Below are 127,512 nucleotides of genomic sequence, written 5' to 3'. Positions count from 1 at the left end.
AAAAAAGTTTTTTTATGGAATTGCTCAAAGTGTATGCTGAAGAAATCTGAAGATTTGTTCTTGCACTTTTTTTTTACACGCTTAGGGTGGTACCTTCAATGGTATATCTTCGGTACCTACAGTTAGGGAACATAATTATACCCTTTTCTACTGCATTTGGCATTTTAAGGTGCATTTCCTCTGCAATGCACTCACAATTAGACCCTAAGGACTTTTTTAGTATTCCAAAATATGTATTATATAACCTGAGCAGCCATACAGCTCCTAAATACAGGCGCAGTGTTCCAGAGAGCAGGAGGAATGCAGGGTTTGGATAGGCGTTTTTAAATCCAGATAGGCTAGCATGTCTCCCCACATGTACCAGCTATGACGTAAGCACAAAAGGCCAGAGTAGTTTTGGATTATATTAAGCCAAAAGATTCAAATAAGAGGAGGCTGAATTTTATCCAAATAATAAAACTGTTGGGCTGAAAAACCTTTAGAGGTACAAAACAGCACTGTATCGTTTCGGCATCACATTCAGGACAGCTGGTCTGACACCTGGAGCCGTGGTCATGAACGTGAGTGAGATGAAGCTTCCAATGTATCAAACAAAGGGACAGATGAGCTCTGCCAATAGCCTTAGTGTGATTAATGGTGCTTTATAACATTGAGTGATGATTTGACTGGTGCATGGATTTGATAATGACAGCATGCCTGGGAAAAAAGTGCAGATTTGAAAGCGAACAGCTCTACAAGCATAACTTATAGACATTCTGATGTTCAGTGTTAATTAAGCGCTCACAATATCCACACTGAAACAGCCCCCACCCCAGTTCAAAGTTATTGAATAAATAATCATAAATCCAAAAAGCGTGAACGACAAAGATTTTGCAGGTTTAAGTTAAAAATAAAGTGTAATGCATGTATAATTATCTCACAGGAGGACTAACTTGGCACCTTCTCACGTCAGCTCTTCACACCTCTGCTGATGCTGAACCGACAGAGTCTGCGCATGCGCGACAGGTCAGCTAAAGTCAAACCCCTGGAAAATAACGAAGGAACAAGACACTCCTAAAATCCAGCAAGATGCACGACGGTGGATCAGACCACGCACACACAGCCACAGCTGGGCAACAGATTTACAGTGCATGTATCCTCTTTTAATTATTTTTATTTTGTTTACTGAACTACATCAGGTTGTGCAGATAAATCCAAGCGTTTCATTACACACCAAACAACAGTAGCTCTAATTTATACAGCAGACAAGTTCACAACCGCTGCCTAGCATGATCAGACCATTATTTTCATTCGTTTTCTGACGAGTACATGCATTTTATGAGGAACACAAGGAGCTGTAAATAAGTGAGACATAGCAAAACCACCCGAGACGTCTTTGTGCGTTGTAGTTTGTCCAGTTTGGCATAAAAATAGTTATTTTAAGTAAAAACAAAGATAACATTCACAGATTATGGTTAATATTTCAAATAGCTTCGCAGCCTTTAACACGTGGGAATTTATGAATACAAACAAGAGTACGAACCTATTTTACAGAACAGACTTTTGTGATATTATAGTACAGAAAAGATTAAACGACACATGCCTGATTAATATAAACAAAAGTACGTAAAAAAAATAACGTAATTTCGTCATTTCTACTCACTTTTAGCCGCGGACAGTCTCTCCTGTCCTCTTGTCATCACTTTGCCCATCTGCGCTCTACAACTCCATCTGGAAAGCCCCGCCCCCACCGGCGAGCGTTGACGTAATGAGGCGGGACTTTGGGATTTAACTCGCGCACTGATTGGTTCGCCCCCCTCGCAGGTACAGGTGTCACCCTGTGGAGAAGCAGCTGGCATCTTTAACAAGACCAGAGCAATCTAATTACTGCAGAATAAGAGCAGGTAAAGCAGCGTAGGTGCTGAAAGTCCGTTGTACAGTTAGCACCAAGCAGGTCGTTGAAGTCCTTTTGTTTAATTTGACTGGAAATTAACTGAGAGAGAGTGAAACCACAGCAAGGAACCATTATATTGTGGGGTAAAAGGCCTTCCTCGTCCTCTACACATCAAAGCACTCGATTGCTACCTCTTACCATTTGTACAGTAGCAAATTCTTTTCTTCCAAAAATGTCATCATGTGCTTATGAGAGATCAGGGGAAATAAGGAGACAGCTTACGCAGAGGTCCAAGGCCCCGTCTGTTCCAAGCTTGTGGGCAATAAAAGGAAATGTAGTGAATCTGCATCAGGACTATTTGTTTCTCTTTTCTGGGAATCCCTGACGATATCAAAGGTCATGTCTGGTCCAACAAAGCGCAGTAATCTCAAAATCTTCTTAGGCACATCATACAGTATATTGTAGGGTGGGATATTTTCCATGCATTGAAAATATGGGCTAATCATTTCCTATGAGTTTTCTCCTCATTAGCCAGGCATGGTATTATATTGGCATGAGCGGCTGACGTCCTTATAGGCCATGTGTTTTTAGTGTAAATGGAAGCAAGGCTGGGTGTACTGTATACCGTATGAGCTGAAGTTGTGGGGCAAGTTGTAGCCTGCAGCAACACCAGGCAGCAAATCAGAACAGAGATAATTTACATATTTATCAGTCTTAAAGCTACAGTAACAAGACAGTTTGTTTATTTATATTAAGAGAGTTTGGAAAAAGGTGATTTTAATAATGAATTACGACGTTTTGTCACATAAATGTTAGAGGGAAAATAAAATACAAGAAAAATGACAAATATGGGAACTTTAATGCTCTTTTCAACTTTTAGATTCCAGATGTTTCCTATTTATACTTAAGTATATTTGATTAAAATGAAACACAGCAACATAGACAGTTCAAAAGAACAAAAGCAATGTTTATCAGTCTGAATCCACCTCAAATGAGCCTCTGGCCTATTCCATTGCTTATAATGCTGAGCTCCAGGTAGCGCTTTCCTCTGTGTGGACAGCATGCTCTCAAGAGTCAAACCAGTGTGCCTTTAACACACATGTTGTGCATGCGCCCCCGGCTTGTGTGTGATCGTGAGTGGAAACTGATGTGCCGTTGTGCCGCTGTTGTCTCTCCCGCACTGGCACGCGAGGCGCTTAACTCCACTGCTCTGTCTCAGGGATGGTAGAGAGCATGACCTCTCTTAAACAGGATTAGCTATAAATAGTGCTGCCTATCCGCTCGGCTGCAGTGTGGCCGCAGCTCAGCTGCTGACTCTGATCCTCGCTCTGTGGCCTGTGTGGCCAAAGCCACTTCCCACCTAGCCCTCCATAGCCACACAAACTGACCACTCCCACTGCCTGGACCAAGCCCCCCCTCCTTCTTTTAACCTGCTGTTTAGTGGCAGAATTCTCATATACAATAAATATAAATAGCACATAAAAATGAATAGAGATGAATTAACTACCCACACAGTATAATGTGGGGGACTGGGACTGAGTATGTGGGGAAAAAGGTACAAGGTCCAAGTTGAGGAGAAAATAATACATGTATAATATGTCAGCATACAGTTATACATACTATGTACATACATACAAAACACATGCAGAAGTTTCTATCTATATATTACAGCCCATGCCCCCAACCCAACCCCAACCGACTGTGACATGCTTTCATTGATTTGTCAGTTTTATTAGGAGTAAGCACTTGTATTAAGATTTATTGCCCCTGCGTATCACACAACTGAACCTGTATCCTTCTTCTCTAAGCTTTAGGCCTGGGCTGCCCCCATTTTATGCCTTGAGAACTGGTGGGCTGCCAATGAGGTAATGTCTAGCTATGAGTAATCCTAGAAAAGGTGTTGCGTTGCTGTGTTTTTTTAAATTTTGTTTAATTCTGATTCACCTCAGTGTTAAATGTCTTCCCGAACTGTGTATTATACTGGAGATTGGACATGAGATTGGTCACTGCTGGTGAGCAAATGTCTTTCCCTTTCCTCTTTAAATGTAAAACTAACTTCTTTTCTCAGTGCTTTAATTGTCCTTCCTCCCCTTTTTTTCTCCTAATTTTGATACGGGCAATTAACCCACCCATTCATATCTCTCCCTAGCACTAGCAATGCTCACGACACTAGCAGGGTAAGGTCGTAACACATGTCTCTTCCAATACAAGCCAGCCACCACCTCTTTTGGAACTGCTGCCAATGCGGCATCATTGGGTGCGGGGTGTCTACGAACATTTGGACATAGAGTGTATCATGAGTATAATACTCAATTTCACAGAACGTCACCATCACAATATACAAGTATAATATAACAATGTATCCAGCACTAGTTTCCAGAAAACAAATATGACTAAACTGATTAAAACCCTTGTTGGCTACAGATCTGGTGGCAGGAAACCGGGCCTAGACAGGAGCAAACAGGCACATTTTACTACAGGTTGCTTCACCACTCCCATGGACTTCTTCTCCCATGATGATGACGAGTGATGATGTCAAGTCAGTCACACCCATATGTGTGTGCATGTGCGCGCTGCTATAACCATACGGCGTCAAATGATGGTATCCATGCAAAGCATGGAGAATTTCACATTCCCATAATCACCCGTCTGCACAAATGCTCACACTCACTGGATTACATTGGAGACAAACACTCTGAAAAAAAACCCCACAAACTCACAAATACACCCACGCACATACCCAAACACACTCACATCACAGGATTACCAGCATAGAGCCACACAGACATAGCAAGATTACTGAGACACATAAACACAAACACATACACACACAGACAGAGGACACACAGAGGGAGATTAGATGGAAACACACTTGCACAGAGCAAGATTACTGTGTGAACCGCACAGAGGCAGCAGCACTCCTTCTGCAGGAATCACCAACATATCCATTAATAAAATTAGACTGGACCAGATGAGATTGCACTTCATTATCCGGAGTCCATCTTTATTTCCATAAGCAAATAGAAATGCTCTGGGAATGTGCGAGCCCATGAGATTATGATAATATTACAATATAACCACCATTCCATGTCTCAGCATGCTCTTTGATTCACAAATACGAGTAGCTAGGCCTAAACCGCTTTGTGCTTATTGCTTCCTCAATTAGTTGTGGCACAAGCTGCTTCTCAGACTACTGATTCTCCTGTTCTCCTGCTATGCTGCTATAAGTACTGATGCTAAAAATGTACCATTATAGTTTCCCTTATCTATTCCAAATATGCACGTACTATGTTATTTATTGTAACACTTGTGTTGGGGAATGAATGATGGAGGATGATGGCCCACACTTGTGGCTCTATCCAGCACTCACTGTTCCAGATGCTCTTCTTTTCCATTCAGTCTCTTTTCTACACACATTCTCTTTCACAGACAGAACAGAACAGGAGACAGACCCCCCCTCCCCTCACTGTGACACAAATACACACAGAAAATTGCATGCGACACACACACACACACACACACACACACACACACAGAGTGACACAAAATAACCTCACTAATCTTCTTCTCAATGGCTTAAAGCAGCTGAAGAAGCTTAATAATTGAAGAGGAAAACAGCAGCAGTGCTTTTAAGGACATATGCACACAGATTAGCCCCTAAAACGCAACAGCATAATAAAAAAGTGAATATAGGAATAAAAATAACAATAATAATAACAGCAAAAAAGTGAATTGAATCAACCCTAATCTCAAATTTCTTTATTTTTGTATCCGAATTATTTAGGCTAGTGCACATGTAAGCAAAGAATAGGCCTTAGCACAGAGCGTTCAATCAAAGCTATGTAAACTGACTTAATTCCCATTATTTTAGAGCATTTCAGTTCAGTCACAATTAATGCAGTCATTTTGGACAGCACTTTTCAAATAAAGACGTAAGGCTATGTCCAGACAGTGCTGATACATGATATAACGTAGCTAACAAGTAAACCTTAGCCTATGTAAAGGTGCACGTATTTGTCACTGTACAGCAAAATGTGTCCTCCGCATTTAACCCATCTGGTAGTGAACACACACACACACAAACGTGTGTTAGGGGCAGTGAGTACACACACACCCAGAGCGGTGGGCAGCCAACTCCTGCGCCCGGGGAGCAGAGATGGTAAAGGACCCAACAGTGGCAGCTTGCTGAGCCCAGGAATCGAACCCACAACCCTGTTATTGATATCCCGGCGCTCTAACTGCTGAGCCACCACTGTCCACGTTAGCATGTTAGAATTGTTGCTAGCAATGCTGGCTCTGGGGCGCCTCATGCTTTGTGTATTTTACTGCATTTCCAGGGCCGACACACTACATTACGCCCAAAGAATTTTTATTTAGCTGGTCAGTTGACTTGGCTGTGTTGAGAGCAAGGGAAATGCTAATATGTGCACAATAGGAGCTAGGTTTGAGGAAATAGGACCTATACCTCATGTTAAGTTGTGTAGTATCCATTTGCACCAGACAAAGATGACACTACCTATATAATATTCTTATTACCTGTGGATACTGATATGACTTCAAATTCACAGAACATTCCTAATTGGCACCCATGTTGATGTACAAATTTCACCCATCTCTTCAGCAGAAATACCTGATAAAAAGCATGAGTTGAGCATCAGCTCCTTGGCTTGACCTCTTGACTGCTTCTTCATTAGCAGGGGTAAAAGTTCTACTCCATTATTTATAGCACACAGACACATAATAAGGTCAATGGTTCAGTTAGTCTAGACGTTAACAGTAATTGAAAACTTAATTATAGAAGTAGAAAAGGCAAACCTAAAGCCTGATGGTCTGCATTCGGCCTATGAACTGAACAGATTTTAATGTTAATTTAATTTCCAGGAATCATCGGTGGGTTCAGACTTCCATTTTTATTATGAACATAGACCCATAAGAACAAAAAGATAGCAGTGTTTTCTTAAGAGTTAATCAATAATGAGACAGAAAACTGGGAGGCTACAGTTTTCTGAGGCTGGGCCTTTCTTTCAGAGAGAGAGATGAAGTGAGGTAGTGCTCTACTCAGGGAATCCTTAGCTGTGGAGATGTGTGATGAGGTAGGAAAGAGATCATGGTACATGTATGAATGCGTCATCTCAGGAGGAGTGAAACATGGAATAACTGGAAAGGAGCCACTTTGAATGAGGGTGTTAATACAGATAGTAAATTAAGATTTATGGTTGTGCTTATCGCACAGTACTGGGAAATACAGAATGCATGCACTGAATAAAATGCACAAATGTACTATAGGTTTACCTACACAAGCTTTCAAACAATTATTTATCCTCTAGTGTAATATCTAAAAACTTAAGGCTCAACTGTTAGTCATTTCCAAGTCCCACCTGCTAGCTAGGACTTCTCCAAGTCTTATGAAGCTTCACAGCATCTTTCTAACTGCTGCTCATACTAATCCATTAGACAACTAAACATGCCTGGAGGACAGAAAGTCAGGACTCAGATAGTCAGGGCTCAACACTGACTCTCAGACTGGTAATAATGACACTGCGGTGGCAATGTAGCCATGTCAAAAATACAATATCCAACATGAGGGACATTTTTTTTTTTAGATAACCACATAGTCATCATTAGTTTTGTAAGTCATCATTTTGAAATACTAGGTCAGAATTATGTTAGTTTTAAAAAAATTCAATTTTGTAAGTCAGAATTAGGAGTTACTAAGTTGTCGTTATAAGTTATAAGTAATAATTATGACTTCGTATGATATCTTATTATTATGACTTAAGCCTGAATCACTTAAGCCTAAGAAATGGGCTTTCATAGGTTATGATGTGCAGCTTTTGTATTTTTAAAAAAAAAATGTCTCAACTAATAAGCACTACCTTCCTTCATGCTAATCTTCTTATATTTAACATTACAAGTTAAAAGTTAGCAACATGTATGTTTTTCCAAATCACCCAATACGTCGTACAAAAGACTTCTGAACATCGGCACTATGCACTTCCGAGGATCACTTGAAGGCAGCATAAAATGCGGTGGTGTTTTGAACGCTGCATGGCTAGGGCCCTCGCTAGGCTGGCTTTATTGAAGGCGGAGAGAGGACGACGCCATTTTCGCTGTAGTGGAATAACGTCTCGCGTAAGCACACTCTTTTCAAGAGCCCTAGCTCGATGCCTTTTTCTTTATGATTAAATATTCACGGGCAAATCATGACCAGCTCTTCATATACGTATAAGCGTAAGTGGCCGTGGGCTGTGCGTTCACTGTGGTTCGTTTGAGTGGCTAAAGTTCACCATGAGGACGTCCATCACTGTTTGAATGTCCTAGCACGCTAACTAGCCTCTTTCTTTTGTGCTATCTAGTGACTGAGGAGGACATCAAGAACCTGATTCGCCTGCGAACAACGAACGCGGCCCTTTTTACCAGAAGGAGAAATGCGGCCAAAACAGCTTGGAGGTAGCTACCTCGGCCAGCTCAAGCCTGGCAGATATGATTATGGTTGTGCTGCAGTGTGAATAAGGCTTGAGTTTTCTTCTCCTTGTAGTGCAATTCTCAGGGAGTTGGGGTTGGAAGATAAGGTTACAGTTGACCAGATTGCCAAGAAATGGGAAAACTTAAAGATGAAGTACAAGGTTGGGTTCCTACTGGTTTCTCATGATTTAGCACCAGAAGTAATGTAACAGGACACATGAACGGCCTTTTAAACTCATGAGCACTTTTTTCTATTTCAAGGAAATCAAATTTCCTCCCCCCGGCATGGAGGAGGTGGCGAAGGCGTCCCACTGGAGATGGTTTAAACTGCTGGATGAAGCCTTAAAGGAGGAGATGAATGAGACAAACTACCGCTCAGTGGCTTCGTCAGTGAGTGACGATGAAAGTGGACCCCAGGCCAGCAAGAGGATATGTCAGGTGAAAGTGGGAGGCGACATTTTAGAATTGCTGGTGGATGATGAAGGTATCCCGGGGGTGACCGACCCCGGGCCGACCACATTGAATCAAGAGAGACTCCTGGGAGACGAGACCCCTACGCATCTGTCCGGCCTGGACATTGAGAAGATCAAGCTGAGCAGAGAGCGGCAGATTCTGGAGAAGGAGCACACGGAGCTGGACCGGGAGAGGCTGGTGCTGGAGAGAGAAAAGGATCTGGCGGAGAGGGAAAAGATGACCCTGCAGAGAGACAGGGCGCAGTTGGAGAAGGACAGGGCCGCAGTGGACAGAGACAGAGCATCGCTGGATCAGGACAGAGCCCAGCTGGAAAAAGACAGGGCTGCGTTAGAGAGGGACAAGGCAGCACTAGTGAGAGACCGGGAGAGTCTGAATGCCATGCTCCAAGGGAAAAACACTCCACTTGACACTCCACACGAGAAGAACAGAGAGAAATTAATCCTCCTTATTGAAAGACTTATCGATAAGTTCTGAACACAAGCGAGCTTCGCTAATGTCAGTTCTGTTCGCTAATATCTGTCACAGCAGGCCTTTTTCCACTAAATTGAATCCTTTCAAAATTAGGCCATGTCTTAAAGCAATGGTTCACTGAACAATCAAATTCACACAATTCAGACTGTTTGATATTTCCCCTAAACCCAAATGTAGTGTCAGCCAGGACATGTTTGGCTGCTAGGCTGATATAGCTAACAAGTTATGTACCTCATCACCCATAGTCTGATTGGGTGACACCGGCATCTGTTACACTTACACAGAAGCAGACCTTCTTACTTACTCCTAAACTTTCAGGTAAAGGAAACATTTTGTAAATGAGATTATTTGGCGAGTTAACAGTTAAGATCGAATGAATCTTTCCAGCCTGATTCAGTTCAAGATGTGACCTTTTTGTCTTTTGTGTTCTGTAGAGATGGAAATTCAGGTCCAGAAAGTAAAAAATCCACCCCAGGATTTTTTTTTTCCAACTGCCTGGGCAGCTCTTCTGCAGCTTACGTTCAGGTCCAGAAACTGGAATACTGAAATACTGAGGCAGATCTTTACTTTTTGGACCTACGTTTTCCCATCTCTAGTCATATGGGGCATCATTCAACATAGAGTTTTTACTTTCAGTTTTGCGTCTAACTGTAAAACACATGGTAAAACCGTGACTGGGACTTTTGACTGTTTACAATTGTGACACATTGTTTTTGAAGTTAACACATCATGACGTGATGTGGTGCATAAATTTGTTTTATTCGTTTTTTAATTTGTTGTGTAGTTTGAAAACTCCAGCTACTCTTTGCTTTGTGTTTCAAGTTTTGTGGTAAACAGATCAGCAGAAATGTTTCAGAATCATTTGATGTAAAAATAATTTACATTGCTTTGATTTTTTTTGCTTCCCCTGTAAAGTCCTATAAAGTATTTTGGAGATACAAGGATTTGTCCGACAGCAGCGATATATTTGTACTGAACAGTGAATGAAATGTAGATGCCTGCTGATCCTTTCCTTTGGTTTCTTTGGTTGAAAAGAATATATTGTGGAGACAATAAGATCATTTTAATGCTTATATTTGTGAATTTTTGCACAGATGTTAAAAAAGGGTACATTGTTTTAAATAAAAGATCTTCACTCATTATGTTAATAAACCCTGTCATTACCTTCATGTTGTGGTTCATTTTCCCTAAAGGCCATAAATACAATGGTGGAGATATGATCCAGATGTCTGAAGAGCTTCTTAAATCTCCCGCATGGAAATCTGTCACATTGTAGTGGTTCGAACTACACAGCCTCATGCTCAGATAGGATGGAAATAAGATGTTGGTATAAAACTTTTTTTCCAAATACATTTGTGATGGAGATGTAGATGTAGCTGTTGTTAGAAAATACTGTAGACAAATCAGAAATCGCTCTATTACCCGTTACCTCGCTCCATCTGACCAGTACTGCTGTTGACCAGAGTCTTCTGAGACTTGGTGTCTTGAGGCTTGGACCTGGATCTCTGGAAAGCTGCTTTGTGACAACATTCAATGTAAAAAGCACAACATTTTTTATTTTTTATTTCCCAGTATTTATTTTTTTATGATCAACATACTGTATAAAACCTCAAGGCACATGCAGGTTCACGCTGGTTCAGTTAATAATAATAATAATAATAATAATAATTCAGTTAATAATGTTGTCATTCGCCTCACGTATATAGCTTACAGGCGTAGTTTATTTTATATATACAGCGCCCTCCACAATTATTGCCAATTATTGGTACTGGATAAGATGTGTTAAAAGCCTTAAAATAAATCCCATTCTTATTGCAGAAACATAATCTCACAATAAAAATTGTTGAAAAAATTTAACCTGTAACTCAAGTGAATAAAAAAAAAAAGACTAAGAAACTGACTAAGAAATAATAATTTTTTCTAAAATAACCAGTTCCACAATTATTGGCACCCCTAACCATTCCTAGAAAATAAATGTAATTGAGGCATTTCTGTCTTTTTTTTACTGTGGCTTATGAAGTTGATCAGAGAATATAGGAACCTTTAATTAGTAATTCATCACTTCCTGTTTCTCTGGGGTATAAATATGATATGACACAGAGGCTTATTTCTCTTATCCGATCTCCATCATGGGAAAGAGAAGAGGTCAAGAAGTCAAGAAGTTTAAAATAACAGTGGCATACAAGCCTGGACGAGGATGCATGTTTATTTTGCCACCATGCACAGTGAGGAGGATGGTAAGAAAAGTAAAACGTTCTCCAAAGCTCACTGTTACAGAATTGCATGAAAGAGTAGCATCTTGGGGTCACAAAGTCTCCATAACAACCATCAGATGCTATCTACATGCCAACAAGCTGTTTGGGAGGCATGCACGGAAAAAGCCTTTTCTCACTTACAGGCATAAACGCAAACGTCTGGAGTTTGCTAAGCTGTACTGGGACTTCAACTGGGACTGTGTGCTTTGGCCAGATGAGACCAAGATAGAGCTTTTTGGCATCAATCACTCTACGTGGGTCTGGCGTAACACAAAAGATGAGTATATGGAAAAGCACCTCTACTCTACATGTCTACTGTGTGTATGGGGGATGCTGGGTGATTCTATGGTCCGTTTCTCTTCCAAAGGCCCCAGGAACCTTGTTGGAGTGCATGGCATCAGGAACTCTTTGAAATACCAGGACATTTTAAATTGAAATCTAGTGGCCTCTGCCTGAAAGCTGAAGATGGGTCGTCACTGGGTCTTTCAGCAAGATAATGACTTTAAACATGTGGCCACACTACAAAACAAATGGTTAACCAGACACCAAATGAAGCTCCTCCCATGGCCATCTCAGTCCGCAGACCCCAAAACCTGTGGGTGAACTGAAGAGGAGAGTGCAGAGGACTCTGGATGATTTTGAGAGATTGTGCAAAGAGGAATGGCCGAAGATCCCTCTCTCTGTATTCTCCCATCTTGTGAAATGTTATAGGAGAAGATTAAGTACTGCCTTGTTGGCAAAAGGGGGTAATAACATCAGGGGTGCCGTTAACTGTGTAAAATTATTTTCAGATTATTTCTTAATGTGGGATTCTTCTATGGCATGGTCAAAAGAACCATTTGAGGAATCTCTACTTTTAAGAGTGTAGCATAGTAAAATCATATAAATCTGCATATGGAATATGTAGCTACCTACTAAGGCAACAATGCCTCAGCCCGCGATTTACCTTAATTCCTGGAGAGGGTTTTCAGTTTGAACTCTGGTATTTAAACAATGCAGTTGTGTTGTAGATCATAATTAACAAATATGCCCTTTCTTATTCCCATTTTCCATTTCCACAATGTGCATTGCCGTGCAAAAACACGGCACAATATGACAATGTCTCTGCATTATCCCCAACTACCTGCATATATAGGTATGCACATACTATATATGCATACTCTGCAAAAGTCTAAGACATCTGAGGAAATTACATACAGTATAAAATATGGTATCTATCCATGCTGTAGATGTCAAACCATTTGGCTTAACCATTCCCAAAGTTCTTCTTGAGAAAGACCCATCTGGGCCGTTACCATCCGACACTTAGTTTATCTAATACAGCCTTCATTAAAGGAAGTTCCACCAGTGAGCTGCAATCCACACACTGGCTGTTTACAAAGTTCACAAAGGCAAGTCAGCAACCAAGTCTGGGTTCTCCGAACTGTGTTCTTTTACCCACCTTTACTGAACACAACGTTTTCTGACTGCAGCACGTCTGGTTAGTTTTTTTCCTTATTCATGTGTTAACCCAAATGCTGGGCTGCCTAAGACTTTGTATAGTATTCAGTATGCAATATGTGTATATGTATAGCATGTGTATGAAAGTACTAGTGCCTTTGTTATGACCATCAGAAATGTCTCCGTGGAAAGCTTTCAGCTTCCAGACGAATGTCTGTACGTTGTCACTGGGAAACTGTTGATGTCAGGATTTTTATTTTAGGTTTTCCACAGTTGAAATCTGAATGTTGAATGTTGTGTTTTCTAACAGTTTCTGATCCAGTTTGAATATACTCTTCAATATCTGAAATGAACAAACCCTGATTTCTACGCTGTGTGATCATTTTATACTCTGTTGTGTGAGGTGGCACTGTCTCTTCAGTTTGAGTAAAAAAGAAACGCTGATTGTGTTTCAGTCTTCAACTCTTGGCAAAAAGCATTATTTGACAGTGGACAGTGGTTAAACTCTTTAGTGCTTTATAAAACCATGTTGAAACTGAAATTATATACAAGGTCTTTGAACTACCAGGAGCCAGTTTCAAACTGCCAAACAGTAAATTGACAAAACAAGTCTTTTAGGAAACCGCCCTGTTTTACCACAAGTAGAACACTGACAAAAGTAAACTGTCTAAGTTCAGAAGAACCAGCACAACCTACTGAGGCATGTTGGCATACTACAGTGTTCTTAATATTGGTTGGTTTACATTGTCTTTATTTGTAAACACTAGTCCATACACGACTAAGGACATTTCTCTGAGATGTTCTTGCAATGATATTCATTGGAATGGAATGGAATTATGCCATAATATTAATGTAAGAAATCACTGTGTCATGTTTTAATAGGATCAGTGCTGGGGTATTTTATGACATGTACCTTGGCCAATATGCATATTCCATGTGCTTCATTAATGCACTGCATTATTTTAGGGTTTTATGGATTAATGCATTGTATCTGTGAGAATACACACCTGGACAGGAATGCTGGAATACACACTTGTGTGGACATGCAGGTCTCAGTCCCAGTTGTTCCAGTTGAGTCACTATGTCAGGTAACATGAATAAAATCCATCACAATACTTGCCAATTATACTTACACTATATATCCAAATGTTTGTGGACACCCCATCTAATTAATGCATTCAGCTACCTTTAGTTGCACCCATGACACACAGCGCTTGTCTAGAGAAGTATTGCCAATTGAATAGGACTCTCTGGAGCAGATAAACATGAACCTATTAGCACCATGCCTAATACCAGGTGCGGGCTAGGGGGCATAGAGCCCCCCAGCATTGAGCTGTGGAGCAGTGGAACTGGGTACTCCATCCAGTACTTTTGGGATGAATTTGGGAGTTGTACTCCCCCCCCCCCCAACACATGTAATGCTCCCAACACTAACCAACCCGCTCTGATGAAAGTGCTAGGTACCCAGCTCTGATGAAAGTGCTAGGTACCCAGCTCTGATGCATCAGTTAGCAGATGCCCGTGTTGGCCAGCAATAAACTGAAAAGCTCTCTCTGGCTCTGGGTGCTAATGGAAGACAGCATGACCTGGGATTCGAACCAGGTTATGGGGCCTTAAGAGACTACACGTTTAGCCAGTTTAGCCAGTTTTATAAGACGGGACATTATCATGGAGATACTTCCTGTTCTCTTTTAAGGTCAATAGAAAATTAGCATCAGTATCAGAGCTAGATCTTTAAATACACAGTTCGTCCAGTGAAGAACATTGTCTGGGTTACAGGCTTTACCCACAGTGGGTGGGTAAAGGATGCAAGCATGTTGATGAACAAGACAGACATTTCAAGGCTTTTGTTCCAGGAAAAAAAAGAACAGGTTCTTCAAGCTTGTTGGACTAGATCACTATGAAAAGTATATGAGAGAAAATCACTGACCGTATGCTGACTGTGCTAGTGATTACAGAAGATGACACGCCTCAGTCATAGCCTCAGAGTTATGAACAACTGAAGACGTTTTCTGAAGCTTGGCTGAATTATACCCATCAACAACCTTCTCAATCGTCAACTGTGTGGAGCTGGATTCTATCACCTTAGTGAGCAGGATCTGGACACAACAGCATGATGTATGTACGCAGAGGTTAGTTAAACACACTCCGAGATCATCTGTCTCCTTCTCTTGTGCTCAGTGTCTTTTTTTGGGGTAAGACTAGGAGATTTATATTGAACTTTTTATATTTCTAGTGGGGCCCTACGTGGTACACACGAGGCAGCCAACCTATAGTAAGTCACATCTCCTGAGCTCGAGCTGAAGAACTGGGATTTTACCCTTTTAATCATTCTTGAATGAAGCTGTTCCATGGATGCATTCAGTAGACAAGGCTTGGAGATAAAGGCTGAACACTCCCTAAACAGAAGAATGCTTTGCTGTCAAGCAAAATACATGTAACAGTCAAGCCCCCACCCCTTTTACCTTCTCCACGTTTTTATATGTTACAGACTTAATCTAAAAGAGATCGAGTCCTTTTTTTGCCTCACACATCTACACACAATCGCCAATAATTACAAAGTGAAAAGAGGTTTTTAGAAAATATGCAAATTACTATAAAATATTTATGGCTTACATATCTGTACACATCCTAGCTTAATAGCACAATACTTGGTTGATCTTTGGCAGCAATTACAGCTTCAAGGTGTCTTGGGAAAGAAGCCAAGAGCTTGGTGCACTTGTTTCTGCCCATTCCTCTCAGCATAACCTTGTAAGCTCTGTAAGGTTGGATGGGGATCGTCCGTACACAGCTATTTTCAGCTCCTTCCACAGATGTTCAATTGGATTTAGGTCTGGGCTCTGGTTGGGCCACTGAAGGACCTTCACATACTTTCACTGAAGCCACTCCTTTATTCTCTCAGCATTAATCTTTCCCTCTATCGGCTGCTGAAGAGCATCCCCACATCATGATGCTGCCACTTCCCTGAGGTCCAGGTCTAGGAAGATGGTGGTTCCAAACTTCTTACGTTTATAAGTGATGGTGGCCATTGGGGGACCTGTAAAGCTGAAGCCATTTTTATGTACCCTTCTCCAGATCTATCACACACTCCTGTTTCTGAAGTCTGCAGATAATTTCTTTCACTCCACAGCGTGCTGTTTGCTCTAACATACACTGTCAACAATAGTATCTTATAGAGGCAGGTGTTGGCAATCCCCAATCATGTCCAATCAATTGAATTTACCACAGGTGGTAAGTTGTAGAAACATCTCAAGCTGGATCAGTGCAAACAAAATGCACCTCAGGTCACATTTTGGTCATATCAAAGGCTGTGCACACTTGTGTACATATGTATCATATACATATGATGATACATTTTGAATAAATTAGCACAAATGTCTAAAAATCTGCTTTCACATTGTCATTGTGGGCTAGTTGTGTAGAAAAAAAAAAAAAAAAAAAAAAAAATATATATATATATATATATATATATATATATATATATTGTAGCTACAAGCTCGGCAGATAGCCAACAGGTCTCCCAAGAAAAGCCGGACACCAAAAGTCTTCCTAAAGCTTTACTTGAGACTCACTGTAAAACTACAAAGCAGAAACTCCAAATACATCTCCGTTACATTCGTTTCCTCAGTGCACCCACGTGACACCGCACATTAAACTGAATAGAAACCAATACGTTAGCTTAAGGCTAACGCCTATGGAAAAATCCACATAGATGCTAGCGGTTAGCATTTACAAAGTAACTCGAGATATAGAACTTATTCTGTTACCAACCAAGGTTTACATCAGAGGTAGTTTCAGTACAAGATACACATCAACTGAACATGAAAATACTTGCAGGCAAATGTTTTCCTGGCCACACAAACAAAATGGGAAAATGTGACTGTCTAGCTTCCCCATACAGCCCGAACCAGCTACGGCCACACGAAAGGCACAAACAGACTTACTGCGACAAATCCTGACCACTAGGGGTCTCCCTTTGCCCAATGTTTTAGCAACAGAACATCACACACACACACACACACACACACACACACACACACACACACACACATACATATATATATATATATATATATGTGAAAAAATATATTTTCATATATTTTCAAAACATATTTTCTTATTTTGACAGGACTTCTACGATTATGTCTAATGGTTTTTATCCTGGTGATATCGATAGTGCTATCTGTCAAACTCTTGAAACATACTCCAGAATTAACATGGGACAACCTAATGGGTGAGCATAACGCCTCCTACATTTTTCTTTTTTAATTAAAAAAACATTTTACAGGAGAAAGCAAAATATTGACAGTTTCAATAGATGTCAGTTTATAATAAGAGTTTATTCCAAGTCATTTAGAGCATTTCTTTTGGTCTATATCTCCAGAATTACTCACACAGTGTAATGAGCAGCTACAGGGTTTAAGGGATGGAGAAAACTAAAAATGGACCCAAGAGATAAATGTTTTTCACTGGACAATAGCAATATATACATACAAATACATATTCTAAATGGATTCTATCGGTCCTTGATTCTTTATTTTGCATTCTAGATTTCCCGAATGGAGGCCTTGATAATCGTGTGAAGTCCTTCTTTGGTGAAACCCCCTGTAAGCACTGAAAGTTTAAATTCTTGGATGCTTCATCAGGGAATCCATCCTAATCTAATACTAGTAATATATATCTTGAATAGCTTGAATTCAGTCAAGGATTAAGTATAGTGAATTGTAAAAGCTATGTGTGTGTGTGTGTGTGTGTGTGTGTGTGTGTGTGTGTGTAATCAGCTGTCAGAGCTAGTGGTTCAGTGGGTCAGTGTGGTCTCCCACAGCCATGTCCTGAGAAACACTTTGCCTTTAAGATTGCCAGTGGAGCAGCAAACGTGGTCGGTCCAAAAATCTGTTTTAATGGAGAGATGTAAGTTGTATTGTATTGGTAACTAGTTGTAATGTTGTCTCTGTTGCCTTCCCTAAACAGGCAGAGTTTAATTATGGGCCATTTTAATATCATAGCTAAAAATCATGCTTTTGAGTCAACTGTTTACAGTCAGTTTCTTTACAGTTTAATGGGTGGAATGACAAAAGCCTGGGGACCAGGAATTAACATGGCTATTGTCAATGGTAAGTAAATCTGCAGAATAATATGCTGAACAATCTCACAATATCATGCAACTAAATATAGAAAACTACATAATTATTTATATATATATCAAGTGTGAGGAGATCATAAGTTCAAAAGCCGCCCAGTCTTGGGACATCATGTGATAGGGGGAGTTCTTAACTGCAGATGGGAATAAACTGAGGGGGAGCAGCCACAGTCTAAACATGTTTCAAAATATTCAATCAGTTTCAGCTGCAGCTCATTTGCTAATGATTTTGAGGCTAAATGTGAGTTGGAAGGGAATGCATTGACGTCTGGAACATGACCCTTTAGTCAGACTGAGTGGCAAAATATTTAGCAGCACAGCTGCGTTTATTAAAAGCTTCAACTGTCAAACCGGGAATGAAACAAGTGATTATCTGCTCAAGTGAAAGGCAGCTGGACTCGACAGTGATCCATCCAAATAACCAAATAATCAATGGTCCATAGACATCGATGAGTAGCCAGAAGAGTCCAGCAACATGAGGGACAACATGAGCACAAAATTGATTAATCATCATCCAGATTAATCAAACCTAGCATGGTGCTAAATTTGATGGGCCTGTTTTTTTTCCGCACCAGTTTTTAGAGCTCCCACACGTTTCAGTGCCTGGATTCCATCTGTTTCTGGATTGCAGCAATCCATTCATTTCTCTTCTCTTTAACTTTCAGCAGTCTATAAAAGGATGGCTTTGAATTCCTGCTGAATCTGTTTGTACAGTCAGTCGCACAACAGCTATTCACACTGAACAGTAACGCTGCCACTCAGTCTGTCTTTTTGCCACTCAGTGGAAGTGGCCGCAGGCACTCACACCACCTGTAACGTCACATGCACACCCTCTATTGAGTTCATAAAAAACGCCTCTGTTATCAGTTACTTTATTCATTAAAGTTGGCCTGACTTTACATTTTTACAGTGTATCTGTGTTCATGTTTTTAGGCCTAACTGGAGAACTCATCAGTACTGATTCCTTCGACATGTGGAGTGGTGGTACGTGATCACTTTTTGTTGTCTGTTAGTTAAAGTGATATTATTATCACTTAAATAATTACTTGATTATATCTAATGATTAATATGTGAGTATTCACTTTCTGTTTCTGTTTCCCAGATGATAAGCCACTTATAGAAAATCTGTTGTCAATTGAAAATGGCTCACTTGTGCTGATAGCATCCTGTGATGATCCAGCAACAAAGTACAGTATTCCCCTAAACACTTCTGACAGCCTCTGTGTCCATCACAATAAATGTATTGCCAGTTTCTGCCCCACGCATTTCTGTTCTCATCATGGCTATAATAAATTAGAGTGGCTTGTTTCTCTAATGGCACCACAGGCTTAACAATGAAGCGAGGACACTCATCGGTCAGCTTGGCAGTTCACAGATCTCACACCTGGCCTTTAGAGATAGCTGGGTGTTTGTGGGAGGAAAAGGGATCAACAATTTAAAGCCGTTGGAGAAGGTAACGTCAAAATGCCTCTGATGGTGTCTCCATGATTTCCTCTACAATATAATGAATATTTTCAATGAAGGGAACATATACACTGGTCAGCCATAATGTTAAAACCAACTGCCTAATATTGATATTATATGATATTATATCTGCCTAATATCCACCATGCTGCCAAAACAGTTCTGTAAAGTTATGAACTAAACACAAGACCTCTGAAGGCGTCCTGTGGAATCTGCCTCCAGGCCGATCTTTTAAATCCTGTTAGTTGTGAGGTGGGGCCTCATCGGTACTGATTGGTTTTAATATTATGGCTGATTGGTGTATGTTTAACAGTATGTAGACACTGGCCTATTCAGTTGTTAATCTGAAATAAAGGCGATTAACAGGGGGGCTGTCCCCCTCTTTGCTGCAGTGACAGCCTTTACGTTTGTAATAAAGCTTCACACTAGATGTTGGAACAATGCTGATTGATTTGGCTGCATTCAGACACAAGACCATTAGTGAGGTCAGGTACTGATCACAGGTTCTGGATCACAAACATCACTCCAACTCATCCAAAAGGTACCGGGTAGAGGTCAGTCACTTCAGGAAATACAGTTATCCACTGCTCCACAGACCAATGCCCAAAGCCAAAAGGGGGCTTTATCTTGCTCTACCTGACATTTGGCATAACATGATCAGCTCATGTAGCTGAGTTCACTAGAAAGGGTGAGAAAGGGTGTCAGAATATTTTTGGACATATAGTTTTGTTAGTTTTGAAGCTTCAGTAACGTAGCTTCTGTTGTTTTTCTCTTTCTTTCAGTACATAAAGAATGACAAATCGGTCAACAAGTATGGAGACTGGCCAGAGATGCTAGAGATGAAGGGCTGTATCCCACACAGACAAGATTAACCCGGGCCAACCGCTTTTAGTCACACAGAACTGTGGAAAACCAGCGTATTGCACAGTTACCCATTCTTTTCAGTATCTTATTTACAACCTCAAACTTCATCATTGATTAAATACCAGCAGATAAATACTACAGCTTCTGTGCCTTCAGTACTAAGACCACCAGCCAGGCATGAGACCACTCATTATCTCCTCAAATACCTCACTACAACTTTTGCCTGCTCTTGTACATGTGATCATAGTTTGTAGTGGGATATATAAAAATCAGATCTATCTGGACAAGTGATGTGGTGTATGATATGAATTGCAAAACGTAGCTTTTTGAAATACAGATATTTATTTTAACGGATTTTCAGTTTTTTAGTAAGAGTTTAGTCATTTTTAATAATCTGTTAGCAGCCTATTAAAACAAATGAATCTGTCCCCTGCTTACATTTCTATTTGTATTTGGAAAGACGTTACCAGGCCTATATTTTCCAGAATGTAGTAAGTCATACAGTCCATATACAGAACTTAAACTGCAAAAACATCATTTGGAGTTCACTGTTTTCATGAGGTGATGAAAACCAACACATTTACATGCATTTGCCCTTAAAGGCATATAGCCCATCTATTTGTACTTAAGGTATAGAATTTTAACTACATGTTTAAATGTAGGACATACATTATTTAAGAATTGCATATTAAAGTCATTTATAAACATTAAAAACCAAGAGACCGCTCATCTATAACCACATATAAGAATTATTGTGAATCATTTTTACACTGTAGAATATAGAAAATATATTTTGTCAGTCAAATCAGCCATTTTATGTTATGATATTGTTTAGTTCAGTCACCATAAAACATGAAGCCATCAAAAAAATCACTTTTCAACGACAGGACTTTTCAAACAAGATGAAAACATTTCATAAATCCAAGATGATCACATATATCCGCCTATTTGCCTTTGTAGGATCCTTTATTTTATTATTTAAAATTATTATTTATTTATTTATTTTTTATTTTTATTTTTTTTATTGTCATTTATCATTATACAAACAGCACCACAAGATAGATTTCACTTATTTGTATAACTCGTATATTAGTGGTGTAGGACCCTTTCAGTTCTCTCGTCTGAAGAACTGGGTGATGATATAGATGGAATATTGCGTAATTACGGCGCAACCACGATCGCAACAACAGTGCAGCTGCGCCCCGCCCGTGCAGTCTGGAGGCGAGAATCCCAGAATGCAAAGCGAGAAGACATGGACCAAAATGGTGAGCAACAAGCAAGAGAATAAAATAAAGTATTTGCTCGTCTGTTGCAGATTTGAAGTTACCTCGTTGCCCTTATTTAGCCTGAGGATCGATCCTCTTGCCTATAAGCATGTAGTTTGTGTGAGTGCTGTGTCCCGGCTGTTTATTTTTCTAAGTGAAGCACGGCGAACAGAGCGCGCCACACTCCTCCTGCTAGCCGGGACGCTAGCTAGCTAACTGGAACAGGCTCCTGCTGCTGTTATTGATGAGGCTGTACTTCAAGAGAGGGGTTGAAAAGACCTTATTAGATAAATAGCCGGGCCTACTTACAGCAGAGATAGCTGAGCCTTGGTTGGTGCGATCTGCTGTTTTGCTTGTAGCTAACGTTAACCTAGCCTAGCTGTGCGACAGAGAGGGATGAGGAGCTTCCAGTGCTCCGTTCACTGACAGTGAAGCGAACTTCGGTACTGTAGGGTTCCCCTATAGTGTTCTACTGTAGGGTTCCCCTATAGTGTTCTACTGTAGGGTTCCCCTATAGTGTTCTACTGTAGGGTTCCCCTATAGTGTTCTTGGCGTTCTACTGTAGGGTTCTGATTGTTTAGTTGTAGTGTCCCCCTATAGTGTTTTTAGTGTTCTACTGTAGGGTTCTGATTGTGTAGTTGTAGTGTTCCCCTATAGTGTTCTAAGTGTTCTACTGTAGGGTTCTGATTGTTTAGTTGTAGTGTTCCCCTATAGTGTTCTACTGTAGGGTTCCCCTATAGTGTTCTACTGTAGGGTTCCCCTATAGTGTTCTACTGTAGGGTTCCCCTATAGTGTTCTACTGTAGGGTTCTGATTGTGTAGTTGTAGTGTTCCCCTATAGTGTTCTAAGTGTTATACTGTAGGGTTCTGATTGTGTAGTTGTAGTGTTCCCCTATAGTGTTCTTAGTGTTCTACTGTAGGGTTCTGATTGTGTAGTTGTAGTGTTCCCCTATAGTGTTCTTAGTGTTCTACTGTAGGGTTTTTACTCTTCTAGCATAGTGTAATATTCTCTACAGTTCTTTAGTGTTCTACAATAGATGTTGACACTACATGGCCAAGTTACTGTTCCCTTAACCTCCAGAGTGAACAAAATCCAGGACCTGGGCTGTCTTGTGTTTTTAGTGGTTTACTATAGTGTTTGTTTAGCTGAGCCACTCTTACTCAGTCAGAGGTGAAAGTTTGCACTGTCCAGATTAGTGGTGTATTACATGCATTTAGGAACCAATTTCATAAAACAAAGATACATCCTTTAAATCCTCTCATAAGGGCTGGTGTTTTTTATATGCTCAGCTTTTAATAAACCAATTTCCTTGGTCTTTTCATTTTAGTTTTTGTCTTCATGAGTCCTTAGATATCTGTGACTTGCAGTTTTGTCCACTGTGTGAACGTCTAACCCCTAGAACCCCTTGTTATGCTGTTATTAGCAATTTAAAGGCTTTTATTTATTAATTTAGTAGCTACTATGAAACTGCCATGTAAAGTACAAAAGTGTGGGCCGGCATGCTGGTCTTCGTGGGTTTACAGGATTATTATTAAATCTGCTTCTTTATGTGTGTTATAGCCCATCCTCTGATGGCAAAAATGCTGTCATATTACAAACAATGTAATGTCTTGTTTCTCTAGTGATGAGAGCTTTTTGTGTGTAATAGACAATGATCTTCAGGGAACTGATGGTTCAGGGATTCTCGGAGGTCCAGATGTTCGTCGGCGAATTCCCATCAAGTTACTGTCCAAGCAGAATATAAGAAGCAAGCCTACTGCCCGGCCACAGCGGCCTATCACCAGGGGGCCATCCAATGGACAAAGTGATGAAGGTAGAGATATATAGAGAAAAAATAAGTTCCTAAACTGTGTTTATCTGTTATCTTGTGCAGCATGTCTGCTTCTTTGAAACCCCAGGGCTCACTTATCTTTTCTGCTAACAGATTTTAGGTTTGCTGGCAATGTTTCGCAGGCCTCCTTTTAAAACTGTGTCCTCTGTTTTTTTTTAGAGTCTTTTAGCTGTAAACAGGAGGAAAGATTTGAATGCAAATCTGGAGATGCTTATGGGAGCCAGAGGAGATTCCCACATCCTTTATTCTGGGACTATAAGGTAACCAACTTGTGATGTTTTATCAGGACTGTGCAAGATCTGTGCTCTAAATACGTCCTTTCAATATTTTTTTTGTCCCTTAGCTCAATTTGGTTGGAGAGAAAGATGACACTCCAGTTCATTTCTGTGACAAGTGTGGACTGCCCATCAAGATATATGGCCGAATGGTAAGAAAAAGAATTGTATGTTTACTGAGACGTGTGTGTGTGTGTGTGTGTGTGTTGCACGTTGAACAGCTTGTGTGCTTTGTGTTATTGATTTGCATTTATGCCCTTTTTCTACTGTCTTTAAACAGATTCCTTGTAAACATGTGTTCTGCTATGACTGTGCGGTGCTTTATGAGAAGAAAAATGATAAGATGTGCCCAGGGTAAGTTTTTTTTTTTTTTTTTTTTTTTTTCTTCCTCTCGACTTGAAATGCGTTGTTGCATGCTGCTATTCCCAGTTTATGGAAGTGAGGAGTCGTGATAACTCCTCACTTGTTAGATTGTTTTACTTGTAAATACTGCAGTTGTTTTATTGTTTTTTTTTTTTGTTGAGTAACATGATGATTAGCATTTATACGGTCATAATAAGTATTCCATGTTGTCTTTTTAAACTTAATTTTGACTTTATATTTGAAGACATTCCATAAAACCTGCTTATTTCATCTTTTAGTCCAAGTTTTCATTTAAGTTAGAGTGTATACTGTGTGATTTGTGCACTGGCTCCACTTCCTGTACTAAATTCTAAGTTCAGTTTGTCCCTATACAGCTGCACAGACCCGGTCCAACGCATTGAACAGTGCCAGCGCGGCTCCCTCTACATGTGCAGCATTGTGCAGGGCTGCAAGCGCACCTACCTCTCTCAGCGGGACCTGCAGGCCCACATTAACCACCGCCACATGAGGTCGGGCAAGCCTGGAGGCTCCAGACCTGAACCTACTCCGACCTCGGACCCACCAGACCGCTTCCGGTTGCCACCGCCACCTCACCTGTCCAAGGCCCACCCTCTGATCCCGCCACCACTTCAGGGCCACGAACCATATGGCCAACCGCTCCCAGCCTCGCCCTCTCCATCTGACCTGGGGCCCTCATCTCGAGGCCTTCCCCCAGAGACCTTCCGCATAGCCACTGTGACCACACGCAAGCACAGCAATCTCATCACTGTGCCCATCCACGATGACTCTGGCAGCTCTGGCCCACGTGACCCACTCCCACAAACTCCTCCTGGCCCACCCCCACACCACCACCCCGGAGACTACCCTGGTCAGTCTGTGGTGTCCCACCCTCACCACATTATGCCCCCACCTCAGCAGCAGCACTATGGCCCCCCTCCACCCCCACCTCCCCCTCTCAGCCACCCCATGCAGCATCCTTCCCAAGCCTCGGCCGCACCACACATGGTCTACAACCAGGCGCCACCGATGTCCACCGCCCCGCCTCCCATCACCCCTCCTGGACACCTCATCAATCAGATGCCTCCGTTCATGAACCACCCGCTGCAAGGGCCGCTGTCTCAGCACGGGGGGCCGCCTGTCAGTGCCCCACCTCCTCACCACTACAACCCCAACTCCATGCCACAGGACCAGGGCACCCTCAGCCCACCCTTCAGCCAGCCTGGAGGCTTGAGCCCGGGCATGTGGCCTGCTCCCCGCGTCCCTCATCCTCCACGCATGCAGGGACCTCCCCCTCAGGGGCCCCACCACCCAGAGCAGGGCAGATACAGACCGTACTACCAATAGCACTTGGCCTGTGTCGGTTTTAGCACACGTTTTGAACGTTGACATAATTGAACTCATTTCAGTTCACTGGTGGAGCTGTGTGTGTACGTGTGTCTGTGATGATAACGTGACTGATGTTTTGTATGACCCTGCTGCTTACTGTGTGTTTCATTGTGTAACAGATGAGTTGAGTACGTAGTTGTAAGTGAGGGAAATAATGATGCAATGCAGTCAAAGGTTATCTTGGCTACAGTTACTGAGGACTTTTTTTTGCTTAAACACTTTTCTTAACACATCAGAACATTTTAAACATTTTAAAGAATCTTGTACCCACAGACTGCAATAAATGACCCACGAACAGAGAGATTTTCTTTTTTCTACTGTTGTTTATTTTTTAATACTGAATAAGTAACCCAGTTAATTACTTTTTAGCTAATATTTGACAGTAATATTTTGGAAAGTTTTAATTACATTGAAAAATACTTGGTTATTAACGCTGCATGGAAACCTTTGGTAATAACCTTTGGTTATCCCCATGTAAAAGTGTGACATTAGGTGTTGTGTGGATGTAACAAGCATCATTGCAAAAATGCCTTCTTCTCATTTTTAAATCCAACACAACTACAATGTTTGAACATCAGTTCACCCCAGTCTGCTCCAGCATGGTCACTGAATGCACCCCACACCTCATGCCTCCATCTCTAGTCCCATAAGTAAATTATGCAATAAACATGCATTTTGTTCTAATCAATAATCAATTCTTATCATATTGTGCATCAGGGTAAATGGTGGACTAAGTGTGTCTGTACCTCCAAAATACCTGTGAGAAGTATTTCCACAAATTGGGCCTTTTCCCCCTTTCACATCTTTTTAAACAGCAGAATTGTCCTTATGAACTAAACAAACTGCAATTAAACACCAGAATTTTTGTTACTGCATAAGTGGATTTTAAGAGGAAATGTCTTCTTAAGAAGAGTTGGGACCTCACCTGTGCTGAGGGACCTATTATGGAGCCGTTTTGTTGAAGACTGAGTAGGTTCGTGTGACCTGCCTGCCAGATATTTAGATCTTTTCTTTACCCTGACTATTTATACCACTGTACCTGGGAGTGGTCCTGTTGGATTACAGTGCCATTACAGCAGAGATCTCAATGTGAACAGGCAACAGTATTGAGCTGATATCAACAGAAAATGCTGGACTGAATCTCAGATGAAAAACTGTGGTGTGTTTTGTCCTGTAGTAGAGGGTGGGAGAGTGGTTTGAGGAAAATGATGCTCGTCCTAAGTGCTTCAGTTAAAACAGCTCATTTACATTAAGCTTATACTGGATTACACGAGCTTCAGTACTGATACCAGTAAAGAAAAGTGGTTTAAACCCTAAACTCGAAACAAACCTTCCAATAATGAGGAATATTATCCTTTAAACGCTGGTACTTTTATTCAGACGCCTTGATCTGGACAGAACCGTGGCTGTGATTTCTCCACAGGGGGGCGATGTTGACCATATTTATGCAGCTCGTCTGGCTCGCGCTTACAGTTGAACCGCAAACTACTACACAGTTCTCTTAAAAACACACGTGAAGTGACCGGAAACCACGTGTTCACATAAACACTTTTATTTCACAAAAAATAAAAACATTCTGTCGTATTTACATGTTTTCCTGTGAGGGTTTGTTTAGCAGAACAATGAGCTGTTGCAAAAGTTGCAATGTTTATAATATACTAATATATATAGTTTGGTTTATAATATATATTAATTAAATTAACTAATTCTAATAATAATTGAGTATTTTCTCATTATATATACTTTAAATGATTAAATTAATCTAAATTAAATTATTAAATCATTAAAATATTCTGCAGGATATTTTCCATTTTTATTTTATTTTTTATTTCTGCATTTAAACTAAAGGATGGTGTTCTGGAAGGCATGAGGCCTCAGTGAGCTGTTGCTTCAGTCTAAAACACCCCGTTGCAGGAGCAGGTCCATGCAGATTCCTCCCAGAGGAGGAGTGTAGCAGAGCCCTTCAGCTTCAGACCAGCAGCAGCAGCAGCAGCAGCAGCGCGGAGCAGCAGCGCGGAGCAGCAGCACGCTGCAGTGAGTGAGCGGGTGCGTGGGGAAACTTCTGCAACTTCTGGAGGACACATGAGCCTGAAATGTGAGCCCACGGAGATTTCCTGCGTGAGTCTGACCCGTTTGGATGTGTATATTGTTTTGGGGGGTGAGATGATGTGAGGAGCCATGGAATTACCAATGAAATGGATATGGTTTGGAGTTCTCGTTCAACTTCCATTGTATGGATGCTTCGATCTGCACATTCCGGAGAGTCTTCAGCCCGGAGCCACGCTCCTGAACGTCTCTCTCGGCCCGGGATGGATTTACAAAATCGACTGGAGACTCACGGCCAGATCGGTCGGACGCTGCGTAAAGCTCGGGAGCGCTGATGGAGTCGTGTCTCTCGCGCGGAAAGTTCACTGCTCGCGCTTGGCGAGGCACCCCGCGCCCCTGCACTTGAGACTAACCTCGTTATTGTCTGGGAACGTGGTTCTCATTCATTTCAACACGTTCGTTCATGGGCAGAACTGCTTTACCAAATACAGAAGAAAGCCTCCAAAGCCCGAGCTGGACGCTTCTATTCACCTCTATTCTTTTCATCGTTCTGGATATGGGACGTGCTTTAGCCCGGGTATGTTGCCTATAAGCATATATGAGCATTTACCAGCTTTTACACGCCATTCTCAAATACTCCAGTCTACTTGTCAGGAGAAACAAGAGAGGCGTGGAAAGTTAGTCAGTAAAGCCTCTCGTACTCAACACTGTCTGCCTCAGCATGCTACTTTCCTCTGTACTGTGCCCACCTCTCCAGACAGGGTGTTAAATCTGCAAGTGCAATTGCATTTCAGCCCAAAAGATGCTCAGGACCTGGCTCTGAGCAGTGAACAGTGGGTTAAACGGCTCAAAAGAAATGCCAATTCAGCTCCTCAGTTCCAGCTGCCCAACTACCAGGTTTCTGTGCCCGAGAATGAACCCTCAGGGACCCGGGTCATCACCCTCAAAGCGTTTGACTCGGATGATGGTGATGCTGGCATTGTAGAGTACGACATAGAGGCTCTGTTTGACAGCAGATCCAACGACTACTTCCAAATTAACCCTGATACGGGTGGCATCACTACTCTGCAGCCTTTAGACAGGGAGATGAAGGACACCCATGTGTTCAAAGTCACAGCCACCGACAAGGGCACTCCCAAAAGGTCTGCCACAGCCTATCTCACAATCACAGTCAGCGACACCAATGACCACGGGCCTGTGTTTGAGCAGACCGAGTACAGGGTCAGCATTCGAGAAAATGTGGAGGTAGGGTTTGAAGTGATGACAATCCGGGCCACTGATGGAGATGCTCCATCCAACGCCAATATGATCTATAAGATTGTGAATGAGGCTGAGGTGAAATCTGGGTTCGAAATCGACCCGAGGAACGGTTTGGTTAAAATCAAAGTCCGTCCAGACAGAGAGGTCCGGTCACAGTACCAGCTGATAGTGGAGGCTAACGACCAAGGAAAAGCGCCTGGTCCACGGAGCGCCACGGCCACCGTGCACATCACCATTGAGGACGAGAATGATAACTACCCTCAGTTCAGTCAGAAGAGATATGTGGTCCAAGTTCTTGAGAATGTGGCTGTTAACTCAGAAGTAGCGCAGGTGAAGGCCACTGACAAAGACACTGGGAATAACGCCAAAGTGCATTACAGCATTATCAGTGGGAACGTGAAAGGACAGTTTTACATTCACTCTCCCACTGGTGTCATCGACGTCATCAACCCTCTGGATTACGAGATGATCAGGGAGTATAATTTGCGGATAAAAGCTCAAGATGGTGGTAGGCCGCCTCTCATTAATGGCACAGGTATGGTTGTTGTGCAGGTGGTGGACGTGAACGACAATGCCCCTATGTTTGTCAGCACCCCTTTTCAGGCCTCTGTGCTGGAGAACGTTCCCATTGGTCACTCTGTGATTCACATTCAAGCTATCGATGCCGATTCGGGGGACAATGCTCTGTTGGAGTACAGGCTGACGGACACATCACCTGGCTTTCCTTTTGTCATCAATAACAGCACTGGGTGGGTTACAGTCAGCCTGGAACTGGACAGAGAGACCACTGAGTTTTACACTTTTGGTGTGGAGGCAAGGGACCATGGAGTCCCTGGGATGTCGTCCTCGGCAAGTGTGAGCGTGACGGTGTTGGACGTGAATGACAACATCCCTACCTTTACGCAAAAAATGTACAACCTGAAGCTCAACGAGGATGCCGCGGTAGGGGCCAGCGTGCTCACGGTCACAGCGGTGGACAGGGATGTGAACAGTGTGGTGACCTACCAAATCTCTAGCGGGAACACGCGCAACAGGTTTGCCATCACCAGCCAGAGTGGTGGTGGACTCATTACTCTGGCCCTGCCGCTGGACTACAAACAGGAACGGCAGTATGTCCTAACAGTGACGGCCTCGGACGGCACACGCTTTGACACTGCCCAGATTTTCATCAACGTTTCAGATACCAACACCCACCGTCCTGTGTTTCAGAGTGCCAACTACCAGGTCTTAGTGAGTGAGGACAAACCAGTGGGCTCCACCGTTGTGGTGATCAGTGCCACAGATGAAGACACTGGCGAGAATGCCCGCATTACCTATGTGATGGAGGACAACGTACCTCAGTTCAAGATCCACCCAGACACAGGTGCCATCACCACCCAGATTGAAATTGACTATGAAGACCAAGCCTCCTACACATTAGCCATTATCGCACGTGACAATGGTATCCCTCAGAAATCTGACACCACCTATGTGGAGATCATAGTCCTCGACGCCAATGACAATGCACCCCAGTTTCTGAGGGACATCTACCAGGGAACAGTGTTCGAAGATGCACCTGTGTACACAAGTGTCCTTCAAGTCTCTGCCTCAGACAGAGATTCCGGGTCCAACGGCAGAGTGAGCTACACTTTTCAGGGAGGGGATGATGGTGAGGGTGATTTCTTCATCGAGCCGTACTCGGGGATAGTCAGAACGGCCAGGAAGTTGGATCGGGAGAATGTAGCCATATACAACCTGAAAGCTTTCGCAGTGGACAAAGGTGTTCCCCCTCTGAAAGCAGCAGTGGACATTCAGGTGACAGTGCTAGACATTAATGATAATGCTCCTGTGTTCGAAAAGGATGAGTTGTACATCTATGTGGAGGAGAACAGTGCGGTAGGCTCTACCTTGGCTCGTATCCGTGCTACAGATCCAGATGAGGGAACCAATGCTCAGATCTTATACCAGATTGTGGAGGGTAATGTTCCTGAGGTCTTCCAACTAGACATTTTTAGTGGGGATCTAATTGCCCTCTCTGATCTGGACTACGAGGCCAAGATGGAGTACCTGATCGTTGTCCAGGCCACCTCAGCCCCACTGGTCAGTCGGGCCATCGTGCACGTTCGCCTTGTAGATGTCAATGACAACTACCCCGTTCTGCAGGATTTTGAGATCATCTTCAACAACTACGTCACTAATAAGTCCAACAGCTTCCCTGCAGATGTCATTGGGAAGGTGCCTGCTCGTGACCCAGATGTGTCTGATAAGCTTCTCTACACATTTGTGGAGGGGAACGAGCTGAGTTTGCTGATTCTGAACCAGAACACAGGAGAGCTAAAGCTGAGTAAGGACCTGGACAACAACAGACCGCTGGAGGCCACCATGAGAGTGACTGTGTCAGGTATGATTACAGCTTTTGTAGTTGCAATACAGTGTCTGTGATTGCAGAGAATGTTTGAATAACCTTAAGCTATGTTCACCCAGCAAAGTAAAGTGGCAGAGATTCAGGGTCCAGCAGCAGGGTGAGCTACACCTTTCAGGGAGGGGATGATGGGGAGGGTGATTTCTTGGACAGGGAGAATGTAGCTATATACAACCTGAAAGCTTTCACAGTGGACTGATCTTAGGCTATGGCAGGTAAAGTGATGCAAATCTGATTTTATTACCAAATCTGATTTCTTTAGGCTGTTCTTTAGGCTGTTCACACTGTCCACATCTTTTTATAGTGACCTTATTTGACATTCGTGTAAGCACTTCATGTTCCTATATTGACACACATGTGCAAAAGGGCAATGCTTCACTTGACCCATTTTCCCTTTTAATCAATGTACATTTATGATGAGTTGGAGTAAAAGCTGTATGAATTCTGTACTGAATTTCATTGTATTGTATTGGATATCTGTTGGATTTTAATGCCCCATATAAAGCTGGCTCAAATTGGAACTGAAAATATCAGATTCACTGTGGTTTTGCTGTTCACATGGCCACTGTCGCAAACAAAAAAAAAGATCAGATTTGTGCCTCTTTTACCTGCTGTGTGAACCTAGCTTCAGTGTTGTCTTCAGAATCTCCAGAAAATTAACTTACAAACCAAATGAGTTGTAATGAATAGGCAGAGAACATTCGAGATCCTCCAAACCACAAATCAAAGGCTTACCATACTTTTAGTGTGCCTTCTCTGGAATTAAATGTGTTGAATTCATTCACATGCCTGAGGTGCACAGACACTCCTGGATCTGCTTGGTAAGGAAGAGTCTGTTAGTGTCAAGGTTATCTTGCTCATCCTAGTGCTTAGTGATAATTTCTTGCCACCATAAGTTTAGCCATGGCACTCCTTAGCTGTATACCTTTTCTGTTGCTTCCTGCTGCTGCCCACATCAGATTGAAATCCCTAAGGCGAGCCTACAAAGCCAACAATGCACCAGTGCTTCCCAACTGCATGGCAATGGTCAAAGCCCGATCCTCACCAAGAGCCCCTTCAAGCTTCAAATAGGCATCTGCTTGACCCACCAAGCACCTGCAAGACGGGCGGGAGATAAGCAGCTAGACTTTTCTCTGTCCTGCCACTAAGGTATAAACTCTAGAACTCAGGACTCAGGTATGAACTCTAGCTGATTAAATAAGGGATATCTTTTTATAGTGAACAACAAAGCACCTTTGTAAATTGTTTTGGATAAGAGCGTCTACTGAAGGCCCTGAATGTAAGTGTAGACGTACCGTTCATGAACGTTTTGCAGCATCTTTGGAAGTTTTTTAGTAAATTGTTTCACAATTTGGTCGCACTTGTGCCAAGACTTTGCTGATGGTCAGGGGTAGAGCCCTCTATGGCCATGTGGTTTCCATTAGGCACAAGCTTTGCTCAGGCAGACTTACACTGGTTCTGTGCGAATGTGTGGTTGTGCACTCGCTGCCACCCTTAATTTGATTTGAAGAAATTAGCCGTGGCATGTGCCACTGCTTAGCATGAATAGACAAATAGACATCCGAGTATAGGCATGGAGAGAGAGAGAGAGAGAGAGAGAGAGAGAGAGAGAGAGAGAGAGCAAACCGTCCTCAAATGTTTGGCGTCACCTTTCAGCTCAGAGTCTGCAAAACACTTAAGGGTTTAAGATTAAGAGGTTGGTCACTGCAAAGCACAATTGTTTTAATCTACTCAGATTGTTTAGGAATAAGATTGTGTGTTGTGGACAAATTAGATCAATATGCACTAGTAATTAAATTAATTAAATTAATTAAACAGATAATGTATGAATTTCACCAGTACCCATGGAAATAACATGGTGGTTTAGTGTTTTTATTGCTCTAAAATATTTATTCCTAATATATCGGCTGAAAACAATCCTGTCTGATTCCTGTTTACAGTGGATGTACACTGTATGGACAAAAGTATTGAGACACCTGCTCATTCATTGTTTTTAAAAAACAAGGCTATTAAAAAAGAGTCAGTCCTGCTTTTGTAGGAGTAACTGTCTTGACTTTCCAGGAAAAAGGCCTTATACTACATTTTGGAGCATTTCTGTGAGGATTTGATTGCATTCAGCGACAATAGCGTTAGTGAGATCAGGATGTTGGATGACCACCACCCCACCTCATCCCCAACTCCCCAACTCATGCCAAAAGTACTGGATGGAGCACCAACCATAATTCCAGAGAACACAGTTCCACTGCTCCACAGCTCAATGCTGAGGGGCTTTATACCCCTTTAGCCCACACCTGGCATTAGGCATGGTGCCAATAGGTTTATGGTTATCTGCTCCAGAGAGTCCTATTCTATTGGCAGCACTTCTCTGCATAGACTAGACAAGCTGTGTGTGTGCATATGTACATCTGTGTCAGCAATGGGTGTAACTTAAAGTAGCTGAATGCATTCATTTGAAGAGGTGTCCACAAACATTTGGACACATAGTGTCTGTAGTGGAGAACCTTTGTATGAGTGAGGTTTTCATACAGCACACAGCCTGGCAGCATTCAAGCCTGGCTGTGTTTAACCAGCTGAATCTCATTATCCCTTTGAGTTGGTTAAGGGAGTAATTATTTTTTTTACATGGGTGATTGACATGTTGGATGACTATGCTCAGGTTTTAGGCCCCACCCAAAGAGGGTGAGGCCAGTTGTGCTCTCTTGAACTCTGGTCATGGATAGCTGTGGTATTCCCAGGGACAACACTCAGGATCTCCTTATGAAAAGGTCAATGGTTAAATGGTTTTGGCGTGTAGACTACAGAAAATCTGTCCTGCTCAAATCAGATCTGCCAAAAATCGCATTTGCCTGAATAAAAGGCCTAAACTGTATGTGAACTCACTCTTCAGTTCCTCAGTCTCAACTTAATTACTTAAATATTGGTAGCTCAAACCATGCCTTTAGCTTTTGATGATTTGGGACAAGACTATAAGAGAGGAGGGAGAACTCTGAGGACTTTGTGCTTTGTGGAAGGAAGCCAGTCCACCCTCTGATAAGCGGAGCCTGGAATGAGAGACATGATAGAGTTAAAAGGGATGTGATGGGGTGGTGGAGGTTTTGCAAAGACCCGTAAACAATGCAGAGATGGCAAAACTGTAAAAAATGCACTTAATAATAACTTTTTGTCAAATTCAATTCATAGTTCAATTCAATATCTCCTCATCAACCTACAAACACAAATGTGCTAAAGAGAGTTTCAAATCTCACCTTCAGTGATAAATATTTCAGATCAAATTACATCACACATTTGATGCAACTGAAACTGCTAAGAGTTAATAACCACAAAATAAGCCTAGGACTAGGCTTGAAGTGGTGAAAGGCACTCCTGGAATTCCTAGGGTTGAAAGCACTCTTTTTAGTCATTGTTAGCGTAGAAAGGCCACCAGACCACCACCACTATAACCAGCAGCGCTGACGGACAGCCCAGGGGAAGTTAACCTTACGCCAGGTGAGAGATCACAGCACCAACTCATCTGCATCCGAAGCAGCTCACGGATCATGACCAGCACCACCCACTCTCCTCAGGCTCTTCTTTCTGCTTGTTCTCTGCAGAGAAGCCTTCTCCTGGCCAACAAAACGCAAGCCTGAGCGGTAACGGCCGGATGGCTTGAGAACATTTAGGGAACTGAGCTGAGGGATTAACATGACAATGTCCTTTGGATGTTTTCTCTCCTCGAAAAAGCGAGAAACTATCTCTAAGCAACCGGCCTTTATTGTCTCACAATTACTTTCTGATAAAACAAAAAAGTTACCCGGAAGGACTCTTCATTCACTTTTTGCATTCAAATAAATGATTTCGTTTAGGTTTACAGTGTCCTCCAAAGGAATTGGGGTGTGGAGTGAGGAGTGGTACCCGTAGAGAAAATTGAACATGCTCCTGAAAAGCAGAGAGGACACTTGAACAAGCATCGAAAGCTCAAGAGATTAGAATAAAGAGGCCTTAGACCTGAGACTAGCCTAAACCACCTTAAAAATGCAATGTTGAAGGGCTGTTAAAAGGTATTTGCCCTTCCTGATTTTCTTTTTTATTATTATTAGAATTATTCACAGTGACTTTATTTAAATACAATCTAATATTAGACAAAGAGAACCTTATAAAACTTAAAACACAGTACCGACCCAGAGAGAGAGGAGGCCTTCCTCTCCCCATCATTCAGCACAATGCTAGCCAACACAGGAGTTTGCTAGCTAAAGTAACAGAGCCCTGCCCCTCCCCCATCACTAAGCACAATGCTGACATAGACATCCCTGCTAAAAGAAGGCTCAAGCTGGTCAAGCTGGTTAAGGTGGTTTAGCTGGTCTACAAGCATGCTCAACCTGACTAAGCTAGACAACACGTATGACCAAGCAGGTTGACCAGCATGACCAAAATCAGATGCAACACACACTATGCTAGTCAAGCCTGTCAGAGCTCGTTAACCAGCTAACTTACTAGCATAGGGTATCTTCGCTTACATTTGTAACCACCTTGACCATCAAAGACCAGCTTAGACCATCTGAAATCAGCCACCAGCAAAAGCATGATGCTAGTCAACACAAGCGTCTGTTAGCTAATGGGACAGAGCCCTCGCACTTCCCCATCACTCAGCATCATGCTAGCCACACAGGTGTCTGTTAACTACTGTAACAAACTGAATAGAAAGTTAGCGTTGTCCTCCAAGCAGATTCAGCTGTCTAATGCTCATGCTGTATGTTGTAGTTTTACAGTAATTATCTACTGAGAATTTGATCTTTAGACGTGTCTCTGAATATCACCGGAAGAGCCCGTTTAGGCTTACGTTATCTGCTGACCACGTGAGCCTAATTAACATTCTGTTCATGTAGTTGAAGAAGTGTGGCGCTGTTGTTGAGTATACAGACTACAGTCATCTGGACACTGTGAATGCTGAAAATGTGATTTGCTCGGCAGTGTGAACAAAGCCTCATTTAAAAATTGGAATATCATAGATTTGCTTATATATTTTAATTTCAACTCTCACATACTCGTGCACTTATTGCCCTTATTCGATGCACTCACTGCCCTTATACAGAAACGTATTTCCAGCTTCTTAACCTTATTTGATTGTCTGTCACTCCTGCTGTTGGTTGCATTCCAAGCATGCCAGTAAGGAGGAATGACTTCATGAAGCTTATCTGAGGCGCTTCTGGATTTCTGGGCTGTAATTAATATCTGATTCTGAGCGTGTCTGCAGGAAAAAAACATCTGTGCTTCATTTTTCAGCTGAAGTTTTGACTTTGTGTTGGAGATGGTTCACCTCGTATAGGCTCCAACCTTTTCATCTTTATCTGGAAGACGTTTGAAGTATTTCATTCACGTGCTCCTCTCTAAGTAAAGTGGACGGGTTTTAGCTGCTCAGTTGGTTGCTGATGTAAAGCATGTGTCCTCAGGTATGCGTGTATGTATTTCATTTTTTCATCCAAGTTCTCTACCGAAGATTATCTAATGCAATGGATCATCTGGTTTTGGAAGTGGAATCTTTTACTGGCAACTCTGCATAAATCATGAGGAACCTCTAATTATTCAGTCATTAATCTGTGTGCTTAATATTCTGTGGCTTTAGGGATTATTCAAAAACTACGTTAAGTAGTTGTAAGGGTGAGAGTGCTCTCACGTTTAGATACTTAGGGCTGGGTTCCTGGACAGGGTTTAAGCCTAGTTTCTGGCTATTTTTTTCCTTTCAGTGGACTTTCTGCATTTCTGCAATGCTGTGTGGTCAGTGACTAGACTTAACCAGCCCTTAATGTTTTAAGGGAAATGTATAGAATGTCAGACCCTATTTATCTTGATATAGTTGAATAATGAGAGCTTGGTACATAAAAGTGACAAACCATGAACCTCGAAACCTCCTGGGTGCATCTCGGTTGCATACTAATCAGTAATACTAACTAGTTTTTGAGTATGTAGTATAGCCTATATTAAAGTGTCGAAGTTGAGTATGCTCAAAATCCATGAGGCCTACTTAGAACCAGTCAGTTTTTGAGTGTGGCTTCTTCATAATAGTTCTTCATAAAAGGTAACGCAGCATATTTTATTCAGAGGCAACATGACAGGGTTGTAAATAGACTTACTAAATCATATCTGAGCATTTTTGACCCCAGCCAAAGGCACACTTGCATACTTACTGTTTATGTCAAAGAACAACCTAAAAATGTATCCTTTAAGACCTTAACTTAACCTCCTGTTTGACACCATTGAGTCTTCAGGAGAACCCCAAAATGTTTTCAGTTTAACCCCTGACAGTTATCTCAGACAATACTTCATGCCATTCATGCCATGTACTTAATAACAGAAAACCCACCGATACAAATCATACAGTGGCTTCTATACTAAACGTGTTTGAAGTCAACTAGTTCTCTGTTGTTTAGCTGAGTCCAGGGAAACTCATGTAAATGACTGTCAGCGGTAATCGACCATATGCTAGAGATTGAGATTAGATTTAAAAACACAAGCTTATGCCTGTAAGCAAGTCAGTATTCTGCTTGACTCCTGGGTAATGGAAGCACAGCATCCCTCTTTGGCGTCCTCCATGGCTGTCCCCTCGTCTTCCGAGGAAGGCCTGAGGAGGAGAATTTGAGAAGTTCTGGCTCTCGTCTATTGTTGGCATGGTGACCGTTAGCATTGTGGAGCTTTCAGGCATTCTGTGCGGACAGGGGGGCTCGAGCACGGGCCCCCTTTGTGAAGAAGGATGAGAAGGGAGGGGGGTTGTGATGGAGGCAAGAGGGGGTTTCTTACACAAGGAGCGGGGGGAGCCATTGTCCCCATGCAGATTTCTGTCACTGAAGACAAAGCTGTTTGTGTGTTGAAAACTCGAGAAAAGGGGGCTCGCTGAATGAGGCGAGTGTTTCTGTCTTCCTTGGTCTGTGGTGGCGGATCTACGCTCAGACATTTATCAGCAGTCCGTCCTCCAGACACCAGCTAGCCTTTGAACACACGTGCACATTAAGTCATGGCATGTATTCACACACACACTGACTAGAAAACATATCTTCTACACTTATTTGGTGTAACAGTATCAGTCTATAGTTGGTTAGTGGGTTTTCTGCTACCAAAGGACAATGCATGGCCCCATTGTTCTGCTACTCTTAAATGCAGCTTAGTAACACTTCTGCTCAGTGGCTATTCCTAATTTTCACATGAAATACAAATGGTTGCCATTGGATACCACGTAATATTTAACAAAGAAAGCCGAAAAGGGTCTTTAGAGGTGGCCTGCACCAGTACAAAGGCCAAAGGGTATTATATGCTCTGTTATTAAAGCCTAAACTCCACATTCCACTACCAGAACCTTAAACAGAGGCAAACGAATGGTGCACTCCAGGTCACTTAAGTGCTTGGCCCCTGATAATTAGAAATTCCTCATTTTAACTTCAGCAACATTGCCTAAAACAGTCAAAAACCAATTGCTGCCTATTTCAATATATGAGTTAATTTAGTTTTATTTGACATTAAATGTGAGATTTATTTTTAAAAATCTATGGTTGAGATGTAAACATAGTCACTCAGAATGAATTTAGTGTGAAATTGTTTATTGTAGAGACTTTTTATGGTGGTGATGGGAACCAGGAGTTGTGATAAAACACCTAATATTGATACACAAAAAACATTTTACATTTTCTAATAAAACCTTTGAGTTAATTAAACTTAATTTAATAAAGTTAACAGGACAAGAACTTAATGTTATTATTAATATTTTAGCTCAAAATTATGGAATGGATTAACATAAGTAACTTTTTAAAATAATTTATGCACTTTTATGAGTATTATGGTAAAATATTGCTACTTAAAAGCGTTACTTGTTGCAAGTGATTTACAATGTTCTGCATATACCTCTTCACCCCGCATGTATTTGAAGAATACTGCATGTTTTAGGCCAAATTATAATGCAAAACTAGACAGTATGTTTTTATTTTTTACACTTTTATACACTGAGAAAATACCACTTTGTAATCATTTTAATAATTTTTCTGATTAAAATGTGGACGCACATAAATAACACCAACGCAGTTTTTGAAAAAAACTGGAATTACATTGGTGCAATATATTTTATTTGTCATTACAAATAAAAAAGTGTGTCATTATTTTTGGTGAGCTTTAGCTTTTAGGTAGCTTTTTACTTAAATGTCCAATTGTTGTTACCATCACTGTGAACAATTTTGACTCGGTGCGTTCCATGTTAAACCACTGTGATTGTGAAGACTTACTTACATTTTCACAGTTCATAAATGCATTGAGGCCCTCAGATCACCGGACTGTCTACCTGGAAAAGACATTAAGCAACCATTTTTAGTATATTATTGTAGTTTACCAAATCTTTGCCTCATTCAGATACACTGTTTACCCATTTTGCCCCAATTTTCCAGCACAGAAGCATTGATAACGCTCAGTCCTGTGAGGTTCAGTTTGTTTGTTTCACTTGTTTTATCATAAATTCGCATCTGCTTTAAATTGACATAATTTAAATGTGGCAGGTGGTTGCGAATGATTAAAATGTATCACAGCAGCTTAATTCTTGCCCAAACTCGCAAACTTAAAGAATGCAGTTATGTTCACAGTTCCATTTTTTTGCAGTGTAGGACATGTACGATGTCATGTTAGAGAGGTAGGTGAATGCAGTATTACGAGCCTTGTCCAAGAAAGGTTTGCTTGCCTGGGCGGAGAATCGAACCCCAGCCTGCCATGTAGAGAATCTAATCTGCTGTACCTACCGCTCATAAACTCATGAACACTGATGCATGATTTATCATATTTCACACCTGCTAACTACACCGCATCACCTTTGCAGCTTTAACAGCAGTACCCATAAACTGAGAAATGCTCATAAACAGCAGTGCCCACAGCTGCGGCGGCAGGAATGCGCTGCGTGCTGCTTGCTGCGGTTTCTTGCTGAATGTGCTAAGAGGGGCCAAAGCCGACCTGTCACTGCTGATGTTAACAAGATCCATAACAGATTCATGAGGGCGGTGTGGGCAGTGTAGAAGGTGTGGCCTCCATTATGAAGCACTTAGAGCGTGCACTCTGCAGGAGAAGCCTTTGTTCATTAACTTTCTTTGAGTGCACCTTTGCCGCATTCCACAGAAGCCATGCCTAGGCGAAGTTGGGTTTAATACGCCTGAAACGTGTGTGGAGAAGACACTTGGGCAAGAGAGGCAGAAACAGCTGATGGGAACCAGGCCCGCATCAAAGCAGTGATCTGAAACAGGGTTGAACCATACTGGAGAAAAGTCACAATATTTTAGATTTATGTGATAAATATTTTGATCATTTAAGAACAATCGAAAAAAACATGAAGAAGCTAGCCATCGCTTTAGCAATGGAGTGTAAAGGTGTCATAGAATAGCATTTATTCAGTATTTTAAGCTGCCGTTTTTATAAATACTATGGATGTGACTTCAGTTGGGGTGAAAGATGTTCAGATGTGGGTTTCCAAGCCTATTAACCACCCTGTTATTTTACCTCAAAATGAAACATATCTAGGTTTAGATAGCTGAAGAAATTCTATCATGGATATCTGCTCGCTTCCCCAGCTTAAGCTCCCTCACTCCCCAAGTTTGAGTGACCTTTCTGTGGACTCTGGTAGAGTGTATGGCAGTGATGTGCTGCTTGTTGCAAACAACTGACTAATGCTGACCATACACTAGCACACTTTAAAAAGGCTAAAGTCGGACACTCTCACATCTAAAGGCAATTTGTCATTACAGACTGTATTAGTCACAGACTATAGCTGTGTCCAAAACTGTGCCCTATTCACTAAATAATTGTACTACTGTGGGGTTCAGACATTTTGTGGTGTCCAAAAACATAGTGCTACATTTTCAGTGCACTGTGCAGCCCACAATGCAGCCAAATATATAGTGTACAAACGACATTAAACAGGCGTTGATTTCCCATAATCTATCGCGTTGTTTGGTTTGAAGATTCGTGCGCAGTATCTCTGAGGAAACTTTACACTTTTACATATGTAATGTCAGTGTTTCAGAGCCTGGTGACGGCTTACTCATGGCCCCACTTTAGCCGTTATCTGTGAAAATATGCATATATGTGCCAAACATGATTGTTTTGATCTTGACATGACTAGGGTTGTCCTGAAATGTAAAATTATATTAGCCAGTATTATAGATTATCTGAATTTGTTAATCTCCTAAAAAGTCAATATTTGTATCGCCCCCAAGATTTTAATATTGCCTAAACTCTACTGCTAATCTGAGCCAGTTTTCTAGCATAGATGTAATAAGATGGACTTTTACTTGCTCACATATGAATGCTAACTCTGTTCTAGGTTTAAGAAAGTGTATTTGGTGTCTGCTTTCTTCTAATCTGTGTGTGTGTGTGTGCAGTTCTGATGTTCCCTCTAAAGTTCTCAGAGACTTTTCTTCTAACCCACTCACAGTGGGCACTCTCTGTCCTCTCTCTCAGCTGTGCCCATTGTGTTGTGGTGGCCAGTTGGCCCAGTGTCGCACATATTTAGGTCAGCCTTCAGTCATGATGTTGCTCTAGTCCCTGCCAGCGAAGAGGGACATGTGTCTTGGTGTAAGCTGACTGGTGATTTTCAGTGTCTTTGGCATCGTGTTGTCCAGCCCAGATCTCAGACAGTTTGTCTGGACTGACTTAGCAGCCTAATGTATGTTTATGTCATGTTTAGAAGAAAATTTGACAAAACTAAATTAAAGCCATGTTACATTTTTGATATTTTTATTTTTATACCTGTCAGCGTGTCACCCTGCATCAGAACATCAGAATTTGAGATTACTTTGCAAACTAATTTAAGGTAATTTGTTTGTCTGTGAGCTTGTGCTACTTGTTAGCCACATTGGCCTCCTTTAGCTCCAGTACAAGAAGCAATGGCTAATTATCTACATTTGGGGTAAGGTTGAAAATCATGTAAAATTCATTCTTGGATCATTTCAACAGAATAGCCACAGGTGTCTAATATGCTAATTATTTGATTACAGTGAAGGTAGTTGATACCTGTTTGTCATGTTGTCAGTTACCCTCCTTGTCAAAGCCTCATTAAGCCTGGTAGAGACATGGAACTTCAGGGTCTGTCTTTTGAATTGAAATGTCATAGAGAGCTGTTTGACATCAGAAATGGATTTAAAACTTCCTTTAGGCCCTTCAAACCATGTCTGAGTGAAATTTTGAAGTACCTCTTTCAAACTGCACTATATGTCCAAATGTTTGTGGTAGGGATGCACTGATCCGACACTAGGATCGGATATGGGATATCGGATCGGATATCATTTTTACAGAATCTGATTCTCGCACCGCCGGTGTTCTAGGCTTCTTAACTCAGGATCAGAGTAACCTAGAGATGTGATACACATATAGCAAACGCCAAGTGTGGTGCCCTTGACCTGTCATCATCTCTCAGCGAGTATTTATATCTGTGTTCATTTGTTATAATTTGTTTGTACAAAGTAAAGTAAAGTAAAGTAAAGTAAAGTAAGGTAATGTTTAAGTCAATCATGAAGCCTGAAGTCTCTCCCACATGGTAAGATATATGATTTATCGGATAGGTATGGGGTATCAGCCGATGCGCAAAGTTAATTTATCGGTATCTGTATCGGAAGAGAAAAAGATGGATCGATGCAACCCTAGTTTGTGGACGCCCCTTCTAATGAATACATTTAGCTACTTTTAGTTGCACCCATTGCTGACACCTGTGTGCAAATGATGGTTGGTGCTCCAGCCAATTCTTTTGGGATGGGTTGGGGAGTCTGGGAAGAGGTGGGGTGGTGATCATCCGTCATATTAACCTCACTTTAACGCTCTTGGCGCTAAATCCAATCAAATCTCCACAGGAATTCTCCAAAATCTAGTAGAAAGCCTTAGTGTAAAGACAGTTACTCCAACAAAAGCAAGATGAGCTCTTTTTTTTTAGTACCCTTGAATTTGGAAGAAACAGTGAATGTGCTGGTGTCCCAATGTCAGTGTCCATATAGTGTATTTACATTGTAGCACCACTTAACTTAACCTTCAGCTAAGTGAGGTTTGAGAAACTGATGTGTGAAATAATTTAAGTAATGTATTATTTTAGACGTTTAGGGTGTTATAAAGTCACCTACTGTAGCGTCTGCTGTTTGACAGGTTTGTGACCGTCTTAACATCGGCCAGTATAATTTGCCTCTGAACTGGAGGTGTGCCAGGACCACACTAATATGTGAATGAGGGCCTGCTGAAAAGAATGGGGGAGGAATTCTTCTGGACCTTTTACAGAAAGTGTCAGTTCAGTGGAACATCTTTAAGTAGTGCAATGTGCCATTAAACAGTCCTACATCCCTGCGGAGTAAATGTAAATTATTAGTGAGTGTTGTGTTGTCCTAATGTTATTAGAAATATTCCCCTGTGTGTTTGATATATTGGATCGCTTAGAAGGCTTTCCTCTGTGCAGTTAGCTAATATCTGGCTAATAATACAATCTGCTTGCATGTCTGCTTCACTCATGTGCCATTTGGTCTCGGGTTATTGGCATGTGGAGGGATGGCAGGAGAGAGAGAGAGAGTTTGAGAGCGAGAGTGCAGCCTACTTTACGTGATGCAGTACAGAATGACCACCACAGAATTTATGACCAGAGCGTTAGACTTTAATGCACACCTCATTAAATAGGAAACACACTGGATGCAAACTTCTTAGCGCTTACTTTACTGCACTGCTTTTTTTGCCTATGTCAGCATTCAGCTGCATAAAGGTTATTGCTGAAGGTAGCTGAAATTTTGGGATAAAAATTTGACTAATCATCTAAGCTTTTTCTGTACCTTGGTAAATAGTCGAGTTATTGGAGTGTTTTTGTGGATTACTCCACAATACTTTTCAACCTGATCTCGAACTGCTGTATCTGTAGCGTACAGTCGATAGTACCCATAGTTTTGTTGGCCCAAAACCTGCTTATGATACACTAATTGGACAAAAGTGTTGGGACACCTGCTAATTCATTGTTTCTTCCTAAATCAAGGGCACTAAAAATAATTGCTTTTTTGGAGTAACTCTACTAGTAAGTAACTCTAGTAAGTCTCTACTGTCCAGGAAATACTTCCTGCTAGATTTTGGAGCATTGCGGTGAGGATTCAGGTTGCGGTGAGTGATAAGATATGATGTCAGAATGTTGGATGATCACCGGCCCATCCCACCTCATCCCCAAAACAATTGGATGTCTGTTTATGCCCAGTCCATAGTCCAGTTCTATTGCCAATACTTTTCGACAGGGACTAGACAAGCTGTTTGTGCTGTGTCAGCAGTGGATGCAACTTAAAGGATCTGAATGTATTTATTAGAAGGGGTGTCCACAAACATTTGGCCATATTTAGTTTTGATAGTTCGTTAAATTATGTTTTCAATTAGCAATATCTATCCTAGTCATTGTGTTTGTACATGTGTGTGTGTCTGTCTTTGTGTGTGAACTAAGGCAGAAGGCTGTGTTGTGTCTATGGCTGTGTGTCTGGCTGGGTTGACTCTATGTGAAAGGACAGCGTAACACAGTGGAAACGTCTCTTCATTGTCCAGCAATTATAGCTCTCTCCATTCAAACTATAGCGGGGCCTTTTACACAGGGCTGAACAGGAGGGATAAGAGAGTACACTAGACCCCAAGAATGCCTTTAACAGGGACGGACAATAGAGTGCAGTCATCACAGTGCGGGGAGCAGATGTACTACACGCTCTTACAGTCTCACGGCCTGTTGGACATGTTGAAGTGGTGCTTGAGGAGTTGTTGCTAGTGTGCCTGTTTCATTTGCTTTCAAAGGTCTGAAGTGGGGAGCTTTTTGTGACAGCTTTAAAGCAGATGTAGCATGTCTCTTAACATATCTGACACTTAGTAAACCAGTTATTAGGGTTTTCGCAGTGCTGTGAGTGCAGATGGCCTCAGGAAAGACCTGAATTGAAATTGTTTATATTAATTTCTGGAAATGTGGTGAATACTTGTATCACGCTCATAAAATAATGGTGCTACCTTTAGGAGTTCTTTAAGTGATTTTTATGAGTTTAATACTTGCTTTCCAATCATTAAATCATTATGTTAAATCTGGTGCTGGTGAGGCATTTGTGTCCAAGTGTCCAGCAGATATCTGGAACTAAAGATTGCTCACCAGGCAAGCTGACTCCTAGATATGACACATATTGTCATATCTGTATATCACGTATACAAATTTTAAGTAGATATATTTATTTACAATTTGTTGTAAATAATCTTCATCTTAGCCATGATGCTAACTTATCCTGTCTTGATAGAATCATGTATATTGGAAACCAGAAGCTTTACAGGAGAAGGAAAACAAGTGCTTATTTTATTTTACTATCTGATTTAAGATTGCCAATTTTGTCAATTTGGTAGCAATGCTTCTGACACTCGGAGGACTTAATGCATGTCTCCTCATGCAAAGCCACTGCCTCTTTTTGAACTGCTGCAGATGCAGCATTTCCGGGCATCCAACACGCTCAGAGGAAAGCGTCAGGTCCCCAGCTCTACCACACCAGCTAACATCGCTTAGTAGATTAATCTACCTACCCAGAGAGAGCACAGCCAGTTGTGCTCTCTCTGTCTCAGGCCGCTGATGGCAAAGCAATATGTCTCGGGATTCAAACTCATTGGTGCAGCCACTCGAAGCTCTGACAAATGCTAAATTTAATGCATGTTAATGAAACAGTATTTCATTTAAAAAGGAAAGACATCTTTTTATTTTTTATGATTATATGTTTTCTGTAGGTCTGTTAATCATAGCTTACAAAATAATAGTTATTCTATTAAAAGTCATTAGCGCAATAAAACAAAAAAAACATAATAATCTATATATTCTGTAATGTAAAATTTTACTCAAAATGCAACTCTTGTAGGGGCTAGTTAGGATACAAATGAGGGCAGGCCGGCTCCCAATTTCCTTTATATGTCATATGAGTAGCATAACAAGCCTATAGGGGACATGTTGTTGCTTTGAACCACATACTGGTATGAGGGGTTTCTGCAGATATAATTGTTAATTTGACTGCTCGGATACTGATTAGACCAGTAGTTAGAAGAATCTGGATTAGACAATTAAAGAAACGATTGGCTTTATGTATTGTTTTTAAAATTTAATGCATTTGATGCATCTACCTTCAGAACAATGCACCATTCGTCTTTCATCTTGAATTTTCTCCATTCTCAGATGGTCTCCATCAGGTGTCTGCCCTCTGCACGCTCCGGGTCACCATCATCACGGACGACATGCTAACCAACAGCATCACGGTGCGTCTGGAGAACATGTCTCAGGAGCGCTTCCTCTCTCCCCTGCTTGGCCTGTTTGCTGAGGGTGTGGCCGCCGTGCTGTCCACCAGCCGCGAGGGTGTCTTCGTCTTCAATGTCCAGAATGACACGGATGTGGGCGCCCCCATCCTCAACGTCACCTTCTCAGCCCTGCAGCCGGGCGGCAGCCCGGGGCGCTTCTTCCCCACCGAGGAGCTGCAGGAGCAGCTGTACCTGAACCGCTCCCTGCTGAGGCTCATCTCCACTCAGCGTGTGCTGCCCTTCGACGACAACATCTGCCTGCGTGAGCCATGCGAGAACTACATGAAGTGTGTATCTGTGCTGAAGTTCGACAGCTCTGCTCCCTTCGTGGCTTCCAGCACGCTGCTCTTCAGACCCATCCACCCCGTGAATGGCCTGCGTTGCCGCTGTCCCGACGGCTTTACCGGAGACTACTGCGAGACCGAGATAGACCTGTGCTATTCAGCGCCGTGCAAAAACAACGGGCGGTGCCGCAGCCGTGAGGGGGGATACACCTGCGAGTGCCCGGAGGATTTTACAGGTGAGTGCCTTTTCCTTTGTGAAGTTTTAATTTGACGTGTTCTGTGTTTCTCAATAAATTTAACGGCAGGCCAACTTGATACAGTGGTACAGTGACTGATTACAGAGCGGAGTTAACTCAACTTAGTTTAGTTAAAGTTCTCCTAACTCACATTTTTTACTAATATAGATTGTCCTGAGCCTCAGAAACATTAGTAAATAAGCTGCAGCTGAAATTGATTAAATATTGTGTAAGATATTTAGTCTGTGGCTCCTCCCCCTTCATTTGTTTACTGTTTATTACCATCCCCTCCCATCACATGACATCCCCAGACTGGGAGCATTTGGACAATGGAGCTTTCAGCCCTTGTTGGGAATTGAACTGATTTGATGAGCAGCAGTTAGGCCGTAGGGCCACCCTAGAGCTGCGAAATTACATTACATAAAAACACAGTTCTGAGTAAATGTACCTTTCCGTTTTTTCTTAGACACAGAAATGTACATGGTTTTACAGCTCAGATGAGGCACAGTGGTCTAGATCCCTGCTTCTCAAGCAACAGAAGATCATTAGTTCAAATTCCATCAATACAACAGCCCTCCATAGTCTGGAGTCTGAGAATAGGAAGGCCTCCCTTCATGTGATACTGAGAGTTCTAACCTGCAGATGGAAATAAAGAACAGTAATCAGTTACTTAGTATCATTTTAAATTGGCCTGCCTTTTATTTTTATCACAGTGTGTCTTCAGAGAGAGAAGCTCATAGGAATTAATGGTTTAATGACAAGTTAGCAGATTATCCTTTGCTTACAGTAAGGTAGATCATTTCAGAACAAATTGTTTGTCACCTTCTCAGTTACCCTCCTTGTCAAAGCCTCATTAGGGCTGATACTGTAGAAACATGAGCCTTGAGGGTCTGTCCTTTGAGCTGTTCATAGTGTTCATAGTGCTGTTTGACATCAGGAATGGCCAGGTCTAACTTTAACAGTATCGCTGATCCTTCTCTGGGTCCTTTGCCCACTTTGACAGCTTCTTTCTCCACGGATTCAGATTTCTGCACTACTGTAAAGAACAGTGAACCCGTGCCCCCCTCGAGCCCTCGGGTAGTCTGTGGTCATAACCGAAGGTGTTGACAGTGGCCTCTGTAGTTCCTGCTTTGGGTTTCTCTCATTACAGCGTAATATATCCCTGTAATTCCACTGAAATGAGGGATTATCTAGGAGGCATTTGGGTCATTACCTCCTTGGAACTTGCTTTGTGTGTCTCAGCACTCATAGCTGCTCAGGGCCCAGATCATGTCAAAGTAATGGCAGATACAGAACAGGCAGCACATTGAGCACTGATCAGAACAGAGAGAGACTAAAAGACAAAAAACAGAAGCCAGCAGTGCTTTGTTAGGTACAACAACACAAATGGAAAACTGAATTATGCATAACTCATTTCCAGAACAGGAACAAACATGTAAAATTGCATTGAGTTATCTTGAATCTGGTCAGAGATTTGTTTTATTCCATTTCTGAGATCTGACTTTTTTGGGGGTCCTTTGTATTAGAGCAATAAACGCAAATATGAACACAAGCATCATGCCCATGAAACGTGCACATGTGCTTAAATTGCATTTAATTATTAGCAAAATTAAATTTTTGAATTACCACCTCCTTTTTGCAACACCGGCAAACTCCAGGCAACCAGCATGCTCTGAGGAAAGTGCCAGAGTACTCAGCTCAGCTGATGCTTCTGCTTGCAGACGCCTAGCGTCATACCGAAGTGATGTGGGGAGAGAGAGAGCCGTCTACCCACCCAGAGAGAGCAAGGCCGGTCACTCTGGTTGCTGGTGGCAGGCAGCATTGAGCCTAATCAAGTCTGATTAACAACTAGAAAACAAAAAATCTAAAAAATAAATAATTTTGCACAGTTGGTTGTAGTACCTTTAACTAAAACCTGAGTGTTATTTTGCAATGGAACTTTTGTCTCTGTATCAATTGAAATTGTTATTGATGTAGGCCTATAAAAATGAAGGCTTATGAAAAAACACTGCGTTCAAAGATTGTGCCTGAAAATAACTTAATTCAGTTTTTAATGCAGCTGTTATAATTATAGACTACTGAAGAGGATATCTATTAATAGATAAGATAAGATAATCCTTTATTAGTCCCACTGTGGGGGAATTCACAATAAATGAAAAGCCCTTTGCTGACCAGATAAGGTTTTGGTCATGGCCTTGTATAATCGAACAACATCTTGTGGACCACTGTCCTCAGATGTCACGCCTGAACTCTTTCAGCTTTTAAAATACGGGTAGAGTTGATTGAGGCATAACGTACGCTTGCCTGCTGCTTCCACTTGTGGTGTCCAATATGTAAGTGAGTGTTGCACTAAAAGCTTTGTTGACACACACCCACATGATCACACTCAGGAAACAAAATAACAAGCCCCAGCAAATCTACATCACACCATAAAAGCTCTCTTATCTTCCATCTGGATGTTCTCTCATTGAAGGTTATCTCAAATTTGATCACATACACCTTCCATCCTGTCCCGTACCCTGCCTTCATACAGCATGCGAATAACACACCCTGGAGGAACCCTCCGAGGAACACTGACTCAGAGGAGAACAAAAACGGCAATGATGTAATCTCAGCCAGCATCATCCTCCATTAGCGAGCTGTCATCACTTTTTTAGAGATTTCTGCTTCCAGAATGGTTCTGTTGGGGGCTGGCAGGTGTTCTCCAGACCACCATGGTTTTTCCATTGTCTCTCTGCCTTTGGGCTGTGGACTAGTTTGGTTAGATTAAGACCAGAGGTTAGCCTGGGTCACTGAGCACAGTGGTGAATGTGGTGTGTTTAGGCACCCTGAGGGAAGAAAAACATGGTAGTGATTTGGGGTGAACTCTTGTGTGGACGCCACTGTAGGCTGTTGTACGGATTGTAGGATGTATTTTTGATAGGTGGGGCCTTGCATCAAGAACCCTCAAAAGAAGCAAGCACCCATTTACAGTACTTTTTACAGTACATTTACTAAATGTAGTGTTTGTTGCTATAAAGAGTCCCTTTTTGTCAGTTTATAGGCTGGCTTCACGTGTGTCAGAGGAGATATATATATATATCTATATATATATATATATATATATATATATATATAATAAACATTATAATAATAAAAAACAAATAGACTCACAAACCATTTCCAGCAGTGGTCTTAGACCTTTGGACCCCCTGTACATCTTCCTTTGAGACTGTGATAGACTAATGAAAGTTCTTTTAGGCCTGTTGTCCGTATGGGTCCCTAAAACACGTTTTTTTTTTTGTTGCTTTAGTTGTTCTTTTTAGACAAATTAATTTGCTGTGTCGGTGGTTGTAAATAAATGTCATATAAACTGATTCATTACTACCATTAAGTGTCATCACTTTTGCCAAGCTCTTCATTATTAATGTGCAGATCTGAACTTTGTCTTGTCTGTCCGGTCTAAATCAAGTGCTGTGGTGTATTTTGGCCTTCACTGAGAGATCCTGATTGTTTGGCTCGTTCCAGGAGAGCACTGTGAGGTGAATGCTCGCTCTGGCCGCTGTGTGTCTGGTGTGTGTAAGAACGGGGGCCGCTGTGTGGACCTGCTGGTGGGGGGGTTTATGTGCCAGTGTCCTGAGGGAGAGTTCGAGAAGCCCTACTGCCAGATGACCACACGCAACTTCCCTGGACACGCCTTTGTCACCTTCAGAGGCCTCAGGCAGAGGTTCCACTTCACCCTGTCCTTCATGTGAGTACAGCTCGGGAGCTTTAATGTTACACACATTTTACACACTGTGTAAACAAATCTTTAAACCAAACAATGCAATGGATTATGGGTACATTATGGGTAATGTAATATGTACATTGTTTGTACGTAACTTATTGAGGTGTGGACTAACAATGTATTTGTGTGATCGTTACAGTGCACAGAAAATTTGGCATTACAATTCCGAACACTACTACAAAATGGCGGAACCCCAAAGTAGTGCACTACTTAGTGCGCTACTAGTAGTGCGCTACTGTGCCCCTATTGGGAATAGGGCACCGTTTTAGACACAGCTAAGGTTTTTGTCCGACAGTGATGATTTGAATAGGAATGTCCTTTACACTTCAGCCACATACTGTAAATCAGTCATAAACCCCTAATGATCAGAATTTTGTTCTAAATGCTTGCTCAAGTACTTGCAGTGCATCCCTCAACAAGCCTCCCGTGACAGACCCAATATTTAAACTCTCCAAGCCAATGTCTGTCAGTGCAGCGCCATTACACTAATGAACTCTGCTCAAATACCTCCAAAACAAATGGACAAATGTAATGTTGCGTGACCACATCAGTCAGCTGAACACAGGAGTGACCAGCCGCAATTTCACCACCTCTCCCCACTTTCCCACAGGGTTTGTACCGTGTCCCCTAAGGTGTAAATGATACAAAGAAATACACACCAAACTTTTATCAGTCATCTCCATGGCAGACATGCAAACAGGATGTAGCATGCAGTGTGGATCTTTGTTCCCACTTCCTGTCAGTCTGCCCTCGTGCCATATGCAATCTGACATCTCTCCCTCTTTGCCTCCCCTGTGCCCTCAGCCCAGCGTTTACTGAGCTACTGCGTGTTGGCAAACACCTGTGGGTCAGATTCCCCCAAGTGACTTCTGTGTCCATTAACGCGTCATTACCGTAATTGGTGTGTGCTTTGTTCTCCACTCGTTTTTTTGCTGTTTTTCCCTTCCTTTTCCCCTTCCCTCTCTCTTGCCTCCCTCACGCCCATCCTATGTGTCTGTAAACCGTGCAGAGATGCTGTTGGTGGTATTTGTGGAATTGTTTTTGAGCTCTTCAGGATTGCGTAAATGAATGATGAATAAAGTCAATGTTTCCAGGACTTTTGAATCCCATCGTTGGTACTCTATTAGTGAACCATGAATGCAGCTTTTGAGAAAATAAATAAATGATGTTGGCCATACCTTACAAGATTAAATCTTTCCTTTTACAGGTTTGCAACAAGAGAGAGGAATGCACTGTTACTGTATAATGGCAGATTTAATGAAAAGCATGACTTCATTGCTGTGGAGATTGTGGACGAGCAGATCCAACTCACCTTTTCTGCTGGTGAGTGATTAGGAGTTCATTCATGTGTGTGTATAAACAAGGAACATGCAGTGTGATGTGATTTCCCAGCTGGGGATTCAACCTGTACTCTTCCAAGGGGAGGGCAGTGTTGCAACCCTGTACACTACACTAAATCATGCTTTTTTTTGAAAATATGTATCATATAAAAAAATAACATTCACTTCCAAGTTCATATGGTCAATGTGTTGAAACTAAGCTGAAAAACAACCCATTTTCAATTCACTGCTTTTCTGACACCACAAAACCATTTCCATATATCCGGCTTTTCGACCTACCACAGTTTAGCACCGGCTATTCAGTTATATGTGCCTGGATTGCTTTCTTTTTTCCTCCCCCAGTTTCATATATCCAGTTACCCAACCCAATTATTAGTATCCCCTGTAATCCCCTCACATGTAATGCTTCCAACACTGTGAGGGTGAGGCCTGACACATGCGCAACAGCAACCGCCTCTTTTCGAAGAAACCAATATGCTCTGAGGAAACAGCCGGGTACCGGTCCTGATGCATTGGCAAGCAGACACTCATCACACTGAAGCATGCTGCTGAGGGCATGCATCAGCATGCTGCTGATGGCAGACAGCATGACCCGGGATTTAATCCAGCAATCTTTGGGTCATAGTGGACCACCTGGATTGCTGCTTAAGGCACTGTGCAGGCCAGCCAATCAGAACGGAAGTTGTTTACATGTATCAGCTTTAAAGTCAAAGTAACAAAAATACTTTACTTATTAGGAGGTGAAGAAAAGTATTATAATATATGCACAAATACATTCTAACCACATCTGAGTCAAGTTAAATGTGTGTATATTGATGATAAGGGGTATGATTTTAGTGGGACGCTATTTAGTGGTAGCTTACTCTGTGAATATGTGGTGCCGTTTCATATGAGTATAAGTCAAACCAAAACTCACAGTCTTGCTTCGAAGCACTACGCAGCCAGTAAGTATTTTCCCTCTTTTTTATGAGTGCCTTGGCTCAAAATGTTAGCACGTATCTGTGTGTGAGGGCCTAATGCCAAAGGAAGCAGCTGGCCAAAGAGCACTGGAACACACATCCTCTATCTACCTGTCCTTTTGTTTTTCTAACCCTTTCGCTCGGGCCCTCCTGGGTTGGCAAGCAGTCAACATGCCTACGAAAGCTCCTCTTGTCTCTTTAACTCTGGAACTTGTTTCCAAAGGAAAAAAGAACAGCTGGAATGTGTAACGGCGCTGTCCTTGAGTGTGAATAGGTGAATTCCATGCATCTTACATGTTTTAACGGTCAGCCGTGGACATTAGCGGACAGCAAAAGCATTGAAAGAGATTTCCTTCAAAAACATAATCTCACTGTCTAGGCATGAAGGAATTTGGACAATGTTGCATTTCTGGTGAATCATGAACTTAGAAAAGCCAAAGGTCAAGGCCTTGCTACGATCGTTGCTCAGAGTAATGATGTAGGATGGAGACTGTAAACATCAGAGCTGACATTACAGCGTTGGATGGGACTTGATGAAGGAGTTGCCTCCTGGGAGGTCCAAGACTGTCATTATCTCCTCTGCAGTTGTTCACTTATTGCGTCCACTGAACTGGAAGAGCGCCATCAGTATTACAGTACTCCCTGTGAGTTCCTCTGTGTGCTACTGAACTATTTTATTGGTTTGGCAGCTTAACAGACTTTCCTGTGATGCATTGTTAGATTTACAGTCATTTGTATAGCACTTTAATATATTGCTGCTGTCCCATGAAAACCATGTATTTCCATTTTTGTGCATGGTTTGAACCATGTAAAGGCTCTGTACACTGTGTAAGTAATTCTGGATGAATAGAGCAATAGAAAGGCTCTAAAGTACTTGGAAAAAACGTATTGTACATTACTGTCCATTCAAACATAAGAGCATTTTTGGCCCTCTCCTGTAAAGTCACTATTTTAGAGATACAGGTTTTTCATTAGGATGTAGGAGTAGGATACAGAAAAGAGCATCCAGTTGGAACAAAGCCTGTTTACACATACACCATACATATGTCCAAATATTTCAGCCACTTCAGCCACTTTGCCCAAGTTGCACCCATTGCTGACATAAATGTGCAAATGTACACATACAGCTTGTCTAGTCCCTGTAGAGAAGTACTGCTAATAGAATAAGACTCGCTGGAGCAGATTGCCTGGGCTAGAGGGGTAAAAAGCCTCTTTTTTAATACCTTTGATTTGGGGGGATACAATAAATAAGCAGGCGTCCCTGCTTATTTATTTGTCCACATAGACAGAGTGTATTAGTTTTAAAGCTTGGAATGTGGTCATAGAAAATGACTTACAGCTGCTGTGGTTCAGAAACCCCCACAAACATCATGGACTATAGAAAAAGAGGAATGTAGGAAATGGGCCCTTTAATCAAACAAGGTAATATTTCAGTGTATTGGTGCTGTTGTTACAAAACCTCTTATTTTAAGGAAACTTGATAAAACAACAAAAGAGATAATTTTATGACAGTGACTCTTTATTCTACCTCTAAAGTGTAATTGAAGATCACCCCTCCTAAGAAAGTCACCTGCCTTGTTTCTTCTCTGCAGGAGAGAGTAAGACCACAGTGTCGCCGTTTATAGCCGCCGGAGTGAGTGATGGACAGTGGCACACAGTATGGCTACACTACTACAACAAGGTAAAATTACCAGAACTGAAAACTTTACTCACTTTGTACATAGTATGGATATCAGTATTGTGATTACATTGACAGCTATTGAGATTGCAATACACTGTGCAATGTATTAAAAACACACTGATCGAGCCTTAATGACAGGTAGTCAAAGATAAGACCGGCCTGCATTATGTGTATATATGTACCGTGGGGAAAAAAAGTATTTAGTCAGTCACCAATTGTGCAAGTTCTCCCACTTAAAAAGATGAGAGAGGCCTGTAATTGACATCATAGGTAGACCTCAACTATGAGAGACAAAATGAGAAAAAAAAAATCAGAAAATCACATTGTCTGATTTTTAAAGAATTTATTTGCAAATAATGGTGGAAAATAAGTATTTGGTCAATAACAAAAGTTCATCTCCATACTTTGTTATATATCCTTTGTTGGCAATGACAGAGGTCAAACGTTTTCTGTAAGTCTTCACAAGGTTGGCACACACCGTTGCTGGTATGTTGGCCCATTCCTCCATGCAGATCTCCTCTAGAGCAGTGATGTTTTGGGGCTGTCGGGGGGCAACACAGACTTTCAACTCCCTCCAAAGGTTTTCTATGGGGTTGAGATCTGGAGACTGGCTAGGCCACTCCAGGACCTTGAAATGCTTCTTACGAAGCCACTTCTTTGTTGCCCTGGCACTGTGCTTGGGATCATTGTCATGCTGAAAGACCCAGCCACGTTTCATCTTCAGTGCCCTTGCTGATGGAAGGAGGTTTGCACTCAAAATCTCACAATACATGGCCCCATTCATTCTTTCATGTACATGGACCAGTTGTCCTAGTCCCTTTGCAGAGAAACAGCCCCAAAGCATGATGTTGCCACCCCCATGCTTCACAGTTGGTATGGTGTTCTTTGGATGCAACTCAGCATTCACTCTCCTCCAAACACGAGTTGTGTTTGTACCAAACAGTTCTACTTTGGATTCATCTGACCATAAGACATTCTCCCAATACTCTTCTGGAACATCCAATGCTCTCTAGCAAACTTCAGACGCGCCCAGATATGTACTGGCTTAAGCAGGGGAACACGTCTGGCACTGCAAGATCTGAGTCCCTGGCGGCGTAGTGTGTTACTGACGGTAGCCTTAGTAACGTTGGTCCCAGTTTTCTGCAGGTCATTCACTAGGTCCCCCCGTGTGGTTCTGGGATTTTTGCTCACCGTTCTTGTGATCGTTTTTACCCCACGGGCTGAGATCTTGCGTGGAGCCCCTGATGGAGATTAGCAGTGGTCTTGTAGGTCTCCCATTTTCTGATTATTGCTCCCACAGTAGATTTCTTCACACCAAGCTGCTTGCCTATTGTAGATTCAGTCTTCCCAGCCTGGTGCAGGTCTACAATTTTGTTTCTGGTGTCCTTCAACAGCTCTTTGGTCTTCACCATAGTGGAATTTGGAGTGTGACTGTTTGAGATTGTGGGCAGATGTCTTTTATACTGTTAACAAGTTCAAACAGGTGCCATTAATCCAGGTAATGAGTGGAGGACAGAGAAGCCTCTTAAAAAAGAAGTTACAGGTCTGTGACAGTCAGAAATCTTGCTTGTTTGTAGGTGACCAAATACTTATTTTCCACCATTTGCAAATAAATTCTTTAAAAAAAAAAATTTTTTCTCTTTTTTTCTCTCATAGTTGAGGTCTACCTATGATGTCAATTACAGGCCTCTCTCATCTTTTTAAGTGGGAGAACTTGCACAATTGGTGACTGACTAAATACTTTTTTCCCCACTGTGTATATATATATATATATATATATATATATATATATATATTATTGATTCCTGCCTTGATTCACCTGGACCCAGGTAGAATCTAATGTTTGGTAGCTTGCATGTTGCAGCCCTCTGCTTTATCAGTATTTCAAACACTAGACTTGTGACTAGCTAAAAAACCAGACTGTTTGGAATTCACTGTTGTTGTGATATTGTCGCTGTCACACAAAAATCCTCCTAACAGCAAAAATATCTCCATTTTTGAGATATATGTTTTCAATTTTTTACATAATGTGACCCTGGCAGTTCTTTACATTGTATCAAAAAAAATCAGGATGAATGGACCAATAGCAATGCTCCAAAATTACTGATTTCCAATAAAAGTTAAGGAGTTTTTTTCTTCTCCTATAAAGTTGACAGTTTGGAGATGCAGTGCCTCTGTGTGTATGAAGGACGCAAGCTAATGATTATCTATATGTCCATAGGTCTTTTGTGGAAGTCCCTTAAAAGATACAGCTTGCCTGTCTCTTGCTTTGATCCTGCTCTGTCTTAAGGCCCTCAAATTACATGCCTAAGTAGAGAACAGCCCATTCCATGCGTTCAGAGTTTGTGTAATACATCATGTGTCACGTTTCATAGCTTTAAGCTACTGAAAAGTCTATTGTTAGACTAAAGGCTTACTTTACCTCTTTCTACACGACATTCAACACATTTTAGCTACAACACACCCAGGATTTATCTTCTCTGTGAAGTGTAAAGGTGAACAATAATATTGACTTCTTATATCTTATCTCTAGGCCTTAAACTACATGACATGCAAATATTTATAGACAACCCTTCTAATGAATGCATTCAACTACTTTAAGTCATATCCATTGCTGGCACAGATGTGCAAATGCACACACAAAGCTTGTCTGGTCCTTTCAGAGCAGTACTGCCAACAGAATAGGACTCTGTGGAGTAGGTAGTGCTGTTTTACACTTTACTGTAAGGCTCAAATTATATGTTTATACATGTTTATAAGTTTATAAGTGCTATCAATGTCAATAATGACATATTGATAACACTTATTGATCTGAGCTTTAACAGTAAAGATAAATATGGGTTCACTATTTGGCAAGAGCAAGGTCACTGTTGCCATTTTTATTTGTGCCATAGCTGCTTAATAATGGTTGGTAATGTGTTTATGAACTAATTGTTAATCAAGAATAAACAAATATTACACCAATAATAAGCCCTCATATGGGTATTTTCTAGTGGCACCCTTTTGCAAATGCAGAACATCAGAAAGAGAGATTTTAGAGTTTAATGGGCCTTTTGTCCAGCAAATTAGTGTCGGTGAATGAAAAAGTAGGACAGTGAAGCCTCGAAAGCTGTCATGTGTCAAACATAATCAAAAGCTGGTACCTTCACAGCAGAGAACTCTACTGAACAGGGTCAAGGAAATATTGGCTGTTTAGGAAGCAAAATGGTGAAGGTTACAGACATACTTGTGTCAGAGGCCAGTGAAGAGATTGGGACCTTCACATCAGTGTTACGAAGCTGCTGTTTACAGCTGATCCAGTGTCTGCAACCACTGCACATATATTCACCATGAGCATGAGAAATTGTGCAACTGGTTGATGTGAAAGGGCAGGTTATATCTTCAATGGTTCTTTAGTAAAGTTCTGTATAGAGCAATGGCAATTCAAAGAACCATTTCATTCATTACATGTTGCATTCAGATTGGTTGCAGACCTTTTGTAGATGGTTTGATACAGGACCTTTTTAAAAATGGTTCTTTATAGCACCAAAAAGGCTTCAGTTATTATTAAGAGTCAAAGAACCCCTTTTAGTGTTAAATAGAACCATTTAGTTTAGAGTGCACTACCATCAGCTAGACTATGTGCATGTCAAACCTGTGGTTGCCCTATAGGTGCCCTGTTTCGCAGTGTCAGAATACACTATATGACATTTACATCTACATTTATTGCATTTAGCAGACACTCTTATCCAGAGCGATTTACAAAAGAGGTTCGCTATTTACTCAAGAATAACCTCAGCTAGTTTGAATAGACTAAAATTCAAAAATACCTCTAAGCTAAGATACTACTAATCACAAGTCAATATGGAGACCATAGTACTCTACACCTCGACCGAATACTCTTTTGACCATTGCCATCAAGTACGGAGGAGCTGGTTCATTCTTGGCTTTGTAGGTTTTAAATCTGATGCGAGCAGCTGTAGGAAGCCCCGTGAAGAGAATGCAGTAGAGGAGTGACATGGCCAAATGTTTGTGGACACTCCTTCTAATTAATTCTTTCAGCTACTTTAAAGTTGCACCCATTGCTGACACAGATGTGCAAATGCACACACACAGCTTGTCTAGTCCCTGTTGATAAGTATTGCTAATAGAATAGGACTCTCTGGAGCAGATAAATATTTCTGAACCTTCATCATAAAAACTTTGAAAGGAAATATACTTTGACTGGTTTTATCTTTTTGACCTTGCTCAGTAAAAAACTTTTTTTAATTGGTCGGTGCTAGAGTACAGCTGGTGTTAACAGTAGTGCTAACAGGATAAACTGTGTATTTGTTCACCACATGGAGCTTTTAAGGTGAAATGGACATTGGTGGACACATTCTGACTGCCTGCTAGTAACATTTTAACTTGATCAATGAGCAGGAAGTGTTTGAAACGTTTAACTTTGGGCAATTCTGACTATGTCAGCTGGTTGTAAAGCAAAAAGTCTGTAAAAGAAAACCCATTCATAAATAAAGAGTTTTAGAGCACTATTTTATTGTATGCTATACTGTGAGAGAGGTTCTCCCCCTTCACCCCCTCAACCTCATTGCCCAAGTTTGGGTTTAACCCCAGCAGTGAGGCAGACAATGGTGATCCCCTGCTGAGTTAATCTGGGGTACAATGAGGCGCTTGGGGTCTCTGAAAGAGCCAGATGGCACAAGTTTCTTCTGTCACACTTGTACGTATATACACATGCAGCACTGTTGTTCACACAGTGCTTACAAAATTCGTAGCATTTTAATGTTTAATTCATTAAGTCGTCTATTGTGCTGTCTAAGAGCACTGCACTGCCATATGGTAAAACATGCAGAAGTGCTGGAAGGAAAATATTCAGGTAAATATGGCCTAAACAGGGCTGGTTATGAAAATACTATGTGTGTTATTGACTGAATTATTAGTCTAGTATTATATAGCAGAAAATTACATTCAGTATCAAATTCCAGTACATAAGCAGTCAGGATTATCAGTGTTCATGATCTAATAAGCATACTTGTTCCACAATCTAGACTGCTGATTGGCTGTCTGCATCAGTATTGATATTAGTATTTGCAAATTCACTACTTTTTAATTTGATTAATTTGGACCATCAGAAGGTTCTGGCCCAGTAAGAGAACATATTTATTTACAACTGGTTCAGTTTTCATGGTATTGTTTTTGTAACAATTTATTTTAGAAATGTTGTAAAATGAAAATAAAATATAAATATAAAATGATAAAACAAAAAAGTAGTTATCTAAAAATAATAATATCCGTACATATTAATAATATATAAATATAGGTCCTGCTTTTTTGATGGCTCTAGCATTAATTGATCAGTCTTATTAATCTGAAGATTTTAAAAATATTTTTCTGTCTGTAGTTCATGATTTCATCAGCGTTAACCAACAGTTCTGTTTATGAGCAGGTGTTAAATTGATAGTGTTGTCCTGAGGACTGCAGAGGGAAACTCCTGTTAGTCTGCAGGAATCAACGCCATGCCATTGTTTTGCAGCATTGAATGATATGATGAGTTATGAGGCTGAAGGTTAAAAGCTCACTGGCAGCTGTGTGCCTCAGTGCCCCTGTGGGTGCCTAGCTGTCACTAAGTCCTTGTTTTGTATGAGTTAGGGAATAGAGGCAATGCAGAATGGGTAAACAAGAATGCAGAATCATCATCAGGCCATTCAAGCGGAATGAGCACCAGGCAGAGCTGCTTATTGTTGCTGGGTTAGGGAGCGTTGGACTTTAGCCAGTAACGGATTCAGTTACAGCACCGTGGTGTGACCCTGTGAACACAACTGAAAGGATACAGCGTGAAGTTGAGGGCTTGCTGGTTTGACTTGTCATCTGTTTGGAGTCTCATGCTTGTTCAAACAGTGTCTCTCCGCACATAGTTTGATCTAGGTAAGCGCTGCATGTGTTCACCTAGGTCAAATTAACACACACACACACACACACACCATTTCAACCACACACTCTTTTCAAATCGCTTTGACAGTTGTTAACTGCGTGGCGTGTGTGGACCTTGATTAGTTGGACGTCCTCCATGCTGCATGCGTCAGAGTGCAGGAATGCTCCCATTCATGGCTTTGCTCTGGACCAGTAAGTTCCGGCTGATCGGCGGCTTGATGTACTTTCTGCCGTTTTCAGTTAAAAACAAAGATATGGGTTGAAAATGTCTTTAGGTCTTTAGGGTCATAACCAAGAACATTGAGACCTTAGGGTGTACTTTTATTAGAAAAGGTTGAAGGTAGACCAACCTTACAAGCTTTTAGAGGGCTTTTTGAAGTTCTTGAAGAAGAGCAGATGCCCAAAAGGAAAACCTGTTACTCATACTGAACATGTCATCTTTCATGATCAAACTGCTGATAGATATGTACAGTGTATCCACACAGATTAATATCTACAAGCAACCTGATTTTATCATTTTTGACAAAAATTTCTTCTTCAGTTGGCAACAGATGTAGAACTGAGTAGCTGCCAAGCCCAGCTTTAACATTTTTCATTCGGTACTGTAAGGTTATGCAAGAATGAGCAAGAACCAATGAAAAAAACAACAACCTGCAGACGAATTGTAATAGAGTGGAGGTGCTGTAATAATAGTAACAGTAGAAACAGTTGGAGGTGGACGAGCAGGCTGCAGAGAAGCTCTGGGCCAGATATGCTAAGCCCTTTGTATTTCTGAAAAGGCATGTTTCGTATGAAACTGGCTCACAAGCCTAAACGCATATTTGCACAATGCACTTGGACAAATGCGAAATACACCCTCCGCCAAAGATATGTATTTGGGGAAGGATCGTGCAAAACGTAAGGTAAGATTGGCTGATTACATATTTGTTAAATGTATTGATAATGTTTGGTCAGGCGGTTCTGTGTTAACCAGGTAAAACCAGGTGGAAATTACCTGTATTTTCTATTGGGCATGTTGTTGGAAGACTTCCCCACTAGTGTAGAGGTGTGCATACACAGGTACATGCCATATACCCTATAAGAGCGTTGTATATGTCCAACTATTTGTGAACACCCTTTCAAATAAATGCATCCAGCTATTTCAAGTTTCATCCATTGCTGACACAGATGAGCAAATGCGCACACACAAACACATAAACAGCTTGTCTAGTCCCTGTAGAGAAGTCCTGCCAATTTAATTGGCCTCTCTGGAGCAGATAAACATGAACCGATTGGCACTGAGCCTAAAGGTGTGGACTAGAGGGGTATAAAGCCTTCATTAGCATTGAGCTGGGGAGCAGTGGAACTGTGTTCTCTGGAATGATGGTTGGTGCTCCCATCCAATACTTTTGGGAGGGGCTGGGTGATGAGGTGGTGTAGTGATCATCCAACATTGTGACCTTACTAACGCTCTTGTCGCTGAATGCCATCAAAACTTCACATCGATGCTTCACAATCTAGTAGAAAGCCTTCCCTGCACATTTCAGAGAGAGTTACGCCAACAAAAGCAGGATGAACTTTATTTGATGATTTAAGAAGAAACAATGATTGAGCAGGTGTCCCAATACTTTTGTTTTTTATGTATATTAATAGAATTTCATGCCCAAGAACCGGTTTATGTCTCTTCTTATTATTCTTTTTGCTTGTCAAAGCACCACCTTTTACATTCTTATCAAGCTATACTTAATGTGAAATTTTAGGCAATCCTAAAATGTAAAAAAAAGTTGATGTCCTGTCAGTTAGCTTTTATCCTAGCACCTTTCTTTTGAGTTCTTCTACTGATGTGTGGTCTAGTCTAAGCTAGTCCTGTTTTTTTTTGTATTTCATGGAATTGAGCGTTGAAGTGAAGAGATGGTAACAGCCAGTCGGCTTCGGATTTAGCCTAGCAAGGATACAGACTCACTTCCCCAGTTTTAGCTTAGCTTTAGTTTTACCCTGCTGCGGACACTGGCACAGGAAAAGCCACTACACAAATGATGTCCCAGAATACAGAATGCCTGCTTATTCACATAATATAGCCTATATTGTCTCTAAACATTTCTTTATCTTGTAGGGGCGTCCTATTAGCAGTTATTGTCAATAGAACAGCCGCATCACACCACACTTTGCACTCATCACTTATCACATACACACACACCCACATCTGTCCCTATGTGTCACCATACAATCTCAAGAAAGAGCCAGAGAATGCCATTCAAGAATGTAAACAGACCTCTTACCTGCTGTGTTATGATGACTATGTTCACTCGGTTGGAAATAAAGCTGAACTGAGTCCGGGCTACCTTTGTGGAAATTGCTGCTTGTGGTGGGTATTTACCATTTAGCGTAATGCTTGCGGCCTGAGAGCTAAACCTGCACTTTCTCATTATGGTTAACTTGTGATTTGGTGTGGCGTATACAGAAGCACTTAGCATGCCTTAATGATCACATTTCACTCACATCTTAGCAAACAGAGACCCCCTCTCAACCCCAAAAATATGCTCCTCAGACACAGTAGAAGGTTGTCTGGTAGACAGAAAACAGAGGGGTTAGATAAACAGCTTTCAGTCGTTTGGGGGAAGGTTTATATCATAGAAAAGTAATGACTGTTTAGAAGAGCCCCACATGGACCTCTGACAGACTCAGAGGAGAGCACTGTTTCCATTGCAGGTTTGGTCCTTATTCAGGTTCGAACCCCAGCTGCTCCATGTCTTTCATAGCTGAGGGTCCTCAAGAATGCAATTGATCATGTTCTCACTGGGAGGGACGCTGTTCTGGTGTCTACTGAGTTACATTGTGGAGCTGGGTACTTTCCATTGTCCGCCAAGCTTGTTGAAAAGCACTGCAGTGCCAATTTAAAGAGATGTGCTGATAGAAGCAGGTCCCTGGCTTTCCAGTCTATGGTGGTGTGGTTGGGTGATAGTGAGAGAATACAGTGAAAATGACCATTTCAAGGCTTCACTGTTCCATTTTCAATCATGTAAAGCCGGTTCGGTTGTAAATACATGTATAGCATTATTTTTATATGATACTTCAATGCATAATAATTGAAAAAGCTACTGAACATTGAGAATAAAGATTGAAATTATTTAAAAATCATTGGAAAAAAGAACACTGTGTGCTTTTTAATGTTGCACAGCGTCTAAATAACTTTTTTCTGACTCCTTTCTCCTGGCACCACATTACTGTATAGTGTGGTAAGTGGTTAGAGATTGGAGACTGATTACTTTCATGTGTTTTCACCTCCCTTTCGCGGTTGCAGATTCCAGTGTCAGCTTGTCCCGTTTCATTTCAGTACTTCATATTCTTTGCTGCTCCTTCAATCAGGATAACTGAGTAATAGCCCCAAAACATATGGAAAACTCTATATGGACAAAAGTATTGGGACACCACTTCATTCATTTCTTCTTCCGAAGTCAAGGGAATTAAAAAAGAGCGGATTCTGATTCTGTGACTGGCTCTACTCTCCAGGAAAGGCTTTCTAGTATAATTTGGAGCATTGCTGTGGGGATTTTATTGCATTCAGCAGCAGCAGCGTTAGTGAGGTCAGGATGTTGGATGATCACAACCCACCTCATCCCCTACTCCCCAGCTCATCCCAAAAGTATTGGATGTAGCACCACTATCATTCCAGTTCCACTGCTCCACAGCTCAATGCTGGGGGCTTTATACCTCTCTAGCATTAGACATGGTGCTAATAGTGTCATATTTATTTGCTCCATGGAGTCCTGTTATATTGGCAATACTCCTCTACAAGGACTAGCTAAGCAGTGTGTGTGTGTGTGTGCATTTGCACATCTGTTTTAGCAGTGGGTGCAACTTAAAGTAGCTGAATGCATTCATTTGCATCAAAGGATGTCCACAAACATTTGGGCATATAGTGTATTTGCATATATTTACATTTCTTTAGGGTCTTTTGAGTTCAGCATTTTGAGTATAATGTGGGGCCTGTCAGTTTGAGTCTGTATGTAAGTCTGTCATGACTGTAAAGTAAAGACAACAACACTGCACTCAACGTCCAACAACAGACGTCCATTCTGCTCAGACTTTTTTGCTTTTTGTTGTTTTATCTGTAAAATCTGTCTCAGAAGAAACACAATGCAGATTACTGACGATTCAGAAAGCTCACGATTATCTGTGCTAAAACTTAGTTGTAGCTACAGAGTTTTAAAGGCGCATTAGTCAAGATTCAAGAAACATGACTTCTTGAAGTAAAGAGGTTCTGACTGCAACAACACTGGAACATTATTTCCTTTTTGACATCGCTTAAGAGTGATGAGGGCCAGCAAGCCCTCTAGAGAGAGCACAGCCATTTATACTCTTTTGGACACTAGCTGCTGATAGGGAAGCAGGATGACTCTGGATAACATTTAACTTCTTAAAAGTGGAAAGAAAACACTTCCTGTTTTAGCATGTGTTTTTTTTAGCAGCACAGAGTGTTTGCCCACAGTGATACAGGGAGCTTAGTGGATTCCTCCATGATTTTTTTGCCATTGCTTAAAGTTTACATGAAAAGGAAGAGGAAGCATAAGCTAAGCATGAAACAACACTTCTTATTGGAATATTGGCAGTTTGTCTATTAGCTAAAATCCCTGGTCCAGCTAAATCCCAGTTTTTTTCTGACTCCACAGCACACTTCAGCTCAGTTCCAACAGTGTGGCCAACAGTTTATCCTCCAGCATTGTTACTAGCAAAGTTCACACACAAAGTTTACTCTGAGCAAAAATACTACTGACAAAGGGTCTGAAAGAGTACAGCTCCACAGCCCTGGGTGGAGGAAGGGTGTTGGCGGATGATAATGCAGATTTTTGCTGTGTTGTGGAAACCACTGGAGTCTCCAGAGAGTTCTGACACTGAATGACGCTCTCACTCTCTCTCCCTCTCTCTCTGGTATCTGCTCTTCACTCCTGTTTCACTGACTTAATCCAATTATGCGGCGAGCTGCCAAGGCCACAGCTCCATTGAGGGGTAAACAGACCCCTCACGCTGTGTCTGACTGATTAGAAACAAACATGGCCTGTTATCTCCACCCAAACAAAATCCCCATAGCCAGGGTTGTTACGCCTGGAGACACGTCTCTGGGATTTTCTTGTCAGGATCGTTTTGGAAAGGTTCTAAAGGCAAGATTTTTTAAATGATTCCCAGTGGGAAAAGGCTGGGGCGTGGAGAGTGCTGGAAATACATTTTTGTGACAAAATTATCATAAAATTACAGCTGTATTGACATTTATACCATTACAACAAAAATCTTTTTTTTTATATTCTAGCCCAACATCGGACGTCTTGGCCTTCCTCACGGCCCATCAGAGGAGAAGGTTGCCGTGGTTGCTGTGGACGACTGTGACATTGCCATGGCTGTGCGCTTTGGCGGTCAGATCGGAAACTACACCTGTGCGGCTCAGGGCACCCAAACAGGCAAGAAGAAGTAAGTGTCCAATCCAATCTCACACCATGTAATGTCGTGTTGTGATCTGTGTCTGAGTAGTTTATGCATGACAGTGCAGTTGTAGACACTCATCTGAAAGACTTCTGTTAAACATAGCTTGTTTTACCCGGGTCGTGCCGCTTGCCATCAGCAGCCGAAGTCTGAGAGAGCACAGTAAGCCTTGCTCTCAGGGTGGGTTGATGGCACTTCCTCCCCACATCACTCCTACTGTGATGTTGGTCAGCACAGGCGTCTGTTAGTTTCCCACTGGGGAGCCATGCTTTTCTCTGAGCACATTGCACACAGCAGCAGTTTGAAAAGAGGTGGAGTCGGACTTCACATGAGTCGGGGGAGACATGTGCTAGTCTTTAACCTCCTAGAATTGGGGGTATTGCTAGTGATAAGGGGAGTTCACTCAAATAGGGATTGGGTAATTGGGCTTTAAAATAAATAAAATAAATAAACATAGCTTATTATTTTGACTGACGCCCATTTCCAGTATCAGTTATGGTAAAGAGATGTGATATTGTGTCTCTAATAAACTGCGGTCAATTAAAGCAATTTATAGGCATAAAAACATTACCACAGTTTTCCTCTTATCTCAAATGTAGTCGATCAGACGTTTTTGCTTCTTTCATTTTGCACTGAAGCTAATTGACTTGCTCACGTCCTTTCTTACACTGTATGACATTCCAGATACGTTCCATAGCTAAAAACAGTAGCAGCAGTCCTCTGGAAACTTAAAACCAACCCTTTAACTATACTTCACTGAGAGGTCAGCTTAGCCAGACAGCTTCTAACATATTAATTGAAGACTTGAGGTAATAAGTGCCTTTCACTGTCTTTCGCTCCCTCTGTCTCTCTTAAATGCTTGTTTGTAGACATACTAACCATTTACACTTCCAGACAGACAAACACAATCATCTGATCTCAAGTCTCAAGCCCTGGGGTCTGACATTTGCCCTGAACAAGCCAGTTTGTTCATCAGGGCATAGACATAAGAGTTGGCTACGGCACGCCAACTGCATACTGGTGTTGAATAGCTCATCATTACAGGAGATTACAGCACATTCCCCTGCCTTCCTTTCACTCACAACCCTCTCTCGCCTCTAATCTCTCCGGATCTGCGCTCACTCTTATGCCAATCCTGTCTCATGGGCTTCACAGTGCAAACACACTCTGAGCTCATCTAAGCAGGGATTCACCATTGTTCCTTAATTGTTTCTCTTTCTGACTTGGATCACAACTCTTGAGCTCTTCAGGTGAGGCGTGACTGGGTAAAAGCTTTGAAATGGAGCAATACATGGAAGTTCATGTAACCTGAATGACTGCCAGCCCAAAGACCTGCAGCTCAGTAAAGTGCATGATGCTGCATGTAAAATCCTCAGCTCTAATAAGTTGGGGCATGTTTTTTAAATGATATTGTCTGTGAAATAAATGCTTGTTTTATAAAAGTAATGATCTATGTGAGGCCTTGCATTGTAGTGAGTTTGGTCTGCTTTGTGCTTAAAGTGTGGGAATAGCACTGTAACACTCAACGTGCATGACATATTTCTTTTATATTACTATTACATGATGTTTTCTGGCCAATGTTTTTATAATGTCTATCTAATCCATAACACCGGCTGCTGACACAATCTCTGTTACTGTTTTGACGTTTCATTTACTTCCACAACATGTAGGATCACACAGTACACAGTGCATCACAGTATGTTTATTTTCTGTCATCTAAGAGCTGGAATGGACTAAAAAATTATCTCTATATATAATATATATATATAATATAATAATATATATGTAATAATTATATAATAATATATAGCAATGTAATATATATAAGATATATGGTATGTATAAAAATAGAGTAATAAAATTAAGTACAAGTATGTAAAAATACTGTCAAAACCTACAAAGACAATATTTTATGAACTACACTGCACTAAATGAATAATGAATAATGAATCATGCATTGGATTAATTATAGCGTGCTCAGATATGTTGTGCTGGCACAAATGGGACCTTCTCAATGTTGTCTTAGTGTCTCAAGGCAGGTGGTGTTAATGTGATGGCCTATCGGTGTATACTCTTTTGAATAGCATTCATGTCCCCTTTAACAGTTAAGGATACTTTGTCATATAGCACTGACCTCTGAAATCAGATGCTTCTAATACAAGACAACCAAGCCAATAAAAACACTGATTTTGTTGACTAGGCAGGTGGTGTTAATGTAATGGCTGATCGGCATGGGCCAGTATGTTTAAAAATAAATGAGATTTATGCATCAGTACAAATAACCTTATGATACCTTTTCTGGCTAAAATGTGTTAAACCGGGGGAATGCCAAACTGTATAGTTTTCTGACATTGGTTTGAATACTGCTGCTATACATCCAATAAACTAAGAGTTGTGATTAGTGCTTTAATTGGCAGTAAAAATAGTCTCATAGTAGGATGTTAGAGAGCAGTATCTTCTCAATGACGTTTATTGTAAGATTGTTTGCATCATATCCTACAGGTAGCTGAGCTCAGTTCCTTTGGGCTACACTACACTAGTTACACCATGCTATGTAATAAGAGCACCGAACAGCATGGCACATTTTAATATCTCGTATTCCCCTAATACCCGGAATGTTTACTTCAACTAAGTAGTTTCTAAAATTACCTCTTAACCTTCCTTTCCGAATTAGGCCTGAAGGTTTATTTTTGATATGGGTAATACAACAGACAAAGAGCCTTTCTGTCTGACACATGATTGAAACTAAAAAGGCCTGCCTAAATACTTTGCTTTTTTCTTCATACAATTTTAAGAAAGAACTTTAAAAGCCTTTAAATCTCATAAGTACACATCTTCTCCGCTGTAATGGCACTTTAGTAGGAAGGTATTTTGCAAGACTGTGGCCTGAGGCATGTGTGTGTATCCGCAGGTCTCTGGATCTAACAGGGCCTCTGCTCCTGGGTGGAGTTCCTGACCTGCCTGAGGATTTCCCAATACGGAACCGTGACTTTGTGGGTTGCATAAGGAACCTCATCATCGATAGCAAGCCCATTGACATGGCAAGCTTCATCGCCAACAACGGCACAGCTGCAGGTTAGATACTGTATATGCCACGTTCTCCAGCTTTTGTGAACTTGTCATGAGTCATCCTTCAAAAAGTGAGCTTATTCATGCACTTCCAGGGTGTCCGGCGAAAAGTGACTTTTGCAGCAGGAGTGTGTGTCACAACGGAGGGGTGTGTGTGAACAAGTGGAACACACATGCCTGTAACTGCCCACTAGGCTACGGGGGAAAGAACTGTGAACATGGTAGGAGAACCAACATGTACATGCACACAGTCACTAAAGCTGAAGCTAGCTGCTTTGAAACTCAACAGCCAAACAAATACAGCTCATTGACATTTGCCTAGGCTAGAATAGCTGAGCTGTGGAGTGGTCCAAGAAAGTACATCTGGTGAACCAGCGACAGGCTCATGGGCAGCAAAGGCTCATTGATGCGATCCATGGAGGCCCCACCTCACAACCTTAAGGGATCTGGACTTAATGGATCTTAATGGATCTATTGCTAGTGTCTTGGTGCCACACACCACAGGAGGCCTTCAGAGGTCTTGTGGAGTCCATGCCTTAAATGGTCAGATCTGTTGTGGCGGCACATAGGGGACCTACTCAATATGAGCAATGTTATGGCTGATCAGTACATGGTCAGGACCTCCCAGTGACACTGCTACACACTAACACTAACTGCAGTGCTGAGACTGATCCACCACTACCTGTGTCCTGAGCACTGAAGAACAAGGTGAAAGGATGCTACCAAAGTATGCAGAGAAACAGATGGACAACAGTCTGTAATTATAGAACTACACATTGCTCCTATATGGGCAGTGGAGCTGATATAATATATATTATATATATAGCTGCCAGAATATGAGGATAATTTCACCAAATATTACGAAAATGGCTGACCCCACTATTAATCATCCTTGTGACTTTGAGACCTATAGCAGTCTTCATGTAAAGCAGCTTAGAAACACAATCTGCTTCATACAGAACTGAGAATATTGTATTCTTGCTTTTTTCATCGTTGAGGAGAGTTATTCAGGGAAAACTGAAGTGTCTGCTTAATCTGATTATACAGTACAGTGGTCTTTACTACCCTGTTCCTAAAGAATTTCAGTTGCCTTGTTGTAAAAATGTCCTCAAGCTTTGAAGTTATCCACTTGAAAATCTCATTGAGGAACATTTTATTGCCGGCCGGTTAAATCATTCGATGGTGACCTTTTAAAGAACCTGTGTGAGGTCAGTTTGCATCATACTCAGCATGAGGATAGGCGTGGGAAGTGTGGCACACGCTAAATGTGATAAAATGTGCAGTTCAGCCAAGGGGAGGAAATTGGATCAAAAGTGGCTTAACATTTTCTGAGAGCTTAGTTTGACCTAAATCTCTGAAGTCCACTGCTTGGTGTGATCTGTTTGCTCATGGTACTTGACCAGGGCTAGAGGTTACTCTCCATTCTAAAACCGGGATAACTGAAACAGCACTCACATTTAACAGCTGCGTTGCCATTAAGGCATAAGTCTGTCGGATTAATATACAGCAGAACATGTGCGATGAAATCAGAACCTTTCACTCTCTGTCGACTTTACTTCATAGTGTTTGACCTCCTGTTTGAATGGATGTGTGTGTGGGGCACTATTGCCTGGTTTATTAAATTTATTGTTTAAACTGTTTGTAGAGACTGTATCATATAAACTCTAAAATCATTTTTCTTCTCTATAATTAGCAATTGTTTTTGATACAATAAAAGGACAAAAGTATAGGGACACCTGTTTTTATTCAAAAAAGTTCATCCTGCTTCTGTTGAAGTAACTGTCTCTACTAGATTTTGGAGCTTTTTACCCTTCTAGCCCATGCCAGGCATTCATCTTAGTGCCAATAGGTTTGTGTTTATCTGCTCCAGAGAGTCCTATTCTATTGACAGTACTATTACAGTACTATTACTATTACTAGCCAATCAGTGTAAATGCATTTGCACATCTGTGTCAGCACTTAAGTACATACATTTGAAGGGGTGTCCACAAAGTGGGACTTCGCAATTAGCTTTACAGACATTAAATCAAATTAAAAGATGCTTATTAATACAAACTGTTGTATAGTTAGTTGTTTGCTGTAAGGCTACTAAAGTTCCACATTTGATTACTCCTAAATTGATAAGGAACACTTTCTGTAAATAAGATGTGCGAGTATGAACATCATTTTAATTTAATTTACAGTTTCCTCATTGATTATCCATGATCAGAGGTTCGGAGTCCAAATTCTGCTTCTTTAGTTTTAAACTGGGGCTACAGTGCTAATGTAACACTAGGGGTCTTGAAGATACTAGATGAATTAAAAGATGTGTAAGTAGTCATTCCGTAGTCATGAATCACATTAACAAGTCTGTGCAACCTGAATAAAGACCTGAATGTGGTTTGAATGGATGATAGAAGTGTGTGCTTACCAAAAAGAATTGGGCGACTCTTTGCTTTTAGTGTTTATTAGCCACATTAGCCTCACAGGTCCAGAGCTAACCCAGAAAAAAAAAATATTTGGACACCAAACATGTGTCAAGTGGTAAATTGTGTAAATTTGATTGTTAATTAAACCATTCCTAAGAACTACTAATTTAAGATTTTCCTAGAATTGTATGCTCAAGTCAGCAACCATTTAGGAGCCTTCATTTTTTGGGTGTGCTGCTGGCACTGGACTCAGATCCCAATTGCCTTTAATGTTAAACATGTATCCTACTCTCAGTGCCACATCTTCTGAACAAAGGTGCATCAGCTCAGACACAGTCCTGTTGCTCCATTCTGTCTGAGAAGCCTGGACATGCCGAAGTGAAATATTTTGCCTGGAGCAGTCAGAGAGTAAGAATGCTGGTCGATCCTCGTTGGGAAGCAGGGTCCTGGTTGACTGGAGCACTATTGACAACTCTCAATTGGGATTATTCCTGCCTCAGTTCAGAAAACATGTTGCAACATTAAAAAGGCTTCTTTTCAAGTGCCTGCATGGTTCATTTACCACACATAATAGCAGCAGTATTTTAGTATGGAATACTTGGAACAGTATGTTAGGACCTTTTCTGATCTTGATATATATATATATATATATATATATATATATATATATATATATATATATATATATGCTCTTCTCTCTGCAGCAATGACCTCACCCCTGCACTTTGATGGCCATGCCATGGTTTCATGGAGTGAACCTGACATCACAATAGCGATCCCGTGGTACATAGGCCTGATGTTTCGCACCCGCAAAAATGCTGGCACTCTGCTGCAGGCCAGTGCTGGAGAGCTGTCCAAATTCAACCTGCTGGTGAGTGCAACCTCAGACAATATCCAATACACTACCACTGTCCAATCCACTGACTACTGAAGCCAATAACTGTTCAGAGATTCCTTTGGCTTTAGCAGTTCAGTAGAGATTTGGTGTCGTGCTAAACTGTAATTTAGCTGATTTATTTAACCTCTATTATTATGCTTATTATTCAGTAAGCACATTAAGTACAATGCAAACTGGCTTTTTATTCAGTTATTTGTCATAACTTTATTCAAATTCCATACTATTTATTGTGTAAACCAAAGTCTGGAATCGCAAATTCATTTTTAGAGTTTAACGAGTTAAAAAAATGTGTTCAAAACAAGTTTTTGATAATTGTTTCCTCTTGCTTTCTTCCTCTCAGGTCAATAACAGGCACCTGCGTTTCCAGGTGTTTCTGGGCTCTCGTAAGGTGGCTCTGCTGGAGTTCCCTCAGGTGCGTATCAGTGATGGAGAATGGCACCACGTCCTGGTGGAGCTGAAGAGTGGGAAAGATGGGAAGGACATTAAGTACATGGCCCTGGTGTCTCTGGACTACGGCATGTTCCAGGTGTGTACTGACTACAGGGCATGTACCAGTAGACTCCTCCTGTAGACACTTTTTTTTTTTTTTAGATAATTTGTCATATTTTTGGTACTGCCAATTAACCCACCCCTCCTAGCTCCCTCTGGCACTAGCAATGCGTCCGACACTAGGAGGGAAAGGATATAACACATGTCTCCTCCACTACGTGCAAAGCCAGTCACCCCCTCTTTTTGAACTGCCACCAGTACATCATCGGCAGACAGCCAACACGCTCTGAGTAAAGTGTTTGGTTCTCAGCTCCCCTGCACCAGCTAACAGATGCCTGTGCCTGACATCATAGTTTTCTTAAGAGTGATGAGGGGAGACAGCACCATCTACCCACCCGGAGAGAGCACGGCCAAGACTCCGGCCGCTGATTGCAAATGGAAGCGCTGTAGACACTTTTTAATCTTTATTTTAATGGTTTAGTACAGATCTGAACTGACTAAGGAATGTAAAAGGCTTAAAAACAACAGACAGGAGGGTTAGAGGCGATGGCCTGTATTTAAGGATGTATTTATTTGAGCTATTTCAGTTATGTTGGTGGTGTGTTGTGTGTAGGGAACAGTGGAGATTGGGAATGAGCTGCCAGGTCTGAAAGTGAGGGGGCTATGGATGGGTGGACTGCTGAAGAAAGATGGCTCTGTGCTCAATGGCTTCAGTGGCTGCATGCAGGTAAAGCTCTATGTCTCCATCTCATACACTCACAGACACCTCATGGGCTTTAAAAGTGTGCTTGTGTGAAGAGAAATACAGTTTAGGTTTTCTCATTCAAACTCCATGTGTTACTTTCAGTCATACATACAATTCTTTATATCTGTTTAGCCAGCTGGATTTTTAAAGTCTTACCTCTTACCCAACCCTAACCAACTAAGCTTTGAAGAAAATATCAATATAGCTAAAGGATTGTGACACATAATACTACCAGCACAGGGAGCTGAAGCACAGCAAGCACATGCTCACTGGACAGCTCAAAGCACTTGGAGAAGAGCGCTAACTGCCAGTTCTGTTAAGTCAGCTTACAGACAAATGCTTTGACTGGTATTGCTCTTGTAGGGAGTAAGAGAGGGCCATCCTACCTACCCAGAGACAGTAGGTCAATTCCTTCATTAGGGATCAATCTACTGACAACAGAGTCACCACTAACCCAAGTCAGGACATTTCTGCCTTTCAAAAGTATGAAAACAAGCTCATGTACTTACTCAGATCTCTAGTACTGTTTTCCTGACGCCAAGTGGATACATCGCAAGCTCCCTTACACATTCCCTGTCCTTTCGTTGCGTAGGGTGTGCGGATGGGAGAAACCTCCACCAACACGGTGAACATTAACGTGCATCAGGCTCTGAAGGTGCGTGTGAAGGATGGCTGTGACATAGCTGACGCATGTGGATCAAGTCTGTGTCCTACGCACAGCCGCTGCAGAGACAACTGGGCCTCACACTCCTGTGTTTGTGAACCAGGTAAGAATCACCTGAGATCCTGATCTCATTACTGTACATAAAAAAGACCTGTAGCATGTGGTCATTTACCATAGGCTTTGATTCCAGACAGTATTTAGTAAAATAACTGACAACTTGGTGCCTCAAAACACATTTACTACATTTAGAAAGCCAAAGAACAGGTGCTTCAACTGAAGTACTGCCCACTGGCTTTTCATCATACATGTTTAGTGTTCCGAATCCACAGGTTTTCTGCTCTTTTACGAGACGATTCAATTCGGCTAATACTGCTGGAGTTAGATGCGCGTGAGTCTTTGCTCTGCTGCATTTGTGTAGGCTTTGTATAGCAGGGCACGAACCTGCATCATACCTGGCGAACTCTAAAGAGACGTTGGCAAAAATGAATGAAAATGATTGAATGAAATAAATCGGAGCATCCTGTCAATATATCAAATTGCGCCCCCGATGAAAAGGTTGCGTGTGGGTGGATGCGTGGGTGTGTGAGTGGGTGTATTCATGCGTGAAATGCCTTAAATGCTTTCGTTTGCACGGCCGCTTTCTCCCCTGCTGTGTTTCAGGTTACTTTGGGCGAGACTGCGTGGATGCGTGTCTGCTGAACCCATGCGAACACATCTCCAGCTGTGTGCGCAAACCAGCCACCAAACACGGCTACACATGTCAGTGTGGACACAACTACTATGGGCAGTACTGCGAGCACAGGTACAATTCATTTACCCAGTTCTTTGCCTTTACCACACTGCTCACATTACAGGATTGAAGTGGCACAATGGTTTTGTTTAAATGTAACAGATCTGATTTATTTGATGTGAACAGATAAAATCAAATTTCTTAGGTGAGATTTGTGCACTCCTATTAGTTTTGTGGTCAATAGTTTTATGGCATCTTCATTTTCACTGTAAAAGCTTTTGGTTACTTATATAACCATGGAAATAAGAGTAGTGTAACCATGCAAATAAATCTAATGTCACTTCTAAACATGAGTATGAATCAGGCAGGAAATCAGATCTTTAGATCAAGCCTTCCCTGCATTAATTTGATGCATCACACTGTAAAAAAAAAAAATGCAGGCCTATGTAAAATGAGACAGTAACTGATTACAGAGGATTTTTTGAGTTAACTCAACTTACGTTAGTTACAACTTCTCACATTTTTTGTTTTGATCAACAGTACATTTTAAGTTGAGCCTTAAAAACATTAGTACATAAGCTGCAGCTGAAATTCACTACATTGACCAAAGTATTGGGACCCTTACACATCATACCTACAGGAGATTGAATGACATCCCATTCTAAAACCTTAATATGGAGCTGCCCCCCCCCCCCCCCGCAGCTCTAACAGCAAGTTTCGAACTCAGTTTTTGAGTCAGCAGACCGTGGCAACTTTTATGCACTGTGCACCTCAGTGTGGTGAAAGAAATTTCAACAACTGACTGCAACGGTGGCATCCTGTTACAGTACCATGCTGGAATTCAGCGAGCTCTTCAGAACGACCCATTCTTTCACTGAGGTTTGTAAAGGCAGACTGCCTGGCTAGATGCTTGGTTTTGTACACCTGTGACAATAGGACAGAATGAAACACTTAATCAAAAATGTTCAAAAAAGATTAAGAAGTGTGTCCCAATACTTTTGTCCATAAAGTAAATGTTGTGAGAATTTCAGTCCCCCACTCCCAGTTGTTTTGTGGTAGTAGCATTCCAAGCAGTAATTTGCCCTAATACTTGCTTTTGTAGAACACCTTTCTAGTTTCTGAGCTAGTGATATACCTGTGCATCACATGCTGTTGACTACACCTCTGCTTCACGATACTTCAGACAATTGGGACTGCTTTGATTATGGAGGGTGTTTGATGTCCCTTTCAAAGTAAAGCACATGTTTCAGATGAGCTAAGTGTTCTGTTTGGTCTGGTGGCTTTGGGGCTTGAGCATGAAAAAGAAGCGCTAAGCACACTCCTGCCTTTCCCTTTGGCGAAGGAAAAGAAGCTTCTTCAGACTGAGTTGTCTCCATTCAGGGTGTTTACTCTTTCAGCCGTTTGATGTTTTCCCTTTGTTTATTAGTCCATATGCCTAATCCCTCTCTCTCTCTCTCTGTCACTCTGTCTCTTTCTGTCACACACCCAGAGGTGACCAGCCATGTGCTCGAGGATGGTGGGGCTACCCAACCTGCGGCCCATGCAACTGCGACGTCAACAAAGGCTTCAAAAGGGACTGTAATAAGACCACTGGTGTGTGCAGCTGCAAGGTAGGAGCTGCAGAGAGTGCTTCTGAAACATCAAATGTGTTCTTGTTGTTCTAATTTTAATAAATTACTGTGTATATATGTAATTGTCCATTCTACGAGAGAACAGGTATAGCTAGTCCCAAAAACAATACCCAGCACGCATTATGCAAATACATGATACAATTGCTGTTGATCTAAAGGCTAAAAACATGAAACATGACCAATCTAGCATTGGTATTTTAAACAGCCCACCTTACAAAACCCACCCTTAGGCAGTTGTAGTTCCTTCTATCTTCTACATACATCATCAGAAAGAGGGGGTTTCCTAGCCATTAGACCGGTATTTTGCTGTAGAGAATGCTGATAGAGGCGAGGAGACCGTCTTGCAACAGAAGTAGCAGTGGTTAACATTTTTCATTTGGTTGTAGTGTCCCTTTAAACATAATTAAAAATTGCAACTTGCAGACATACATTAGACCTATGTATGCTACTTTAAGGAATACTTAGACTTAGAATACTAAGATGGTTAACTAGTTTAGGGTATGTTTTTGTCTGGATGACCAGTTTTTCACCAGCTTAGATCTTCTGGGGGTGTAATAAAACAAATATATACAAAATTAAGGCTATCCTGCTTTTGTTGGAGTAACTCTCTTGCTGGTTTGCTATTAGATTTTGTAGCATTCCTGTAAGGATTTGATAGCCTTCAGTGACAAGAGTGCATTTGCACATCTGTGTCAGCAATGAGTGCAACTTAAAGTGGTTGAATTCAAGGGCATCCACAAACTTTTGACTTATATATAAGGGACATTTAGCTTTATTATGTAAAAACAAACAAAGCCCACAATTCTCTTGTTTCTTGTCTTGTCAGGATAATTACTACCGTCCGGCTGGCAGTGACACCTGCTATCCCTGTGAGTGTTTCCATCTTGGCTCCCATAATCGGACCTGTGACCTACTGACCGGCCAGTGCCCCTGTAAGATGGGAGTGGTGGGACGCCAGTGTAACCGCTGTGATAATCCTTTTGCTGAGGTGACTGCCAGCGGCTGTGTGGGTATGTAACTGGACAAATACTCACCAGTTGACTGACCAAGTTAGCCTTAAATTCAGTATTCTCTCTGTTAAACAAATGATCACCTTGTAATCTATGGCTCGCTGACCATCAACAACCAGACTGTGCTAGTGTTCACCCTCCTAGTGTCAGTTCACACGAACAGGGATTGGTTAATTGACCTTCCATATTGGGTAAAAATTGAGCAAAATTAGAAATAAATAAATAACTGAACAGTCAGGAAACCTATAGATATTGGTAAATATATTTATAGTGCAGTAGTTCAGTGTGTAAGATCGAGGTCTGTTGTATATAATGGATTTGAAGGCCAGAAATGGAAATGTGCCTTAACCCAAAAACCTGCTTTGGACTGTAACTTAACCACCACACACACAGCATGACACTAATAGCATAATGCTTTCACTATGAATGCTTATACCAATTATGTGAAATGCTTTCATGTCAGTAATATTATCCAGTTGTGTAATGGTGTGGGGGGATTATTATGAGCATAACTGGGGGCTTTGTTGCTTTTTAATAAGGTCAGATCATTAAGGGCCCATGACTCTAAAGCTTCGTTAGTGACACTAAACGACATTAGTTCCTCATTGTTGCCCCCCTTTTCCTCTCTCTCTTACTCTAACCCTTGCTCTCATTTAATACACTCTCCTAGTGGTTTACGAAGGCTGCCCCAAGGCCTTTGATGCAGGCATCTGGTGGCCCAAGACTATGTTTGGTGGCCCTGCAGCAATGAACTGTCCCAAAGGATCTAGTGGTGAGTGGTTAAAAGCAAATCCAGCTAATCTAACTCTGTGCTTTAAATTAAGCTCTTTTCAGCAGCATACACAGCTTTATCTCTTCATCAAATACATGTTTTTGATCATAAGGATGCACATCCTTTTATCCATCCTGTTAACACACTCTTCCTCTGCGTGGTCCCTGTAGGCACAGCTGTGCGCCATTGCAGCGATGAAAGCGGCTGGCTTCCACCAGAGCTCTTCAACTGCACCTCCCACAGCTTTGCCAAGCTCAGGAAAGAGGTAAGAAATATTGTATTTTTACTACAGCATGCTGTTAAGAATAATCATATAGCTATTCTGTTAAATCCAGTTACAGATAATTGAGTGCACAACGCAAATAGAACCATGCAAACTGTTACCTCAGCCCCCTGAATAAAACTCTCATTATTGGGGGCTATTTTTACTACAGATCTTTACTAAAATGTAGATTTAGATTTTATTCAAAGATATAAATCTTTTTAGATATTATTCAAAAATATGCAAAAGTCAGTTAGAAACCTATTTGAGTACATTCTGTGTTTTGATAAAAATACACATTGTGTTTTTTTTAATTAGCACTTTTTAGCATTTTTGGAGCACAGAAGTTTTAGAGTCTGGGTTGGGAAAATAATAATACATTTTGTGCATATTTCTTTGGTGGTGCAATAAATAAAATATGTAATACCTAATATATTTCTTTAATATTAAAGTGTAACCCAGGACATGAAAGTTCCCTTAATTGAGGAATGTTGACTTTTTGTTCTAGTCGATCAGTAGCTCAAAAACCATGCTTCCCTGTTCCTGTGTCTGTTGGCTCAGGTTGAGGAGCTTAATGCTAACTCCTCCAGGCTGGATGGGGAGCGGTCTAAAAATCTGGCCGCTACACTGCATTCTGCCACCCAACACACCCAGCATCTGTATGGGAGTGATGTGAGGACAGCCTATCAGCTGATGAGCAACATCCTGCAGCGAGAGAGCCTGCAGCAGGGGTTCGACTTGTCAGCCACACACGACTCCACCTTCAATCAGGTACACATTTACTAAATGCATGGATGTTGGAAAAAATATCGATGGGGGCTTTCAGCTTGACAACATAAAATATCAAACATAGAGACACACTTATTTTTGGAGTTCACTGATGATTGACTGTCTAAATGGACTTTAAAATTTAAATTTTAAAATTTTCTAAATCATTCAAATGTTGCAATGCTATATGTGCTAGTGTAATATGGCGTGCCGGCGGGCCAAAAGTGTTATTACAAACTTCTATTACCAAAGAATAACCCCACCAGTTTGTAATTACTGCATAATATGCCTTAGTGTGTAATAAGCCCTGGATTGTTAGGAGGTTAATCATGAAGCATAACCGAACTGAAAATAGAACGTAAGATTATGAAGCAGGTTTTTCAGTAACGCTGTATTTTGATCACTTTAGAACATTGTGAAAGCGGGTAGTTCTATCCTGGATCCTGAGAATAAGGATCACTGGGAGCAGATTCAGCAGTCAGATGGGGGTGCTGCCTTCCTGCTACGTCAGTTTGAGGAGTACAGCACCACCTTGGTGCAGAACATGAGGAAGACCTATCTGAAACCTTTCACCATCGTCACAGACAACATGAGTGAGTGCTGCAAACTCTGTCTCTTCATAGATTGTAGCAAAACCTACTGTGGACTAAGATTTTGCTCTGTGCAGAAAAGTGTCATTGTAAACAGGATTATCAGTGTTATTGTAAAGCTCAATATGTTCGCAGTACCACTCATGTATCGTTCTTGTAATGGTCAGTTGTTTCAGCGGACTTCATGGACTCCTCCACTCCAGACCAGTCTGAGCTTCCTCGCTTTCGAGACATAAGTGGGGTCTATTCCAAAGAGCTGGAATCTTCTGTGCTCTTCCCAGATGTATTTACCAAGCCAGCAGAAAGCACAGGTGAATGTCCAACCTTCTCCCCTGTGTCCTGTGTTTAAAGTCAGTCTAAAAGTTTCTTAGTTTATATCCCTGTATATACTTAGCATCATATTCTATAAAAATGTATTTAAATGACTCTTATGCGTCTTTTAATTTTTTGTTATGTCACCATATACCAGTGCCCAGGGAAAAAAAATATGCACTGATGATAATGTTCCACTTCTACCTCCCACCACCATCACCAATTACCAGTGGAGTGAAAATGCTCAGCTAGTTTAGATAATCTCCCTGATACTGTGTTTAACTGGTAAATATGTTCATGATAAATTCTAACTTGCACAATTAATATTCCAAATATAATCAATCAGCCAAGACTTGTTTGATGTACAAAGATTTCCCAAACACCTCCTCCTCAGCCCTATATATATTCACCCCATCTCCACCCTTCTTCTCCACTGCTCACCTCAGCTACAGGGGGGGATGTAGCTTCACGCACCTCCTCTGAGTCCTCTAAATTCACTTCCCCATTTCAGCCTACTTGGGCATGGTCCACACTAGCAAAATAATAAGTAATAGAAGCTCACATAGTACCAAACCATATAACATCATGCAAAATGCATGTCTAAATATTCAGACGCTTGTCTCCAACCATGTTGAGTTGTTAAGTATTTGTATAGATACTTGCTTATGCGGCGTCTGACAATGGTCAGACTTGACTTGACTTTTTTGTGATGTTATTCAGTGTCATGATGTGTGTCCCCATTTCGTACATTGTCATTTATTTATTAGCCTTGTAGCTTCAGTACAAAACTAATAGAGCAAACTTCAGACACCAAGAATGTCCTGGCTGATTTTTGGCCAGACTGTCTCTTAAAGCCCTTTTTTCTTTCCACAGACTTTGCTCCTACAGAGCCCCCTGTACAAAGTGATCCCCCTGGGTTGTTTATAGGTCCTGAAGGCACAGATTCTCCAGCTTTCACAAGCCCTGCCCCATCTTTTAGGAAAAAAAGACGCCACGCCGAGCTTGCTGACGTTCCATTTGTCGCCTTGGTGATCATCTACCGGTCTCTGGGCCAGCTTCTACCTGAGAACTACGACCCTGACCGCCGCAGTCTCAGGTGAAGGATATATCTACAAGAGCTTAGACTAAAGTCTAATTTCATGGTCACCTGGTCTAAAGTGTGTGTTGTCATGAGTTGTTTTTGTTTTTTTTTGGGGGGGGGTTATGTTAAAGGGGTGGAATGTTAAAGGGGTATTCTGGTCCAAACCTAGCACTTAATGTATTATTTGTCATGTTATGTAGAATTGTGTAGAGTAGCATTGCAAAGGATTTGATATCCTCTCTTATTCAAAGACATCCAAAAATGATTGGGAATCCCCTAACTTCTGCATGTTTTTAGCTGACAATAACAATAAACAATACATCCATTTCAAACAAACATGTCTTAAGTATTCACCCCAAAGCACTTGTAGTCCTTCTAAAGTTCTTCCCACCTGGAAGATATATCATCAAATGGGGTGTGTTTCCTAGTTGTAATTCATGGAAATCTCACCCAAGGGATTATTGCACCACTGTAGGAGGAGAGCAGGCATGGTTATATCAGCAGTGCTTACTTTCATGTTGGCCAGGCTGCCAATTTCACTGTGTTTAACAACCTATGGACAACATCTTATATTGTGGAAAATGTTATTCTCTCATATCTATAGACTGCCCACTCGCCCGGTCATCAACAGCCCTGTAGTGAGTGTGGTTGCATACAAAGAAGGGGACTCTATCTCTGCTCCTCTGCAGAGACCCATTACACTGACCTTTAGACTGCTGGAGACCCAGGAGAGGACTAAACCTGTGTGTGTTTACTGGAATCACTCTATTCCGTAAGTCTTTGCTGTTCAGCTCTCTTTCTTACTCTCTCTATGTTTTCCATTAGAAATTCATATCAGGCAGTTAAATGGTCTGAACTGAACTTTTTGCTTCACTGATTATATCTGATGCTACTGTCGTAAATTTGAGATGATCAAACCACATACTTTAAATGATTTTGTAACTTGCAGGATTCTGAACTGTATTATACTCCAGCTGAGAGTAAAAAGGGGATGTTAGCATGTCTACACTGCTGATCTTGGTGTGTGCTCTGCTGCAGGGTGAGTGGCTCGGGGGCCTGGTCTTCTAAAGGCTGTGAGCTGATCTTCAGGAACTCCACTCACATCAGCTGCCAGTGTAACCACATGACCAGCTTCGCCGTGCTCATGGACATCTCCAAACGAGAGGTGCAGAATATGCATATTATGCAAATGTTATGCACCCCTGGTCAAATTGCATGTGTGCTTAAAGTGATAAATACTGTTTATTTGCTTAATGACATATTTTTTAAACAAAAAACATTAAATGTGGTGTGTGCCAAAGTAATACATTTTAAGTAATAAAGTTTTTCTTTGCAATATGTTAACTGTAGAAAATAAACAGATATTGTGAAATTGTGAAAATGTAATATATTTATAATAGTTTAGTATAGTAGTTTTGTGTAGAGGATTTGTTTACTTGATTTCTAATTCTAAATCATCATGTGTCATATGACCAAGGGTGCTGGTAATATTAAAAGGTCTTTTATTTGGACAGAACATTGTAACATCTTATAGATAATGACCAATTGCTCATATTATTAATACAATGCAATTCAGATAATTCTCATTACGGCTTTATTATGTCATTAACAATGTTAGATGTTAGAGAGCGGACACAGATGTGCAAATGCACACACAGCTCTAGTCCCTATAGAGTGCTGTCAATTGAATATGACTCTCAGGAGCAGATAAACATGAAGCTATTGGCATCATGCCTAATGTCAGGTATGGGCTAGAGGGGTATAAAGCCTGAGCTGTGGAACAGTGGAACTGTGTTCTCTTGAATGATGGTCGATGTTCCTTCCAATACTTTGGGGATGAGGTGGGGTGATGATCATCCAACATCCCGACCTCACTAACACTCTTGTCACTGAATGTGATCAAATCCTGATTCAAAATCGAGAAGAAAGTAGAGACAGTTACTTCAACAAAAGCAGGATAAACTCTTTTTAATGCCCTTGATTTTGGAAGAAACAATGGATGAGCAGGTGTCCCAATACTTTTGCCCGTATAGTGTATTTATCTGAATGAAAGAAAAGTATTTAAACCTACTAATATAAAGTGTCATCTATTGACATAGCTTGTTTATGAGTCTGATTGTCAAATACATACAGGCTTACTTTACCCCTTTCCCCAAAAGTCCAGAACCAGTGGGCTGTAATAAGTCTGGGAATGTGATGAAGTTTTCTGTAGTAATTTCTATTAACTGAACCCTTGTCTTTGTATTTGGTAGCATGGAGATGTTTTGCCGCTAAAAGTTGTGACCTACACCACTGTCTCCGCCTCTCTGGTGGCCCTTCTCATCACCTTCCTCCTGCTGGCTATTCTGCGCAAGCTGCGCTCCAACCTGCACAGCATCCACAAGAACCTAGTGGCAGCCATCTTCCTCTCCGAGCTCATCTTCCTCGCCGGCATCAACCAGACAGACAACCCGGTGAGCAGCAGATCAGAGATCTGGTGGATTTTCACTCATGCAGGATTGGTGTGTTGAATGAGACTTTCTGAATGGTAGAAGTCTGAATCTGCTCCTGTTCTGTGTCTAGTTTGTGTGTACAGTGGTGGCAATTCTGCTGCACTACTCCTATATGTGTACATTTGCCTGGATGTTCGTGGAGGGGCTGCATATTTACCGCATGCTGACCGAGATGCGCAACATCAACCAAGGACACATGCGATTCTACTATGCCATTGGCTGGGGCATTCCTGCCATTATCACAGGTAAGACATGCACATCAGACTGGTTACATTAACAGGGACATGTAACCCCTTAACACTCCAAGGCCTGTTACATACTAAGTAACTACTATTACACTTTAGTAACTACTGGGACTTCTGTACTAACTGATGGGGCTATTCTCTAGTAATTTTAGGTTTGTAGGTTTGTAATAACACTTTTGGCCTGCATGTTTAAGCGGTCAAAGTAGTATTATGTAAGAATTGGTATTTTTTTGCCCCTGGGCTTCCCCTTCAGTTCCCTACTGAGGTGTGTAACTCACTTTTACACCACTATCGTAAATACAAATCACACTTTGAGCTCCCCATTGTGGACAGCTATAAACGTGCATTTGTTGAAAAGGGGAGAGTTGGCATCAAGTGATAAAGGCAAGTGGACTGAGGCAGGATTTTACACAAAAATGACTATGAAATTAAATGACTAGAAATGACTAGAAATGACTAAAACAGCCCTTTTACAAAACAAGTCTTTGTGCACAATTCAACTTTTCTGCAAGTTTAAATTATAATACATTTCCCCTCCTCTATTTACAAACATAAGTATGGCATGGATTTCTGTGTATATGCTGTACTTTTAACTCCAGTTCTCCACTGGTTTCAATGAATTACCAGAGAAAAAAATAATATTAAATGACATAGATTGTAATAATGGTCACCTAATACAATTTACATTTAAATTACATTATTTTTTGTATCATTCTAATTTATACCAAATGTTTATTCTATTCTAATTTATTCTATTTTTTCATGAAAATAATAGCTTACTGTGCAGTATAATTCAAGCACAACTAGATGACCAATAAAAGAACAACACACGCCATTAACTCTTTCCGTCACTCTCTGTATTTGCTCTTATCTCAGGTCTAGCTGTGGGTTTGGATCCTCAGGGTTATGGAAATCCTGATTTTTGTTGGCTCTCTGTTCACGACACTCTTATCTGGAGCATCACTGGACCCATCATCTTTGTAGTGCTGGTTAGTGTGTGTGTTAGTGTGTGTATGTGGGCTGTTCAGGGAGTGTGTCCCTGGATTGATATTTACTTTCTGTTTTCTTCCTGTCTTTCTTTTACTCCACTCCACTGTTGTTTCAGATCATAGCTGGTAAATTATGACAATGTTCTTGCTTTGCAGATAAACATCGTTATATTTGTGCTGGCAGCAAAGGCCTCTTGTGGACGGAGGCAGCGAACATTTGAGAAGTCAGGAGCAATGTAAGTGTTGTTGGGCTGCTCTGTGTCTTCTCAGCTATGCAGCTGCGCAGTGTTTGTCCATGGAATACTCCCTCATCTGAACCTTCTCAAGGCCATCTCGCATAAACTATGCATAATAAGATTAACTTCTGAAAGTGATAGTTCAGCCAGAAATCCGATTTACCCAGTCCCATCCCCCCCCTTTTCTTGTCTTGGTCGATCAGCCAAGACATGTTTGGTGTTTTGTTGTTTTGGTTTGCTTCTTTATTTTTGCATTACACTGTATGGACAACACTATATGGACAAAATTAATGGGACACCTGCTCATTTATAGTTTCTTCTGAAATCAAGGGTATTAAAAAGAAGTTTATCCTTTTGGAGTAACTGTCCAGGGAAGGATTTCTACTATATTGTGGATCACTGCTGTGACAGTGATTTGATTGCATTTAGCGACAAGAGTTTTAGTAAGTTTAGGATGTTGTATGATCACCACCCAACCTCATCCCGAAAGTATCGGATGGTAACTATCATTCCAGTGAACTCACCATTCACCATTCCACAGCTCAATGCTGGGAGGCTTTATACCCCTCTTGGCTTGGTGTCAACAGGTTCATGTTTATCTGCTCTAGAGAGTTCTGCTCTGTTGGAAGTAGTTCTCTACAGTGACTACACATGCTGTGTGTGTGCATTTGCACATATATGGGCATTGGTGGCTCAGTGGTTAGAGCGCTGGGCTATCGATAACAGGGTTGTGGGTTCGATTCCCGGGCTCAGCAAGCTTCCACTGTTGGGCCCTTGAGCAAGGCCCTTCACCCCCTCTGCTCCCTGAGCTGGAGTTGGCTGCCCACTGCTCTGGGTGTGTGTGTACTCACTGCCCTTAGTTCACTAGTGTGTGTGTGTTCACTACCACAGATGGGTTAAATGAGGAGGACACATTTCGCTGTACAATGTACACTGTACAGTGACAAATACTTGCACCTTTCACCAATTTTTGCATTCAGCAACTTAAATTAGCTGAATGCATTTATTTGAGGGGGTGTCCACAAACGTTTGGACATATAGTGTATGATCCAAATGTGACAATCAAGTAAGAAGCTTTTTTTGTAATTTTAATACATTTACTTGAAAAAAAAAATGGAAGAAAAGGTCCAAAGGCACGGACCAAATTCTGGCATCAGCATAACATATGTTGTTATCCTATAGCATTTGACCAAACTACCACTTTAGGGCTTTCTTTATCCAACCTGAGTCAAATTTAGAATGAACTCATCCTGTTAAGGCTGGGTGGTGATGAGGTTTAATAGTCGCTGGTGCCTCTGTGGCTGGTCGTCGAGGCTTGTCCTGTCTAAATAGATATACTGCTCTGGGAAGAGTGTCAAGAACCCAAAATTCAATTAGGACATTTTTTGTCCACTCTTCCTTCCAGCTCTGCTCTGCGTGTGGCCTTCCTGCTCCTGCTGCTCATCAGCGCCACCTGGCTGCTGGGCCTGATGGCTGTCAACAGTGATGTTCTCACCTTTCACTATTTGTTCGCTATCCTCAGTTGCATACAGGTAGAAAACAGAACATACATAAATAACAGCTTTGATTGAACAGTATCTCATATTCTCCAAGTCTACAGTCGTTAGTTTGAGCAAGGCCATAGAAACATCATTTTTGGTTCCATAAAGAACCATGTCTGTATAAGAGATGTGAGTGTGAAGAACCTGGTAAATAAGTTTTAAATTGGCTTCTTTAAACCTTTAATTGAGTCTTTACACAAAAATAGTTCTTTATGAAGCTTAAAATGGTTCTTATATGGTATCCCTCAAAGAGTGTAGACTGAAGATTAAAGCAAGCACTTAAAAGTGCATGTTAAATATATGTACTTACCTTTTTTCTTCATTCCAGGGCATTTGTATCTTCTTCTTCCACTGCATCCTCAACAAAGACGTGAGGAAGAACCTGAAGAGCGTCTTCACAGGGAAGAAAGGTTTAGCAGAGGAGTCCAGCACCACACGGGCCACTCTGCTAACTGTGAGTGGGGCTACAGTGAAGACCAGATAATGCTAACTAAAGCTCCATTACTTCAAACTTTCAGACACTACTGATAAAAATACAGTTGTTTGTTTCTAATTTGTGCAAAAGAAACAGGTCATACTGTGGTCATACTGGTTTAAATCATATTGTGTTGTGTTATTCATAAGAATCTCACAAAGCTCTGGTTTTGGTTTGTATCCAGCGTTCTCTGAATGGCAACACGTACATAGAGGATGACTGCCTGTACCGGACTCCGATCGGAGAGTCCACTGTATCGCTGGAGAGCTCAGTCAGATCAGGGAAAAGCCATGGCAGCAGCTACCTCGCCTACACACTCAGGTAAAACCCTGCCCTGTGGCATCTTTCATTATGTGTGAAACCATTTACGCACAATTTAATTCTTGAAGTTTCCATCCAATAAAAAAATTTGATAGCAGGTGTAAAATTAAGAATTTTAGATATGAGGCTTTTATTAGAACAGTAACATTTCTAATTTCTGTATAAAAAAATCATTAAACCTGTCTAATGTATATATTTTCAGTAAATATTTCAGTAAAAATCGAATTAACACAATACATCAGTTAACCCAATTCAATCAGCCAAGACATGCTTGGTATCTGAACTATGCTGCTTTAGCTCACAGCAGGATATGCTGGGCCAACATTGCTAACAAACACTGGACCTAGACTGTGACCAATCTAATGTTGGTAAATACATCTAGATCTTCATTTGTTTCATTCTGACACATCATTGTGCTTTAGAAAACCTCACTGATATACCTCAGAGTTCTGAGCTTACTGCTCTACCTCAAGTGTTCAGTGATGTAGCTTAGAGCTTACTGCTCCACCTTAAGAGCTCAGTGCTGTGGTTTAGAGCTCAGTTGTATACTTCAGAGCTCACTGCTCTACTTTAGAGCTTACTGCACTACCTCAAGAGCTCAGTGCTGTAGCTCAGAGCTTAACGCTCTGCTTTAAAGTTCACTGGTGTACCTCAGGGCTCACTGCTGTACAAAATAATAAAGTATGAACATGAACATGTAGGACTGTATGCACTTGAAGAAAAGTCAGCTTTGTTCATGTCACTGTTGGTATCAGTACAGTATTCATAATCTTATATGCTTAGCAGTCACACCATAAAATGTAGGTTTACCTAGTTTATACCACGCTTTAAGACCCTTTCATGATGTTTGCAGAATGTTACGTTGAGTTGTTAGAACGTCAGCATTTCCCTCATGACCTGTCCTGTGTCATTTAAAGGGGGGACCAGAAGCTTAGTGTGCCCTCCAGTGGCAGGAAAACACGAAGCAAGGAGGGAGACTCCTCCTTATTCGTCAGAAAAAGCAAGAGGAGGGAAGGTAGGAAAAAGAGTTATTACCATTTTACATGTTTCTTGGATTGTCAGTTTGGCCATTGGTTAGGGCTTTTTATTATGCAGAATTCATGTGTACAGTCATATATATTTCATGTGTATTGAGCATTGTTTACAGTAGCTTTAAATGTGGCTCAGCCAATCAGAATGTAGGACCAGGTATTTGTGTAGACTGATTTTACCAGCGGGCCATAGGCTTTTTAAGCGGTTAAATTGCTATGTATTTTGTCTGTTGTTCAGACTCAGATTCAGACAGTGAGCTCTCAGTGGATGAGCACAGCAGCTCCTATGCTTCTTCTCACTCGTCTGACAGTGAGGAAGAGGAGAGAAGATCTAAACCTAAGTGGAATAATGAAAGGAGTCCCATTCACAGCACTCCGAAAGGTAATAAAGACCTTTCCACTGCTACCACTTTTTTTGTGAAAGCCCAGTTAAGTGGCTATCAACTACTTTCCTTAGTTTCTTGTATACTGTTTGCTTTAGGACTCTGCATGAACTTACTACTCAGCAGTTGTGGTCTTAGAAGGCATGTGAAATGTTGTAGTCATGATGATCATATTTAGATCTCCAGGTCATTGCCATGACTCCAGTGATTTCTGATTTGGACTTTTATCACACAGAACAACCCTTGTGAAGTTGCCATCTACAAATCATCCATTGCCACAAAGCCCTGTCAGATCTGTCCTAACATTTGTAATGTTGTGGCTATACTGTGTATTTGTACAGTTGATGCTGTGTCCAATCACATGAAGCCTTACTGGCCAGTGGAGCCTCCGACAGCCAGTGAGAGCGAGGGCACTGGTGGTCCAGAAAAACTGAAAGTGGAGACCAAAGCCAACGTGGAGCTGCATGAGACCAGTAAACTCAGTCCCAACGGAGAGCTTTCCCAGAGTGAAGGCCCACCCAGTCAGCCCAGCAGTAACCAGCTGCCGAGGAGAGGTCAGACGTAGATTGATTCTTATTGATTACATTTTATTTTGCTGAAGGGAGGATAGGATGAGCATATGAATGAGTTTAAGGGAGGGAGTTTTCTTCCATTAGGTCTCAGCTGTCCCATTAGCTGTGTGATACATTTGTTTTTTTTAACTACAAAATAGAAAATATAGTATCTAACCTTCTGTCTTAAAATATGGAGGTCTATACTGGTTATTGTTGTTTTGCTATATTATTTAAATATGATTTCATAAAATAAAGTACATTTACATTTGACATCTCAAAAAAGTAGCCAAAAATAGAAGCACAACCATAACTTTTCATCCAAATCAAATCAAATATGATCAAATCCTCGCCTACATAAAAGCAGAACCAGAAATAATTGATTAATGAAGGAAACATTACTGATTATTAATGTTTCAGTATTATTCATTGTATTTAACAATTGAATAACAAACAATCATGAATCACACATTGTTGTTATACACATTCCCTCTCTCGCTCTGTAGGGCCTCTAGTTCCCCTCTCTCACAAACGACTCTAATGTCTTATGTAGGTTCAAGGGTACATATTTTCCCCTCCATGTACTTTATTCTTCACACTCTCCTCCTCTTTCACAGGCATTTTAAAGAATAAAATCACCTACCCTCCTCCACTGACCGACAAGAACATGAAGAACCGTTTACGGGAGAAGCTAAGTGACTATAACCCCCCCACTCCCACCATCCAGTGTAAAAGTCCATCTGAGGGGTCTAATGAAGGCATCCGTACCATCACAGAAAGCAACAGCATTGTTATCAAACCCCCACCTCTCTCCCTCACTACCACACTCAATGGAGTCACAATGGAGCTGGGCACAAGCCCCGCCCTCGCAGCAGAGGAGACGGACTCTGAGTGAGTGGTGCTCTAAGCTCTTTCTTTTCGGTTTCATCATCTTACACTGCCTGTAAAAAAACCTTTAGGGGTTGCCTTGACATCTTTTAAGAGTTCAAGAGTAGCATTTAATTTTTCACTGTGATTTTTCTTTTTATTAAGTTAAAGAAAGTGCCTGCAAATGTTTGATAAAATAAAATCAGCTAGGGTTTTGCTGCTGACTGCTGATGAGTGCTTGTACCACAACAAGGGTACAGAGTGTTTGGGCTTTGTGGATGCTGGATCAGGTCATTTTGCCCCCCAATTCAAACCTAGTCTCTTAATGCTGAGTATCAGCCATACAATACAGCCTTACAGTTTAGATAAGATGTGCTGCTGATAAATTTACTTTTATTAATTTATTAATTACTTATTAATTGCAATTTTTTGCAATACTTTTACAAAGTTTTATCTTCTGAGAACATACTGCTGCCAGCTGGAAAATAATGTCAGTTATTGGCACCTTGAGGACAGCAGATGGCGCTATGTAAAAACAAAGATTTAAAACTGGATTGGAATTAACCTCTTAAATAGCCTATGGCCAACCAATAAACTTCTATTACCAAAGAATAGCCCCACCAGTTTGTACAGAAGTCCCCGTAGTTACTGAATAATACATCTTAGTGTGTAATAAGCCTTACTTTGTGAAGAGGTAGTTAAATTCTCTCACACATTTGGATGCTTAAATGGTTCTGTGTCTAGATAAATATTTCATGATCTATGATAGTAATGGTGTCTCACCATGGTGTTGTAAATGGTGCAGAAAACCCTTATCCAGTGCTATATAGAGCCCTTTGTGTTAATATCATGACTTTCACTTTGAGTACTTGACATTTGTATGTGTCTGTGGTCATTGCTGTATGTTGTTGTATGTGTTTACTTCACTGAACTTGTCTCTCTCTCTCATGATCTGTCTTAGCGGAAGTAATGAAACCTCAATCTGAAGGGCGCTGTGGTTACACTGTAGCATCAGAGATGTAGCTGTTGACGATCTATGTTTCTGTGAAGGACAGTCACTGCCTGCAGAACACTACGCTCCTATGGAGACTGGTATCGCCATAGAACTTAGCCCTACCTGCACGGACAAAAAGGGAACAATGTGTAAATTGTTACTTTAGACCCAGGGGACACTGACTACCACATTACCCAGCATGCCAGAGGACATAACTGACCTGGAACAAGGTCTAATGTTGGGGTAACTTTGTTGTGATGTTGTCCATTCATGGTTGTGTACCCCAGTTGGTGACAGACCACAGTAAAGACATATAAGAAATGTGTGATACACTCCAGCTGTGCCTGTGAAAAACCTTCGCTCAGACTTCATCAGTCTAAAAATGATGGTGTTTGAAGTGTGAGTAATATGTACAGTAGCTCTTTTTGTATTTAGGTGTTAATAGGAATTTGTAAAATGAGTTGTAATTAGCCCTTGTAACAAATGCCAATTTTGAATGTTTACCTTTGTTACTTTTGTTTACTGTTACATTTTGATTGTGTGTATGAAAGTTGAAAGTGTGACTTGTGATCTGTATGGCTATGAATTATGCCAGTGTTCAGCATTTAGCCTAATGAAGGAGTTCTCCAGCCCAATATCAGTCAGAAATATACTGTGATACTCTAAATGACAGTTATTATATTAGATATTACTATATCTAATCCTATTTCCATTCTGTTTTGCCATTTTTGTACAGTAAACACCAGACAGTGTTTTAAACTATATTACATGAAAGAAGCATGCCTTTATTTCTTATCCACTTCCCAAGTGCTATACAGAAGTACTGTTCATGTTAAACTTGATATACTGTATAATCTTTAGTTTTCTGACTGGGCTCTGCTGAACACTGAGTGATAAATAACACCTCCCTCATTTACTGATTCAGGGACTGTTTTATCTGTGGGATTGTGTGTATTTTGGTTTCTGTGGATAATTCATAAAATGGCCAGACCATGACAGTGACTAGTGAATTGTACATTATTCTCAATGAAAATGAACGCACATGAGTGAAATACAAATATACAGTAACTTACATGGTTGTAGATATCTTGGAAGAAGTAGTCAGAAAGTAAATATAAATGTTAGTGATTGTTTATGCCATACTTTACCCAATAATAGGCCAAATTTAAAGGGACACTTAGGCTAAAATGCTAAATTTAACTATCAATACTTCTGCTATTAGCATGCCTATTCACCTGTAGTGATCAATGATGTAAAATGTTCTAGTTTACTCATGGAAAACCCCTTTCTGATGATGTATCCTGAAGGTGGCAGGGACTACAAGCACTTTGGGAGGATACTTAAGGCCGTTTGGAGTGTTTTGTCCACGCTATCTGGTTAATGCTGAAGGAAGCCAGATGGTTACTGCTTTGAAATTGAATATCACATCAATATTAATTAGCCTCTACATACTGTAAGTGGCTATGCTATAATGCAGGGCAATCTTCTCAGTTGTATGATATATTTGCGTAATGCATGCATTATTGTAGTATTGTAGTGATACAACACTGATGGACAAAAACACAAGAAGGATACAGTACTGCGCTACAGAACATTACACAACATGACACATAAGTCAAATGCTAATTACAGGCCAGAATACCACTGCTTCTGAATCCAACAGTGCTAATTGTCTTGTCATGGTTTTCCCCAACAGCTAATGTTGAATAAATGATAGTTATAGTATTTAAAAATGTGACAAGTACAAGTAATGGATTTTCCAAGGAGACGTGTCTAAGTGAGGTTCTCTTCTACCTGTATTTAGTTTATATATATATATATATATATATATATATATATATATATATATATATATAACTCTGTCAGACACACTGGACATGCATGTGAAGACTATGAATTCTTATTTTTTTGGCACTGAAATAAAAAAATAAATAAATGGACTTTGAGATGTTTTTATAAACACGTGTGTTCGTTTTCTTTCTTTATGTTTGGGGTGAGGATTTCTCGGAACATGTCATGAGTGTTGTAATTGATCTAGAGTGCAGAACGTAGATACACTGTCAGAATAATGATAATAATAATAATAATAATAATAATAATAATAATAATAATCTAACGTCTGATTGTGAAGTATTTTTCGCTTGCATAGATAATATGTGATCTTTGCGCGCCATCTAGCGGTACAGGTCAATCATTCATTTTGTCGTATTTAAGTTAACTGCGCAAAAATATTAATTACAATAGTAAATGATTAAATTTGTAGTCTATCAAAAGTTGTTGTATGTTGTTTTAATATCAGGTACAAGATACATAAAACCTAAAGCTTTCCTTAAAAAGTAATAGCTACGAACCTTCAAAAATTATAAGATCGATTGCTGTAGATTATTATTAATTATATTAATAAATGTGCATTTTTAACGTTAAAAAAGTTTCCACGTTCTTACATTTTTTGTGTAACGCTAATTTTAGCGCTACTTTTTGACGTGATGGTCTAAAACTAGAGGTAGGGAAATGTAAAAAAAAAAATATATATATATATAAATATAATATATAAATATATATATATTATAAGTGGATAATTATCTTCCCCTGTATTAGTTGATTTTGAATTATTTATTATTAATTAATTATTATTCTGTATTAGTTAATTGAAATTAAAAAAAATTATATATATATATATGTGTATATATATATATATATATATATTATATAAGTGGATAATTTGATCACAGTAGTGCACGTGCAACAAAAACATCATTTAAAAAAACGGTTCTGGCCAACCGTCATTACGGCAGCCCCAGTCTCCCAGCCTGCTGAGCGAACTGTAGCTAGTTTTAGAAGTCAGGGTAACTTTAGCTATCTCAGATTAATGAGCACTATTTACTCTGTTAACGTTGGCAGTAACGTTTCCTCTTTTTTCAGTTTGTCTTATTTGCTCTGTCGTTTTCGCAAACTTCCGCGAAGCTGAACTATTCAAATGTCCGTTAAATGGCGCAGCAGTTAGCTAGCCACTACAAAAACGGTGTAGCTAAATGTTTTCCCCATTCTGTATGTGTAATGCTTCATTTATTAAATGCTTTATTAAAATGTAATAACTGAGTTAGCTATGCTAGCTAAACTGGATTTGGTGAAACCAGCCCAGGTCGCGGCCCCTTTAAGACCACCCGTCGCTGTCATTGACGACATTTCCTGGTGTGGGAATCAAGCGTCTCTGAAAATCAACAGCAGGCTGAAACACACCGTCCCCGGGCTTTCCTGCAGCTGCCATGCAGGCCTGTCCTCGCCTCCATACAGCGGATGAATCCACGCCTGTGTGTGCCGGGGTCTGCGTGCTGAGTTGAGTGTCTGTGTTGGAGCGGGCGGAGGAGCAGATTTTGTGGTTGTAGGTCGGTGGTCTGGCAGCAGGCGGCGGAGAAGAGGAAGAGGGGCGACGCTCCCGTTAATGAAACTCCGCTGCGAATTGCGAGCAGCAGGGTGAGCGAGAAACTTCACATCTCCCCTCTCAGACACGGCAGGGCGTGTGCGGCTCCTCAGCTTTGTTCCAGCATTGGTATCTAGAGCCCCTACACTTCAGTCCGTTTCCTATATCTAACCCCTGTCTGCGTCTTGCTGTGCATTGCCCCCCCCCCCGCCTCCCTCCCTCCCCGACGTGCATGTGTGTATGTCTGCTTCACCAGTAGCTGTCAAATGATGTTTTTCAGGGTGTTGTATTGGATCGTGTGTGTGTGTGTGTGTGTGTGTGTGTGTGTGTGTGTGTGTGTGATAAGGCTGTTACCAGCTGTATTGTAATGAAAGCTCACTGTCGCGATATTGTCATTTATAAAAGCAGTAGTGGGGGGGGGGGGGGGGGTGAACGTAAAAACGTAAATAATAATAAACGCACAATTATAAATACAAATAATGATCACAACAATAATAATTGTAAACAAAAATAATAACATATGCAAAAATACTAAGAATGCACCCCAGTTGGTCATGCCCCTGGAAATGCTCCACCAATATGCTTTGTTTTGACTCAGGGTGCAGTGTTATGCAAAGGTTTGGGCACCCCTGGTCAAATGACATGTGCTATTTGTTTCTAATTGAAAATAAGGTCACTTTCTCTACAAGGACACACCTCTGCACAATCTAAAGCATAATAAAATTATTATTATTATTATTATTATTATAAATTACTGTTTATTTTCTTTATTTTAAAGTATTGGAAAAAGTAAAAAAAAAAAAAATTAAATATGATGTTTGCAAAAGTAGTTTTTTTTAAGTTCTTACATTCAGAAAATAAATAGGAGCTGTGCACTAAAATGTGCAGACTATGTTTGCATTTGTAAATTTATTTAATTATTTTCACTTACATACAACTGTATTTACACAGCAAATTTGACAGTCTTTCCAACAATAAGTGAAATGTTGTAGCATTGTAGAAGAAATTGTTCGTGTTATTAATGAACTTATTATAGGCTTATTTTAAGCCTTGTTTTTGAGTACAGAGCATTCTGAATGGTGATTATCTGTTAAAAATAAAAGTTTACTCTAAGACTGTGGGCAAATCAGCCCATAGTGTAATTTATGTATGTTTTGTATTGGTTATAATTTTTTTTTATCTTTACTCTAAAATAGCAGTGTTCCCCTAGACCCACCAACTGAAGTGTTTTTTTTTAATAAAGGGCTGACTTTATCACTCCAGTATAATATAAGAACAGTGTGTTGAAAAACGAGTATAACCCTTCAATAAAGAGTTTGTGTGTATATATCTATAACATGAAAAGGTGGCAGCTGTTAATAGCATGATGAAGTATTTCCCTCTAAACGCTCCCTAACATAAAAGGAATGGCCATCATCTGATTGCTACAGCAAATGAAAAATTGATGTTGTTTATTGTCTTCCCCCTTCTGTTGACGTCTTGTATGCACTCAGTTCAGAGTCCATTAGGAATGGATTTCGAAATGTAAGAAACTAAGATAGCTTTACTCTGATAATGTACCCTGATACCCATTCACCGTCATTTCAGAAGACTGAAGGAGTGCCTGTACTGTAAAGTGGTCTAATGAATATTCTCTGGACGAAGGACACTGACACTGATCTCTGGTCATCTGCTTTTAGGGAGTCTAATGGGCAGAGGAATAAAGGCTAAAAATCCAAGTGCTGGTGAGTTCTTCTCTCCTGTCTTTTTCTTTTTACATTGACTGCACACATGATGTGTTATATTTAACATATTTTGTTCAACAAGTCTTAACCTAAGGTATAAAAGAGCTGTTTGACCTGTAATCAATCAATACATATTTAACTTCTCTTTATTCTGAATCATACAGTTAAAAAGTTACAAAGAAGGGCTAATATGCATAGAAGAGTGATGTCATATACAGAGTGATGTCATAAACAGTCATCAGATAATAACCACTGATTTCGGATTATAGGCGTAACATTTAAAGTGACCCTAGTACAGAGCCTTGTTGGACACATTTACAGCAAGTGTTGGGAGTGATTTATTATCATAGTGCTAATTGTATACTTTAGTGCTGCAAGAGTTTTAACAGAGTTATAGGCTACACAGCTAACCAGGCATTTGGAAATAATGTAGAGGCATGACTTAACAAACAAGAGCCCACTGTAGAAATCCAGTGCAGGGGTAAAAGTCCACTAATGTTATTAGGGTTGATGAGAGTGTGCTTTCTAAAGATACAGTAGTAGTGAGTAGATTGTAAGTTGTCATACAGGACTGTTCTGTTTGTTTAGCTGGCATGGGTTATGGCTAAAAAAGTGTCTTTCATCAGTTAACCTTGGGAATCGAACACCTTGTTAAACAACGTTAAACAAACTGTCCCAAGTCAACAGCTGGCTTTCTCCAATGGATTCTAAATGAAAAAGTGCTAGTTTGCCCAGCTCACTTTGCTCAGTACAGTATAGGAATAATTTTGTTCTGACTTTGTTGACAGTGTAGGGGCTGCGCTGCAGGCTCTAAAAGCTCCATCTAAAAACTTGGACAGCCAGACATTCCAAGATTATAACTTTATTGTTCAAATGGCAAGAACTCACTTACCCAACCCTATCAAGCATTTTTTTATGAGACCTCCATACCCTTGTTTATCTATCCATCCACTTTCATATCTGTTTCTACCTGATCAGGGTCGAGAAGTCCATTACAATCCTTTGTTTAACTTTATATAAATAAAAAAATGTAGTTTGATTATTTTTGTATGGGTCCAGGTTTTTTATTATGGAAAAACTTGCAAGAAATGCAGCATTTATATCTCCCTTTGCTGTGCTAAATGAAGACATGGTGGAATGATGGAAGTGTTCTGTTATATCAATATCACGTGTAAAGCTGTGGACATGCAAAAGAAAAACTTGCTTAAGTGCAAATAAAATGTCCACAAATATTGTATTGCTTACTAATATGTTCATAACAATGTTAAATTATTATTCTTCATCTTAAGCATCTTAAGCCAAAAAAGAAAAGAAAAAAAGAAAAAGGTATTTCTTTTTCTAGACACTATTGTGAATCTGGCCCCAGGTCCTCTCTACCGACTTTATTTTACTAGCTATCCTATTCTTATCTCTACTCTTGTCTGTCTCCCTTTCCCTTGTCTTAACTGTACAGGAAGGCCATCTATAAACTATTGCAATGGTGGTGCCCTATCACCAAGCCCTTTCCTCATTCATGACATTCCAAATTTGGGCTGTTAGTGAATAACCAGACTAACGAGGCCTGGTTCTGGGCGCTGTCATTTTCACGAGGAGGAGAATGGGAATGCAGCCGGAGCTTTGAGGTTTCTAAGCACAGTCCCACATACTTTGTTCCCAGGCAAGTTTTTGTTTGCTCTGAGGTCAAGGCACTGCACTGAATAGTGAGTTGGCAGAGCCTCTGTAGAGGCTTTTGGCTCCCAGAAGGCGTTTCAGGGTTATTCAGCTCTTAATCCAGCAAGACATGTGCTGCTGCAGTCACCGACACCTCCGCTTTATCGCAAACTGTACCGTGACGTGACGGATCTAAGCAAATCTCTGTGGATTTATGTTGCAACATTTCCAGCAGTTGCTGAAATCTAACCTGGGAAAGTTCCGTTTTTGTTCTCTGGTTACGAATATTCCGGCCTCCTGAGGAAACGTGACAATCTGGAATCAACTCCTTATTAATGCCTATGGATTTAGAACGGGATGTTGTAGAAATTCCTGTACGTGTAATGTGTAGGTGTCCCAATACTTTTGTCCATATTGTAAGATATGTAGTTTCAAGGTCCAGTATCATTTCCATCCTGTATATGACCAAAACTGGTATCTTACAGGATATTCTGATTCTTGCATGGATAGAAGAAACCTGCTTCTGTTGCATGCTGATGAAGTTTCTATGGTCAGCCCATACCGAGGCCACTCCACTCAGAGGCACACAGTGGGCCCAGTGGCTGTGGGAGCAGAATGAAGAGAGCACGAGTCTCTCTCTCACTCCCTCTCCTTCTCTCATTTGCACAGCTTGTCGCAGTAACTGAGGCACAGCCCTTAATACTCTGATGCTGAGAGTAGCTCTCATTGTAAAGGAGATGGAGAGCGAGAGAGAAAGAGAGAGAGAGGCTGCCTGCTAGCTGTGAATTCCTCCAGTGCTGTAAACTCAGTTTCCCAATAGAGTACGTCTTTGTGACTCTGAATGGGCTCTCTTGTTCAAGGAGAGAATTTCTCCCTGGATAGGCTTGGTATTTTCCTGTCCTCTATTCATAGGTGTGTCTTTGTCTGACAGCCAATTATGATAAGACAATATGGTGAGTAAACACTTGGATGGCAGAGGAATTTTATTGGAAGGTTATTACACTTGCACTTGATACCGAGACTACACCCATTCGTTTTCAGCTAAAAGTGAGGTCATTCTGTTCATTTTCTCTGCACTTAGATTTCAGGCAGAGCCCTATGTTCCTCATCGTTCATTGTGCTTTATTGTCCGTGTCATTCATAACAGGTTCCTTATTTCTGTCCCTGCAGGATTGTTGTCCACCATGCTAAGATAAAAACGCGGATTGTGTACTGAAGATGCTAAAGCGACTGGACAAGATAAGGTTCCGAGGACCAAAGCGAGATGAGTTCTTGGATCTTGCTGAGTCGCCCAACGCGTCAGACAGCGAATGTAATGATGACCTCTTGATAAAACCTCGAGTGTCCATCAAAGATGCAGAGGAGCTCCGTGACCCTGTAAGTGGGTTTTTAATGTTAAAAAAGGTTTAATTGACAGAAATGTTGAAAACTGACTACCAGCATGGATGCCTACCTGCAATTGCTAAATATGAAAATATGAAAAAGTATATTGTCAAAAACCTTGTATCTCCAAAACAGCAGCTTTACAGAAGAAGAACTTCCCTTTTAACTTTCAGTGGAAGTAGATGTAAAAAGAAAAGAAAGAAAGTAAATTTGGAGAATTTCTATTGGTCCATTCATCAATGTAAAGAACAACTGCAACATTCACATTATGGTAAAAAGAGAAGATTGTCAGAAAGTAAGATTCAGTTATATAGATAAGATTTTTGTGCAAAAGCGATTGTATTTTGTTTTTGTTGAATTTAAAGATTGTTGCCATGTTCAATCCAAGTCCAAGTACAATCTCTGTGTACTGTAACAGCAGGTCACTGTCATTGTTGTTTGTAGAACCTTATTTGTGTCATTAGTAAAATAATTAGCTCACCCCTTGCAAGTTAGGTTTATTGATTTATGAAGCACATGGCATATTGGTTATCTGCTTAAATGAAGTGTTGTGTAGATAAAAGGCAATACAAAATTTTTCCTCATTAGTAAGTAATTGCTGCGAGAATATCGGCAAGCTTTTGGAATCATGCTAATTTCCTTCCGAGTGTCTGCTGTTGCAGTAGTTGTCCATATAAACTCTATGCACTGCATAAAATATCAGTTTCTGTTTTAAGATCAGTGAACAGGATTGTTTACAAATTCTTCATAATGTTCTCTATATGTCACTAGAGTCAATACTGTATATGCCCGAGTAAGATTGGGGATTGCTTACACTGATGACATTAGCTGTGCATTCACGGTGACTCCTAACTCTGTAAAAAGCATTTCCTTAAAAAATTCATATGTTGTCTCAAACAGGTGCTGTACAAGAGACTAAAAATGTATGCTATTCTCTCGGGGACATTTGCTGTACTCAAATCAAGGACTTAATGACTATTAATGAGAGTTTCCATTTTAGTCCTGAAATGCTCTTAATCTGTCCACAGAAAAATAGCCTTAGGTTTTACACTGATTGATATTCACCCTCTGAATGGTGCTCTCTTTAGGTCATACGTCACATTTAAAAGTAGATGGAAAATTGTCCAGGCTATTGATTATTGATTATGGTGACATAATTTTTGTGATTGGTTAATGCTGAAGCTTTTTGCAGAAAAAAATGTATTTCTCTTGGCAGATTATTTTACACATGCTCCATTTGAAATGAGTCTCAGAATTAGACAACATTGCATAAACCAGCTAAACTCAGTGAAGCCTTTGCATATGTTTGACCATGCATTCCAAAATGTTTAGGGTGGAGCTGGACGATATGACCACAAAGGGGCCAGTACTTGAACACGCACAGTGGCTATGCACAGAATTAAAGATTATGTTGATTTGAGGTTCTGGATTTTGGTTTTCATTGTTGGTTTAATTTTCAGTTACTTGTTTTTGTATTTGGTAATTGCATTTGGTGTGTGTGGTGCATATAGTCACTGCCACGCAATATTTTTTGGAAGCCAATGTAAAAAGCATTCTTATTGGCACATTCAGCATGAAATACTTGAAATACAATGTGGAGAACAACTGCCAAAAAATGAAAAACTGCAAGACAGTGAGGATATGTTTCTACATTGTATTTTATTCTAAATCAGAATTGACAGGACAATGCATGCAGTGCTGCATGTCTTAATCAGTGACAAAAGATGAGTGGACATCACAAGAAATCTGTCGCCAGACTCTTGAAACGCCGTGATTAGCTGTAAAAATACAAACAGGCTGGTGTGACTCCACCCATGGTAGCTTTGAAGGCTGCTGAACTGGCTCGACCAAACAGACAAACAGACAGGTTACTTCATGATCCCAATAAACTGTAGCTTCTTTAGGTTCTGTCACAAAGCAAGACGAGAGAGGCACCTAAAGGACTTAAGTTGAACGAAAGTTGATATCTAGATTTGCGGTTGGTCCTGCCTTGCAGTTAAGACCAGCTTGGTGAGAAACTTCTCTTTTATTTATCTAGGGTAATAAGATAATCTCATGTTTGCATATTTTGAAAGGTTGTGAGAACTGTTACTTATTTACTTGCATCCAAGATGGTGTTTTTTCCCCTTTTTGGACTGCTGATGAACTGCATGCTTTCTTCTTGTCATTTAAGAAATCAGACAAGATGCTCTGGAGTATGTGTCCACAACCTGTGAGGCTCTCTTCCAACTACACATGTTGCCTTTCCTTTCTAGTAAGATCGGTTGACAGATTGGTTGTGTGTCTACCAGCTTCAGAAGGGCGGCTGCTTTGGCACCAGTTACCTTGGATACAGTTCCCATGAGGGCCTTTGATTGGTGACCTCAGCCTTGTTCTGTAGAATCCTGGTAATGTTACACTTCCAGGAAGATGATGGTTTAATGTCCTGGCCAGGCAGGAGTCATGGAGCCAGAGCAACGTTGTGCCAACTGCTCGGCTGATTTACTGAGGCCTAATGGAGAATCAATTATCTGATTCAGGAGACATAACTTGTTGAGCAGGGCAGCACTGTTGCAACGTTAATGTCACATTGTTCTGAATGTGGAAGGATTTATTTGTTGGTGTGTTTCTTGGTAATGTGGAATTGGATTTGCCCCTCCTCCTCTGATATACTTTCTAGTCTTGGTTTATGGACTTACTGAAGGAGTGTTTAGTCTTGCTTGTATGCTGATGGATGACCATTTGTTTTCTGTTCCTTTCATCAGCTTTAAGCCTGTACATATACAGTATTTGGTATAGAACCTCATTCTCTTGCTCTGTCTCTTCTGCTTTGTACTTCCAGGCTGGTACAGGGTCTATCCCCATGGCTGCTGCCATCCAGGACTACCAGAGAGCTGAGGCAGACAGGCTCAATGAAGTCAAAGGTCACCTCGAGATTGCCTTATTGGAGAAACACTTCCTTCGTAAGTACATTCTTTGCATCACTTTCACAGTGGTGGTACTGGATGCTCTGCACTGCAGATGCTCACATGCTTCACATGCTTTTCACGGCCCGATATACACTACATGTCCAAATGTTTGAGGACACCCATTATTATGAATGCCTTCAGATTCTTCAAGTTGCTGAAACAGATGTGCAAATGCACACTCACGGGTTGCCTAGTCCCTGTAGAGAAGTATTGCCAAAAGAGGAGGACTCTCCAAATCAGATAAACATGAACCTGTTTGAACCATGCCTGATTCAAAGCCCCCAGCATTGAGCTATAAAGCAGTGGACCCGTGTTCTCTGGGAATGATGCGCCATCCAGTGCTTTTAGGATGAGTTGTGGAGTTGGGGATGAGGTAGGGTGGTGATCATCCAACATCATGACCTCACTTACACTCTTGTCGCTGAATGCAAGTCCTCTCAGCAATGCTCCAAAATTCTTCCCTGGACAGTAGAGACTCCAACAAAAGCAGGATACTCTTTATTTTAATACCTTTGATTTTAAAAGAAAGAATGAATGAGCAGGAGCCCCAGTATTTTTGTCCGTTTAGTGTATCATTTAGATCACTGAAAGTATATAGAATGTTCATGGATGCAGAACTACAGAGATTGTCTACTTCACCCAGCAGCATGGTGTGTTTTGATGGTCCTTTTTCCAGTGTAAATTGTTGTGTTTTGTCACATCTAGCAGTGGAATGTAATCACTCAGTTGGATTTCAGCAGGTTTATTCATTCATTCACTGTGTGTGTGGCTAAGCTCTATGACCTGTACCACCTTTCCATTAGTGTGGAGATTAGCCCTTTGCTGGATAAAGGGTCGATACACACGCACACATAATTACATATACATTCTCTCATGTACATTCTTCCCTTTTGACCTCCTGATTGTTTAATGCCTAATAAAATGTAATAATGACTTCTCTAACACTACATTTTAATCTGTGACACTCTGATGGCTCATCGTATATTACACATGTCAAGAGGCCAGCTGGTTCTAATTTTAGATTTCCTGAGCGTGTGTGTGTGTGCTCTGCTGAACGGGAAAGCTGCAAAGGCCATACTAGGCCTTTCATATTGCTGCCTGTAAATCTAGGCAAAGCTTATTAATAGGCTGTTACACAACACAAGCCTCTCCGTATAGAAGAAAGGTGATTATTGATGAACTGCTGGGGGTCTTTGACTCTCTGTTTAGTTTGAAAAGCCTGGTAGAGCACATATGCGTGATATTTGCTGTGGGTAGAATGTTTCACTCGAATTAGGAGAATGATATGTAGCTAACCTGTTTCTCAGAATTCAAGAAGCCCTTTGTTAGTTATGATCAGGAGTTTTGGGATAACTTGAAGGATTATTTTTTTTCCCAACCCGTAGATTAGTTTTCATCTTGTTGTCTTTTTTATCCTTGTGAAGGAGAAACTTTGCTAATATCATTATTTAGTCAAGCGCTAGGGTTATCTTGAAATTGGAGAAGTACCTTGTTGCTTGTTGACACTATATGTCCACATGTTTGTGGACACCCCTTTCTAATGAACGCATTCAGCTACTTTTAGTTGCACCCATTGCTGACATGAATGTGCAAATGCGCACACACAGCTTGTCTAGTCCATGTAGAGAAGTACTGCTTCTCTGGAGCAGATAAACATGAATCTATTGGCACCATTCCTAATGCCAGGCGTGGGCTGGAGGTGTATAAAGACCCCCAGCATTGAACTGTGAAGCAGTGGAACTATGTTCTCTGGAATGATGGTGTTCCATCCAGTACTTTTGGGATGAGTTGGGAAGTTGAGGATTTAGGTGGGGTGGTGATCATCCAACATCCTGACCTCACTAACACTCTCAAATACACAATCAAATCCTTACATCAATGCTCCAAAGTCTAGTAGAGAGCCTTCTCCAAAAATAGAAGGACAAACATTCTTTTTAATACCCTTGATTTTAGAAGAAATGAATGAGCAGGTGTCCCAATACTTTTGTCCATACAGCGTATGTGTTGCAGGTCAATGATTCTTTTTACTTTGATAAAATCCTTTATAAGCTATTTCGACTTGGAATTACCCTAAAAGGCTTGACCAATAGTAACCTCCTTCATTCCTTGATAAATGTCTTTGTTTGTTGCTAGCAGACATAAGGCAGTCATCTGATTGGCCTCTGCTCATGTGAAAATTTGAGGTCATATGACTTCTCTTTGGAACGTTATTCCCCTCAGCTCCCATAAGTTCCCATAAGTCCCATAAGCTTCTACAATAATTACCAAAACTGAAAAGCAGGCAGCCTTTTTTTCTGTATTATTACTTCTGCAGTAAGAGCAGAACTGGTTAGATAAGATGTTTGCTTACACCCCACCCTCCTACACTATGTAGGAATTGCTTGAGCTGGTAAACTCTTCCTCACACCCTCATTAATCTTTTTTTTTTTTTGCGTTTGTACGGCAAGTGTGAAAGCTCAGTTGCTGTAAAAGGAGCAGGTGATTTGCTTTAAGTAAAACTGTGGACACAATAAAAGTCAACCTTGTGCTTTCTCCGCCGTGTTTAAGAAACATGGCAGCATTCTTCTTTCTTCACAATGTCTTCAGATCAAATGGGAAAGTTCTGGGAAAACTGTGCCACTGTTTCCATGAAGTGCTCAGTCACGGGACCTGGCTTTGTGTTCCCACTGCCATTCTTACCATGTTCATTTGGCAAAGACAGGCATGGCTGCTCATGCACACAGTGTGAGGGCACATTGTCACACGGTTAGAAAGGCCTTTGTCCGACTCGTTGAACTGCATATGCAATTGGGTCATTCATTAGCATCTTTTCATGCGTGCTCCAGAGCTGCATGGTGTGTTTCGGCCGTTCTGAGAGCGCTGGCATAGAGGTGCTGCCTGTACAGGACAGGTTGTTTGCAGGAGAGCCTGCAGCAGTGACAGGTTGCTTTAACTGTCATGGGAGATGATGGGACAAGTCCTGACTAGACAGATAATGTCAACAACATCTGTGTGACGAGTGTTGAAGAACAACAAAGCTATTGAACCAAATTCCTGATAATCCATTTATTTGGAATTCTCTTTGCAATCCACAAACAGCCCTCATATTTTCCTGATATCATAGTTGTTAATGTTAACTCCCATCACTTTGTCACAAAACTTTACAGAAGGATGAAAAAAATATCTTAACTTTCTATGTAAGTCACTGTAAATTACATTTAAGTCATCTCAGAGATTACTATAGTATAAGAGTCAAGTAGAAAACTTTAAAAATAGAGATGCAATGTCTAAGTAAAATATATCACATCAAGATATTCATGATACACAATACATATTATGAAATTCTGCTTTTCTCACATATTCATTTACTCAATGATTGTAAAAGCTGAGTATACTAGTATCAGAATGATGTGTATGATTAATTATTCTCAGCCTGAGCTACACTATTGACACAAGAACCTATGATCTTCCAACAGCGCAAATCTATGCCACATGGCATACTGCTTTTAAAGAAACATACAGTTGGGTGCTGCTCATAGACATTCCTGCTGTTCACTGGAAACACTGATGATAGCGATGCTGTGAGTATTATATGTCCAAAGAGTTGGCTTAGGACTGGTCCCAGCCCAAACCTTTGCACTGAGTATAGCAGGTGAAAAAACATTGCATCAGGAAACAGAATGACCATCTGTTGGAAAGTGAAGAATCTGGTGTTTTATTTCAGTTAGGACCTCACTTACATCACATCACATTGAGGGCCTTTGGATGGTGGCCTCAGTCTTATTCTGCAAAGCCCTGGTAATGTTGTCCATCTAGAAAGATGATCGTGTAATGGAATCATGGAGCCAGAGCAGCAGCATGTTGACTGCATGGTTGAGTTCCTGGATCCAGGAGGCATAACCTGTTGAGTAGGGAAGCACTGTTGTAATTGCAGTATAGCATTGTTCTGGACCTGGGAGGTCTGTATTTGTTGTTTTATGTGAAAATGCACTTTGTGACTAAGATTGTGGTGTTTTTTTTTCATGGTGCATTTTTCTTTAGACTGGTCCAAGCCCAAATCTCTGACTCTTGTACCATGTGTAGTCGATGAGCTAAAATGACAGGAGTCATTAAGCTTCCAGAAGAAACCGAAATCTCTGATCTTTTATTCCATCAGGAAGTCAGGAACTCACTTACATTACTGGCCTGCTCAATATTTACAAGCTGTTACTGTTTCGAAGGTGTGAGTGTCACAGGTTGTGTTGCAGTGCTGGCACTTCGGCATGTCAGGGTAACACTTCCCCAAGCCCATAAGGTTAAGTGTGTGCCTGGCAGGAATACAGATTAGCAGCCACGATTGCAGACACAGCACTTTTTCCTAAATCAAAAGTTTATGAATGAATTAGGTTTGATCTGGTTTGAATTCATTTCCTTTGTATAAATGTAGTTTGATTCATTGTGGTTATTGAGAAGTCATGCATGTTTAAAAGCTTTGCTTCCAGCACACCTGAAAAAAACTCATATGGATGCTCCTGCAGGGACCAGAATCTGCCAGGGAATGACAATATTGCTGTTGTATGCACTTTTGCTCAGAAGGGCCTGTCCCCCCATATACTGCAGTGTGCTGTGGGTCAGTGGAGCTCACCGAGACGCAGCGTCCCAGCTTCTTTGTTGGGTCTGCAATGTTCCTGCATGGAAAAATCGCACACAAACTACGCTGACTGTGGTTCAATGGCACTTTTCTTTGGTGCAGGTAGGGAAGGATTGGGTGCTTGAACAGAGGCCAGAAGCAGGTTTTGAGTTGTACCCTAATCAGAGTCTCCTTCTTAAGTTTTCAGGTCCCTTAGCACAGCACAGTTTCATATTTTCCTGATACAACATACCAGATTTCATTCATAAAAGGAGGTAAAAAAAGGCGGCATTATGTGTCATTTTGGTCTTTGGTCAGTACTTCTGAGGCTATTAAAAAGACTCTGTTGGAGTATCTGCCTCTACTGTCCATGAAAGATTTTCCAAAAAGATTTGGGAGCATTGTTGTGAGGATTTGGTTTCATTCAGTGTTAGCGGGGTCAGGCTGTTTGATGATCACCACCCCACCTCATTCCCAACTTCCCAACTCATCTCAGAAGCATTGGCTGGAGCACCATAATTTCAGAAAACACAGTTTCACTGCTTTACAGCTCAATGCCGGGGGGCTTTATAGCCCTGTAGCCCACACTTGGCATTAGGCATGGTGCCAATAGGTTCATGTATATGTGCTCCAGAGTCCTATTCTATTGGCTGCACATCTGTGTCAGTAATGGGTGCAACGTAAGGTAGATGAGTCCATTTATTAGAAGAGGCGTCATGAAACAATTGGACTCTAGGGTACGTTTACATTTAAATTTATGGCATTTAGTAGATGCTTATATGCAAAATCTTGCCATCTCCTTTGAGAACTCACTGGTCACTCCATTTACAGAAGCTTGAAGCCTTGGTGTAGTCATGGATGATCAGTTATCGTTCTCAAGTCATATTGCAAATCTAACTTGGTCATGCAGATTTCTCATCTGGAGAATTCGACCCTTCCTCTCTAGAGAGGCCACCAAGGTGCTTGGCCAGTCTCTTGTCACTTCAAGACTTGACTACAAAACCCTTATGCTGGCCTACAAAGCCAAGAACGGACCAGCCCCTCCATACTTGATGGCAATGGTCAAAAGCCGATCCGCACCAAGAGCCCTTCGAGCTTCAAGTACAGCTCGGCTTGACCTGCCATCTCTTAAAATCAATGAAAGACAAGCGTCCAGGCTTTTTCTGTCCTGGCACCGAAGTGGAGGAACTAACTTTCCCTGGGTGTCCGAACAGCAGAGTCACTCGGTGTCTTCAAACGCAGACAGAAGACCCTCTGTGAGTACTTGGGCAAAGAGTAGAGTATTATGGTCTCCATATTGACTTGTGTTTAGTAGTATCTTAGCATAGAGGTATCTTTGAATTTTTTGTCTATTCAAACTAACCAAGGTTATTCTTGAGTAAATAGTGAAACACTTTTGTAAGTCTGATAAATGCTGTAAATATAAACATAAATGTAAATGCTTCACTGTTTACTCAAGAACACCCTTAGCTAGTTTGAATAGACTAGAATTCAAAAATACCTCTAAGCTTAGACACTACTAAACACAAGTCAATATGAAGACAATAATACTCAACACAGGCTACAGAAATGTGGAGAAGGAAATGTCACCCGAATTTGCTATGGACCCAACTCCATAACAAAGGTCTGGTGGTATTTAAAGAAGGTGGTTGCAGCATGCAAACCCATTAATATTAGTGAACTGGAGGCCTCAGGAATGCTGCCAGAAGCTGGTGTCTGGCTATGCATCATGTTTGCAGCATGTAATAACAGCTAAAGGGGGCTCTACTAAGTATTAAAGACAGTTTTTTAATGAAGAGTTGGCTAATTCTGAGACTGCAGTTGTCATTAAAAGTGGAATTTTGTTCTGAGTATGGAGAAAGCACTTGTTCTATTAGTTGTGTTGAGCTATTTAAATTGGTCTTGTTTGATTGGTTTATTGCTAACAGCTGAAAGTTTGCATATTACCTAATTTGCGGTATAGGGTTAAATAATTTCATTTGCAACTGTAGGTTTGAAATTTTGCTGTTGGCAGTTAGGATCTCCCTCATTGTACAGATCTCAGGTGTCTGCTCTATTTCACTTGCCTTTGAGTCAGCGCTGGGGGGGGGGGTCTTCACAATAAGGCCAGTGCCACTGGCAGAGACAAGGCTGGGGCTGAATTATAGATGAGGATGGTCTTATGTTCCAGGTAACCTTGAAGCAGGTGTAGTGTGGGGAAATAGGCCTCATTCACAGAGCAGGATGTAATGTTGGAGAACAGATTTAATGTTGGCCTTACCTGATTGCAGCTGTGTGTTTTGACAAGTTGAAAGTGTGTGAAATTGAATGGATCTGTCTGCATCGTCTGATTCATGTCGGGTTTGTTAGAAGAAAATCAGAGATGACTGGCTGTCTAAACATAGACTGAATTCAACTCATGAGTGAGTTTGCTTTGATACCAGCATGACATAGGTTGATGAAGATTTAGAGAGACATTTAGCTCAACAGAATTTAGACCTTCTTACATGCAGGTGTATTGTCTTTATGAGCCGTGACCTCCCCCCTAAGTCAAGGCAGTCTCCCTCTCGACTCACCTCTAAAACAAACTAGAGCAACTTTCTCTGCAGTCTACTTCTGTTGTAAACACATTATACTTCTCTACTTCTGCAGTTATTCCCAGGATATTTCAAGCCTGGAGTCAGTCTGGAGTTAGATCATCTCACATGACGATGTCCAGACCTTGAAAAAATTTGGCATTTTGCTGACCCTAAATAAATTGCCTAAATTAATGTGAAAAGCTTTCCAAAATAGCAACAACCTTCTTTCATTTCAATGAACATCATTTTGTGAAGTGAAAAAAAGAAAAATGAAGATACAAAGTTTTTACATGACATAGATGAAATGAAACAACCGTCTTGTCTTTTTTGGCTGTAGATTTACATTTAAAAATGCATATTAATAATTGTGATCAACTGTGACAACCCTAAAAGTAATTCTGAAAGCAATAAGTCTGTATGTTAGCTATGTGGCATAGTTTGCTAATAATTATGTAACGCTGATGGACATGAATTTTAGAAAAGTTACCTGTTCGATGAAGCCCAAGATGAGACCTACTACTGTACTCCCCATCTCACATGTGAAATGATTGACACTTTGAAATGACCCATTGAGATGTGATTTGTGTGGCACTGCTCGAAAACTGTGTCAGGAATTCCCTCAGCCATGTCCCTGCACTGTGCTGTTCTGTTTCCCTCAGAGGAGGAGCTGAGGAAACTTCGAGAGGAGACGAACATCGAGACGCTGAAGCAGGAGCTGGACAAGGAGCGCTCGAAAAGAGTTGACCTTGAACAGAAGATGAGCGAGATTCTCAAAACCAGGTACGATGAAAGGATTTAATTTACTAGCAACTCATTCTCTTATCTAAGCTTGGTTACATATGCACTGTCCCTTCAATAGAAATTAATACATGGACAGTGTTCACAAACTCAGGCATATCCTATATAATACATATTTATGTGTTACTCACAGGCTTGAGGATTCTCCACCCCCACCTCCAAAACCTCAAAGTCCTACTGTCAATGGAACAGGTAAGCTGTTGGAGGTGTCCACTACTTGAACCTCTGTGTACCGCGTGGCTTTTTTAAAATTTAGCTGCTATGAAAGCAAGATATTCCACATTGGAGGATACTTTATTCTCTTTCAGGCTATATCGAGTTCAGGCTGACTGTCTCTTGCTACTATTTCTGGCCTGTGTCTGCCCTGTCACTTGGTGTTGCTGTAATTAACCTTTAAGCAAGGAATATTTGACTGTCTGCCCTTTCTGTCAAATAACTGTTGCTTGTTTATATGGGTGGAAGAACACCATTCTCTGTAGTTTAAGATAAGATGGCTATCTGCAGTCATTAGCCAGTGTTTTAAGCAGGTCACTGTATGTAGGTATGTGTGAGAGATGGGGTAAGCAAACGGCTATAGGTCCTGAGGGTGAAGAAGCTTAGAAAGGTGGTATGATTAGATACACACACAGACTTAGGTCTGCATCAGACCACATGACCGCTGCTTAGCCTTCGGTTATACAGCTTGATTTGATTAAAAAAATCTCCTGAATTCATTCAGGTTTATTTTATGTTTGTTTGTCTTTTCTGTAGACTTTGCACAGAATACACACTCATGCAGTGAACTATTTAAGAAACATCACTGATTTGATGACAGCTTTAATAGACAAGACCACTGCTTTGTACAAATCTCTTTAAAAAAAAGGATCTTCATGTGGTTCTTTGAATGAAAGGTTTTGTTTTACCCAAACTCACAGATCTCTATACATCAGTAAACATACATACATTATATGAACAAAAGAAGTTAATAATTGAATTCACGTGTTTTGATTCAGTCCTTTAGCAGCAGGTGTAAAAATCAAGCACCTAGCCATGGAGTCTGCCTTTACACATATCTAATACACTTTATACATAGCAAAAGAATGGGTGCTTCTTCTGTGGCATTGCTCAAAGAACCGTTGTACCTTTATCTTCATACCAGGACCCACATGTAGTGGTAATCTCTATTTAGTGACAAACCAAATATTTAGTGAAGTGAAATTTGACATCAACTCAAATCTAATCCAAAAATTCCTTAAGCTCTCAGTTCACATTTACTCAGCAAACTGTCAGCCATGCCAGTGCAAAAGGTCAAATTGCTAACATGAAGGCTTGGATGTGACAGCGCAGTGGTTCCCTCTTCAGGTCTAAAACGTGATCCATTGAGCTCTGCTCTTATGGAAAAAAACAAAAACAAAATATGCATTGATGCAGCTTGTTCATGAACCACTCGTCCCCACATGACCCACAAGCTGTCTGACTCTTTGGAATGGGGTAGAGTAGGGATACACCAATATGGAAGTAGTGGGCCAGTGCCCCAGTGTGATATGTATTTATATATGCATGTATCTGCCAATTCTAATACTGATACATAAATGTAGCATGTATTTTTGTGGGGTTATAAAAGCAATAAAATGAATAAAATGCAGTTTATCCCAGTAGTCTAGTGTCACCTAAACATTCTAATCTTTCACAGTACTATGCATATTGTCCATACTAAAACACCTAAACAAATTTTTTTAAATATCAAAATTGTGATATATTTTTACCATATCACGCACCCCTAGGCTGTTTTCACACACACACACACACACACATTATCAAAAGTTCAAATCAGGTTTAAATTGATCAGTGCCCATCTGGCCTGATCGGGTCGGGTCCTAAACTCATAAGTACAGGCTAGACCTTCAAATTCATTCCTAGGCAGACCTCTGGTTGGTGCCTGTTTCACATCTCACAGAGCATACAGTTTATCTGACCTTCAGCTGATATTCAGATTCATACTTCTCACACTTCTAGACGTTTATCTGCAGCTCAGAGCTTTGTGTGTATTTGTTGCAGGGAGGCAGTCTCATCACTGAAAGAGCATTTGCATCACTTATTCATTGTACACATATAACGCATGGACTTTGGTTTTGTCCCATTACCAGACTGACAGCCCTTTTCTCCTCTCTGACAGGAGAAAAACAGAAGGAGTCGTTGAGGTCTAAGCTGTGGAAGTGGCTTTACGAGCGCCTTGGTGTGTATATAGAGGACTTCCGCTTCCAGCCTGAAGAGAACACAATAGAGACAGAGGAGCCACTCAGTGCTAAAAGGTGACGTAGCCAACACCATCTACAGTCATGTGACACCCCATGAAAACCTTCTTTTTTACATATTTAGACATATAGAGAAAAATGTCTTTAAAATCATTTGTAAAATGTATTTAATAGAAATGTAATTTTCTTGTAAAGGAAAATTTTAGGACACCCCAACATTTATTACTACTTCAGTCTAAAATTAGAATCAGGTGCAGAACATCAACTGCAGAATATCATTATTTAAACCTCAGACATTTAGTTTGGTTTGCTCTTGACTGTAGAAGTGGGTGGTGAAGATCACCATGGCCAGATCCAAAGAGCTCTGTGAGGACTTCAGGAAAAAAGGATTCATCTGGGAGTCTGGGAAAGCATTTAAAAACATCCCAGAACAGCAAGTGAAACGTCTGCCAACATGGCCGTCCTAGCATATTACCCGTCTTTCAGTATTGTTAACTGCCGATCAAATGTCTGTGTGTTTAAATATGTATGGTTTTCATGGGGAGTCTTAATTTATTTCCTGACTGTATCTTCCTGCTAATAAATCTTTTGTAGGTTGAGGGGGAGGAGCTGGTCAAAGAAGACACTACAGACTCTAGGGACAGCTATAAATGTCACTGTCCACATTAGAGCTGCTGGTGACAAAACCTACAAGACAATGGTTTTAGTTTTTAGGACATGGCAGTACCTTCAACAAGCTCCTCTGAATGTTCTTTTGGGGTGATTACAGACCCCTAATATAGAACATGTCCTTATGCTAGTCCAGACATACTGTGACCTTTCTGAAATCAGTTTTTTAATGTGTGATGCTGCATTCTATGATTAGACTACTAGTATTCACTTGAGAAATATGAGTGGTTCCAAGTGTCCTGGTTTAATTGAGGAAGGCTTTTGAAGTACATTGCTGTTGTCCTCCCCCTGGTGGTGGTTTTCGATCTTATGTTTTTTTGTTCCCTGCCCTGTTAGTAGGATACAGTTCAGCAGCACTAAACTGCTGTTGTTGCTCTGGTAAATAATTAATCTTCACCTTCTGCTCTTGTTACAGATTAACTGAAAACATGAGACGACTCAGTAAGTATAGGCATGGAATTGCTGGAGCCCCAAATTACCATAAATATTTTTACTGCATCACTGTACATTTTTTACAGTATGTTCCTGAGCAGACATTCTGACTGTGTAAATGTATTTACAGAACGAGGTGCTAAACCTGTCACCAATTTCATGAGGAACCTTTCTGCCTTATCTAGCTGGCACTCTGTCTACACATCAGCCATTGCCTTCATTGTAAGTAATACAAACACTCACAAAGATGAAAAAAAGAAAACAACAACAACTAAAAGAAACAGTTTTTTGGAGGATAAACCAAAAATTTTGATTCTACCTACCTATTTGAATTACCATGAGTTGGTGCAAAGCAATGGCAGTATATTTGATTAACCATGCTATGCAGTATTACAAAAAACGCTTAAAGTAAGGAAAATAATGTTTAAACACTATAGTAGGCCTCCCATTGAGGATACCTCATCTGATGTATGGTTCCTCTCCACTCCGCTCTCTCTCTATCTCTCTTTCCATAGATCTATATGAATGCTGTGTGGCATGGCTGGGCCATTCCCATGTTTCTATTCTTAGCCATTCTACGCTTGTCCTTAAATTACCTCATAGCAAAGTAAGTCCAATAGCAACTCATTCTATTTTGAATCAAACTGATCAAACACATTTATGCATGCCAGCACATTTACCTCTGATTTCACCCCCTGGAGCTAAATGCCCCATAATTATGATTATTCTCATTAGGCTGCAGTGTTGCAGGATTTCAGTGTTCTAATGACAAACCATGTGACCCTATTGCTGTTGCAGAGGCTGGAGGATACAGTGGAGCATTGTGCCTGAGGTGTCTGAACCCATGGTAAATATGACCACAGTGTTGCTGATATATGAAATAGCATGATCACATAATCTTGATTTTCATTATTTCATTTTCATAGAAGTAGACTTTATGAAACGTTTGAGAGTCTTTCTTTTCTCTTTGTATCAGGAGCCTCCAAAAGAAGACCTGACTGTTTCAGAGAAGTTCCAGTTAGTGTTAGACGTGGCGCAGAAAGCACAGGTATACATTTTTATTTTACATAAACAGCAGCACTTGAATGGGCATTTCTTACTCCTGGGCTTCCCCTGCAGTCGGGAAGTGTGACTCACTCGTTGAGCCACCGCTAAAGAACATGCTTTATACATGCATTTTTGGCACAATCTAAAGTGAAAGAAGCATGCAGGCTGTCAAGGTAGAAAATATGACTGGTTATGCAGCGTTAGCAGTTTTTGTGAGTGTTGCCCGCTTTACCAGAGTTACATAGCGCAGTAGCTGTTGTGCCGAGCCCAGAGTGAGAATTCTCACTCTTTCAGGTAGGGCTGTGTTTTGGCGAGAGCTTGGTGATATGACATGTATCACAATACAGGGTTTACAATTCAATATATTGCGATACTGTAAGACGACATATTGTGATCTAAAAAAAATTACATTTTAGGAAAACTGTCCTTAAGACACAAGAGTTAAGACACAATACTGCTATCTTAACGGTTGGGGTTAAACACAACACTAAATGAACCCGTGTCTGACACTAATCTTTGCATGTAAACTAATGATAAAAAATTGTAAATCATGTGTTTTTGAGAATCGATACAGTATTGAAAAACATAATATTGCAATACTTTAATTATATTGCTATTTTCTTACACTGCTAATTACAAGTCAGTGGTGCATCACAGTGATTTTGAAATTGATGTTTTAAGGTAGAAATGCTACATAATGGTGCTTTAGGTTGATAAGAGCATTACATTTTTTCCCACACTGTGTGTTTTCATAGAACCTGTTTGGAAAGATGTCTGATGTTCTGGAGAAAATCAAAAAGTAAGTGAATTTAAGCATTTTAATTACGAATTCAGCTACAAACACAGCTTTTGTAAAAATCCAACGTTATGTTTTCATATGTTTGTATGTATGTTGCAGTCTATTTATGTGGGTTCAGCCAGAGATCACTCAGAAATTGTATATTGGTCTGTGGATGGCGTTCATTGCTTCCTGCCTACTGCCATATAAACTTCTGGGTTTTATAATCGGTAAGATATTTGCACACATTCAATTGAAAGCATCATTCGTTCAAGGCCAGCTTCATTATCTTGTTGTTTTTATATAAAAAAGTGTTGATGTTGTAGATGTAGTTAATTTACAGCTGCAATGTTATTGTTACACCAGGGCTCTATGCTGGAATCAAGTTCTTCATCATTGACTTCATCTTCAAGAGCTGCCCCAAACTTAGGGACAAATATGACACCCCCTACATCATATGGAACAACCTGCCAACTGACCCACAGCTCAAAGAGCGCAACAGCGCCACCCTCAACAGACGGGTAAGTGTGTGTATGTGTTTACATACACCAGTTTTGTATTAATAAAGATCCAATCGAGAGTTTAAATGTATTCAAAGAAAACATGATGTTTATTATACTAGTGAAAAACGAAATGCTCAGCCTGGTTAGTGTGTGTGTGTGTGTGTGTCAGAGAGCAGAAGTCAGTGGCTTTATCTGGAGGAATAGTCTGTCACACTTGTGCTCTGTTATTTTTCTCTCTTAGCTGTCTGGGTTTGAAAAGGTAGGGATCTGTGTGGCCTTTGGTTTGACAGCAGTGCCTGTGTTTGCCACCACTGGCTGGTCCTGCGTGTGTGTGTGTGTGTACAGATAGAGATTTAGACCAGTACACACAATTCTGCTGGAGAATGGATCAAAAACCTACTGAGCATAAATGTTCTATATAAAAACAGCTGAAGCTCAGATTACTATTGTTCTAAATGATGAATATAAATAAAACAGGATGGTTGTATGCTGAATTAACAAGTATGTTTTTGATCCATTGCCTTTAGAGGGTATCTAGTTTCCACTTCAGTGTGTGTGTTTGTGTAGAGGTTACATTTAAATAGGTTTTCTATTGTAGACCATAGCTGAGACAAGTGCTATGACATTAGAACTGCCAAGTTAAGCCTAAATCCATGAATCAAAGCACTTTGGGACGATGTAGTGAAACAACTCCTCAAAAATAATTTATTCAGCGAATTTTAATATACCATTGCCGTCATATAAAAACCTGACATATCTCCATTTTTGCTGTTTTTTACTTTTTGACATGAATGTGAATCTTGCTCATGTAAAGTTGCGGTTTTGGAGATACAAGGTTTTTGTATCCATGTTACATATACATTTGGCGCATGTCACATTAGGGCTGAGGCCATGTAACAGTGAAGTATCAGAGTCCAGTTCTGGTTTTACACTCCCTGGGATAGCAAGTCATCAGCTTTTTCAGTCAGTGCAGCTGAAAGACAGTATTAGCCTTTTCACATAAGTGCTCTACTGAACTGATCAAAGCTATGTGTGTGGCTCTGGTTGTTTGTGTGTGTGTGATGAAGTGTGAGGACCCTAATTTAACTCAGAAATCTGGCCATTAAACAGAATAAACAGGCCACACTATAGGAACAGCCATGAGCTCATGGTGGGAAAAGTGTAATTTGTGTCTTTGGGCTTTTGGGCTTATGGCTTTGGATGTTGGAAATGCAAACTAGCCAAGATATGGGTGATTCCTCAATAAGGGTCTTTTTTACCATCTTAACTTTTGGAAGAAGAAAAAGGAATAATTCTGTTAATGTTTACACGATTTAAAGTAAACAATCCAGACTATTCCAAAGGTTTCACTTCTTTTCAGTATTCTCTAGAGCTCTACTAATGCCTTACGGCAATATTGACAAAAAAAATGGTTTTAGGAAGTAATATGTTGAACTTTCATTTCTAAACAGTTAAAAAGATACTCTGAAACTGAAAACCTGTCATTACTGTGATCATATATCATTACCATCACAACCAGTTTTGTGTTGGTAAAGACATCTTACGGTTATTGTCTTTATTTATTTTTAATAAAAAAGACCCAAGGTCATGGATTCTGTAACAGTGCTGAACAGCTAGTAGTATATTTACTTTAACTACATATAAATGATGTGAACATTTCTAATATGTATATATATAATATTGCACTATAAACATCAAAATGCTACTTTATAATAATTTGGGTGACCCAAAAATAATATGTTTAAATGTTACTTATTTTGTAGTATTTCTAACATGAATTTATAACCAGGGAACATAAAGGTTTCCTAATTGAAGAATCACCCCTATACTAAAAATGCACCTATAAAATACTTACAGTTTTAAACAATGAATATAAAATTATTTTCCCTGAATTTTGTCTCGATTTATTGGGTTTTTCTTTTTTTGTTTTTGTTAGTTTTTTTAACTTTTTGTCTTAGCCCAATGCCCGAATAGGCAGTGCACTGCCAACTTGTATTTTCTGGTGTCAGTGTTTGACAGTTAATATTCCAATGCTGAATTGGGTAAGTCAGAGTGTATTTTATGACTTTTAAAGGTAAAGGTGCACATATTTGTCACTGTACAGTGTGCACTGTACAGCAAAATGGGTCCTCCGCATTTAACCCATCTGTGGTAGTGAACACACACTCACACACACACACTAGTGAGCTAGGGGCAGTGAGTACACACACACACACCCAGAGCGGTGGGCAGCCAACTCCAGCGTCCGGGGAGCAGAGAGGGTAAAGGGCCTTGCTCAAGGGCCCAACAGTGGCAGCTTGCCAAGCCCGGGAATCGAACCCACAACTCTGTTATCGATAACCCGGCGCTCTAAACGCTGAGCCACCACTGCCCCTAAGTTTTATAGTTAGTATGTATGGGAAAAGGGTTACTTGTGTTTTGTAATCTAAACACATTTGTTTTTGTTTACTGTGTGAATCAGAATAAATACTGATTCTGCTGTGTATTCAGTATTCAGTATGGAGTGTTAATGACACACCCTGCATAAAATATGATGGATGCTGCTAGTTTTGAATGTTAGATCTTCTTGGTACTGTGCACATTTACTCCAAATGTCTGACACATGGAATACCCAGAATGAAACGTACATCCTTCTGTCATACTAAATATAATGTTCCATTTAAGAATTTTCATCAGACCAGCTGAAGCTCACAGATGAGTCAGATATGTTTCTCTCTTTAAGAAACACACTGTCTTACTGTGTCTGTTCGGTTTAGCTTCATAAGTAAAACTGTGCCTGTATGACTCCATGGCTTTGCGCTTTGCACGATTGCACTGCATCCCCCTCTCCCAACTTCCCTTGCTGATGTCTGACAGCCAGAGAGGAACAAGTGTGGCCTTCTTCTCAACATTTCACTACTGCAGCCTCTGCTCTCCGCACTGCACCGGTCTGTGCTAGGTTAGGCTTGTTCTGGAGTGTCTCTGGGCTCACTGTCTGACACTGGTGGTGTGCTGAAGCCTGAAACAAAAACTCCCATCTGATGGGCTCTTGTGTTTCAGTGATGATCTGTGATCAGTCATGTCCCTGGATGGTAATAAGAGGGGGAACTGCAGACTCCTGATCCTGTATCAGAATGTAGGGCCAGAATGGAGGCCCCTCACTAATGTCATTTTTTTTTGTGCAGTTAACCTGATCCATCTCCTCCCTGCAGCAGATCCAGCCTATGGTGGCACGTGGTAGCCTGGCAGCAGGAATGCCTAGTGGCATTGGCCGTGAGGAAGAGAGTGGGCGGGCATACAGCACCAAGAGAGGGCCTTTTCATGAAGTCTTCAACCTGTCCGAGAATGAGCGCCCCCTTCCAGGTAGGAGCATACTAGTACAGGCACTGCAGCTAAGAGTCAGAATATACTGAAGCATCTGCACTCAGCTAATGGAGTGACTTACATCAGCTAAATACAATTCAGAGTGCAAGTTCAAGTCTTGTTACTACAGAATTAACGTTACATTAACAGCAACTGCTGAGCCAGATGCTCTGCACAGTTTAACGTGTTCACTTTGACAAATCATAAAGCAAAAACACTGCAGAGATGGACAAAAAAAATACCTGTAGTCCAGCCTAGTCTGTACCCAGAAACCTAAACTGGTAGGGATCTGTTTTGGTCGTAGCCATAGAAATGGTTATGAAAACGTCTTTAACAGTGTCTGTGTTATTTTCAGTGTGTGAGAATGGGTGGAGATGCTGCTTGATCAACAGGGACAGAAAAATTCCCACTGACTACATACGCAACGGTGTCCTCTATGTGACAGAGAAGTATGACTGTGTGCTAATACAACATGCGGTTGACCTATTGTACAGCTTTTTGTTTTTAAAATTAATTTAACATAGTGTTTTTCATTTGTTAATTTGTGCACTTTTATTATAATTACATAAATTAGTGTTTTTATTTCTAAGAAATGTGTTTTTCCTTTGTCTTGTAGTTACTTGTGTTTTGAAAGCTCCAGCTCCCGGTCGACCTCCTCGAAGAAGAATAAAGTCATCAAACTCCAAGACATAACAGATATTCAAAAGGTATTATTATATCATGTAATATGCAGCACATGATGTTGATTGTTCTCTTATTTCCTTATGGATATGTAGTTCATTCTGTACATGGAAGCACGTCTGAACTGCCTTTTTATCCATCACAGTATAAAGTTCTGTCAGTATTGCCTGGATCTGGGATGGGAATCTCGATAGCCACGCCTTCCACACAAAAGGTAGGTTGCAAGCATTCAAATCTAGCATACAGCTGCACATCATCAGATACGTTAAGACATGTCTTCCCAGACTTATCTGCTCCTCTTCGGCCCTGTGTCTCAGCCTCTAGTGTTTGGTGCCATGATTCACCGAGACGAGGCCTTTGACGCCATCTTCAGCCAGTACACCAAGATCATCGGCGCCACTCCCTCTGTCACAGTCACCAACTCAGAAACATAGAAATATGGAACATTCAACAGCCCGGCGGCCCACAACCTGCTGGGACTCCAAATGAACTTGGAGACTTTAGCTCAGAAGCAGCTCCTTCAACTTCTCCCTTTTCAGTAGAGGAGGTACCGGGACATCCAGAACAATATGGAATCCATCTCCCATATCCTCTCTGTGCTGCATTTTTAGAAAGGTGTTTTAAAAACGAGACACTGTTGACCTGTACACTGGCGTTTACTGTGTCTTGCGTAGCAACTTGCTGACTAACACTCAAATGCCATTATGGAACAGGAGCTGGTTCTCCTCGCCTATTCTGAGAAGATTCTTGTCTGGTGTATGTGTGTGTATGTGTGTGTATGTTTCTAGATTTGTGTCTCTGAACTCAGTCTTGTCACATAGTGTTTAACCCAGCCTTTTTGTTGATCCTGCTGTCTTTTTCATGTGTATTGTATCACGTCTAGCCTTGCAGAGGGAGACACACTGCAGTTTGTGGTGGCAAGTCCTTTTAGTAGTGAGAAACAACATGCTTGAGGAACACCATAGCCTAAAACGCCTCTCACAGAGCATACAGTTTCTGCTTCAGTAGGGATGGCTAACACCACTAATTTTGTTTTTGATCCCATGCCAAGTAATACCAAGACTGGTATCCTGATACCAGTACTCTGGTATGTCCAGTACTCTCTATACGCAGCAGGACATCTACTAAAACTGTGGGCATCACATTTACTTCTATTACCATTAACAGTTTCAAGACGTATTTTTCATTTCAGTGCATTTACAGTGGGGAAAAAAAGTATTTAGTCAGTCACCAATTTGCATTGGTTCTCCCACTTAAAAAGATGAGAGAGGCCTGTAATTGACATCATAGGTAGACCTCAACTATGAGAGACAAAATGAGAAAGAAAATCTGAAAATCACATTGTCTGATTTTTAAAGAATTTATTTGCAAATAATGGTGGAGAATAAGTATTTGGTCACCTACAAACAAGCAAGATTTCTGACTGTAACAGACCTGTAACTTCTTCTTTAAGAGGCTTCTCTGTCCTCCACTCATTACCTGTATTAACGGCACCTGTTTGAACTCGTTAACAGTATAAAAGACACCTGCCCACAACCTCAAACAGTCACACTCCAAACTCCACTATGGTGAAGACCAAAGAGCTGTCGAAGGACACCAGAAACAAAATTGTAGACCTGCACCAGGCTGGGAAGACTGAATCTGCAATAGGCAAGCAGCTTGGTGTGAAGAAATCTACTGTGGGAGCAATAATCAGAAAATGGGAGACCTACAAGACCACTGCTAATCTCCCTCGATCAGGGGCTCCACGCAAGATCTCAGCCCGTGGGGTAAAAACGATCACAGGAACGGTGAGCAAAAATCCCAGAACCACACGGGGGGACCTAGTGAATGACCTGCAGAAAGCTGGGACCTGTGATTTTCTGATTTTTTTATTTTATTTTTTTTCTCATTTTGTCTTTCATAGTTGAGGTTCACCTATGATGTCAATTACAGGCCTCTCTCATCTTTTTAAGTGGGAGAACATGCACAATTGGTGACTGACTAAATACTTTTTTTCCCCACTGTATATGACTGTCATGTGTGTGTGAGGCGCTGAGAGAGACAAGTAGAAGGAAAAGTACTTCCTATCCTAAACAGCTAGTTGCTTCAATCATTGTCAGAAATGACTAGCTTCAGAAAAACATTCCATTTGAAAGAAAATAATCATTAGTTTTAAAGAATAAAGAAAACACTTGTTTTGTAAAGATTCATTCTCAAAAAAGAAAAACACCGGGATCAGAAACACTCATACTCTGGTATCGATTTACTCGCCTCTACTGTAGTGCCCAGAAACGTAAAACCACAGCCTTTTCTAATCATCTCTCCTCAAACTCTGGATCTGGAATCATGCTCTGAGATCCAGCTGCATTTGAATGTGTCTAATACATGCACCTTAATCATAGTGCACTCTCTGGATCATCCGTAGATTTAGATTTAGGTGTAGGATTAGGATTGCTTTTCTCAGTTCAGTGTTCACTCTGAAGTCATGTGTTCTTGTAAAGTATGTGACCTCATACAATAAGCACAACTACAGCACCATATAGTCTTATCCATCACCTGAATGTTCACTAGTGGAGAATGTGTGAAGGGTTATTGGGTTTTGGGTGTTGGGTTTTGGAGATTTAGCTGTGTATATATTCGCGCATGTCATCAAACTTTTCATTTCATGCCTCTCCGTAATGCAGTTCAATGTTTCTGGCATAGCTATGCCTCATTACCAGTCAGGATCAACTCTGCTTTTAACAGTCCACATTAAACGTTCAGAAGAATACAGCAGAAGAATTTCTCATTCAATACTGGAAATTATTAATGATTACTTACAGGATCTCAGAACTTGTAGTTGTTTGAAGTGTTTTCTTTATTGTAATCTAATTTTTAAATACTTTTTAATGATATTTTCTCCTACATTTAGTTGAAGCCACTTCCCAAAGCATTAGGTCCCTCCTCAACCACTGCTCCACATTGTAACATGGTTGTTGGAGTAACTCTGCCATAGGGCACCATGCTGAACCACTGGGAGACCTTTACGTTTTTGTAGGCCTTAAAGTTTTTGGCACAAACAAATAAATGTAAAATATCATTTCCGTTGTGAGCACCTTTAGGAATAATAACAGGCCTTTCATTGGGAAGGTGGAGAGATTAGTTTCAGATGCCAAACATCTTAGACTGGAAAAAAATCCCCATTCCCTTGTGCACCTGTGGATGTAGTTTACTGAAGTCTGTGAACCTGAACCAGTCACATGATGCTGTAGTAATCTGCACTTTATATGATGAAAGTAGCATTTCTTGTGTTATTTTTGTGTACGCGCCCAGATGGTACTGTTTTGGCACATTAATTCGAGAATTAATTGTCAGTGTCTCACTTCTTCAGTAACTTTAAGAATGCTTATTTTTGGTAAAGCCACAGATTTAGCCCTTTTAAAATTGTGGTTTACTTTCATGGAAATTGGAGCTGTTCCATCCTTTTATCCACTTCTTTCTGGTCAGGGTTGTAGTGGGTCCGGAGCCTACCCGGAATCATTGGGCGCAAGGCAGGAATACCCCCTTTAACTTGGCACAGTCCATCGCAAGGTGGAGCTATTAGTAAATAATGTATTTCACAATCAGTTGCCTCTGAATCATTCAAATTTGTGGGTGAAAGCCAGTCAGCACATTAGAGAAGAAGCACAGAATGTTGTTAAAATTATTATTATTATTTTTGCCAAATATGTCTGTATTACTGTTTGCCTTGCCCTTAAACTCTTATGTTTACAGAGTTTTGAGTACAACTTTGTATGTCTGTGGCTAGTTTGATCCCCAGAGTAATCTAGGGGCATGAAAATGGGCCCGGTGTCGTCCCGTGATGATTGTTAGTGGTACTGTGAGAGGGTTGTACACTGAGCATAACTGTGCAGAGATACAGAGGAGGTTTGGTCGTGCTTTTAATTTGCAGGGTTTCCTCTGTGCCCTTTTACCTCCTTTCAGTTAGACCCCAACAGATTTTCAGTAGTGTGCTCTCTTGAGACAATGCACATATAATAAGCAGCTATAGATGAGCCTCTTTTGCTTAAGAGCTCAAGACGTTGTTGGGCAAAATGTAAGTGTTACTCTGTTTAATTTGATTATCTGTGGCATACAGGCCTGTGTTAGTGTGGCTAGCCAAAGACTAACAGTGGATTAAAATCACTTTCTATTAGGACCACCGTTACGAATAGCCTGTGCAGAAGAAACATCTTTATTAACCTGTCAAATTCTGATGTACTGCATTTGCTCTGACTTATGGTTAATGATTTAGTTTTGAAACTAAGTGTAAATGTCTTAAAACTTACCTTGTGCTGTTCTTTCATTTGGTCAGATGTAAAATCATTGTCTCCGAGATGTCCATAGTCAGTAAGCTGTAGAGATGCCCTGTGATCTCTATGAAGGGAGGATTTCACACAGAAAAAATGTTTTAATGTTAAACAAGCCTCTGAACAGTTTATAAAGAAATTGTCTAATGTAAATGTGTTGTACTTTTTTCTATTTAAGTAAAACAATTTAATAACAATCCACCATCTTGTTTTTCACTCTGTTTTAAAGTAAACATTGTCAACAATCTGTAAGAAAGTCTGAAGGAGAGAACTGAAGACAGGCCTTCGTCACAGCTGTTCCACAGTGAGATACGCCATATGGACAAAAGTGTTGGGACACCTGCTTTTGTTGGAGTGACTGTTTCTCGATTCTGGAGCATTGCTAACTCATCCCAAAAGTACATGATTGAGCATAATCATTCCAGAGAACACAGTTCCACTGCGCCACAGGTCAAAGCTTTATACCCCTCTATACCACACTTGAACCACAACTGGTGCCAACAGGTTTATCTCTATTTGCTCCAGAGGCTCCAGATTCTATTGGCAGTGCTTCATTATAAGGACTAGACAAACTGTGCGTGTGCATTTGCACATATGCGCACGTCAACAATGGGTCCAACTTAAGGTAGCTGAATGCATTCTTTAGAAAGGGTATCCACAAACATTTGGACATGTAGTGTATTAGTGTAGGCTGATGGGCTAAACTGACGCTGCAGAAAGGTCACCTGAATTGAACTGAATTAGATTTGTCTGGCAGCAGGTTTAGGTATTTGGTTATAGCGCCACTAGAGGGAGACATAGTGAAATGTTCCACCACAGGTTTCATGTAGATTTAGCTGAATTTGAGCAGAACTACTAGAAGACAGCCTTACAGAAACAGTGTGGAGAGAAGACATTCAGAGCTATATTACAGTTAATATAGGACACCATGAGCACACCACAGAAGACTCAAAACAAGTATAAAACAAGACTCAAAAAATGGAATGGTGAGACAATTTGCTTTTGTTTGTAAGTTTCATTAATACTTTTCAACAAGAAAAAATAGATATATTCATATATTTCTCACAATTGTTTAATTGACCCAATACTCTATACAGATCATGGTAAAGTGTTTAAATGTTTACCAAAAAAAAAAAAAAAAAGAATTTACTAGTTTGAAATTTTCATGGTGCATCTCGAAGGTCATTTATATATTCTTCATCGTTGTTTACTGATACCGTAACCAGGAAAATATGAACCTGAAACAGCCTGACACTGTAAAGTTTGGGTTTGGAGCAGACATTTCATTTCACGTCAAGCTGAGCAGAGACGAGGAGAAAAAAGAAAACCGGAGCAGGATCCTCGTCTTAGACTGAACTGTTTCCCCAAAACTTTTGTAAATTCAGAGCTAAAATAGCAGCTACTACTGAGAACAACCTCCCAACTCAAATTTGAAGATGAATCGATTCATTTGAAGCCCAGTGTTTACACATACGCCAAAATGCTCCTAAATTAGAAAACTGCAAAATCTTCTCTGATTCCAAAACTGTGAACTCAACAAGACAAGACATTGCCAGACCCTGGGCAACTTTAAGAGATGTTAAGCGATTAAAACTTTTCTATGGGGGGTGGTGATTCTAAGAGATACCATCTCCTGTAAACTACACAAAGCACACACCAACACAAGAGAGCTACTATTCCAAACACAAAGTTACAAAATCTAGCAAAGCAAAGTTGTAGGTTGTATAGTTGAACGTGTAGGTAAAATACCCAGACTAAAGAAGACCCCCAAATGAACCATTACCACTCATAAAAACTAAAAACCCACCACATCATTGATATTAGCACTACTCTTTCTTACAGCCATCTAAGACCCTGCTATTAAAGGGTCGCCTCCTCCCCCAATTTCTCCAGCCTGTACTCTCATTGGTCAGCTAATTCCCTCCTGATGAGAGCTGGTGATCAGTTGTTCTCTGAAGAGAGATAGAGGGAGAAAACATGAGGAAAAATGAATGTTTATTACCAAACTCTGTACAAAAGATACGCTGTTTCTTTCACATTCACCAGATAATTAAAACAATCAATTTAGCTGGAGCTTAACTGGAGAGGGAGAGAGTAAACTGAGTGAATGGCCGAGTGTTTACCCTTACTGCCCTGTCTGTAACCATTTAGTGACCGTGGACGGCGTATTTATAGAGGCTGTGGATCCCAGCAGTCCAGAGGGGTGTTCTTGTGCTCAGATACAGTTACAGCTGGGCTCTGGTGTCCTTCGAGGCTACAACATCTGTCCCGTTACACTCACACACAGATTTACACATTAGCTACAGTCATGAAGACACAAGAGTGACTCTGAACATGGCCTCACTGGATGTACAGGGTTTACTGACACAATTGATTGGGCAGCATAACTGTGAGGAGTTAGAAGGCAAAAAGTTGCTGCTTAGACTAAAGAAGACATTCTGTCTAGACTGCAATGGATCAAAACTGGCTCTGGAAAAGTAAATAATGCTTAAATGACACCTGATGCTGTAATCAAATAAAGCTTCTCCTAAGCTTCTGTTCTGTTTAAAAGACGGACACTGCCACTGTATATAATACAGATTCAGCGTTTATGCCATTTTTATAAGTGGCTGCAGTTTACATAGTTCACAGACCTGGCAGAAGAGTTTAACTCTGACCGTGAGTCTCCTGTATAATCGCCCAAAACAAAGCCTTA

General features: G+C 40.8%; 5 protein-coding genes across 8 annotated transcripts; all 5 read left to right on the top strand.

The window, feature by feature from the left end:
* The first annotated feature begins 7,965 nt into the window (after nt 1-7,965).
* Nucleotides 7,966-10,434, top strand: LOC140541070 (uncharacterized). The gene is made up of 4 exons (XM_072663590.1): nt 7,966-8,104; nt 8,230-8,323; nt 8,412-8,499; nt 8,600-10,434. Exons 1-4 carry the CDS (start codon nt 8,077-8,079, stop codon nt 9,284-9,286), a joined length of 897 nt encoding a protein of 298 aa, XP_072519691.1. The 5' UTR covers nt 7,966-8,076; the 3' UTR covers nt 9,287-10,434.
* Nucleotides 10,435-15,091: 4,657 nt separating this feature from the next.
* Nucleotides 15,092-20,454, top strand: LOC140541539 (protein FAM3C). The gene is made up of 10 exons (XM_072664206.1): nt 15,092-15,110; nt 15,215-15,253; nt 17,108-17,212; nt 17,529-17,585; nt 17,760-17,889; nt 18,034-18,092; nt 19,052-19,102; nt 19,221-19,305; nt 19,445-19,571; nt 20,365-20,454. The coding sequence occupies exons 1-10, from the start codon at nt 15,092-15,094 to the stop codon at nt 20,452-20,454; spliced, it is 762 nt and encodes a 253-aa protein (XP_072520307.1).
* A 1,169-nt stretch (nt 20,455-21,623) lies between these two features.
* LOC140540875 (E3 ubiquitin-protein ligase Hakai) lies at nt 21,624-25,867 on the top strand. 2 transcript variants are annotated; one of them, XM_072663318.1, is made up of 6 exons: nt 21,624-21,711; nt 23,360-23,524; nt 23,702-23,802; nt 23,886-23,969; nt 24,098-24,171; nt 24,540-25,867. In XM_072663318.1, exons 1-6 carry the CDS (start codon nt 21,699-21,701, stop codon nt 25,522-25,524), a joined length of 1,422 nt encoding a protein of 473 aa, XP_072519419.1. In that variant the 5' UTR covers nt 21,624-21,698; the 3' UTR covers nt 25,525-25,867. The 2 variants fall into 2 exon arrangements, with proteins under 2 accessions (XP_072519419.1, XP_072519418.1); XM_072663317.1 differs by having other exon boundaries at nt 21,646-21,711; nt 24,555-25,867.
* A 1,776-nt stretch (nt 25,868-27,643) lies between these two features.
* On the top strand, nt 27,644-93,600 carry celsr1b (cadherin EGF LAG seven-pass G-type receptor 1b). Its single transcript, XM_072663519.1, has 35 exons — nt 27,644-31,252; nt 46,449-47,087; nt 50,595-50,817; nt 52,061-52,176; nt 54,745-54,833; nt 66,028-66,185; nt 69,109-69,272; nt 69,362-69,487; nt 72,379-72,545; nt 72,913-73,098; nt 73,675-73,788; nt 74,399-74,573; nt 75,131-75,272; nt 76,690-76,810; nt 77,658-77,841; nt 78,512-78,613; nt 78,784-78,878; nt 79,437-79,646; nt 80,053-80,236; nt 80,401-80,544; nt 81,419-81,641; nt 82,231-82,398; nt 82,665-82,791; nt 83,879-84,079; nt 84,189-84,363; nt 85,240-85,352; nt 85,509-85,588; nt 86,994-87,120; nt 87,458-87,583; nt 87,789-87,925; nt 88,843-88,940; nt 89,195-89,338; nt 89,681-89,893; nt 90,508-90,781; nt 91,719-93,600. Exons 1-35 carry the CDS (start codon nt 27,745-27,747, stop codon nt 91,741-91,743), a joined length of 9,078 nt encoding a protein of 3,025 aa, XP_072519620.1. The 5' UTR covers nt 27,644-27,744; the 3' UTR covers nt 91,744-93,600.
* Nucleotides 93,601-94,927: 1,327 nt separating this feature from the next.
* Nucleotides 94,928-125,014, top strand: gramd4b (GRAM domain containing 4b). 3 transcript variants are annotated; one of them, XM_072664083.1, is made up of 20 exons: nt 94,928-95,225; nt 96,852-96,896; nt 99,717-99,923; nt 102,751-102,871; nt 110,683-110,803; nt 110,955-111,013; nt 112,977-113,112; nt 114,140-114,165; nt 114,287-114,378; nt 114,672-114,763; nt 114,955-115,003; nt 115,133-115,204; nt 115,959-116,002; nt 116,102-116,211; nt 116,348-116,502; nt 119,679-119,826; nt 120,182-120,275; nt 120,443-120,533; nt 120,653-120,721; nt 120,825-125,014. In XM_072664083.1, exons 3-20 carry the CDS (start codon nt 99,765-99,767, stop codon nt 120,939-120,941), a joined length of 1,755 nt encoding a protein of 584 aa, XP_072520184.1. In that variant the 5' UTR covers nt 94,928-95,225; nt 96,852-96,896; nt 99,717-99,764; the 3' UTR covers nt 120,942-125,014. The 3 variants fall into 3 exon arrangements, with proteins under 3 accessions (XP_072520184.1, XP_072520182.1, XP_072520183.1); XM_072664081.1 differs by having other exon boundaries at nt 94,929-95,225; nt 119,676-119,826; XM_072664082.1 differs by having other exon boundaries at nt 94,929-95,225; nt 99,694-99,923; nt 119,676-119,826.
* The last annotated feature ends 2,498 nt before the right edge of the window (nt 125,015-127,512 follow it).

The sequence above is a fragment of the Salminus brasiliensis genome, chromosome 19, assembly GCF_030463535.1.
Source record: "Salminus brasiliensis chromosome 19, fSalBra1.hap2, whole genome shotgun sequence".
In the NCBI taxonomy this organism is placed as follows: Eukaryota; Metazoa; Chordata; class Actinopteri; order Characiformes; family Bryconidae; genus Salminus; species Salminus brasiliensis.
The sequence above is the reverse complement of the archived record's forward strand: the minus strand, read 5'-3'. Positions and strand labels throughout refer to the sequence as shown.

Coding starts and splice junctions, on each gene's coding strand:
- LOC140541070 (XM_072663590.1), top strand. CDS start 8,077: ATGACCAGCTCTTCATATACGTATAAGC. Junction 8,105..8,229: donor CTCTTCATATACGTATAAGC/GTAAGTGGCCGT, acceptor TGTGCTATCTAG/TGACTGAGGAGGACATCAAG. Junction 8,500..8,599: donor ACTTAAAGATGAAGTACAAG/GTTGGGTTCCTA, acceptor TTCTATTTCAAG/GAAATCAAATTTCCTCCCCC.
- LOC140541539 (XM_072664206.1), top strand. Junction 19,103..19,220: donor CTTCGACATGTGGAGTGGTG/GTACGTGATCAC, acceptor TCTGTTTCCCAG/ATGATAAGCCACTTATAGAA. Junction 19,306..19,444: donor TGTGATGATCCAGCAACAAA/GTACAGTATTCC, acceptor ATGGCACCACAG/GCTTAACAATGAAGCGAGGA.
- LOC140540875 (XM_072663318.1), top strand. Junction 23,803..23,885: donor CTTTATTCTGGGACTATAAG/GTAACCAACTTG, acceptor TTTGTCCCTTAG/CTCAATTTGGTTGGAGAGAA. Junction 24,172..24,539: donor AATGATAAGATGTGCCCAGG/GTAAGTTTTTTT, acceptor TTCTAAGTTCAG/TTTGTCCCTATACAGCTGCA.
- celsr1b (XM_072663519.1), top strand. CDS start 27,745: ATGGAATTACCAATGAAATGGATATGGTTTGGAGTTCTCGTTCAACTT. Junction 69,273..69,361: donor CAACAACGGCACAGCTGCAG/GTTAGATACTGT, acceptor ATGCACTTCCAG/GGTGTCCGGCGAAAAGTGAC. Junction 73,789..74,398: donor GCTTCAGTGGCTGCATGCAG/GTAAAGCTCTAT, acceptor TTCGTTGCGTAG/GGTGTGCGGATGGGAGAAAC.
- gramd4b (XM_072664081.1), top strand. CDS start 99,765: ATGCTAAAGCGACTGGACAAGATAAGGTTCCGAGGACCAAAGCGAGAT. Junction 102,872..110,682: donor ATTGGAGAAACACTTCCTTC/GTAAGTACATTC, acceptor TGTTTCCCTCAG/AGGAGGAGCTGAGGAAACTT. Junction 113,113..114,139: donor GAGCCACTCAGTGCTAAAAG/GTGACGTAGCCA, acceptor CTCTTGTTACAG/ATTAACTGAAAACATGAGAC.